The following is a 115,714-nucleotide window of genomic DNA, read 5'->3' as shown; positions in this document are numbered from 1 at the left end:
CATTTTGAAAAATTTGTATCTTGACCCCTCAATTTAACTCCAAAGTTCAAATGTGGTTGCACAGACCCTCTTCTATTCATCCCTGAAGGAGATAATTGCATCACTGCAAAATAAGAAAATATGCAGAGTGTATGCAGTGAAATCTTACAGCAGGATGAGGAGTGGAGTGGGCAGGAGGACAGGAGAGTATTACTGTTGCATATGTTTCCTTAAAAGTTTTGTTATATTGACATGCTTAAAGGGAAAGAGGTACAATAGCGGTAACATTACTCAACTTACTTGGCTTGCATGTAAAACTGGCACTTCAACTCCTACTATTTTCTTTTCTTCTCAAGAACAAACTTTCAATTAGTTGCAGCAACTAGGCACTACTAATGGCAACTCCAGGTGCGAAGTGGAAAATCATTTTTACCTCTATTTTTGGATTCCATTGTAGTATTTTTCTTCTCATTAGTGTCATCCTTGTTGCCTTTAAAAGAAGTTCCAGGATGAAGTGCTTGAGAAGTGGATGGCCAATGTACTCTGTTCGGAAACCCAGCTGTTGGCATCGCCTTAGCGTGTGGATGAGTTTCTCTCCACTAGTGCATTCTGTGCTGCATCCTACTAGGAGGCTTTCCCTTTTCTTTTTGGATGATTGGCTGCACGTTCTTATCAGGGAAGGGGTAATCGTTTACTCGTTCAGATTAAGTTAAACACATTGTATGAAATAGTCTTTTTCAGTTCTGTCCTGTTTCATCTAGAAAGCACTTAAGTATAGCCCATTGTTCTACATTAGCCTTCAGTATCTTCTGATTTATACCAGGTAAAGTATTTATAAATTAGTATAGTACAGAAAGCTGCTTTTCACTTTGGCTAGGCTAAAACAAAAAAAAAACAAAAAAAACCCACCCTACTACGAAATGTAACTGTAGCAAACAGTTGGATTTATGGCTAGCAAACACTCCAATGACCAGCACACTGTCTGAAAAAACAAAACACTTTAATTAGACAACTGCAAGCACCTCAAACAATTGGTTATTGTTACAACATGGGGCTATCTTCTCACAATCTAGTTATTGCAAAGGCATGTGAATAAATTTCATATGGACAAAGTCAAGAAAAAGTGGCACCATAGTTAACATGAAAACCAGAAATAAGCTTACATTCATCCCACTGACTTCTAAAAGAGGCCAAAATATACCTCCATGTTTTACATTCTAAAATCTGTATTGCCTATAAGCCTCAGTCTATGTAGCTTTTTTTTTTTCCCTAGGAAACACTTAATTTTTGCGTGCAACTTACAGAGGGTAATTGTATGTCTAGTTCTGGAAAAAAATTAAAGCTAGTGCAAATTGTTTTAGAAACATGTAAAGCTATGAATGGAATGAGCATGATCTTGCTTGTTGGATTATTTTACCCACTGCACTGTAAATACTTGCATCTATCCTTCCTTAACTGATTCCAAGCACACACTTCTATAAAACATCAGTAATTTTACACAGAGAGTGGTTCTCATGCTCAATTTTTAATTTTTTTAAGGTATAGTACAACTTACAGTGCTTATAAAAAGGCAACACCATATGGTACCATGTCTTCACTATCACATTGTAAGGGAAATTGCTATTTTTTTCTTCTTAAAAGCACTTAAAATAGGCAAAAGTTCTAAAAGGGAGTGCTAAATGATAATGCATACTTTATTAGAAAGAAGTCTAGCCTTCCTTTAAAGTGCCATTTGGGGAATGAAATCCTGTAAACCAGAGCCATTTTGTTTAAAATCCAATGAACGGGAACTGCTACAGAATAGAAAGTTTACACAATTCCTTAAAGCAGTGTAAAGTCCACTACATGCAATTTGTTTGCTATAAAGCTCTCTAAAACTTAGTAGCTTTATGCTGAAATTGAGTCCCCAATCCCATATTTAAATGGAAATAAACATTTACAGGGTGCATTTACATACACTATAATACAAGAATGACGTCCCTTTGCCAGAAGATAAAATTGTACAATTCCTCGCCATAACTCAGTTCTGACTTGATAAATTTCTTATGCTTGTAAATTATATAATATGCATCAGCTAAAATATTTTTTTCATAAATAGTTACAAAACTTGCCAAAACACATGGGGGGAAGTTTTTTTTGTTCAAAAATCTGACATCTGAATGCCACACAACACAAGAAACAATGCTTAAAGACATGTTAAGTGTTTTCTGAAGAAAGTGGGTCAGTAAACTACTAGCTGAAGACAAAAAGACTACCCTTCCCCAAGAACACAGTGCACAAAAAGCAAAATGTCAAACAGTACCTCAAGCAAAATAAAGGTCTGAGGATTGAAGCCAGCTCACGTGTGATCCTGCTAAAGAATTTGTGACAGTCACCATTTAGGTCCGATGCATTGGAAAGTGGTTGCTGGCTTATTTTTACAGTTGGGAGATTTTGCTAAGAATTCAGCCATGGATGCCTAAGGCATTCTCCAGCTGAAGCTCGTTTCTCCGGGACCATTTCTAGCATAGGGATCAGGAAATCTGTAAACTGTGCAGCATCTTCGTGAGGCCAACCGTACTTCTCCACGAGCACATCAAAAAGACTCCAAGGTTTCAGCTTGGTGATGTGTCGGAGTTCTCCTGCAAATAGAAATATTACTGGGATTAGAAAAAGACCTCGTTATCCCTGTTTATGACTAGTCCCTGTTCAGTTTTTCTCCCACTCTGTGTTCACAGCACCATTACATGCTCTGAACAATAAATTAGGCAGGCCAGTATATCGCAAGCTTGCTTCAGGTCCTTAAAGAAAAGGAATATATCCAATGTCAAAAGCAAACTATGTTATACCTGGAGTCCACTGTAAACATTTCTCTTGATTTTTTTTCCTGTTGGCTGCATTATGCCTTCCTTATACAAAGAAGCATTCACATGCACACTCACACTGCGCGCACAGACCACTGCAGCCCTTTTCCTGTTGCTCAACCAGCAACCCAAACATTAGAAAAACTGCTCAAATCTGTAAGACGCGAGGTCTCGGCAACACCGGTTACTCTGGCTCCGCTGCATCTGCTGACAGTGCAGCAGTGCATTGAGCTGTTGCAAACCAAGCCAAGCACAAAAGGTTTTACACTGGGAGCTCCTGCTCCAGCTCCCAGGCAAACCCACCCACCCGAGCAGCTTGGGCTGAATTCTTCCTGAGAAGGAAGAGCTGCTGCTGCCCAGGTCTCCTCCAAAACCCACCACCAACACAAGCAGGGGCAGAAAGCAAGATTTGTGTTCCACCACAGAGATTGCATACAGCCAGCGTGGCAATGTACTTGAAACCAAAACAAATACTGAAGGATGAGAGACTCCTTCTGCCATTCAAATCAGCAATATTATCCAGGGGGATCCACAGGTCATCCTGTTTGATGGGCAGGAAGGCTCTTCTGACCCTGCTGCCTCCTCCTCCATTGCTGTCTCCATTTGGCCCAGACATATATCTGAGCGAGACAGGCTCTAGCGACACTTCCAAAAGCAGCATGCTTAAGTACTGCAGAGATTCGGGTGATGATTCTGAGATATCCTCTGGACTCTTGAGGACGATAGTGGTTTCTCAGCACATACTGGAGTTTGAACATGAACTCATCCTATTTCACAATTTCATATATACATAAACTATATATACATATGTACACACACATGTATACATTATACCATCTTGTATGGGTGCATGCAGGTCATATTCTTTTTAAACAAATTGTAAACCTAATTGTTGCCTGTGGCTGAAATCAGCTTCCTGTAATCTACTGCCCATGAAATGCTATCATCAGATGCCAACTCGTGGGTCTGGGTTTTTGTACGTCCCTGTGGCTACATGAGTCCCAAGGCAGCCTAAGAGCCCATGTCTTCAGAATCCCACTGGGAATCTCAGCCTCTGAGTACAATGGATTAAAACCCACCGTACACCAGCAGGACTACGCTGCTGCTCCCAGGGTGCAACGCCTGACAACGCCGCTCTCCCGGTGCATTCACCGAGAACCCCAGACCCTCCTTCTCCAGGCAACCGCAGACGTTTACTAACAGCGGACATGTGCGAAGGCCCGTCACTTGCAAGAGAAAGAAGTGACCTACTAGTAATATAAAGTCAAGATGTGTTGCCCATGTGCACAACCCACTCTCCTTTCTATCTCACTGTTCAACTTTTGGAGGGATACTGAGACAAAGAGGAACTAAATCACATGGTGTTTTCTGCCAGTTTATGTCTGCACATTTACAGTACAAGCGTGTCCCAAGATTTCCAGTTCCAACAAACAAAAAGACTTTGGTTTGGGCCTACATACACCCACAGTATGTGAATGTACAGAGGGACAACACATCTCAGAGAACTTTTTTTTTATTTCCAAGCTTACTCTCAGCCCTTAAAAATCACTGTACACCTCTTTAAGTAAGTGCTGAAAATCTTAACCTTTTGAAAAAGTGTGCGTTGCTGCCTACTAACAAAAACAGGTAGTAAACTTTCTCATAAGAATTTATAAACTCAAGTATTGTGCAACAAGCAATCTCAGCGACAAAAACCATCAACTGCATGCAAAAAAAGGCAAAGAAAATGAGCCTGTGTCCATAACTTCTCCAGGTTATAGAGTTCACTGCAAGGGTTGCTGTAAACATTTACAAAACTAGAACGGCTTGAGGGGATTACTTTTTTAAATGCAACATGGTTTTCACCTCTTCATTTAAATTATGTAGTTTTTAGTTATTGTATTTTCAACAAAAAAAACCCCCACAAACCTATTCGAAGGCTTGGAAATTCAAAGTTATCATCCATTTTGTTCATAAAACTTATCTATAACACTCAATTGTAGCATTCCCGTATTTGCCTCTTTCTTTCCATTCTCAGGTGATATAAAGCCAGTCTGACTGCAGTACAAGGTTCCTGCTTCTTCGTGGGTGTTAGTGTGGAAGCTGAGTTCATACTGTTTGCACACTCTTTATATCTTATTTTCTGAAATAGAGTCTGAATTTGAAATATCCAGGCTAAGACTAATGCATTCCAGGCAGCATAACATTCTTTAGTGTTTTTCTGCTGAGGAATAAACTCTCTCAGTACTATGATTTGAGGTTGTCCAAAAGAAATTCAGTAACAATTGTGCAAGTGTTTAAGAAGATGGAATAGAGTAAAAATTATCTATGCATTGTCCAAGAATTAAATTAATGCTTCAGTTTTCCATAAAGATAATGATACTGACCATGGAATCAAAATCAGGATAAATAAAAGGCAATTAACACAACTGAGGTGGACAGAAAAACCCCAAAGAATTTATTTTAATTTAGAGAGTTCATCTCATTTCCAACCTAAAACTCTGAAGAGCAAGCACAGGAAATGGAGGTGTGGCAACAAGTATTTTCTTCAAGTTCATGAAGTTTGTACCATATAGTTGGAGGATAGCAAGGCAGTACCTATATTTAAGAGAAAAATGAAAAGTACAGGCCTACTGGTCTGACATCATTTGTATCCAGGGGATTAAAATGAATTTTGAAGGAAACACTTAAGATGCAATAGTAGGTGAAAAGTCATTAACAAAAGTTCTTGTCTGGATTTTTGATAATGAAGCACATCATACATAGGAAATTGCCTGAGAGGATTTTGGATTATCAGAATTGTAAGAACCATGTGTGGCCAAAGGGGCCACAGTAATAGACTGTTTTGAAAAAGGAGGTTTTAAGTCAGAAGGAAATTACTAATGACATTTCTTGAGGGTCTGTTGAGGTGAAGATGCTACTTAATACTTCTTTGTTGACCATAACACAAAAAAAACAGGGATAGTCTATAAAATTTGTCAATGACAAATTTGAGATGTCTCATCAAGAAAGTAGAGGATGGTTTATTGAACAATAAGAAATGGATGACATGAAGAACCGGAGAAATAGCAATGGGATATAATTTGCTACTACAAATTCTGAGGAAATGCTCCAGACAACTAATACAAAAACTTCTGATGAGGTCCTATGTTACAGCAGATGCAGCAAGTGAGGTGGAGAAGAACCTTCTCCTTCCCTTCCAGGATGTTAAATAACTATAGCAGTGCTTTTCTTTTAACAGCTTCCCACAGGCAAATCCTCCAGTAGCGAGCCAGCACCTCACACAAGTTTAGCTCACAAAGAAACAGGGGGAGCAAACAGCAATTCATTCAAAGAGTCTGCAGAAAAAGAAAGGGGACTGAGGTCTAGAAAGACAAGGGTTTTAAGTTCTAGTGCCAAAATGTGTTAAGCATTTTTAAAGACAAAACAGCTTCCAGGGAGGCAACAGAGAAAAGGACTCCTTGGAGCTATTACTAGACCCAGTATAAAACAAGATGAGACCCTATAAAAAGAATGTATTAGTGTTATTATGACTAACAAGAAATTATACCTTTTTTTTTTTTAATACACACTCCTATCTGAGGTCACAAACTGCTTCATGCAATCACTGAAAAGAAAGGCCTTCATCCTGTTAACTCATTAGTTGGTAATAACTTTCCTTTTACGTCTGTGATTTCGGTGGAACAATTCAAGCGCGCAAAGTTTGTCTCTGATGGTGAACCTGCTTATGGACAGGAGCAACACTTTATTTTTCTAACTTCTGCTCAATGGTATTAGTCTTTGTCAGAACAAAATAAAATTCCTTCAATGTCATCTGGATAAAATATTCTTAGACATTCAATACATTAACAAAATTGTGATTTCTTGATTTTACCCGAGTCTGATTTTTCCAAAACAGAAGCCAAAAGTTATATTTCTAAGCCCACATTTACCTCACAGCATGAAATTTTCAGAAGAGTCTCAGGACTGCACCTCCTGCAGCCCCTAGCTCAAGTTCAGCCCACGAGCAGCTCAGAGGCAGCACAAAACGCAGCAGCTTGCTGGCCCACTATGAAGCATATCATTCCTCACCAAATGCAAATCCCTCCTGGTCCCTCCTGGATGGAGCTGGGGGAAAGCATCCACAGCACCAGAAGGGCTGGGAACACTGCGGTGGTGAGGAAAAGGAAAGGGGACCTCTGGTGCCTGATTAAATGAAAAATCTCAAATGAGCGGGCAGGAAACTCAACACTTCAATTTTTCCTCTTCCACCATGGTTCGCAATTTTATTCCTCTGCAAAGCCTTTCAATTTTCCTGATTTATAGGAATTTGTGATAGCAGAATAATTAGTGTCATTTGAAAATGCCACTTGGACTATTCGCTCATTCATCTTGTATTTGAGATTTTGCTATTTTCAGTAAAACAGGTGAGATCCAGTCTACTTAGCTTACAGAGCAAGCTTGGACTTAAATTTCATGTGCACAGTGGAAAGAGGTTATATCCACCATAGAGCCAACAAAGGTGGTGCCTCCACACACTCTGCCACTGAAATTTAGGATTCATAGGACAACAGCGACTCTCTGCAGTGGAAATTCTGAAGGAAAATAAGATGCTCAGGAAGGCAAGTTAAATCCTCCACTTCATGTTAATTTTAGAAACTGCCCTCTCTTGTAAGCCAGAAACACTGTTATTATTATATAATCATTAGGTCATTTAAAGGTTTTTCTTTATGATCTCATTAGAAAATACCAAACAATCTGGTGTAAACTAAAAATTTGGAACATGAGAAATTCCTTAACGGGTCAGGCTGTGGATCCCAGCTCAGTATCCATCTCTGACAGTGGCAATAGGAGCTGCTATTTAGGGAGCGCACATGAGCCTGGCCACTTTCTGCAGCCCATTCCCCTCTTGCTAGCACCTGCAAGTCCTGCATTAGGGAGGACAGAGGGAACATTCTTGCCCAGTCCTTTTACTATTTTATACATTTATGGACACGTTGCCCCTTAGTTTGTTAATCTCTTCTTGAACTTGCTTGTACTGCCTACCCCTACAACCTCCCGCAGCACCGAGTCGCTGAACTTCACCACCTGCTGTGTAAAGAAATACTTAGTACTTCTGTGTTTTAGATGCATCCCTGCAAATTTCTTTGAGTGCCCCATAACTCTCATACTGTGGGCACTGCTGAACAACAGCTCTGCATTCAGCTCATCCACAGCCTTTACGATTTCGTAAACCTTTATTATCCCCCCATCAACCTTCTCCTCTCCAAACTTTCTCCAGCTTTTTTGGCCACTCCTTGTAAGGCAGTTGCTCCATTTCCTTGATCCAATCTTCCCGTTGCTCATCTTCACACCTTGTCTAACTCGATTAAACCCTCCTTACGGAAATCAAGCCACACAGAGGTCATTGCAAGCTCAGAACAGGCCGTTCTCATGCAACAGGAGAAAGACTCACTGGCTTGTCTGCCGCCTCGTCACCCCATGCTTGCACAGCCCCGCACCGCAGCCTCGGCCCGCCTTGCTGACCCCACCTGCCCGAGCAGCTGGGCAGCTGATGGTGCCGTGCCCTGCTGACAAGCTGCACGCTTCAGGCACGTGGAGCCATGGGCAAGGGGGACGCTGTAGCTGTTGGGCAGGAAAGCACAGTCGCCAGCTGCAGTCGCCAGCCCTGGGTGTTCCCACCACACAACGTCATCTCCTGCCATACCCTGTCACTCCATACAGCACAGTGCTGTCTCGTACACCGGGGGAACAAACGACGCAGGTCTCACCACATTTCCTCATGTTCAAAACCCTGTCTTTTTAAAGACCAGCCTGAACACAAAATACAAGAAGGTAAAAGAATCACAGACTGATGGGTTTGCTAAGATGATTTTTTTTGTTCTTGCGGCAATTGACACTTTTGTAAAACGGCAAACACAGCTAAGTCCTGACCCATGGCTGTGGCTCTCAGATGTTAAAATAATTAGTAGCATTTGAAGTGAGACAGCACTGTGCATGGAAGAGCACCTTCCTCCATCACCCTGCCACAGAACTCTCTTTCTGCGCACTCTCTCTTCAGGAAGCCTAAGAGAAGGTGAGGACTGCACACATCTATGTACCTATTGCCCATATACTCCTTTTCCACCTACTTTAATCCTTATCAAAAGCATATGCTAGACCATCATAAACGATCAAAAGTGGCTGACAGTTAATTTTCTATCAAGTTACAAGCTATGCATTATTTGATGATTCCTTACATTCACATAAATATTTGACAACAGATTCACAAAAGCGATAGCTAATATCCACTTTGTTGAGTACATCGCAAAATAAATTTTAAGCAAAAAACTGAAAGGAATACTGAAAATGTTTGCTTTTTTTAGAAAGGCAAGTTCACACCAAAATTCTTCTTTAACAAGAGCTCTCCATTTAAATGGATATATTTCTTCAGTACCCCTAACTGAATGAACATATTCTCCTTTTGGATAGTATTATGCTTTAAATTAGTGTTGCATAAATACCGTTACCTTTTTTGGTGAAAAACTCCTTGGAATATTTCCCCAACATAGCGTATTTTCGAGGGATTTTTCCCAGCAGTTCAATGATCAATGCTATGTGGTCTGCATTGGAGAACATTGCCAGCAAAACAGAAACATACAACAGTTTAATCAGTACATTGCATGCACACACTAACACTGGCCCGGTACAGACAGAAATAGATTGATCCTGGTAAAACAGACACATGCACACTAGTCAGTGTGTTGATAAGGCTAACGGGGTTAATTAGGAAAAACACTTTCAGCAAAATTTCCTTGTCAAAAAGACATTTGAGTATCAGCTACTATATACATGTTTTGCTATACAATTTAAAATGTACTAATAGTTATTTTTCAGAAAGCTTAGCTAAAGAAGTTGAGTTTGTCATAGATTTCTGCCTCTAATTCATGTGCATTTGTTTTTCAAAAATATTTTTTGTTGCTAGATTTGAGAAAATGCTCTTTAGTGGGACATGTTACAACCAGCAACAGCAATTCCACTTCTGTCTGCATCACGGCACCTTTCAAAAAGAAGAGGTACTACCTCTGCGATTGAAGAATTCCCGAGAATATTTTCCAGATAGAGCAAAGTGCCTTGGGATATTGCCTAGCAGCTCTATGATGTGTGCTATGTGGTCTATGAGGGAGAGAAAAAAAGGATACGGGAGTGGAAGGGGCAGGGAAAGGATGGGATAAAAAGAAGAGGAAAGAAACTGGAATTAGTAAAAAATCAGAAATAGTTTCAAATCAACAATGTTTGCAGCAAATCCATGCAGAGGTTCCCAGGATCAGCAGAGCTCTGGCATCATTAGCAGCATTTAGGAACAATGAATGATGCCCACGTTACCACTGCAAAGGGCATTTACAAGCAAACAAGCATGAAAATGGACAGGTACACAGATGGAAGCAGGAGTTAAATCTGGTTTCAAAAAAATTAGTAATTGCCTAATTCAAATAAAAATACACAATGTAAACATTATTCCAGTGTCAAACTTATAAAGTTCAATTTTGATGTTTCTTTCGTAAACTAAAACATTGTTATTCTCAATCAGGTTTCCACACATATGCAGTCTTACAAAAGGGCAGTTTAATTTCTTCAGGCAGTTGTTAAGTAGATGAGTATCTGCAGAAGGGAGTTTTTGCCCATCTACTGCTACTGATGGGACTTAAAACTAAAAAGAAAAAAAATGTATTTATATTCTAAAAACAAAGTTTATGAACAGTTCAATCAAATACAAAAATTAACCCCACTGTAAGCTTGCTAGAAATTTAAGAAGAGGAGTGTGAAAATATACAGAAACTCATAAATTTCTCAAAAGATTCATACCTTCATCCCTGGAATAGTCTTCACCAGAATGTGGTTCAAACAAATAATCTCCAGTTGCTAGCTCGAATGCCTATAACATAACAAACATATTTATGGGTATGTCAGAAATAATTATTTTAATCTTAAAATGTCAGCAAAACATCCCAACTGCCTTGGAACCAAGAAAAGAATTAGCTTCAAAGCTAGTGCTTAACAAGGCTTAAAATCAGACTTAAGATTCAAGAAAGACCACTTACCTGAGAACCATCATTCCTGAAGTACAATGATAGCCCAAACCCACCTTCTGGAGAAAGTCCCATGCCCAGCACCAAGCCAACTCCCTTTTAGTAAAAGAGGCTGGAGGTGTGCAATGGGCAGACAGCCTGAAGCCCACGCGTTCTACTTGACCGGGAACAACGAAGATGACAGACAAGGAATAAGGACCTAGGGCACCCGTCCAACCAGTAATTCCTGGGGCTTAACTGGCTAACTGAGAAGTATTTCTGTCATTTTCAAAAATTCAGCATCGATCCTCTTGCTAACAGCATCTGGCCACAGAGGAAGTGATTCTGAAGAAAAGCAGCTACATACTATTACATGGCAAGGAAGTGCGAACAGGGCTTCAGTGTAAGTTAGTGTTAAATATGTTTTAACATGCTAATGTGTTATGTGCTAATCATGTTAAATAGGTGTAAGTTAATGAAACTCAGAGTTATTCCTAAGAGAATAAAGAGCTGCACTTGTATCTTTAGTCTATTTATCTTTCAGAGATCCAATGCTGGAAACTGAAATTAAAAAGTCTGAATTGGAAATAAAATACATTTTTAACAATAGTTATCACTTGAAATTATCGCACAGGACAAGCTCTTTCTTCCTTGATCACTCTGAATCTAGAATGTTTTTTAAAAAGGTATTTTTGTTGAATCACAAGTCATCAAAATAAATACTGCAATCATGGGGTAAAATACTATGACTGATATTGATGAAGGCAATCAGAGCAGATACCATGATGATTGATCCCTTCAATCCTTGGATGGATGCTAACCCTACATTAGGTCAGTGACAAAACTCCCAGTAGAGCAGAGTTTCTCCATATGAGTATGCACCTTAAAATCCTCAAAGCACAGAAATAACGGTGAGAGCACCTATTTGTAAGGAAACATGGATTAGTCTAGACTAATCTGCTGAACAATTCTCTCTCTTCTCTGGATTTATTCTCGTAATACACAGATTACCCAAACAGCCATGGGAATCTAATTCCTTTAAGGTTGTTTAAGTATCACAGTATTTTCCCTCTTCAAGACCAGAAAAAGCATCTGATCCAGAAAATCACTCCAAAAATCAGACAGAACTTCTTGGCATGGTGCTAGGAGGAAATTTCACTCCGTCAGATCATTTTCTACACAATATTTGTCTCCTGGAAATAGACATGCTTTTCTGTTCCAATTCATAGCCCAGAGTTGTTGAATCACCTGTAAATTTAACCTATTTATGGGTACTTGGCTTCTTCAAGCTGTGAACTGTGGAGTGATCCAAGTGGTCTACTGCCAAAATAATTTATTGCCATCATAAATGGCAGTCGAGAAAGTGGGTATGTATGTCTTTTGTTGACATTTCTGTCAATCCTACAAACAAGAAGTCTGTCACTAATAACCAAACTTTCACTTTTTTCTTCTTCTATGTTGAGTTCAAGATGGTGAGCTTTCATTGTACAGCTTAAAAAAATCTGAAGAACTTCATAAATTATCAGGTGTTACAGAAGCTTTTACAGTAGCCAAAACAGCTCACTGGTGGAGATCTTCAAACAAAACACAGAGTGTATAGTTATTCTCTTCATATGAGACTGAGAAAACCCCAAAGTTCCCTTCATCTAATGGGAACAGAGTTGTTGAAAAAGCTGGGCCAACTTTTCTAGGAGAACACACACTGGAGGGGCTTATTTCTGAGGACATTAAGAAACATATACCTATTCAATACAAATTCTTGGAGAACAAAGGAAATGTAGCTGAATTTAGCCACAAAGATAAAGTCCTGTAAAGAATACAGTTTCTGTCCCTAAAATGAAGTATTAGTAGCTGAATATGTCTGGAAATTAAATTGGAAAAACTATAAAAACTGTTCACAGATAAGCACAAGAACTAAGTATAAAACAGTGGCACACACACTTTTAAATCTGACTATATTCAGTTAGAGCTGCAAGTTCTCACAGATTTAGGATATTTATACTATCTTTTTCCTGAGCAGAAACTAAAGTTTTTCAAAATTTTGATGCTGCTTCTTTTTCCTTTTTGTATAGCTTTGACTGTGTGCCCAGGATGGGCTGGAATCACAGCTTCTGAGATCTTTCACAGAATCACAGAACAGTTGGGGTTGGCAGTGACCTCTGGAGATTGCTTGGTCCAACACCCTGCTCAAGCAGGGTCAGCTGGAGCAGGTTGCCCAGGGCTGCATTCAGTTGGGTTTTGATTCTCTCCAAGGATGGAGACTTTGCAACCCCTCTGAGCAACCTGTTCCAGGGTCTGACCACCCTCACAGTAAATACGTGTTTTCTTACGTTCAAGTGGATTTTCCTGTGTGTCAGTTTGTGCTGATTGCCTCTCGTCCTGTCACTGAGAAGAGTCTGGCTCCATCCTCTTTACGCCCTTCCACCAACTATTTATAAACACTGCTAAGATCCCCCCCCAAGCCTTCTCTTCACATGATTACATGACTCTCCTAAAGGACTCTGTACCAAGAACGTGGAAACTTCTGACTCCAAGGCACACAAAGGCAATCTAGAGACAGCCCTGCCTTTGGGAGGTGCAGTAAATATCTCTAGCAATAGTCCTCATCATCCATGCAGGGAAATGGCTTGTGGATTCATCTGTAGCAATCTGCTAACAGGTTCCTAGATATTTGTAGGATGGACCAGCTAGATAACACAAGATAAATAGAATCATTTGGGCCACATAAAAAAAGAAAATCTTTGACCTAGGTTTTTACCATAAAGAAAACCAGAATCAATGTTAAAAATACATTAATAAGCAGGTAAATAGCAATCAGAAGGACACTGTGAAACTTCTGAATTGTAACAGTCAGAATTCTTCTACTTACTAAGTTGTTATCAAAACGTGTGATGCACCAGAAAGCACATGCAGTCCCGTTACTGACTCAGTGCAGAGAGCAAGTGCCACCAAAAGAAGGGATCTCTGCTGCTAGTATTCAAAGTGACAGTTCCAGAAATACACTGATGCTTTACACTTAACTTAGCACTTTTCAACATTTATTATCTCTTAATACCCAACTGTAGGAACATAAAACCACTGAGTCCCTAACTCACAACTGGCTGAAAATCTGTGATAAAATAGGGGCCTGGAGACCCTGAAAAGTCAGCAAGTTGAGTGCAAGTCAGCAGTGCACTCTTGTGGCAATGAAGGCTAACCACATCGTGGGCTGTACTAACAAGAGTGTTTCCAGTTCATCGTGGGGAGTGGTTATTCCCCTCTCCGCAGCACTCACAAGGCTGTATCTGGAGAACTGTGACCAGTCTGGGACCCCCACTATGAGAGAGACATGGACAAGCTGGGGAAAGGCCAGTGGAGGAGCAGCGAGATGGCAGGGAGCTGGAGCACAGGCTGCAGGAGGATAGGCTGGTGGAGCGGGGCTGGAGGTTGTTCAGCCCGGAGAAGGGAAGGCCAAGGGGGGATTTGGTTGCGGCACTTCCCTGCAAGGTGATCATAGAGAAGATGGAGACAGACTCGCCTCAGAAGTGGACAGTGAAAGGACAACTGGCAACAAACGCAGGCTGCAACACGGGACATTTGAACTGCATACAGGGAAAAAATTCTTCCCAGCCATTGGTTAAGCACTGGAACGGGCTGCTCAGAAATCTGTGGAAATGCCATCCCCACAGATATTTAAAACTCTGTGGGACAAGGCTCTGAGTAACCTGATCTAACCTTGAAGTTAGCCCTGCTTCAAGCAGGAGGCAGACTACATAACCTCTAGAGATCCCTTCTAGCCTAATTTTTTCTGTGATTTTTATGATTCTATAAATACAGATTCACCCTATTCACTTAATTAGATCCCCTTTGAAAACAGTCATTTTTAAAAACAACAAATTTTTGACAGAAACCCTGACTTTGAACTATCGTGATCACTTTTTTATTAATGTTGACATATATCTCAGCACAAACCAGTATTTCAAATTTTAAATGAGAACAATAAATAAGATATGGCATATTTAACATTTGACACAAAAGCCCAAGGCAATCATCTATCACTTTCCTATGGCTATCACAGAAAAACAGTCTAGACTACAACAGTTGGAGAACCTTTCAGATAAAACGGCCACGTGCTGCTTTGTGGGCTTTGGAGAGGCTACCTGCATTCTGTCCCTGCCAGGTGATTGTAAATGGACGTACCACTATACTAAACTGCTGGAATCACCTATCATGTACTATGGATCCATATCTAAGCACACGACTGGAAATACCTACATTTTCACTGTGTGACAGCTGTGTACCTGGTCTGGTGACTGAAAATGGATGCACATCTAGGGAAAGATGTCTGGAAGAGGACTGGAAGAATAATTCATTTGAACTGCATCAGGTTCCCTGCAAACCTTCTATGAAGTCCTAGCTGAAAAAGGGCAACAAACCATAGGCCAGAATTTACTACTGTGACAGACCAGATCCAGCTCTTGGCCAAAGTTTCTCTGACCCAGCTGAAATGAAGAGCTGTAAATGAGAAAATTGTAACTGCTTTAAAAATAGGCTTAGTTTAAGAAATCAGTTTCACAGGTAAGTGGGAGCATAGCAAGAAGAGCAAAAGGCTTTTTGAGATGAGCACTCCAGCTGACAGTTCATTCGCTCCTGAACATCTCTCTCGACAGTCAGGCAATGGAAAGAATATAAAAGGAATTTGCATGGCTACTGCCTGGTAAGAAAGGCCAGACGTACAAAGCAAAGACATTCATGGGTTGCTTGAAAAGGAAACAGGTTTCTATTGTTTTCTACAGTCTCATCTCAGAACCATGCAAATGCTGTGTGGTTGCTTTGGAAAGTCACTGTATCTTCAGAAAATCATTTTCTTTTGAATGTTTCAGGTTGTCCACCCACCACCTTCAAAGCAAAAGGGTGTACAGTGATTAATAACAGCATTTCGTACTGTATCTGCCTACTGAAAAATATGTGCATAGTGACTTAAGTTCTTCTTTTCTATCAACCAGATTTTTGATTTTCCAATTTTCCTCAAAATACTTTTTCTGGGCAGACTGAGGCTTGTCATCACACCTTTGGTTGGTGCCGCTCACATGTACTGGCATGGTGATACTCATGATCCTTTGAAGACATGATCATTTTCTCCCATTTACAATACAGAAAGAGTAGTTACATTTAGGAGACTTGCTGCCAATCTACAGCTATGATCTATTAGCTGTTTCTTTTTATAAAAAGAATGTATTTCAGGAATCACAACTCTCCACAACAGCCACCTCAGAAACATATTAGAAAAATATTGTCTTGTTGATGTCTTAGCTTTTGACTTACTCATCTCCCCCCCGCAGCTAACACAAGATTATACATAATGAACAACAAAAGTCAGATGATGAGACTCATCATTTCAGGTGCTTTTCCTGTCTCCAATCCAGAGCCTGGAAAAGCAGTGGAATCATGTTGCTCGCAGTCATTTCCAGGAGCAATGCAGAGGGATGCCCTCTCTGCCAGTACTAACTCCCTTATTTTGCCAGGATTTCTTGGCAGCAGCAGTGGAGTACTGTGTTCCAAGGACTTCTGGATTTAGGAAATGCTACATCATGCAGCGCCTGTTTAGTTTATGCTCCACAGAAAGCAATTCTCTTACTTCTGCAAATGTGGAAGTTCAGCCTCAGAAAATAACATGATCAAGGGTGGTTTTAATTCTGTCAAAGGCATCACTGGCTCCAAATCTGCTCCTTTTTTCAGTGAAAACAAGAGAGATGTACCTCCATGTCAGCATAACTAAAATAGGATATTTAATAACTGTGGGGAGAGATTCCCAGTTTCTAGCTCTGGCATGAGAGCAGTTGAGTATCCCACATTTAGATAAATAGGCCACGTTCTTAAAAAAAAAAAAAAAAAAAAAAGCACCGTGCAATTCCCTTAGCAAAATATGTAAATGTCCAGCAAATGATCTCAGCAATCACTCAGGCCTGGGCCATCATACTCCTTTCTCCCTGCTTTTTTTTAAAGACTCAGATTAGCTGAGCTGGTACTGGTCTGAGGAAATTCCCCTCTCATCCTTTAAATCTGATTTGAAGACCAGTTTTTCATGTTTTGGGCACAAGAACTGGGCCATGATGAAGCATCTAAACTTAGAAGATTCAGCTCGCAGGCTGCTGGCTTACAATACTACTTATTCACTGACACAATGCCAAAAGAAAAAGTACTGTAAGGTTATTATCACTGAGTTACTGCTCCATCTTTTACACCGCTTCTCTTATATGATATGCTGTTCAGAGCAGAGATCTTACATGGCTCTGTTTATGTAGACTTTCAGCACAGTTTCAGAGTCTGCAGCTACAACCATACTAGAGGCAATAAAAATAGAACAGGACTATTCTTTCTTAAGAAGCTGCTCCAAAAGCATGGGGTTGGGGTTGGTAGGTGAAGCCAACCTGTATTTCCACAGCACAGCTGAAGAGAGCACAGCATGTAGACACAACGTACCAGTTTCTGAAAGCCAGATTTGTAAAGAGGATAATCTGTCACTTGCTTTGCACACATATACATAAAGGAACACACTTTTCACACAGATGTTTGCACGCTCAGGGACCTCTGTCAGAAGCTTTTGTTTAAAAGGTCATCATAATCTCCATCCTTATTGCTAAAAATGAAGTAAAATTGATAGGCGAATACTATGACTGAAAAGACAGTCTGCTATGGTTATGATACAGCATGACCTCTTAGTTTGGCTTAACAATACTTTATGCCATAAATACAAGTCAATACAAGAGCCATTGCACAACTGCTCTCCTAGTCAATGCTAATCCCAATGACCAAGTGATCTTGTTAGTAGGGAAAGGGCAGCAAATGGCCTTAGGCTCAAATGGGAGATCCATAAAGCACCAAGTTAAAATGCCAGGTGGATCCCAGTCCCACACATTCCAAGTAGTCCTTCACAAATTCTACAAACCAGAAAACATGAAAATATTGAGGTGCTTTATGTGAACATACGGAAGTCAAATACTGACATGGAAGCTCCATGGACCCTAAATGAATTCAGAGGAAGGAAGGTCTGTTTTTATTATAATTTATTTTAAAGGAGAAATAATCAAGAATATCTGACACAGTACTGGATATATGATTATAACAGATGGAAAGTCCCTTCTATTTTGCAAGGTAAGCAGCCTTCTTATGGTGCTTTCACTGCTAAGCAGAGTGTTTGGGACTTCTTGGGAACAAGCCCTTTCAGAAGAGCTTGGCAGCCGTGTTGTCAAACTTACTTACACAACGCACGCTGCGATGGAGAACCTGACCATGATTTTGAAGTGGCGGGTCTTATTTCAGCAAGAGCTACTCAGGTGGAGGAGTGAAGAGCACGGCTAAATCACTCTCAGTGAGAATACTGGTCAAAAGATTTGAGGGTGCTGGGTACACACAAGATCTACAAGATATATTTGCACACAATTCCATCCAAAGGGAAATGATACAAAAATATTTTAAACCCTTTTTCAGTGCAAGTTCAGAGAACTAGCCCAATAATTCAGAGGTGTGAGCCAGGATTTTCAAAGCATGTCTCATCTTTGTTCAGATACTACCTTATTATTCTTTGAATCCGCAATAATTCACATCATTCATATCCAGCACACACTTTTGGCTGTACACTAAGTATCATTATCTTTCAATAGATAAATTGAGACAAGAAAGCTTATCTGAAGTCAAAATCATTATCAGAATAAAGGACAGGATCTATAATTTTGTCACGCAGCTCCTAGCGCAAAGCTAAATTCAGTGCAAAATGTCTCCTTTCCTAGCAGGCCAATACAAGTCACAAATGTAATATTTCTGACAGAGGGATATGAAGCATTACCTACCTACCCTGAACACAACATCAAGCTTACCATCACTTCCTAACACACAGCTAGCCCTTAATTAATGATCTTTTTAAAGCACTATATGAGAAATGCAATTTAAAATAAACACAGGTGTCAGCCAGTAGAACACCACTTCATGTGTGCTTGCTACAATCACATTAGGCCAGGTTTGGAAGGATGGAAACTAGGGAAAAAAAGGTAATGGCAATACTGCTGAATGACTCATTTTGTATGTGCAGCTTCCAAAAATGTCCTTAACAACATTGGACCTGTTGTACAAGCAAAGGAACGTGACAAAGAAGTGGAGAATCTCCTTGCACTCCATTGAATTTGAGGTTTTGGACAACATGGCTAACAGATATGGCTGAGCCATATCTTCAGCCAGTCACAGCAAAATAAACAGCACCTCCAGCTCCTCCTCCAACAGACAAACCCTTTGAAAACACACATAACAGTAACCACTATGGAATAAAGTGAATTAAATATGGAAACAAGAGCAATGTGACCTAGAGGGACATTTTATGAACCACATCTAGGTACAACAAGAATCCAAACCTGAAAGAGCAAGTGGGACTATAATGGCATTAACACACTCAGTACTTCACAGTTCTTAGATGCTCCAGGAACTGGAGAGAATCAAATCATAACTTCCAAAGATAGGCAAGGTAAATAAGTTCTTGGCGTCTGTGCAGTTCCACATCAGGGATGTTCCCCTTGCCTCTTATTCCCCATTGAAAGTTCTTTGCAGAAAAGAACTGTTACTGTCTTCAGTTAATACCTACCTCACAGAGTTGTATTCCATCTGATACTGGGATCAGCATTAACACCAATCTGACCCATTTTCTAACCATACAGGAATGAAAGCAGATCACAAGTTTTGAAACTATAAATTTCTGGGGCGAGCTAGAGACACCTGATCTGCATCTTTTCCATGACTTCACTTGTACAATGAAGACAACTGAATTCAACAACCATATGTCACTGCTGTAAAATTATTAAATTTCTACAGTATGTTACAAGGGCAAAAATACAAAGTCTGTGGCAGAAGACAGAACAGAATTCCAATGTTTCTGCCTCAAATACTTTGCTATCCCTAAAGCTTACATAATGAAAAAACAGCAGCATAATTTTCTCATTACAATACTGCAGTTTCATAAATAATTATGAACCTGAATAAATGGCAAAGATTCTTTAGGTTTGGGAGGGGAGGGGAGGGGGTTCTTGAGTTTAAGAAAGGACTCGCACAGAGAAAGCAATACAGCTTATATAACATCAACAAAGATAATTCAAGTGTAAGGGGCAGGATGACTCTCATACAGTGAAACAGCCCAGTATGTGCTGGCACGTTCATCTTCATCTCCTCTCATACCATTACAATTTTTCAAAATTCATTCAGTCACTATAAAGGGTTAAAATCAAATAAACAGTCTTAGAACATAAGATTAGAACTCATACACCCTGCCAGTAACCGCTGCCCTTCCAAAGATACCTTTCCTATTTAAAAGGAATAAGAAAGTCATCTATAACTCATGCCAAGTATTATAAGAGTATTATATTCTCTAGGTGTGAAACTGCTATGAAGTATCCCATTTTATTTAAATGCAATTTTAGATGGATTTTAAATGCAAACTTAGCCTGGTTTGTGTGGCTCTAGCTACAGGGTCGACTATAAAATTAGCAGGATGTAGTGCACCTATACAAGCCTTAAGGAAGAAGAATATAGAAACCAAAAAAAGGTATTAAATTGAACTGAGGTTGACAGAAAATATCAGATACTAGGAATGAAAAAGTAATTTTGCTACAGTAATTTTATAGTTAGTTAAAAGAAGACTCATTAAAGAGCTCAAAGAATTCACAACTTAGATTTCTTGGAAGTTTAACCTTTACACTGACATTCAAGCTTCCTAAATTACCAGATGTCAATCTTTAACAGCTGATGCAACTGAAAAGCATTCAAGGATGATTTTGCAATATCTTTGCTAGGAAAAGTAGCAAAACCCAAGAACTAAATACAAGTCTGACAAACGCTTCTGCTTGTAGGACCATAACTGTGGAATATCTTGTATGCTTTGTTTTCAATGTAATAGAAAAATTCTGTTTTGCCTCAAAATGGATGTGTAAATTTGGAAATGGTTAATCTTTTATGCGTACTAAAGCAAAATCTAGTATTAAACTCTCAGAGAAAACATACTTGCATTTTTGCTTATGAGTTAGTTACTTCCAACACATGGCTTACTGAGCTTATATCTGTAGGATTTTATGTTCTTTTCAATCCTCCTCCTCTCCCTCTGAGTTCTGCAATTCTTCTCATCACCCACGCCTGCAAACTGTGTCTAGTATTTGAGTCTTCTCCTCCTCCTCCTCCTCACACACTCTTTTCAGACATGCATTTGTAAGAAATAAAGATTTGAATGTGGTTTCACTTTTAAAATAGAAAAAAGTATTTCTAAATGTATTTCTAAAACTATCTCTAATCAGTACATGTATGCAGCTTATTTGTCCTCAAAGAGACATTGTAAACAGAATGCGTGTTTCAAACAGATGGTTGAATGATTAAGTTTTAGTTTTTCCTAATCTTTAAATCTTTTTTTAAATATATCATTTCAGTTTTATTGTGTGTTAAAACGAATTCTACAGAACTTTAAGCACATATTTTACTAATAAACTAAATTCCTTCCCTCCAAGTTTACAATCTAAAGCTGTCATCTGCAAACCTAATCTGATGAATGGTTTCACTGAAGTTGGCAAGAATTTTAAGTATTTTAGTGTTCTATTATTTTATGGAAGCAAAAGGAAAGGAAAAACAGCAAACAGTTGCACAGATTCTAATATCTAATCACCTTTGAAGAAACCATGCAATTGTACTATTTCAGTTAGATTTTGACATTTAAAATATACATAAAACTCCTTGCAAATTTGCATATTTTTGACTACAAGTTTAAAATGCATTAAATCAAAATTAGAAACTTCCTCAAACATACTTCCTTTTAATTGAGAATGCTTAGCAAATTGAAATAAAAGAGAAAAAAATCATCATCAGCTATCTGATTCTACATCATTTATAATAATGTATTTGTATCAAAATCTCAGAACCATCCTAGTCAGGCTCCCTCATTAAATACACAATTGTTTTTTCAGAGGTTTATTCTTGTAAAATACAGGTTTTATTGTTCTTACCATACATGCTGTACTCCAGATATCAGCAGGTGTACTGTAACCTGCTCCTATTAAAACCTCTATGGATCTATATTGTCTTGTCTGGATGTCTTCTGTGAAGTGTTTATGCTACAATAGAAAGAACAGCATTAATGGAAAAAAAATGAACAATAAAAAGGCCTGTTCTAAATAATGAAGGCTAAGTAACTAAAGTGATGCAGTTATACTTACCACCCAGCAGGCATTTCCCAGGTCAGCAATTTTAACTCTAATTTTATCTGCATTTCTTGGGTCCAGTGGATTCACCAATAAGTCAGCAGCACGAGTTTTTGCTAACACAAGCAAAAAGCAGAATAGTTAGTACTTAAGAGCATATTGTTCATTTATATGAGCAGTTTTGCCTTGTCAATTTATCCAGTTTTATAATACCTTGACGGTATGAAAATAATTTGCTGAATGTTATGAGAAATTAAAGCAACATAGATAGGATTTCTTACATGGATTTCTAAATTTCTTTACACATTTTAAGTGTAAATTGTTTGCATTTTTTAACAAAATGTCAAATGACTATTATTAAAATATCTGGAGGAGCTTCTAAGCAAAAATGATGCGTATGTTTCCAAGAACAGACTTGGAAGGAAAATTTTAAATCTCAATCTCTAAGAACTCCACATGAAAGATACATTCTTAGAACAGTTTGGTTAAGAAAATAAATTCAACATTTCCATTCCTGGCTAAAGTACATAAAATTTGGCTGTATTTTTTTAATCTGTCCCGTGGGGAAGAAAACTCACCAAGATTTGCCTAATGTCAGAGCCTAGGGACTGTCACCCATTTCACAGATAAATCAGCGTTGAATCTAAGTTCTCTAAAGGATCTATCTGCACTGAACATGATACAAACTAAGAACACAGAACTTTAGACCAATTAATCCTGCAGTCTTTATCAGCTCCTGGGACACTGGGGGCCCTAATGTATGACAGTGAAGGATTGCTGCTTTTTTTAGGCTTGACATAACACCCACTATATCCCAAATAGCATGGGAAAGAAAACAGATTGATTTGAATGCAGAAGAAAGGAACCAGATATCACAAATCAAATGGCAGCAGAGGAAGCATCTCAGTTTCCTTATCCCAAACTTATGAAGACTAAGATTGGAAAGTGATGGTAAGATATGAAGGAGGTACTAGATCAGAAAGGCACCTGGAACTCCAGGAGGGATATAGTGATCAGTGAAACTGGTTTAAGAGCTGGAAGAGGCAACCGCACCAGACAGGGAGATAAAGGAAAGAAAGTCTAGCTAAGTAGGAATGACTGAGATCAGAACTGCCTGGACTCCAAACTTCAATGATCAGTCAAGGGAAGGAGATAAAAGCTAGCTGGGAAAGACAATGGTGGGATCAGCCAGGAGAGAAAAGATAGGACTAAATGGCAGATAAACTGAAGGAGAAAGGTAGAAGGGGCAGTGACCTCAAGGAAACAGTCCTCTAAGAAAGCTGTAACAGAGTGTATGGCTCAAGTTTAAAAAAAGCCCTGAGATATGGCACAAAAATAAAATACACTAAGAGAATATATTAAGGTTGCAAAATTTAGCACTTAAAAGGAATTATTAAACTCAATATTAACTTAAGGTCATCCCTTAAGAGCATGCTGCACAGAACAGACTTTATCAACACAATCACATGCATTGTTCAAAAAATAACATGATTTTTCTCAGTTCAGTAGCCCTGCCAAAAAGTTATTGCCTGAGAAATCCTTGCCATACTTCTCGTTGAAAGTAGAAGATTTACAAATATATATATTTGTAAATAAAGCAGGAGCATGAAGGAAGGAAAAGAAAGGCCTCTGCAGTAGGACATGTGAATGCAACCTTAGGAAACAGCATTCTTCAACCTGCCTCAAACAGAGAGACCTGACAAGGTCATAGGCAAGTGCCTGCAGCTTTGTGTTTTCCTCAGTAACTTGCTAAGTTTGTGTCCCATATTTTCCAAGATGAGTATGAGACCTTGGATTCTGGTTTTGACAAATGCTGATGATTCACAACTGCAAGTGAAGTCAAGAGAAGTGTACTTTTTAGCAAGTACTCTCAAAAAAAAATAAAATAGTATCTTAAGGAGCTCAACCTGAGCACAAACTTAATGAGTATTTCTGATTTTCTCTTTTGTGCGTCCTAGTTCCGTAAAACTGAGAAATATCACCTCCTCTTCTCACAGTCACACCATGACAATATACTTAGTAAACACTCAGACACGGGAATGAGGAGGAAAGTCATGAGGAAATAAATAAATCTATCTTAAGAGCATTTGATCAGATGGTGAAAATTTGAAGAAAAGAAAAACTTAACAGCTGCTCAGCCACCGAGCCCAGATCAGCCTGCGCACTGACCGAGGAAAGCATCCTGGAAAAATGAAACCTTGTCACTTGAGCAAGGGCAGCAACGACTATGCAGAGAGGAGCAAACAAAGACGTCTAAACAAGAAAAAGGTACCAAAGTTACAGCAAAAAGTAGCACCACTTAAAAATATTGAACAGCCTACAACTCTCATAGCCTTTTTCTTTCTGACATACTTTAATCTGTTTTATTCCTGTTTAACCCAACATTATTATTGATTACATTAGTATTAGTAACATTTAGCTTTTCTTCTTTCTGAGGAAGGTGTGAGCTATGGCTGAATTTACTATCTTTCTACTTTCCTGGCACACAAGGCTTCTAAATTGCTCTTGATGTGATACCATCGAGGATAAATCAAGTAGGTTTCTCTGACTATGAAGATAAGCTGCTCCTCTGTTGCCAGTACAGGCTTTCCTCGCTGGAGGCATGGGAGCTGCACACATCACCCCAGGAAAACACACCAGCAGGAGCGGCTTTTTGCCTGCACGTTGCCAGCAGCACGAATGAAGAGCCTACGAGGTGCCTAGGAATCTACTGTCCATGTTTAAGGGAGTACTGACTTGGATGCACTTAAGGAGATGGGCTAAAAGACTTACTAGCTTGAATCTTGACATCTTCCAGAAACTCTTTACCCAATTACACTTTATTTAACATTTTTTGGGCACCTACAGATTACCTTACTAAGTTAGACTCCATAAAACCGTGAATTGCTTTTCTGAAGTCTTAAACCAAGAAATATACTCTACTGTATTTTTCAATACACCTCTTTTTAAATTTAATAACTTTATCTGGGACAATGTTCAGGCAGATTTGGTGATCTTCTCCTGAGATGTCTCATTTTCCTCTATCTGCTTACAGATTTAGCCCCTTAATATTTTCTTTATTAAAGTTGAAACCCATATATTTATCATTTAGCCACTGACATTGTAAATAAAATCTGTGGGTAAAACCCTGTAGCCCTTGAATTCAGTGGCAAAAATTCTGCTCTTTGCAATAACACCAACATTTCACCTTCTGTGTCTTCTATAAACAAGATCTACAAACAAAGGTTTTTAGTCTGAGCAGTTCTGGCGGCCAAAATTTTAAAATCTAAAACCAAGCTGAATAAAAAATAGCCATAATGAGTTGAGGGTTGGAAAAAATGTCTTACGTAGACAAAGAACTCATCTTGTTTAGTTTTATTAAAAAGAAGATTACAAGATGAATTGTTTGAAACAAATAAGAACCACTAATGGATGAAAATACAGCATATTAAAGAGCTTCTGAATATGACAGAGAAAAGACATCACAAGAAGCAATAGCTAGAAGCTGCAGACAGACAAATCCAAGCTAGCCACAATTCCCTTGAAACAATTCAAAGTATGGACCAGTGGAATAAACTACAAATATACTGAATTTTTTATTATTTCATTTGTCCAAATCAAGAGCGGGTATCCTTCTGGAAAATAAGTTTTAAGCCAAACATAGGTACTAAACTCAACAGAGGGATGAATTACTGACTTGCTATGAACACAAAATCAGGTTAGATGATTTCATGATCCCCTTCTGCCTTAAACTTTGCTTACTTGCATCTATTTCTTCCTCTTCTCTTTCCTGTGTAGACTGTTCTGTCAAGACAAATACATTGTCTACAATAACTTATCCAATAAATTTACCTAATACCTTTAAAAACATGTTCTATGATAGAAGAAAAAGAATCACTGTTTTGCTTTCCTGTTAAAATTTAAGATGGCCAGTTTGTTTGAATTTAACAGGAATTCTTTTGTATTGTGTTCCAAGCTACGTCTATCAAGCTCCCAGACTTGAATGCAAGAAGAAGCATCCAATTTGCTTAAAGTAAGCTAAGCTATTGCCTTTGATCAGAAAATAGTACAAAATTTTCTTAACTGAATTATTGCCTTTCTATTCCACTCCTTTGACTCACTCTTTTATTTCTAATGTAATATACACCTGTGGTACTAGGCAAGAGATTTGCATCAATTCAAATCAAAACATCTTTTTTTTTTCTATTTCATAAAGTCATTCAAAACTAACACATTTGTTTTTTCTTGAATCTTGGTCCTATGAGCTGGAAATTCACCAGAATGCTTTTGGACCAAAGTAACCAAAAGTCTCCTCTTCGGTTCTAGATATCTGCTCTGCCTTTCTGCCAAAAGCTTTCTAAGATGAAATACTAAATTTAAAATAATCATAATTGAGTTTTTGCATTCATACAATATAAAATTAAATGAGCAGACTATCCAGGGCAGATGCAACCAGGAAGGTTAATTCAAACCGCATGGAATAAAGGGTTCCCAGCAGTGGGCTGCAGCTGTACCCCAGTCCTGGTTAATCTGACTCCATATCCCACTTCCTGCTCAATTCTGGGGAGTGCCCAGGAGAAAGAATATTTGGGAGAAGTCTGCACAGATTTCTCCAACAGCGGAGGCTGGCACACAGACACCATCTTTTCAGTGGGCACTCTTCAGACTCTGGCAGGAAGCAGATCAGGACATGAGTACATTTGGCACATATCCAGAAAAAAAAGTTCAAAACACTGTAGGCAAAGAAAGGCCAACATCGCTGAGATGTGCTAGATTTACTGTACAATCAAAGGTCAAGGAAATGGTTGTGATAGAATCATTTTCTGCTATTGAAAGAAATATGTGATGGCCTACCACAGAAGGCCTGGTACTATTGATTGAATTTTCACCAAAAGCAAACAAACAGTAAAATCTGCATACCCATGTCACTGAACAGAGAAAAAATATATATATAAGGTTTAAGCCCATTACTCATTCTGCATAGGACATCACCTGCAGCTCCAAGAGACACCAAGCACTGTATATGACACCAAGGGCAATACTTACTTTTAGGCAAATCCCCAGTGCTTGAAGCTGAAACTGTCCTGCTCCTGTCATGAGATGGGCTGCTCTCCTCTCTTTCAGTTACAGTTGATCCTTCAGAAATAGCAGAACCACAAGCTACAGACTCTAGAGCCCCAGAAAACACTGAAGCTGAAAATTCAGAGAACTGTGACTCGGGAATTTTATGACGTCCATTTGGCAATTCACCATTAAATTGTTCATAGGAGCTGCTATAAGAGTAATCACTTTTTGCATTTGGCTCATCAAGATTATACTCCTCTGGATTTGGACATTCTTCCTCTTCCTCATCTTCATCTTCAATCTGTTGTTCCAATAGGAATGGGCCATTCACAATATGGCCATTTGTTTTGGGGGATTCTATCCACTTAGGGTCTGTAGGGTCAGTGTTGACAAGTTCCTGTTCAACATCGTCATCTTTTTCAGTGTTTTCTTTCTCTGTGTCTTCTTTTTCATCCTGATCTTCTGCTTCACCTGAAAAATTTTAATGAGCAACACATTAGGTCATACCTCAATATATCATTTCAAAATTAGGCATTCAGAATTTTTAACTCTTCAATAAATACTTAACTTCTGAAATAGCACAAAAAGAAACACTCAATATCACTGAAATACACAAAGACTTTAAAGCCTACTAATAAGGCTGTTAGAGAACCAATGGGAAGTGCATCAAGATAGTGTAACCAAGGGATCAATTCAGAAAAGAAGAATGGTATGAAAGGAAGACACAGAAAGTCTTGAAAACAAGCACTACAATTCTACGACTCAATCAGTGTCAAACAGGGAGTCATAGAGGTAGGAAAATTCATAGTATGACCATTAAAAAAAAAAAAGATGGTCTCAGCAGTTGTATTTTTATCACAATTGGAGAAAGTCAACAAGAAAATCTGGGAAGCTAAAAAAGAGCTGGACTGTAACAATCATGGTACAAACCACCAGAACTAAATAAAAATTGTAACAAGACATCTTAAGAGGGAAGAAGCTGTAATTATCATTACCTGATAGTCTATTACCAACAAAAACATGACAAAAAAAAGAAGAAAGCAAGGATGATTCTAACTGCATTAATGTTATAGAATAAAAATTGAGGTTATTTTTCTTCTAGCTCACCAAGATACTTGGTTATGCCACTTAATGTGGTATGATAACTGACTGGTCTGTTGAATGCTCCAGGTGTTCTTTTGTGAGATTTGATAGCTAGATGGCTATTGATGTTTTTCTTCACTTCTACAATACGTTTGACTTCCCTTTTCATTTTAGACTTTTAGTTACGACTTTATCTACAGGAAAAAATGAAAAAAATGATCTAGGAAAGTTGAGCAATTTCATTCATTACAACAGATGAAATGCTGCAATTACATTCCCCTCTCAAACAGTAACTTGGTTTCAGACTCAATAACAGCAGCTAATACTAACCATCATCATTTCCAGGTTCTTCATCTACTACCTCTTCTAGATCAGCTGTTTTTAGTTTCACCTCTGGGTGGTACTCATCTTCTTGCTCATTTGATGGCACAGCTGAGGTTACATTTTCTTCTACTTTTTTCCTTTCAGCTTCTCGCTCTAGTTCTTCTATTTCCTGCAGGCGTTTTTCTAATAGTTCAGCTTGCCTCTTCTGTTTTTTCTTCAGTTTTTTCTTTTTGTTTTTGGATATTTTCCCAACCTGAAATATTAAAAAACAAGAGAAAACAAAAAACCCTAAACAATTTTCCTCAAGGCATCTCATACCATAAGTTCACTTGCAGTGTGATTACTTTTTATTTGAAAATGGCAATCAATATAGTAAATAATTTGTTTTTTTTTTATTTCAAATCAAGAACCACTTAGGATTACATGAAGCAAAAAAGCTATCAAAATCTTACATGGTTATACATGTTGTTATATGTTTTTTTATTAGACACAAAAGCAAAATACAACTAGGACACCATAGTAAAATTTCTACAATCTTACAATCTTGACTAGCACAATAATTTTAAGCTATAACTTATATCAAAAGATCATATTGTTATATGTGGAAGATATTCTGCTATCATTTCTATTTATCCACATATAAATTATAGCCATGATTTCTCTCCCTGTACATTGCAGCTAATAACCAGCCAAAGTAGGCTAAGAAAAATAAGAGAAACCTGAAGAAACCGAAAATGGTAAAGAATTTTGAATAAATCCTGTGTTATTTAGCTACTTCCCTGTGAAAGAGAAAGCAGTTTTATTATTCATTTCTGGTCCAAAACATATGAATCACAAACAACAGATGGCCATTACAAAAAGTTTAACATTTTATATATAACACAAGGATTGAAAAAATCAGGTACAGTAACAAGGAAAAGAAAAACTAAGATATCTGAGCTAACATTGAAACAGTTTTTATTATATTTTAATTTAATTCTGATTTCTAATTTCATTATTGGATAAATTAGTTCTACCCAATTTTTGTTCATTGTTCAAATACCACAATAAGAAAACCTTGTATAGTTCAAAAATGAAGCACAAGAAACAAAGAGAAAGATTCAGTTCTCAGATTTTTATCTATAAATCCTATTATCTTAAAAATAAGCTATAGGACAGCCAAAACCAGTTATTTGATAGTCAAATTACATGCACGTTGTATACACATTTAAATTATATATGTTACATACACAGACATAGAAAGCAGGTTTGAACTTGGATGTTACTATCCAAGTATTTGATGTATTATCACTGTTTATTCGGTATACACATATGCCAAAAACATCTTTCAAGCCTCATGCAAAAGTCTCTTTTTTAAGGCCTTCATGATTAAGACCTTGAAGACCTTAAGCTGCCCACAACGTATGACACTCAGTACATGTGCACATTTTTGTCAGGATTTGAACCTAATGGATTATTCCACGAGAGATGAAAATGGTAATGCTTAACTTTCTTTGTCATGAAGTTGTTGTTATTATACCTATAGAATTGTAAAGGCTATGAGAGTTTCTATCAGAGAAATATTGTGCTTAAAACTTGTGCCTAAGACTTCTAAGTCTTAGGTCTTAAGAAAGAGTATTAAAAGAAAGGTATTCTTTGAAAGGTAAAAGCTATATTCAAAGGAAGCTTTTAAAAGGGGTACAGACTACCAACAGTCTAATTATTAGTAGTACCTACAGAAATACAGAAAACAAGATAGTTAATCTGAATTATATAACAATACTTACAGGCTTTTGTTGTGGAGCTGTACTCACTAAAAAGAAAAAAGAAGTTTTAAATATACATTTTTACAAAAACAACTCTGTAAAAGCAGAAAGTAGTAGTAATGACGTAAAAGTATTCTGAACTAAAACCCAAAGCAGAGATTTTTTGTATTTATTAGTAGCTTTTTGACTCTTTACAACTGTCTGCTACTGCCTGAAACCTTTTGATGTCTGTCAGACACTCTACTGTGAACAATTTTGTTCTGTCTTACAGCAAGCAATGAAAAGTAAATCTGTGACTGCTCCTCTCATTCCTTTAAAGAAATAATTATAAAATTGCCATCTACATTTTCTACTTAATAAACAAATAGAATTTTAATAAACCAAAGCTGCTACATTTTGAACAACAGGATAAAAAGAAAATTATTTCCAATATGAAGTACTAGCGGTTTAAGAAGAACTCCTGAAAAAGTTTTAGACTTTCCAGTATTAGAAACCTGCACTGATACCCAACGCAGGCTTTTCTGCACCTGCACTCACAACTGTCAGTTTGCATCCCCAGCATCTGGAACTGGAAGGAGCTGGCATTAATTTGTGCTCGCTCTGTTATGGTGGAGAATTAATGAAATTCAGAGAGGGAAGTCTGAATCAGTACACGCTGGGCAGGAAACACGAACTGACTGTAGATTTGTCACAGATGAAAGCTGTCTGGCCAGCTATAGATAGATTTTAAATAGTTCAGGGAGTATCACCAAAGATGACTACTCTGTCATACTGAACAGAAATGTCAAATATTCAAGTTTCCTTCCTTCTGAAGCAGAGTACTCTCATGGGACTGCTGTAGGCACCAAGAAGTGCCTATGGCAAGACACGCTATACCACCTCCAGCAGCTACCTCTTCCTGTGTGCGTCTCAGAAAGATACCATCAGTGACTAGGTCTGATGTGATTACCATGCTAACCGCAAATGCACATAACAATACCAGCCACACAAAAATCCCCCAAATACTTGAAAACAATAAAAACAACCAAATATGTGAGACTGCAGCAAAGTGGAAGTGGGGAAGAAGAATCGGAAGGAACTTCTTTGGACACAGAGGCATACAGCCATTAACAAGTGCAAAATAAAAAACTGACATAGTTAAGATTTCATAGTTCTTTTATAGGTTCAGCTTCCACTGCTAAGTTCAGAGAAAAACTGCTTGTACGACCCTGAAAGGGTGATGTTTTCAAAAGGTTTCTTAAACTTCAGTATCATCCCTTTTCTAAAAAGTGAAATTATGCAGAACCTGTTCCTGAAATGCTGAAATAAAATGCATCTTTAGCTCCTGTCTGGAAAATCATGTTTTTAATTACAATTTGCTAAGAATAAAGTGTTAAAAGAATTCCATCCATGTCTTCCTTAAAATGGTGTTTATTTTAATGTCAGGAAGAAGTATCAAGGCTGCATAAGAAAAAACAAGTTACTTCTCATATAAATAACACAGAGCCTTTAGCTACATGATCACACATGTAAAGTTCAGTTCAATATATTCCTGATTTATATACTTTTGTATCTTAATACATATATTGTGAAATATCACAATCATTTTTGGCACAACAACAAAAAATATCACAGTCAACAACTGAGTCTAAAAATGATGCTGAAAAGAAAATGTTTTAGGAAATTTTAAGAGTCTGAAAATAACATGCTTTGTAGAAATATTTATGGATTTTGATCACAGTGATTGTTCACGATATAACAGATGTTTTTATTACAACTCAGCTATTTTACTCTGTAATATATTTTCTGACAAGATTACAAAGGCATTTAAATGTTATTATTTCTCTACTGCCTGTAGCTGATGTGCTAGCCTGAAAAATAAATAGCAGCCATGGTACTAAAGATCAGTAGAAAAACCACATTTCCTTCTTGTTTGTCTTCACTGATTGCTCAGAATTCCTTTACCTCAGTCTCTCCTAGCTAGGCATACTGTATCAGTTAAACATAGAAAAATGTACAGTTCCTGTCTAAACTCTTGGCAAGTTTAACTTAACATATTTCACGTGCAGTGTGGGGGAGAAGAGCTTATCATAAATTCAAGTACAATAAATTCCAATTTCAAGCAGGAAAGTCTATGGAATCTAAGACTTTCTGTTGACTTGTGAGAATAAGTTATAATCAACTAAAGGTCAGATGATTTCACATATATGCTGATGAACTTATAATAGAATTAGACATATAATTTAAATAAGATTATTAATTATTGTCAGTACTAAAGAGGCAAGGCTCTAGTGCTGCTACAGGCAGTCATAAAAGCAGGGTGGGGGTGGGAGGGTTACTCCAATACATCTTTTTATGTATCAGAGGACTCCGAAAGCTTGAGCATGCAAAACAGAAAAACAAAGCATTCCTCTGACAGAGCTTCAGAGCATAAATGTTAAGTAGACATACATTAAGATCATTTAATATTCACATGCAATTATTTCAAATATGTTAATTTTCATTAAATAAAATATTGTTAGCATTAATATACAGATGCAACTTTACTACAACATATTTAAATACGCCATCATACCTGCTGAGCCGGAAGGAGGAGGAGCACCAGCCTTCTGCCACTCGGTAGCTTCAGCAGCCATTCTACGAACATAGGCATCATCCACACACATCAAAATGTTTTCTGGCTTTATATCTGTATGAATGATCTTGCACTTGCTGTGTAGATAATCTAGACCTTGAAGTACCTAATTACAGAAAGATTTGAAATCTAATTTAATTAGCCAGACCAAGCTAAATGTATCTATCTTTAGTACAGAGATGTCAAGTTACTGCCAGCAGTCCATATGTGGCCTGCCAGAATAATTTACTTAGCTCATAAACCCAGTTTTACAGACTTTCAGGAATAAGATGCTGGCTGGCTGAATTGTCTTGATGACAGCAACCTGCTCTCAGACCTTCCATTTCCCGAGTGCTCTTTAGTTGATCTGCACAGGTATAAAAAACTTAATATTTCTTCCTCTGCAACAGGAATTTGACTGCTCAGTCGGAAAGACTGAGCATCACTGGTTCACTGCTTGAAAGACAGTTATTCCAAAATAAACACTGTAAATACCACATGCTATAACTGAAGTCTGGTTTGCAAATAACCACCTTATACTTAATTATTCTAAAAGAAAACACATAAAAGCAAATGTGTTGTTTGCATGAAATGTTAACTATAATTTTCCATAGAACTGCAGTAGTAATTCAGCTTTAAATGTGAACAAGATGTCACATAAGGATTTTTCTACCTGTGTTTGTTACATATATGCTTCCACTGGTCTTTCACATTCTCTGCAGGCTAAATTCTTCTAGCTTATGTTAAACCTGAATATCCAAAATCTTAAATGTCTTCTGGGACTAGAAAAATGCCATGATTTTTTACAGGATAATGTAACAGGATAAACAAAGTTACTGCTATGATAATCTGCATAAAATATTGTAGAAAGATACCATCAGGAAAGAAAAAAACACAAACCAGCTAACATTGCGTACAAGATTTCTTTTGATTTTTAAAGAATGATCTATAGGAAAATATTAAATCACTTATTCCTGAGCTTCAGCCACAAGCACATCCTTCCATTCTAGACATTTTATAAATAAATTAGCACATGCCCTTCCCTACTGGCTCTCAGGATACTTTAAGACATAAGTAGGTAGGGTGAAATCTAAAAGCAAAATGCATGGGTTCAGAATAGCCATAGCAGAATGCAAAGACATTTGTCTGCCACCTGAGCCGGAGCTAGCACCAGAACTGTTACACCCAGAGAGCACACAAGGCAGCTCAGGTAAGAGACGCACAGTAGCGTGCAAACGGTATTTACATTCAGGCTAATGTATCTTAGAGTTAGCTCGAGCACATGGCTTTCCCCTCGCCAGTTCTGGAGCTAGCCTGCTCACCAACCTTCCTGAAAAGCTTCCATCTTGAGCAGGTCTCAGTGTCAGTGCCCATGATATGGCTAAAACTGTTACATTTGTAATAATCTGGATTTTTTTTTCCTGCGAATCCAAAATATGCCTGAGTGCTTGCCAAAGCAACTGAAAGAACATACAGTGTGTCTCAAAGTAGGAAATATTAAAGAAAGATTGTTTTCTACTAGGAACACAGTTAATGGAAAGCGGTCCAAATTTTAGAAAAGAGGCATTAATAGCAATATCAACATAAAGACTGATTATGATGGTCTCCTCCATCCTTGTGGCACACAGCATCTCACAAATTACCATATAATGTCTACCATTCTGAAGCTAAGAAAAAAGATTTTCGAGTACACTGAAAGCCATAAACTTTCAGAGGAAAATGAAATCTATTCTACTGTGATAAGTAGAAATGATATTAATATGAAAGCTAGATTTGATATTTCCCACTTTATAAAGATAGCATTTTCCCCTTTTAAATAAAAGTCTTAGGATTTCAGCTTTGTCTTTCATTTTGACTGAAAATTCTTTTTCAAAAAAAAACCCACACAGTATTTTTCCAAAAATACGTCTCATGTCTAAAGAGAAAAGAATGTCTTATTAAACATTTGCACTTAAGTCAATTCTATGTATCTATTCACCTAAGTAGTACTATTGACAGAAAACTTGCAAATTATTTCAGAAAAATAACTATAATACATGCTCAAAAGAAATAATAGCATTGACTATTCCAATGCAGACTTTGCACTCTCACAAGAGTCCATGAAGCAATCATTAAATTCAGCGTATTTAAGTAAGACACCTGGAACTGTTCCTTTTTACTCTATTAAAGATCAAATACCTATTTTTGATAAATATCATAATCAGTTCCATGATTTATCCTAATGACTGTACTGTTAGAATCTTACAATTACCTACCCCAAAATGTGGATTGGATTGCTTTATCCTAAAACCTGAAAGTATGTTATGCCACTAAACCAGTAGGGAAATGTATCCAAAATGTATAGCCTTCGTACCATGCTCTGAGGTCAGAGAACAGGGAAAACACTCCTACTTTTTATTTATTTGGCCACTGAAAAACAAAAATCTGAAATGGGTAGCGTATTGCGAATCTGAAAAATTAGGACAGATCCTGTTAATACAATTACAAATGTACCTGACAAGATTGTATTTCTTCCTTTGTAAAGGTCAAATGGTTAGCTTCACATCGACAAACTTTTTGCCATAATTTGCAGTTTCTAAATAATATTCACTTTCTTTTTCTTTCAAGGAGCCACATCATATTGACCCATTAAACAGATTATTTACTATATTGCACACCTGCAGCAAAAGTAAAAATTTTCGGGGATCAAATACATGACGCTGATTTTGATAACATCAGTTTCAGAACATGCTCCTTTTAAAACAGACTAATGCTATATATTTTACTACCCAAAGCAAGGGCCCTAGAATTAAATAAATTGACGCTTCCAATCATCCCCATTGCAAACAAAAGGAATTGTGACAACCGGCCATTTTTCAATTCTGCAGAGTCATCTCTTACATGACAGTTCATATAACCCTGCCCCAGGGAAAAATACTGCTCGAAACTGAAATGAAATTTCTTATTAAGAAATTCAACTCTCAGGTGCATTAAAAAAAAAAAATTTGTCCCAGTGCTATAAAAGTACTCTGAAATTCAAATTTTTTTTTTTCCAAATCATGGCATACAAGAGTTCTTTTCTATTATAGCATGGAATCACAGTACTGTTAGCACAGTGCCTGCTGTACAGTAACACCAGTGCGGTGCAGTGTTTTTAGAACATGCATGGTACAGGTTTTGTCCGAGTAGAAGAAAGGATACAGATCTGTGTATTTTTCATGACATGAAGAACCTGGAAGGCTTACCAGCAGTCACAATGCCAATCAAACTTGTCCATATAGTTCATTCCAACCTCACAAAATTTAAATCTTCATCTTCTGGGACTAATCAGTTTCTCTTTTGAACTGTTTGAACTACTTGGGATTTTCTCTTTTGCTTACATTCATAGAACAATCTAGGTTGGAAGGGACCTCTGGAGATCACGCGATTCAACCCTCCTTCCCCCCAGGCAAAGTCAAACCAATTTCAAAGTTGGACCTAACCTCAGAATTAGATCAGCTTGCTCAAGAGCATTTTGCCAGAACAGTTCTGAGTATCTCCAGTGATGGAGATTGCGTAATACTGTAGGCAACCTGTTCCAGTGTCCGACTACCCTCACTGGAAAGAATATTCTTCCTAATACGTAACAAGAATTCCCTTTTTTGCAACTTGTGCACACTGCCTCTTGTCCTATCTCTGTGCACATCCAAGAGGAGTTCGGCTCCATCTTCTCTATAACCACTGGTTACATAGTTGAAAACAGCAACTAGTTCCCCTTCTCTTCTTAAAATTGAACAAACATAGCTCTCCCAACTCCTCATACATCATATGTTCCAGCTCCCTAACCATCTTGGTAGCCCCCCATTGGACTCACTTGAGTACATCAGTGTCTTGTACCGTGGGGCCCAGTACTCCAAATGCAGTTTCAGAAGTGCCAAAACTGAAGGGAATAATCACTTCCCTCAATCTGCTGCTTCCTCTCTTGTTAATGTGGTCCAGTATGTGATTAGCTTTCATCACCACAGGGGCCCACCACTGACTCATGTTCAGCTTGTCTGCCCAGACCCCCCCATGCCAATGTTGCCATCAGCCTTCACATTTTCAACCAGCTCCTCCTTAGCAAAGTGCATCCCCTAGCTGGCTCATTGCCAAGAAATGTCTCACCATGCTAAGAAACTGTCCTCAGCATCCTCTAGAAATCTCCTGGCTGCACCCCACCACAGCAGTCATCAAGGTGGTTAAAAGTCTCCCATGAGAACCAGGGCCTAAGATCAGGAGGCTTACTCCAGTTGTCTAAAGAAGTCTTCATCTACTTCTGAAAATGGCAGCCCGTAGTAGTGCCTACCACGATGTCACCCTTGCTGGTCTTCCCTCAGACCCTGACCCAGTCTGCATATCATCCACTCTACAGCAAGGATTCAAGCTTTTAAATTGCTCCTTTATGTAGAGGTCAACCCCTTTTCCCTGACTATCCCTCCTAAAGTGTCTTTATCTGGCTGTTGCTGCACTCCAGGCATCTGAGCTATCCCACCACATCTCTATGATCCCAGTGAGGTCACAGCTCTGCAACTGCACATGCATTTCTAATTCCTGCTTTTTGTTTCCCATGCTGTATGCATTTGTATAAAGGCACTTGAGGTGGGTCCCCAGTCCTGACTACTAGAGAAAACGCAGAGAGCTTCCTCCAAAATATTGTCCCTCGGGCAATTCCTCGCTGACCGCACTTCTCATTGGCCTTCCCATCCCTGAAAACCCCACCTGAAAGCCTTCCTCTACCAGGTTACAGGAGCCTGTTGGCAAAGATGCTGTGAGCTGGGTTCAGAAGTTGACACTTTCCTTCCAAAAAGGGGTTGTTTTTAACTCGGATCTGTTCAGTGGTCTGGTATACAGCCTGTTTCTGCAAATAAGTCAGGGTAACTGAGGTAACAATAGAGTACATTAGGGAGCTCCTAAACCTGGCTTTGCTGCTAAAGCCAGTGTTTCAAGCAATTATATCATAAATTCCCAGCTTTCAGCCAAACTCCAGGACAATGGTGCAACAAAGCAAAAATATTCCAAACATAAAAATGACAATATTTACTGAAAAGAGTGGTTATACACATAGACATATAATACAAATACACACATTCCTAACTTGATAGACAGTTTAATAATACTAATATATGTAATGCCAGTGAAAGGTAATATGAATTTCCTTAAGTGCCAAACTGAAAATATTTCTTTGGTCTTTTGTAGAAATTAACTGAACATGGTTTAATTGTAAATACAAAATCATACAGAAACACCATCTATAATTTTTCCTTGTCAAGACATCATTTCTCCTTAAGATCACCTCCCACCAATTTGGCTTTCATGTAGCAAGACAATATATTTTGAAAGAATATTTCTCAGTGAGATTTTCTGAACTGCCTAATCATGTTAGGGCTTTGACTCTAAAACAACTTAAATATAGAAAGATAACAGAATTAAAAAAACAAAAAACAGATTTTCCTTTAGAACCTAGTTTTCAGACAGATATACAACTGTTGTTCAGTTTTATAATAGTATATTATTTCCCAATGTTCTGATGTTGCATTTTCCAGGACAGCTTAATAAGAAGCACGACATACTGATGGTTTTGTTAACCAAATTGCAATTAAGTATGAATATCCTTACATATATGAAAATGGCATCATCATTGATCATTTCAGCTTTTTGTTTTCTAAAGCAGCACAGGAAACGCTCTTATCAGCAGGGTATCTTGATAATAAAAATACAATATACAGAAATGCAGGCTATGCAGGCTATGCAGGAAGATAGTCTTGCAAACCCTCCCTGGGACTGCCTATAAAATTAACTTATCCTAGATTTGTTAGTAAGATTTCACTTGAAATATCATCATTTTAACCTTCAGACTGTTAACAATTGTGGAAAAAGCTAATTAGAACATTAACAAATCTTACCTGTCGAATTATACTTTTTACGCAACGGATGGGAAGGCCTTGATAATTGGACTTGATTATCCATTTTAAGAGATGATGCCCAAGTACTTCGAAGACCATACAGACATCTGAGATTTAATTAAGGATAATTTCCAAAGAAATTTGTTAATTAGATCAACCACAAATGTTTGTTTGAGTATTGGCTAAAGCACTCATAATCCTGGAAGAAAACAGGTCATCTTGAACCAAGCAAAACATGATATATGCTTTAGTACTACAAATATAAAACTGTTTTCAATCATATATAAACTTGTGCAAGAGCAGTACCTAAATACAGAACAAATTAAAGTAAAACATTTTAATGATGCAATTCTTGTTAGTTATTTCTAAAAGTAAAAACAGCACTAAGGTAAAGAATGAAATAGCTACTTGTAAAAAATAACTCATTTTTCAGAGAATGGTTAAAGTTGGAAGGGACCTCTGGAGATCATCTAGTCCCAACCCCCCATTTTGTTTTCATTTGAAACAGTTCAAAATACTGATTTTTCCTATTATCTCTAGTTTCTAATAAATTTTAAATGAAATAAATAGAAGGTTTTAACAACAGAAGAGTGGAGCAACAAGAGTTTATAAAATGAGACATACTAAACACATCTTTTTGATTAGGCTCAATTGAGAATCACCTGACAACAGAGACTAAAGTAATAAAAGAGGGGACCTCTTACCACTGCTTCAGAAGTTTTAACCGCAGAGCATAATGGCAATCATTGAAGAACTCAGAAATAAAGAAAATGCATAACCCGGAAGAAGCAATATACACAAACACAAAAACACAAAACCAAAAAGTTAATTTGACCCAGCATCTTGCCACCAACAGAGACCAACAGCAGATACCCAGGGAAGAATATTAGAACAGAGCAAGTACTTATGAACTTGCAGTGATTTGTGGTTCAGGACTTGCTAAGTTGGGAGATTCTATATTTAATGCACCTGCATAGATTATTCATCTATGAAGAAAATATTCAACCTAATTGCAAGTTTTAGCATCCACAACATCCTGGAAAGAAAATACACAATTTCACTATACAGCATTAATTCTCAGACATAAGCTGGGAATAATTTTGCAACGGTAAACTGAAAAGAATGTTAAAATCTCAACTACAAGATATGGTAAGCTTGCAAAGAATAATGCAAAACCCATACAAGAAAATGAATTAATGGACAGATACAAAATAATATCCCTACTTCAGGAAAATCTCAACACATGGAAATTAGCCTGATCCTGTAGTTCAGGACTACTGACAGAGAATCACACTATTAGGGTAGGTACCTTACCTAACTTACCAAAGTTATGTTAATTAGAGTCTTGGCAAGGATTTCACAGTCATTGCCTTAACTCACATCAAAATGAGACTTGTCTATGGATCTATCATTTATATTCTTCTCAAGTACCTACCAACATGCATAAAGCTAAATGAAGTTTTAAAATCTGTATCACCTGCAGTTAGACTGAAAGATAAAAGGTCAAAGTACTTTGTGAAGAACTGTATCATTCTGATTGCTGCTACTCGTTCATCTCATCTTATGTTCCTTAATTCCTGTATTAGAAGAGAGAGTGAATAATCATTCCCTATTCATATTAATCAATCTACTCAGAATATTATAAATCCCTATTCCATTCAGAAGAGGAAATAGTCTTGGTTGCCTTACCACACAAGCATCCAATGGACAGAAATCCGTAGTAAGCGTACAACCAAAGAGTATGAGCCGAGCACACCCAATTAGTTCTACAGGGCTTATTAACTTGTGGACACCAAGTTAACCATGAGGCAGCAATGTGCCCTTGTGGCCAAGAAGGCCAATGGTATCCTGGGCTGCATCAGGAAGAGTGTTGCCAACAGGTCGAGGGAGGTGATCCTCCCCCTCTACTCAGCCCTGGTGAGGCCACATCTGGAGTACTGCGTCCAGTTCTGGGCTCCCCGGTACAAGAGGGATGTGGCACTACTGGAGCAAGTCCAGCAAAAGGCTACAAAGATGATGAGGGGACTGGAGCATCTCTCTTATGAGGAAAGGCTGAGAGAGCTGGGCCTGTTTAGCCTAGAGAAGAGAAGGCTGAGAGGGGATCTTATCAACGTGTACAAGTATCTTAAGGGAGGGTGTCAAGAGGGAGCCCCGTGACAGGACAAGAGACAACAGGCACAAACTGAAATACAGGAAGGTCCATCTGAACATGAGAAAAAACTTCTTCACTGTGAGGGTGACAGAGCACTGGCACAGGTTGCCCAGAGAGGTTGTGGAGTCTCCTTCTCTGGAGATATTCAAAACCTGCCTGGACGCGATGCTGTGCAACGTGCTCCAGGTGACCCTGCTTGAGCAGAGGGGTTGGACTTAGATGATCTCCAGAGGTCCCTTCCAACCTCAACCATTCTGTGATTCTGTGAACTTCGCCCATGCAAAGCCATAAGGGCTGCCATGGACATAGAAGGGGGAGGTCCACAAGAAAAAAAAAAAAAAGATGTTTACCTGAAAAAGATTAGAATATTTTGCTTGGGAGAACTCTGACAAACTCAAGGAATGCTCGATACTGGGGAAGCAACTAAGACAGGGAAAACACATACAGGAGACTCAAAGTTTTGATTAGATATACAAAAATGTGAGTGTTGTCTGATTTACTCTCATGTGACTTGAAAAAGATTAACCTTAAGCCAGTGTGTTCACAAAGAATAACTAGGGAAAAGCTGTGCATAAATTATTAGGATGCCAGCCTTGGAAGCCCCAGGATCCTCCTACAGCACCAAGGTCCTGAGAGATGACTATGTTCAAAAAGTGCTCCAGAGAAAAGACACCACCTGAAGCCCACCCAGCAGAGCTGCCTCTTGGGAGGTGCTCTTGAAAGCAGTTAGGTGAATACCCTAAAGGGGAAAACCTATCAGAGCAGCCAAAGTGAGAGATTACACATTTATCAATTGACAGAATTAAGTACTTATAACTGTTTGTTCTTGACTAAAATCCTACATTTAATACACACACACGTGTGCGGATGCACCCCCACCCACATATGCACTAGTGTAGCATTTAGAAACCTGATGAAGTTTAAAGACTTGTTAAACTAAATGTCATACAGATCTGGTACCAAGGCAGAGCACTTCCAGATGTATCTCAGCTGCTTCTGCGCTGGCAGCAGTTAGGCCCTATGGTATTAGGTAATACTATATATTCTTTAAAGATAAACTTATAATGTTATAAAGGAAGTCAAGAATGCTTCCTTCTTTATTTTTCACTTAGCTTTCCAAACACTTGCTTCATTATGTGATTATTTGAATCTCTTAAAAAAATATGCTACTCTCAGTTAAACATTTATTAATGCTCTAATACATACCCAATGCAGAAATAATACAATAGTATACCTTTATCAAAACCACTGAGCTGCCCAAGTTAGGAAATTCTGTTATTTCCTGAAAAAAGTCATAATTGCAGTCATTTTAAAATACACAAGTAGTTTAAAAAAAAAAAAAGTAGCAGTCTAGTATAGTGTAACACACATTGTTAAAATTCATGTATATATAAACATTTATTACAGTTCCTAGGAGAAAGATCATTGTTTTCAGACACACAGTCCAGGCTAATGGCTCTGCACATTCCCAGCCCTGTGCTACATGGTTCTTGACAGATTTCCCTGTTTGGAAGTTCCACGACATTTTGTGGTATTAGCCATTTAAAGGATTCACTCACCTCTCTTCTGTATTGCTTTAACTTTTAAATCTATTTCATTTTAAATCTATTTCTATCCTTTATCTATGAAGCATGTGTCATCTTAATTTACAGATGAAGAACAGATAATTAGTGGCTTGCTCAAAACAAGTCAGAAACAGCACAGCATGGAAAACTCTTAAATTATTGTACTTCTCTCAACATGTTCAACTCAATAACAACATTAACATAGCACTAATATGGCTTTTTTTTAATGGAAACAAATAGCAGTGAATACCTGTCCCCTTCCAAAAGAACCTGCACTAAAGATTTTTTTCAAAGGAGATAGAGAGGAGTTGTTCAAATAATCAGTGCAGCCAACTCAGGATGCACAAATTGTTCATACAAGAAAACTCAAAGCGTAAGATACCTGTTATCACATTTTCACTGGTGGTTTGGACTCTGACAGACTTCCAGCTGTAATTTAAATTTGATCCCAGTCCAGGATCAGCCCATCCTGTCTACTGTACCTTTCTGAAAAATTCACTTCCCAGTAAGGCAGGAATATTTTTGTCAAGAACATAAAAACAACTTTTGAACTGCCAGAGTTTTCAATGTAAAGGTAAAACTGAAATGGAAAAGATCAATATCAGCTGTCCAGTTTTGATCTACTAACACAAAGCTTATTTTTGCCCTTATTTTTGACTAATAAACAGTCTCTTCTCGCTTTGACAACCTAAGTCCCTGGTTTCAAAAAAGTTTGGACATGTTTTCAAAATATTATCATTAACAAAACCTGCTCTTAACACGCAGAAATGGCTTTCAGCTTTAATAGAGATGTATACATACATGTGAAAAATCAATAATGTAAGAATGTTATTGGGAAAATACTGTTATAAAGATAAGAAGAAGCATTTCTATGTATATGTGTCAATTTATTTCCTTATTCCCTATTTCATATTAGTGTTTTAATGACAAACTAGTTTTACAATGAAAATAGTATGTCAGATCTCTGATTTCTAAAAATTTTAATTATTCTTCAATGGTACAGTTGTCAGCTGAAGACAGTACTGTACCATCTTCTTGCACACTGAACATAGCATATGGAAGCCAAAATCTAAAGGGTTTAATACTTTGGTCACATTAATTTTTAGTGAATATATTTAGACAATATTTTTACAATACTTCTCAGTAAGCATCTCAGCATCACAGATTAAAACCTATTTTTTGTATCACAGTAGCACCAAGAAACCCCAATCAGGATTCTTTGCCTCATCGTGCTAAACAGTTTCCTTCATCACAAATAGTTTTTTGGGGGTGACTACTAGCAACTGCATGATTTAGTTTAATTCATATTAATTTGATGTTAAAACCTAGAAAAGAAAACCAGACTATACTTTCTTCACCTAAATTTAAGCAACTGTCACGCTAGCTGACCAGTGAAGAAACCAGGAAACAAGCCAAAACAGGACAAAGAAAAAGCAGTTAAGATCCCATTCTGCAAATCAGAATATTTGTCCCCACACTCTCCAGTTCCCTTATTAGACGCACAAAGGCTTCACAGCCAACATCAAGAGGCGGATGGACATGATGAAACCTGCTTGCACACTTCTCCCCGAAAGCATGCACTCTAGAGCATGCACTCAGATTTACTGACAGCCACCTCCTGATTCCTCCCCTAAAGGAGGAGAGGGAGCTGATGAAGAGCATCTTAACCTAATCTGCTGAAGACTGGAGGTGCAGCACCAAAATCAACTTAAGTCTTAAACTCTCTAGAGCAGGAATCATCTCTATCTTGAGCAATGAGGTCTGTTATTAGGGCTCCAAGGTACAACAATCATACAAATATATACTAAGTGGAAAATTAAACAAAACGGCAGTAACATCGTAAGCTGCTGAAATATCTAATACAATTAGCAAAGATAATTCATTTTAGTTCAACTTATAAATCAAATATATTCATAGGCCCAAAATTTTACCTGAAAATAGTTATTTAGTCATATATTCCTTTGGCTCCATTTTCTTCTTTCTGAGGAGGCATTATAAGTTACATTTTTAAAATCTTCACCAACAGAGAGAGGTTAACACCTGGCCAAAAGAGGATCATATAACCAAGAACAGAATCTCCATGCTCTTAAACTTCTCAGAAGAAAACAAAAAACAATTTCTTCGTGAACTGACACTTTTTTTCCCTTACTAGTCTAGAGCAAGGCATATTTACTGTAAACCTCAACCATTACAAATCTTTTCAGTAAAACTTCTGTTTCTAAATAAACTACCTGCTCTAGTTTTAATATACCACAGCATTAATGTATTTTTTAATTTTTGTGTTTAAAAAAGCTAAGCTACTTTCATTCAGGTGAATGCATAACACGCTGGACTATTCTTTGTATCTGCATGTATTTTGGTGTTTCTACATTACAATTTTAAACTAAGACGAACTAAAAAAAGCTAAAACTAAATGCTTATTGTGTCAGTAGATCATTTTTAATGAAAGTACAGTGTTTTCAAAAGGATACGTATTCCATTCATTCCAGAAATTTTGAAGTCATCGATCAGCTGTACAACCATATCTTTGTTGGGATCATTAGGGTCACTTTCACGAACCTAAACCAAGAGTGTAAAGATTGACATGTTAGGAAATAATTCGCTTTAAAATATCTAATTAGTTAGTTTTGCCTATGAAGTTAAACAATAGTTTGGAGCATCAAAAATCATGGTAACATATAAGAAGTCAGCCATTTAGAAAAAAAAAAGTAAACAAAGCTTAAAAACATTTTTCCACCTCATTTTTTTGAATTTATTATTACTGTTATTGATACTGAGCACTGTATTGCAAGACTTTTACTTACACATTTGAGCAACTTTATTTCATCCAAGGCTGTCTCTGTATAATGCTGGGCACTTTTTACAACTTTCATTGCAACAAACCTTTTCCCCCTTGAAAACAATAAAAACATTTTCAACACACACTCTGAGCTAAAAATGGACATATTTTAAAGGTCTGGAAATTTTAAATAACATAGTTTTTAATCTAAAGTATTCTGATAGAAAACTAGAATATACTAAAAATTACATTAAAAACAGTTTTTTAATATCATTCTAGTAACAATCTGATTTATTGAGTATTTTTTCTGCTTGACGCTAATGTCTTTAAAAGAGGAACTTGGGTACACATTTTCTCAATCAATGTTTCTTTTTTTTATTGAAGATATGAGAGGAATAAAAACATTAGCTTACTCTTACAAGTTCAAGACAACACGTAAATTCAATAAGCAAAACTAATTTGTACCAGAAAATGGACTTACACATATTTCTGACAGGTTTTATAAAATACACCCTTAACCAAGAGCAAAATAATATTGCAGACATCTTTCTGCATAAAAAGACACCAAGAATTTACATAACTATAATGCATGTAAAACAGAAGTCACCGCACACAAAATAAAGCAACATATATTAAGAAAAAAGAAAGTGAAAGGAAATATAGTTTTCTTACTGCATATCCCAGCACAGCCAGACGGTAGAGAAGTGTCCCCATCCCAACTTTCTAATAACGTGGTAGCGGCCATTGAAAAGATCGCCAATTTTCACTGGATGATAGCCTCCTTTCACGAAAAACACAAGTAGAAAAAGAATATTCAGAAAAAAAGCAGTATTTCTAGCTTTTCAAATAATTATTTTAATATAAATTTTCATCCTCAAATTGTCCTGTACTAAAAATAGGAAATCTAAAGAAAATTTTACTCTAATGATAAGAATTTTGCCTTACTTGGCCAGGAGGGAGAAACCCATGTCCTGCACCTATTGTAGCATTTCTTCACTCTTCCCTGTTATGGCTTTTATTTGCAGTAATATTACCATCGGTCCTTTACTTCCCCAGGCTTATCTTCTACTTTGTAGAGAGTACAGGAAACATCTACATTATTCCTTTGATTATCACATTTGAAGTTTCTCTAGTCAATATATTTTTGTATGATTGTACAATCTCAACAGAGACTCTTTTAATTCCCATTTGTTTTCTACTAATAAAGGCAGCAATAAAATACTTCCTGAGAAAATATTAAGAATAATACAGAATTTATTGGTGCTCTTCTACTTTGCTCCTGACACAGCAACAATGCCTTTTTCTCAAGTCTGAGGTTTATTTCAGTGCGGAAGCAGAACGAGCGGGCAGCTACAGGGTTTGCCTAAACTACATTTTAAGCGAAGGCTGCAGGCTAGCTATCCGTTCACACTGCTGACACCCTACTGCCACTACGCAGGATCTCAAAAGCCACAGCAGGCAGAAAGGCCAACATGACTGAGGAGACTGGAGCTCAGGTTTCTCTGCAGTGTGAAGGGGTTGTAAGAAGTAGTGCTGATGCTTATTGCCCCTCCATGAAGCTTTTTATTTCCTTCATATTTTAAGAGGCTTTCTTCCTCCCACTCAAAAACACAGGGAAGACAGTGATCAGACAAGACTTATTATTTAGAACCCTAAGCTACTAATAACAACATTCACAATTTAGCCTAAATTACAAACAAATAATACAGCTGCTCTATGGAGCACTACAAGATACCACCCATGCGGAGCAGCTGCTGAAGAATCATCTCTTCTGTTCTTTCTGGTCCTTCATAATGTCACCTCCAACTGTATTTTAGGTAGAACCCTTAGTTATTGATTACTATCACTATTGGTTACTCTTAATCTTACTACTTGCTCTAAGTTGTTATATTTGCTTTGGAATCCCTAGAAAAACTGGTTAGAAGTGATGCCCAATTAAGTCGCCAATGTGAATTTATTACTTTATTCCTTGGATCTAAAAAGGGAGTTCTCTCTTGGCTCTTTCATATCTTTGGAGCCGTGACACCAAATGTGGATATATTCATATCCTTTCTTTGCTAATAACACCTTTTACCTTAACAGAGATTCAGGGGTTTAGTGAGCTTGTCTCGAAGGCTTCCAGGCAGATTAAGAAATTGCATGGGTGATAGAACTATAAAGATTATATATTCAGCAGACAGAACTATAAAGTTTTTTATATATATATATTGCTTTAAATGTTAGTATGTCCAAATTGAAACTAAAACACACGGTTTGAATATTTGTATGTTAAGGTGTAACTTTAAGCTTCTTTGACTTCAACTTTATACTTTTAACCTGTGGAATTATATATTCACTATCACACACAATACTTGATTTTGAAAATGCTTAGGTACACAGATACAAAACTCTTCCGTTAAAAAAGATCAAAGGAGAAAGAAGGCTTCATGAGCTATGGTGAACTGCAGGACTGAAACATAAGGACCCAGCCTTAAAGACTGCGAGCCACAAGACTGCCCCGCGGGTGAAGAGTTACAGTCTAGCACTAGGAAAGAAGCGTTCATAAATGGCTAGCAGGACACCTGGAAGTGTGTCACCGAGCAACCTAAAACACTACCTCAATTTCCATTGTTGAATTGTGTCCACTTTAGTACGCACATGCAACATTCCCAAAAAGGAATTCCTTACTTGTCAAAAAAAAGAACAAAATCAAAACAAAGCAAAAAAAAAAACAAAAATAGTTCTTGTTTGGAACAATGGTCCGAATCTACACTGCAGGAAATTTATAGCGGGAGGGAAGAATTTATTTAGAGAAAATGTTGACTACTATGCTGTCCTCTTCATTTGCAAAAAGAAACAGGACTCTTAATTACTAGGCACTGCAGAATATGAAGCTAGCATCAGGCACATATGCAGCCAGACTCTATAGCAGTTACATTATTACAGAAATTTGCCAGATAAAGTCATGCATACAAATCCATGTCAAGACCAGATACTGATAGAACATAATTTTACCAACAAAACTCAAATCAAATTGCCTATTTACTTAACTGTTCTTGCTGTAACAGCTGAAGATGAAAACATTAAAAAATCTGGATAAAAATAATCTTGTTGTAAGACAGCTATTGACTGGTTTAAAACTAAAATTCTTTTTATTCTTTGGCAAATTCCTTCCATGAAACTCTATCCAGGATGATAAAGTGAAAATCAAATGACAGATATGAGTGGAAGGTTAAGGTAGGAAATGCAGCAATTCTAACTTTCGATTACTGAACAGGTTTGCATTTGTGAAAAGAACCAAGTCACCTGACTTGCCAGCAAGGATTTTGTAAAGCGCTTCCATACAATCCAGTGTCACTTCTTTTTATGTTTGTCCTGCAAATACCATTGCATGAAAACAGTGAGAAATATTAAATACTATTCTGTGCAATCATTATTCCTTTTGCAAATAGATATAGAGTCAGAAAACCTGAAAAATATTTAAAACCTAGTTTTAACACCTCTCTGAAACAGATTTTAAAATTCAACAAGATAAGATAAAAATTTCTGAAATGTTTTACAATCTTCCTAAATATCTAGTCATATTAAATCATTCATGTACATAGTTATATAGCTTCAAAAGTACATGAAAACACACACAGCTTACAGAGCCTTTTGTACTGGTAGAAGGGTACCAGTAGGCCTTCAGGTATATAAAACTAAGGCCAAAAGTCTTTTTTCATACTAAAAAAGGTATTTTCCTTTTTGGAGAACATATCACCCAGCTATAAAGAATTTAAAGAGAGGTAAATATTTGTTTTTAGGAATACTTCAGGGAATAAAGTGTGTTGTAAGTCTGTCTCTCTGCAGATAATCTTTGGGATATTTGTGCCTCTAAGGGTCAAAAATAATCCAAAACACAAGACAGTTTCTTCCCATCACAGATTGGAGAGAGAACACCCTAAAGCAGAAATCCATCAAAGATATCATGTCAGTAAATCCAGGGATTTTAAGTTATTTTAGTAAGAAGCTCTGTATTGCAAGAATAATGGTAATACAGATGTAAGAAGCCCTCTTATTTTGGTCACAACAGCACCCTAACACTATTAGAACAGTAGACTAGCCTGTATATATTCTGTAAGTAGATATAATTCAGAACATATTTCCTACCGTCCTAAGCCACAACAGAAACAACTGGGGATAGTCAACTACTGTCCCTGTACACGCTATTCCTTGACTGTTCAAGTCAGTAAGGTATTCATTAACAAGTTGCGGACAACCAGTAACAGCACGCTTAGTAAAAACGTATTTTAGAAACTGCTGCCACCTTTGCTATGATGAATGTAATTATTTAAGTTCTTCTTGATGCAGAAGCTATTTTCAAATTGCAATAACAAGAAAGCATCTATATAAAATTAAGAAGTTTGAGAAAAAGGATGTACTTTTGGAAAAACAACATTAGTATTTGAAAATATACAATGTATAAGTGGTACTGCTGATAATGTAACAAAAATCTGTTGTGCTATTCAGTTCAGCAAAAAGAAAAAAAGTGTCTCATACAACTAGCTACATGCACTCAAGAAAGAGGGTCAGAAAAAGGAGATCATTATTCCTAAATGTCTCCTGAATGTATTGGTAATTGTAGCTGACTAGTTCTATGTTTGTATAGGGAATTATTCCCTTTGTGAACTGGATGAATCGGAGACATCTCCAGGGGGCAAAGAAGAAGATCAGAGAAGCAAAGAATTCCAATTATATCCACGACATGACACACACTTGAAAAAATCTCCAAGTGTTTCAAGGCATTTCAGAAAGCAGAAAAAATAGCTTCATTGTCTAAACAACACCTGTAAAGATCAGGTAGTTGGCGTTTTGATATTTTCATTTCTTAAACATTTAAAAAGCATTTAATACAAATTCAGTGATATCAGTAGAAGTCAATCCACAGATTTAAATGGACTTTGGGAGAAAGTCCCTGGGGAACAAAGGAGAGTCTAAACACCTTACACAAAAGGGTGTTAGATGTCTCTCTCACTTCAGGTGCTAATTCAAACTAATCCAATTCTCTGATTACAAATACTCTTATGACTGGGAACTATTTATTAACCAGCATGTAATGTAGTGAAGGTGTGAGTCCAGCTCACAGTAACACATCCATAAAGATTAAAAATAAAATTAGCAACAAAAATACCGAGTCAATGCAAAGTATAGTTAACAGGTAAAATATTAAATTCAGATAAAAAGTGAATTATATGCTCCCTTGTCAAAATGGCCCTCCTATGAAATTTCAAACCAGGCTTGAGAACGGATGAAGAATGCTCTGACCCTACTCAAAAATCCCAGGAGAGTCCCATTTTGGAGATAAAATTAGGAAGAAAAGAGTGACCCCATTAACATATGATAATTTCCAAACATTATCTTCTACTCCTTAAATACAGATAGGATTGCCCAAAACAGAAAAACACATATTCAAATTAATAAAACAGGTCTCAAAAAATTAGAAATTAATATAGCTAAAATATAGCTCTATATATAGCTCTCTCTCTATATAGCTATAAAATATAGCTATATATATAGCTAAATATTCCAAGCACACCATGAACCATCTTTAATATTCTTTCGTACATTCAGAGCTTCATAATTACAGGAATTCAAAAGAACCTTTAAGTGTACAGAAATTCCCTTTAATTTTTCACAAAACTTGCAAGTATTCTTAGCCTAACTTGGAATTCATTTTAAAAGCATACAGATATCGCTACTGACCTATTATAAATAGTCCCACAGACTCCAGTAACAGGTGACCTATAAGCAAACTGTAGAGTTAGATTTTTTGTGTGTCTGCCATCTAGCTTCTCCAGATGGTGACATTTTGCAAAAGATACTGGGACACAGACAATAATGGATTGTTTGAAATTAAATTCAGCCCTTATTTCAGGGAAGAATTAACTGAGGGCCTAGGAATGCTTAATCTCAACGAAATACAGTAAACAGATGTTCGAACAACAAATCCTTACTTACTCATTGATGGAAGATGCTACAGATACCAAAAGAGTTATCTTAAAAGAACAAATGCATTCTAAGAGAAATAATTTTAAAAAATACAAACAAGTTTTGGCTATATATATTTCTTTTCCCTGCTGTACACTTCAAAATTTGGCTTGAGTTTACCAGTTTGTTTTCACTATTGGTATATGTAAGCCATTTAAACATTTGAAATTGTGCAGATTAATAAAACTTTTTACACCAAAATGAAATAATCACTTCCAATCGTTAGATCTGAAAAGACAAAAAAAAAAAAAAAAAGACTTTTTCCATCCTGGGAGAAGAGAGTCTTAAAACAGCACATCACCAGGCATATATAAAATTTCTGGTTCAGACAACATTATCAGATTTGGCCCAGCAAGTATTTCTTGATTTGAGGGATATGGAACAGCAGATATAGTCAAGCTGTATATTCCTATCCCTGAGATCTACTAAGATAGATAACCCAAAGCCGACAGACCTGTCATCTATGATTTTCCATGTAAGTACAGTGTATGTATTGCCCTAGCGGAAGCAGTTTAGGAGCAACATTAAAACAAACTTAAGTATTGACGCAGCTGTACTACAGTCACATGCTGTGTAACTATATAAAAAAAGCACCTAATCTAACATAAACTACAAAAATGAGATAAGCCAAAAACTAAAATAAAGGTGTAGGGAGCCAACAACACTGAGGATTACGAAAGACAGCACATATTAAAAAGCATGTAACATCTCAGGCTGGTGCGGGTAAGAAAAGGAGAGCAAAATAAGAAACAGACCCTAATACAAATTTAGCTGATGTTGTCAAAGGCATCAAGGCATTTAACAACCTTTCAGAGTGTGGTTTTCTGGTTGGTTGGTTTGGGTATTTTTGTTTCTTTTACAACAAACATCAATCAAGAAAAGTTCCCCCTCTGTTCTTGTATCTAAGACATAAGGAAGAAAACAGGTGTTCAAGATTTGTAATTTATTTATTATAAAATGCATAAATAAGCTACGGCTGAGTAAAAAGCAGAGCTGAAGACAGATTTGCATTTGGGCCTGAACCTGGCAGTCATTCATAATTCCTGTACAAATCAGTTCCATAACTGAAGAGCAATTCTTTAAACAGCTCCCAAGAACCAGAGTTAAGATTTACAAGACGACGTTTTCCCACCGACATGCAACAACCGCCGCACCGGTTAATGGCACACACCTTTACAGTAATCCGCAGGATCCTCTTGCTCCTCATCATCAGATCCCAAAATCTCCTCCTCAGGCTCGGGGGGGCTGGGCTCGGGCAGAGGCGGAGGGGGTGGCGGCGGCGGCGGCGGAGGTGCAGAGGGAGCTTTCTGTTGAGGCTCTGGCCTGAAAGCAAGCAGAAAGCACGCTTACTGCCGCGCTCAGTCACGGGGGCCATCTGGCCGTCCAGAGGGCACGAAAAAATGCCTTGGGAAATGGAAGTGAAGCAGGTCGCACAGTTGCATGAGGTATACAGCATTGGGTATCAGCGGGTATGGACCAGTTTTTTTGAGTTCCTGATGAGCAAGTGAGGTGTTGGACCTATGTTCTTCAGCACAGTTGAGAAGAAATATTTTTCAGAGAATATCAAGATAATCAAGTTACTCAAAAGCTCTTGTCTGCTGGCTGAAGGAAGAAAGATTTCATTAATATACAGCAAGGAACAATCTTCTAGTGACACTGACATAGCTCACATGACTCAACACACTTTTCTTAGCGGTAACTTCTGCCAGGACTACAGAAAGCCGTAACGGTATAGAAGATACAGAAAACAACTACTAGTAAGAGAGAAAAGTTAATCTTCCTACTTAACCTATGCTCTACCCCTGAAACACACACAGCATGTTTAATATGCAATAATTGGAAAAAGGGACCAACCAAGAGGTGCTTTTATAACTGTTCTGCTTCTAGAGTTTAGAAAAAACAAGTAAATGAAATATGCTGTTACTCAAGGCAAATGAAACATGTTGCTACTTATATCCTAGTCTGAGAAAAATTGTACTTGGTATTTTTGAACATCTACAAACTACTCACATTTTGAAATTCTGAATATCTTCAATACATATATAAAAGAAGGAAATACAGGGTTGAAGCACAATGTTTGTTAAATAATTAAGAAAGCCTTCTCCAAGCAGGTTGATGCTATTTATTTTGTGTACTCACACTTTATACAAAGAAAAAATGTACTTGCAAAGTAACCTAAAGCTTTTGGGCCATGAAAAGCTGCTATAAATTTGGTTTTATATCTACTTCAAGTCCAAGCTGTCTGAAAAACACCATTCACATTAGTGGCATTTTATCATTCAAATAATAATAATCAGGGCTGAAAAAAAAGTTTCATAATTTGTTAATTTCTCAGCTCCTAAAATCTGGATTCAAATACTACCGGGATCATGAGCAAAGCTGTATTTATATTTACCCCACTCCTATGTTCATTCTTTTCATAACTCGCCACCACCACTTTTTTTTTTTGCAGTTGCTGGAGACGGACAGAGCGGCTGGAGTAGAAGGGTGCACAGTTGGTCAGAAATAAGCTCCACTGGCAACATGCGCCGCCTGCACAGCAGCTGCTCTTACGCCTTGGCTCTAAAGGACTTTACTGGAAGTTGCATGCCTACCAAATTCATCTGCCTGATAACTCTTTCAGAAAAAATAATTCTTCTATTATTTCAGTACACAGTCTGATTTAAAAAGGAATAGTTGGAATTAATATAGTAATGAAATAAAACAGTTTAAGTTATAAAGAGCAATCTACTCAAAATAAATACATTTATGTTTAACTGCATAAAGCTTAGGGCAGAAGTGAGAGAAGGGATCCATTCACAGGATAAACAATAAATGTGTTTATAAGTGCTTCTGCTTCCATAACTTATGATTTTTTTTTGCCTTTATCATTCCTCTTCTGTTCCCAGCAGATGTCTCTATATTATACATTGTGAGGAAAGTAAATTGATTTAGTCAATGGAAGGTACAGTGCATTCTCTGACCAGCCATGTTAATCTTACTACTTGTTAGATTAACAGACCTCCAAAAGCCTGGCTTTACTGTGTCAGCAAATAGATGGCCCCCACGCCCAGGCTGATGGTGGCAGAAAGCTTTAGTCCACTTAAATATACACACACACACCCCAAAGCTCCACATCACAAGGCTTGAAACCTCAGCTCCTGGGCACAAGGCCATTTTAGATGCCCTGATCCAGGCCTAGACACTGCTCAACATTAATCCTGATGAGCCAAGAACAATAAAGCCCAGGAAAATGGGCTGCACTTCATCAGTCCATCTGAGAGTGGTGAACCAGGCAACACAGGTGACCAGGTGACACTTGTGGATGTGGAATTGCTGTTTGGGGTGGTACCACCCTTCTACCTCTTTTTGACCATAAAATTCCATGTTAATGTTTTGGCCACATAAGATGGTACAAACACAGCAAAACCCTAACTGAAGGGCAGATAAGGGCAACATGGTGTAGAGGTCATAATTTTAAAAATTCATTAAGGTTGCATTTGACTTTGTCTTTTAAGCAAACAACTATTTGCTCTATTTCTTCACCTGATAATACCTTAAAGAGAAGGGGAAGCATTGCTGGAATCGAGATTCACCCATTTTGTCACTCATTTTGAAATGAACGTGAAGGAGGACCAAGAATCTCCCTCTAAGACACAAGAGGAAGCGCACTCTTCAATACTTAGATTCACATATTGGCTTTTTCTATTTCTAAGGAAATAGATTGACAAAATTGAGCTTCATCTGGGTCTTTCTCAAGCTACTGTATTTGGTTTTGAAAAAGGTTATTTTCTTTCCATCTACAATCCTTGCTGTGTTTGGTATGCTGGAATTCAGGAGTATTTTCTTATGCTCCTTTGTGTGTATCAAGAAAGAAGGAAAGAAGGAAGGATTTTATTTATTTCTTTCAGGGGTTATTTACGATTTTATCTGCAAATAACCCAACCCTGATTTAAACTTAGAAGAATCTTGGGTTTGTCCTTTTAGCTTTGATTGCATCTTTTGAAACAATTAAATGTTACTGTGTGAAGAAGGGTGAAGGGAAGAAATGTTGCTCAGTTCCACCAGCCCAACTGCTAATTCCGTATTGCTGTTATTTTGCTGTTTGTTTGTTTTAGTTTACGACTCTCAGGAAGAGACAGTGTTGTTTGTTTTTGTTCAGCATTACATTTCTGACGCATACGCAAAGATCAAGTCTTCAGCACTTGATCTAACTGCTTAAATTCTGCCTCCACGTTCAAAAGCTCGTCGCAGCGTTTCACTGATGTTTGCTCTTCCGCCACTACGCAATTTCACAGTATTAGGTCAGGACATCAGTCCATGAGAACTCCAGTTTTGCCATTTCTTAGTAGCCCTTTTATTGAACTGGAAATATAAAATGCTATGAATGTTTCAACAGTATCTTTCTTTGTGATGTATGGCATAAGCATATGTTTTATTTGGTTATGTTTAGATTTCATCTTTTCAGTAGAGTTTGTTAAAATGTGAATTAATTTTTCTTTAAAGTGGACTTTGAAACATCTTGGGCATTAAAAGTCCAAACATTAAGAAAGCTGTAATAAATGTGTGTTAATCTCCATTTCCTTTTTCAGAAACATAATTATCACAAACTATCATAACATAACACAGTTTTCAACAGCCAGAACATTTCAAGTTACTTTTATACTTCCTAAAACATTGCATGTACTAATATGCATTAGGTAACGCATGCAGAGGCACATACCATATACATTTTACTTTTTCTGATGTAATCATTTGGTACTCTGTGGTCTACCACCACTAGGTTATTCATCACCATCCAAGCATAAATACTTAATTAAATGAAGATGACAACACATTATTTCTAGATCCACAATATTCTGTCAGCAGGTATGCAGAGAACTGACCATCTCCCCAAGCTACAATGACTTTATAATCTTATTAAATAAGCATTACAAACAATTAACACACACCAGGCAGGATATTTTATCTTTTAATTACTCCTTTTTAAACAAACAAAAATACACTTACAGCAGAGTCCAGTCAAAACAATGAAATCCTATTTTTAACCTGCTTTTAGTAGGAATGCTTCTTAAGACACAAAAGACAGACTGAAGCATTTCTCCTGTATAGTGAACTTAAAGCAAAATATAGTGAAATGCTGAAGAGAGTCTTAGAGAAAATCAGTTACCCGCTTTAAGGAATGAAAAACTACTGAAGAGTTCATTTTACTTTTCTCCCTGCACGAAATGTTGCTCCATGTTCCAACTGGGGAACAGCCAACAGCAAAAGTGATGTCCGTAACATTAAAACCTGAAAACATTGAGAAGATTAAAACAAGAGAAAACTGGGAAAAGGTGTTGATGGGTTTTTTTCAAGGGGGGGATTGTTTTGTGGGTTTTGTTTGTTTTGTGTTTTATTTTTTTATCTATTCTGGAAATATTTTGGCTGGAAAATATAAAATTGGAAATATAAAATTTTAAAATCTAGAAATAAAATTTTTATAGTTGTTCTGAAAAAGGTTGGACAAGGGCAGCAAAGGTGATTAAAAACATGAAACGCCTTCCATATAGGAAGCATCTGAATATACCAGGACTCTTTGGCCAGGAAAACGGACAAACAGAGAGCTATAAAATCTTGAGAGGCACAAAAAGTAAACAGGAAATGACCATTCACTGCTTCTCCCAAACAAACTGAGCCAAGTTCAGAACTAAAAGAAAAAAAATTATTCATGCAAAATGAAGTCAGCTAATGCCATTCTTTGCCCTAGATGTTATGGGTGAGAGAAGCTTCCAAGGGTTCAAACAGGGTTCAGAAAAACTCATGGAAGAAAAATCTATTGAGGGCTAATAGAAAAAACCCTTTGGCTCGGGCAGCCCATGAGCTAGAGATCGCTGGAGGTCGGGCGAGGATTCAGCGCACATGGGCCCAACCTCGTGATCTTCCCAAGGCGGCTGCTCTTGGCCAGGGAGAAGGCAGACGTACCTCGGGTCTGACCTGGGGCACTCATTTCATCTTCAGACATCCCTTCCTTTTTCCTCAACAAATGAATCACTTCCACGACTAAAAAACAAAACAGACTTCAAACCTCTTTATCCAAACCCCTCATCAGACAAAAAACTTTTTTTTTTTAATTATCAACAGGCATAATACAGGAGGTGTCCTTCCCTATGAACACTGTAGGCATGACAAACTACTGATGACGAACTACTATTAATTTGACAATACTGGCTATAAATACCATGCTTTATTAAGTTTGTCTATATTTTTTTAAAGACTACATTCAAGTAAACAGAACTTTGCCTTGAGCATAGCTAAAGCCTGCCACTGAGTTTCAGAAGGGCACTGCCTCAGAAGGAAGACACACTGACTCAAATGAAAACAGTATTGGGGAGAGGCAGAAATCTATGGGGCTAGCCTAAGAATCACCCTAATCTAAGGGGGAAAAAATTCTCCTGATGATTTTCAGAGGACTCTATTGAGAGAAGATTTTTTTACATAGCAAATGCATTTAAAAGGAAGTTCAATGATTCCTTCATATACTTAATAAAATAAAATTTGGAATCAACTGCATTCTAACGACGTTACAAATCTCCTGACATGTCCACAGAGGCTCTTTCAGGAATTTCAAACTGAAAGGAAGAAAAGGAGACAGGGGGAGGGTAAACATCAGAAATGTGCCACGAGCCTCCTAGCACTCAGATGGGTGCTTTAAGACATCTCTGAGTGGGTGCGAGTCCATCTGGCAGGAGTTCCAGCAACGCTTCACTGCAGCTCCGGAGGGCAAAATCTCTCATGTTCCAGGGCAAGACACTCAGGTGGTGTTGAACTTCAAGTCTGAAATTTCTAAACACAAATTTCTTCCAGCTATTATTAATTGCTTAAGGACTCAGTTATTTAAATCTCTTTCTCATATGTCCAAATGGTGTCTGCTTAACTAGTTGAACTCTTGCCTGTTCTTTTTCCCAAATGCAGATTTAGCTTAATTAGACAAGTGCCTTCTAACAGTGAGCTCTTTAAATTTCAGACAGCCTTAAATGAAGGCTTTGTAAATAATTTTATGCATATAACAAGCAACAAAAACATGAGAAAGAAATCAGAACAACCCTGAAACTCTGGCTTAAAGAACAAAATCATGTTGCACGTTTCATATAAGATCTTGAAATTCTTATTATAATTATTTGTAATTTAACAATTTAATGCTATTTTTATTTGTAGTTTAATATTGTAATTATCTGCAATTATGACAGAGGTCATCTTACTGTTTTTCAAGTCAAAGGTCATAAATCCAGAAAAAAAAAAGAAAAAAAAAAGGACATCCTATTCTCTTTCCATTCTTGACCATGGATTCTCTGCCCTGCCTTGGTGCTATATCCAGCAATTACACAGCCACAACGGCAAACTAATCTCTGAGCTGAAGTGCCTCACTCTGCAGCCACATGATCCACAGAAGGAAGACAAGGCAAGCAGGAAGAGCACATCGCCAAGAGCAGAACTGACAGGAACCAGTGGCAGCCCACTATTATATCAAATTACATGTAATATGAAGCAGTACGTTTTGCCAGGTTTGTAGTCATTACAGGAGGTTGCTCTTTCAGGCTTTCTTTGGGCTTGAATTACACCAAGTACCCAGAAACAATTGGTTTCAAGTTCTAAAAGCCAGTCCCAACTGAAATTTTGTTCTCCAACAGCTGCAATTCTGTTAAAAAGTTTGTAAGAGAGCAAGCCATAAGCCAAATCTATCCAGGAAGCCTCAATCTTGAACTTGCCAAGGTATCACGTTTTCTTCTCAAATATTGGTTTCTTGCATAGTTCTACTTTCCAGACCAGTTCTCCATTACAGACTCGCGGAGAAGGAGAAAAGTCAACAGTTAAAAGGGGAAAAAAACCAGACCCACCTGGTGACACAAAAAGAAAAGACCTAGATATATGCTCAGGAGCTTTCAGTTTACTCATATATCTGCTCTCTAGTGAAGTGTTGTAAAGGTTGAGAAAGTTATAAAACAAATTTGACCCAAATTGCGAAAAGCCAGAGGAGTAACACAGCTGTCATAACTCACAGAATATGTACTAAAGAACGGAGAATACAGAGTTTCTTATATACGCAGCCTAACAGATGCCTGAAATGAAACCTTCATCTGAAGTAAATTAGATAAGGAATATTCCTCCAATACAATGATAAAAACCTAGTTAAAAAGCAAACCAATCTCATAACCTGCATATGTAGCTTCACTTTCTCCAAATTCTCTTGTGACAAGAGTCCTTTCTGATGCCACACAGTTCCTTCTACCACCTCACTACATATGTACTTCTATTTCTGACCAGGAGGAGTAATTAGAAGACCTTATGGAAAAACTGGTATTTGTTTCGGCTTTTTTCCCTACTACTATGGTTAAGTTCTGTGATAAATTGCTTTTAACAGAACAACCTACATGTTTAAATAGAAATAATTTGTGCCTTATTAATAAGATATAATTAGAAAACATAATACTTGTTGTTTCAGTATCTTATAGCCACAACTGACGACAAATCTGCAAGTTTTGAGCAGGGTGGGGTGAGTGGGTGGGTAGAAGAACCTTCTCTCGGAAAGAACTACTTACCCCCGCAAAAATTAGATTTCACTTAACCTGGCATCAAAAACCCTTAAGTCAACAAGCCTTTGAAGTCAAAGCTGGAGGTGAAATTCAATAATTAAATTATGAAACACAGGATTTATTCCTAGCTTATCATTACATGCCAACAACTTCCTTAGAGTTATATAAACGTACATAAACTGCAAAGAAGTATGTATTCATTTTACATCGTGTTATAAACCATATGAAGACAACTGTCATAATCTTAAGGGAAGTGAGCAGGAAATTAATCAATAAATACAGCATTTAGCACTCCTTTTCACCTGTGTAACCAAGCCCAGTAGAAAAGACTTAATAAGAACAGTGAGATTGTAATCCCTCAACTAATACCAAACACAGTCAGCAGCGAGTACTTTTTGCTTTTCTGTCCAGTAAGACACCCCAGGAGGATGTAACCCTGACTTCAGGTGATCATCTCAGTGCAAAAAAGCAATTGTCCTCTACATGATGAGCTAATGTTTGGAAGATACACCATTGTGTCTGGGAACCTAATTCTACAGGGCAGTCAGGAAAGGGTAAGCAGGCAAGCATTTTGGATGGGACAATGATCTACTTCAAGTTTCTCTCTTTGTATTGCTTGTTAATGTTAATTTAAGCACCCACTTTCATAACAGAAATGTATAAAAGAAGCAAAAAGATTGCAAAGTTCAGCAGCACTCAAAAGTGAGATAATGGTAAAATTACCATCATACATGTATTTCAAGAAAACTCATTTCCATCTATGTAAGAGATGGATATCCCTAGTGAGAAGCTGGCTTTAAATATGGCCTCAAAAACCACAGGCGTATAGGGCTGCACCTATACTTGGAGGTGAACAAAATTTTAACAGCCATTCTTCTGTATCTAATATTATAATCAAGAGAATAATTCTGAAAACTGGATACTGATCGTGGATAAGCTAGGACCTAGAAATAAACTGCCAGTACACATAAACATGGTATATTCTTGCTAGTCTGCACAGATTTGCATCCTGTCTTTGCTGCACTTTCTCTGCATGCAAGGGGAAGGAGTTTGTAGAGCAGCTATTCCATAGTGGTGAAATGAAAAAGCAGCTGGCAACCTCTTCTGCATATAAGAACATGGCAACTCTTTAGCTCTGAATTACAGTTCAGAATGGAGACACCAGCCAACATCATTCTGGCAATTCAATAAAGACTGGTTTATAGCTCTTCATCTCCAGTATGCAAATTTTCATACTGTAATAAGACTGACTCAGCGACGCCTTTTTCATTTTCTTCTCAGGTAATATAACATGCAATTTAAGGTCCCTTTACTTCGTCTTTCTGTCTTCTTGTCTTCATCAAGGTGGTAATACTTATTATTGTTCAGACACATGGAAACATTCTTTATCTAGATAATTGTTTGAGAAGGTGATCCGGAAGAAAACAATACCTTCAGTTTCTGACAAAAAAAGATCTTTTTAAGTGCCTGGATCTCAGAATAATTTTTCCAGCTTGCTTTCACACCAGCTAAAGCCAGAATTCACTGGAATGCCTCCATTTCTTTAATGCAAAAACTGATCTCTTGCCCAACCACCATCTGCCTCTCTTAAAGAACATGGCATTTTCTACTTATGGCAAATTTCACATCATATGTTTCCAAAAGCAGCTGCAGTCAGTGTACTCTCCTGCCACACATCCTATCAGCACAGAGGTCATTATTCCTCAGTCTGCAGGACTTCTCACTATGGCGAATGACCTATTCAGCACTCCCAGGAAAAAAAACGCCTCTCGGCTCCTTATTCCCATCAATCATTTGTCTTGTGGGTGGCAGAGCTCATCTTGGAGCTCTCCATTTTGCTTGAGGCTTGCAATTTAAGGTCCTTTCATTTGGTTGTATCTTCACCGAGCAGTGGCTTGTCTCAGGAGAATTCAGAAAGTCACTTCAGTACTCTAGAGCTCTGTTCAGCTAGCATGACATCAAGTGGCTTGGATAAGGCAGTTTTGGTTATCTAAAACTCCCATAACTTCTGATAAGGTTTTCAGAATCTCTTCTGTGTCAGCAGGTCTGAGAATAAGGGTTATCAAACCATCTGAGTCATCTCAGCACACTTTACCTCACAGCATGGATGCCGGGTGACTCACTTATTGGAATATTCCTAGTTTTAACAGTAGGAGAGATGTTAATTAAGGATCAAAGGAATCCCAGTCTTTGTGGCATTTGGATGGACATTCTCACTTGTAGAAAAGATGGAACTGTAAAGAGGCACCTACCTCCTATTTTCCCATACCCTATACCTTGATACCAGAATACTGTGACTGAGGCTCCCAACACCACTTCAGTAAGCTGTTAGCCACAAGAAAGGAAAGCTCATCTTGCAAAGGTAAATCCAGAACCCAGTTTATAACAGGAAGTGGACAGCAACTATTACTACAGTGAGGCCACTGCCTACATTTCACCTCTTCTACATGATTAATCTCATCTTATGGTTGTAAGGACAATGTCTGCACCTGACCACTACACAGAATCATCTGAGACATGGAAGAACTTTCAGATTCCACGCTTCGAAAATCAAACGTCCAAAATAATTGGTATGGCACAGCACAAGACTGATGTACAACACAAAGTACAACACTTTGGTGCTGAGACCCAAGGACAGTAAGGGATGGTGACAACATGACTTCAAACCCATGACACACTAGAAGCAGAAACTGAAGTCCAAGGAACTTCTTAAGCTCACCACTGTTGAAAATGGAAATGATAAGGTGTTGTGGTGCTGACAGCTCCTGATCTGACTGATGCTAAAGCTAAGACACACGATGTATGTTTGCAATGTATTGTCTTGACTTTCACTAAGCTGAGTCAGTGCCAAAGACAGCTAAGTCTACTCCAGCATTGGCTCAGTTTCGTGACAAGCCTCAAAGACGTTAGTGTGCATAGCTTCTTGAGTTTCTCATATCAAGACTAATCGACAGGAAAGAAACATGGCCACACAACTGAGGGAAACTCAGAGCTGAAGCATTGTGTTTTGAGACAGGAAACTGAAAGGAACTGAATGTGTACCAGGTTCATCTCACCTTCTATACCTATGATTACTGCAGAAGGAAGATTTTTCTCTATTCCTGTTGGAAGTCACTTGCAGTCATATGCAGTCACTGTCACTGTGCACACGGACTATCACTTGAGAACAGAAGTTTAAATTGCTAAACTTCTTAAAAGATGATAGCTGAAACACAAGCTGACTGCAGGATGAGATGGAGATATTCCAATATAAAGCGAGATGTCTTTAAAACATTAGCATGACAAGGCAGCCAAGCCTCGGAGAGCTGTAAAATGCCTTCAAGGTTAATCCCAATTGATAGTGAGAGGGCCAGACTGATAGGAAAGAGGCTAATACTCATCTCTGAACATTTTACCTACACAGAACGCTACAAGAGTCCCAGTTAGGATAAATCAGTTTCCTTTAGATATTTGATGAATTCCTGCTAGGCAACACCAGATATAGATTAGCTGTATAGTACTAGGGTTGGGAAAGAAAGATCAGATGATTCAGTGACATGAATGGAGCCTTTCACATTTCTGAAGAATGCTGCTTCTAGCCAGATTCATCTTCTCGGGAGGATCTGACTTCTCCAAAAGTTCCACTTCGCCGAGGTGGGCATTTTATAGCATAGGCAGCGTGGAGAAACGCAGCGATGTGCAAAGCTTCACCCTAGGCCCCTCAAAGATAAAAGGGAAACTGAAGGCTTTAGAAATCCCTTCCCTTAACAACTCCTGATACCCAAACGAAAATGCAGTGTTTCTAGAAAGCTTCTTGATACCTCTAAATCATGTGTTCCTCACTCCTAACGTTTTCTTTAATATCAAAGGAAAATAACTACCTGAAATCTCATCAGTATAGATTCAATTCTCTGGAAATACAGCTTCTAGGAAAAAAAGTCTTTTTTTCCTTTTAGGAAAGTAAGAAATACAGTTGCAATAATAGCTCACACATGAACATCACCTTCTTCACCTCTGAGTGACAGCCCTATCAGCAATCTTCACAATACATGGAAGACAGTTTGTAAAATAGATGTCCCTAATTCATCTAATTTCAGCCAACTTCCCCACAGGTATGTGTGCCAGCTACAATCACTTCTTGAGCAAATAACACCACCACCTAATACAGAAACAGGAAACAAAAATGTACAAGGAGAAGCAACTGTACAAAACTACTGGCCAGCAAACAAGGTGTATGAGGGGCCTGGCTTCCTTACCCCTCTCAGTGGTGGGGTGGGGGGAATGTAAAGGAGTCAGTGTAAGAACTCTCCCCATCGTTATGATCACACAAAGAGTAGAAGGAGGGAAAGTGGGACCCGCTGAAAGATCAGAGGGTCGAAACAAAAACCAAGTCAGCATTATCTTTCAAAAATCTGGAGGAAAAACAGGATAGCATTCCCATAAAAACGAAGAACAAGATTTTTCAAGAAGTCATTAAAAACCTTTGTGATTTTTAAAGAGTGGAGAAGGTGAAATCTAGATTGGAAAAGCTAGGAGATTAAGCCAAAAATCAGTCTATTTTGTCCCTGTTTTCTTCCTGGCACAAAACTTCCCTTGCCTTCAGGACAGAAGATTTCCCTGCAAATACAACAGTAATAATTGTGTATACACTTAACAATATTGTTCTGTAATGTTAGGGATATGAAAGGAGAATTAATTTTCTATTGGAGACAGCAAACGAGGTTTCAATTTCTATTGTTATTCAGATCTACCTTTTCAATAGATTTAGAAATATTGTTAAATGTTTTTATGCCTTGAGATACATTTCCTATTTAAAAATGTAGGTCTGAATCTCTTCCCTCGCATAAAAACACCAATGGCAGCACAGTAAGAGCCTCTCTCACAGGGCCTCACTGTTGCCATGGTAACTGGCCCTGATTTCCACTGCCAATACAGGCTCTGTATAAGCAGAAAAAGAGCTTAAGTAATATTTATATAATATGCAACAGAGAACATACATACAAGGTTTATGATTTCAGTGGAAGCCTGAGGACTGATTAAAGTGGCTTGAAGAATTCTCACATTGTTTCTATCAGACATCCGAAGTGGATTTATGTTACTAGCCTCAAAATCATACTGTAGGAAATACATACGTATGGGGACTTCTGTATATTGTTTTCTCTTGTTTTCAATCAAAAAGACAGGCAAGCTCAGTATTCTGTAAGCAAATAAAATCAGGTGTTCTTGAATTGTACTGTGAAAAAAATGGAATTTAATTTATACATTAAGGAGTGAGAGTTAAGCCTTATCTCTCTCTCATTTTTTGCAACAGGAAGATTTTGAAACAAGGCAGGCCAACCTGACCTACAGCCTTATTTGAAGTCTTCAAATTTTTGATAGGATGACATACCTTTCTTCTTTTTTTCTCTCCTTTAAACAAATTTTCTGTAAAAAACACTGCAGTAAAAACGCTACCCTGCAGTTCTGGCTTTCTGAACAGAAGCCATATACAGCCACACAATTAGCTTTCAACCTCTGGCTTGAGAGCAGGAGGCAAATTCCAACTTCCAAAGAGCAAATGACACGTTGGTTAATGCCAAGAAAAAATGCTTTTAATACCAAAGGAACCTTATTAAGACAGCTTTACTGAAAATGACGGTTAGAATGGAAATTACCTTTCAAGTCCGTTTAAAGGGGTGGCAAAAGCTGCAAAGACTCTTAAAAACAGACGAAAAAAATGAAGTCTCATTTCTCTCACTTCTGTTAGACTTTGCTGGAACGTTTTTTCAAAGGTCCTATGTGTTCAAAAGAACTCTGTGTCTGAAATTTTTTGGTCTGGAAGAATTTCTGACTAGAAAAATAAGACTGGGAAACAGACAGACATAGGCGCTCAAACTGCAGCTAGACAGCCTGGGCAAGAGTCTCAAAGCCAGGTTCAAATCCTCGATTTGCATGATATAAGATTAAATTTCTACTTCAAGTATCTGTGGTTCTCTCCTATACCATAAGCCACTATGCATAGTCTATAGGTAGGGTAAATTTTACTCTCTTCCTCACCTATATTGCCTTTTTCCAAATAAAATGTTTTAAGTTACAAAACATTAACTAGAATGAATCATCTTCAGACAGAAATCCCATGGAAAAGAAGTAGATCCAAGAACTTGATATTAAAAGGGCTCTATCAGGAAAAATCAGAGGTCCGTATATGCCAGTATCCTGTATTTGAAAAATAGCCATGTGCAGATGTCCAAGGAAGAGCAAGACATCAGGCTAAGCACATGTGGATCCTTCTTTCCCAGACAGTCTCCTGGCATCCAAGAAATTGCAGATTAGAGATTGCCTGAGGCAGATGGGATTTCGATATATTTAGTAAGGCTCAGCAGATTCTTACTCCATAAATCTATCTTTTCCCCTCAAGCCCATGGGAACTTTTAGCATCCACATACTCCGGCATGACATGCCAGGGCACTGCTTCCAAAGCATCATCTTGCTTTGTTTGCTCTGAATCTGCAGCCTGAGAGCTCCAGCTGACACCCCTTGATTCGGTGTATTGCAAGAGGTAGAGAACAGTCATTCTGCAGTCACCCTCTCCCTGGCACACAATTTTACAGACTTCTACTGTATCCCCCTCTGTCAGCTGTTTTCCAGCCTTGAAGAGTCTTACTCAGTTTTGTCTTTCCTCATAAGGCACCTGCTCCAAAATTCAAGATCCTCCATTTCTCTCTGAGCCTTGTTGTGCTATATCCTTTCTATGCAATACTCCGTAGGGGCTGCATGACGGCTTCACTTTTTGGCATAATGATGTTTCTACTTTGTTCTCTATTTCTTTCTTAATTCCTAATCATCTATTTGCTTTTTTGATCACTACTGAGCACTGAGATGATGCTTTTACATAACACCTGTTTTAATTTCAGTACCCTAAATAATGACAACCATTTCATAATTCATTATTTTATATGAAAAGTTAGGATTGTTTTGATCTGTATCACTTAACATTTACCTACACTGAATCTCATTTGCCATTTTAACATCCAAAACATCGGTATGAATAGAGTGAACAAGGCTTGGTGTCATTGTTTGGTCAAGAACCTCCACGATAAAAAAGAAAAAACAAAATGCATATGCTTCCACCAGATAATCTTGCCAAAATAAACATTTTTGTATTTTCATCCATGCAAACCAAGGAACTAGTTTTTGTTGGCACGGGGGTGGGGGTTGTTTCTGACATCCTAGGTCTACGACTGGCTCATATGATTGTGACTCCCCAGAATTGTCTAATTATTTTCTAATTAGAGTATGATCACGCTATGAATTATTACCTCTCCAAGCAGAAATAGATTAATCAGTAGCTCTAAAAGGAAATGACATTTCCTTTTAAAATATCATTTTATATAAAAAGAATTATGTCTCATGAAATTTAAGTAAATAAGATTTTACAATTGCAAAGAGACTTGTAAAGAGAAATTAAAAGTATTTACTCAAGTCATATGTAAGAGTCTTGCCCAGCTTTAGTTAACATTAGACACCATCATAAAGCATATATTTTGCAAAATTATGCAGAAAAGACATGTTAAGATAATTTTATCTTTGGCTCAAAGATACTACCCAGGTGTCCTCTCTCCTGAAAAGAACATGCACAGATTATCTATGTAACCTGTGATTACAAAATAGTCATCACATCCATAGAAATGCATGTATTAAGAAATAATTAATTCATGTATGAAACAAGAATAATTTTGTCACTGACAAAACAAGAAGAAAGCATCCACATGAGAATACTAGATACCACAGGGAAGACTCAAACAGGAGAAAAGCGTTCCTCATTACACTTCTGAAGCCATATGTCAGGAAGATAAACAGCTCCTACCGAATTTAGTTGGGTAAGGAGACTGTTAGAAAACTAGCTGCCTTAAACTCCCTCTACAGCAAAGGCAGAAAAAAGGGACAATCCAGACATTAGATAAGTAGTAAAACAGGTATTTAATTTAAACTGAATGATCAATGCTATATTAATAAATGAAAAAAAATTACTAAATTTTGCTTTTTATTGGCAGAGGACAAGATTAAATACATTGTTCAACATCTTTCATCTGTACATTTCCATGATAGCTAAATGCTTACACTCACAGGACATAAAAAAATGAACTGAACATGTTACAAAATGAAGTTTTCATCAGAAAAACAATACTTTTCTAGAAAAAGTTGCATTACAAAATGTCATAGTGAAAAAATGTAAGGTAAACAAGAGAAACCAATTTTAAAATCAAAAGCATGAGCCGCATTTGTAATCTATTTGCAAAAGCCTAGAATCATCTCAGCCAGTGCAGGACAGAGAGCTCAGAGCAGAAAGCAGATCTGATTAAGCAGTTCTAGGGAAAATGGTAGTTGCTTCAAGCAATTTATAAATTAGCAGAAATCACCCATATGTTTTGTAGTAGGACAATATATTTAAATATATTTATTAAATTTTAAAGTGCAATATGTTTCATTTTCACTATTACAATTGTGTTGGAGACCTGACAGTTGTCATTTTAATTATTATTTCTCAACTAGAAAGAATATATTCAACTAAGACCCAACAAAAGAGTAGCAGGTTGATACTTAATCTAGTGACATAAAAAAGCCATCTGCCCTTCATCCGTTTCTGTATAGAGAAAATGCTGTTCTCAGAGATGCCTGTTGCTTACGTATCATTAAGGACATATAAAAATAAGTAAAATATCTTTATGAAACATTGAGATTCATAAAAATGAACAATGAAAACAATTCTAGTTTGAAAGCAGGTGCTCATTTTAGTAAGTGAGAATTCTAGTACTATATTGATATTTGTTTAGAAATATAGTGTGGTGTTCAGCAGGACACAAAAGTATGTATTACACAAAAAACTGCATCTTCTACCACACAGGGACAACATATACATTTTTCAACAGTTTTAAGAATCTTAATATCAACCAGGTAAAACACTAAGATCATTGTAATGAATACATAAAACATGACAAAATGAACAGGAATGGATCCTTAAGTGCAAAATGCTTTTTAAATATAAAATATTAGTTTGCACTTGAATTTCATGATAAACCTCAGGCAGTTTGCTCTGACTTTATTTTAATATTATTTTTTATGTCAGATCCCACTTGAAATACCACCATATTATCTCACATGCTAACATATACTGAACTACACGTAGTTAAAGCAGTTTTCAAAGATACTCTTTAATCAGAAGAGATCTTCAATAACCCGAAGCAAAACTGAAGTGTCTTTTAAGCTCTAATTTTTTTGTTTCAATCCACTGGGTAAAAGAGAAATCTAAGCTAGGAGAAAGATAACTTAGTGGAAAACTTTCCTGTTCATCTTCAAGCCTTGTTCACTGACAGCTTCACGCTGACAGTGCAGGGCCTTCAACACAACCTCCCCCCCACAAGGGCAGACACCAGTCAGGAGACGTAAACAGGAAGACACGCTCATTTATTTCCTGTATATTTTCTGACTCTGCTAAGAAAAGTGTTTAGATCAGTGAAAGGAAAACAGAGACGTCAGAAACGTGCCCTGGCCCCTTTTTTCTTGCCAGGTTTGGAGTTGTGGCTGGGCGCTACAGCTTATCACAGACTCCACCCCAAGATGGGCTTTCAGTTCAAGAGCGCAGATCAAAACAAAAGGAATTAATAAGAAATTCAAAGATTTTGCCTCAGCTGAGACTTTTTTTTTTTTTTTTTTGCCTCTTCAGCCTCTGTCCCTCTCCTTTTTTTGCCATTTATTTCAGGCACTACTCTATTTCAAGTTTTAATACGTAGTTACGCAGTGTGTTATCGCTACGGAGCAAAACCACAACCTGCCTCACAAAGCGAGTGCCAAGAGCCCGGGAAAACCAAGCACTCCCCTTTTGCGAGGTATAAGCTGGTAGCACTGCTCAGCAAACCAACTATTTGTCTTGCATACACAATTTTTAAAGAGTTCAGTGCAACTGTGAATTCAGCATTCCTCCGTCCCCACTGCGGCTGCTGGGTTCAGGCGGTGGAACGAGGGAAGGGAGGCTGCGAGCGGCGGCTGTGAAGGGGAACACGCACCAGCCACCAAAGCCCCTGTCCCGAAAGGCAGAGTCGCCTTTGGCATGCTCTATGGTGCTACGGATTCTCCGTCTACCTTTACTGTGATACTGTTATTTAGTAGCTGGAGAAGGGACTTACTGGCTCAAAGGTATTCAAGGCACCTACACTCTGCAGCACTGTACCTTCTGCTTTTCTTCTGGTGAAGTTAATGTCTGTGTCTGTGTCACCTTCTCAGACACAATCCCCTGCACTTGGATCAGAGCAGTCTAACCAAAAAGAAATGTAAAAAGTATACAGCTTATTAGAGTCAAGTTGCTTTAAATGAAAAATCAGTAAACTCTAAACGGGAAAAAAAATGTTTGGGAAACAATGAACATTTCCAATATCTATTGCATCCGATGCCACAACAGCTTATGGAAGAATAATTTGCAAAACATGGTTCTTAAAAGCTTCATCAACAATATGTAAAGGAAGGATCAGAACACAGTGTCATTCAGAGTACTATAATAAAATGGAAATATCAGCATACACACATACACAAACAACAGAGCACACACCCAAATACCAACAGATACACTTCAAAATATATGTCATTTTTGAAACTTTTTCTTGCCAGACCACAGAAGTGAGACACAGGCACCACAAAACTTCAAGGTTCCAGACAAATTTTAGCATAGTGCTATCACTTAGAAAGACTGAAACCAAAAGATAATCCAATTCATTTTTCAGATGACATGAGCATCCTTAGATTTTACAACATAATTTTATTCTGTTCCAAGGAATTCTTAGGGACCAGAAGCCAGGCAAGCAAGACCGCCACTAGACTTTTACAGAAATATGGCAGTAATTTGTCTGAGAATAAAAATGAGCATGCCACACCATATAATGAATACAGAAGAGAATAAATTGTCTGTTCATTTTTGTCTGATTTCAACAACAAAAAAATTTAGGTTATTTCCATACCTGATTTCATAAACTCCTCCCTTTAAATTAAATACCTACTGCACGCATCCCGGATATCCCTGTCTTGCCAATAAATACAGTAACCAAGAAAAAAGAAAAAAATATTTTAAACCAACTTTTTTTTTTTTTTAACAATACAGTATTGGAAAACTGCCAGATTTTATGCAGATAGGAAGAACACTTAAAATAAATACAAAAATTAGATGAAATATCATTATCTTTGTACAATAAGCAAACACATATTACAGAATATATTGTCCTTATAACGGCTCTTGGTTTGTACATCCCAAAGTCCTTTAGAGATCAGTAGTATTTACACAGAAAGATGAACAGCATTTGTTTTCTGTATGAATTAGGAGCACGATTTGTCTGGTGTGAGTGCCATTCTCTGAATATGTTAAAAATTAATTAGGTCAAATCATAAAATTTCTAAATCCTGGCATCACTAGAGACAATTAGATTGGAATAAAGCTTGTTATAAAAATAAACATGCAAGCTAGCTGCATGGTGCAATGCAAAATGCATTAAGATGGACTCCACACTGAAGCGAGAAAATATTTATTATTTGTGCCTTAGAAAACAAAGCAAGGATATTAGATTATCTAAGGCAAAACTCCAAGCAGCAAAGAGAAGAGCTATTTAATGAACACTGGTACTTTGGACCAGTATCTAACACAGAGAATTAACTAGCAAGTAAGCAAGCTTTTGATGGCTATTTTGACCTTCTTCTCAGGAAAGCTCCTTCTCTGCTAGGACAACCGAAAAAATGGTAACTTTGTGCTTGCCAGCAGTAGCACACACTGGTCCTACGTTCCTGTAAAAACATTAACAACAATTCTGGAAAATACATCATCTAGGAAACAGAAAACATTTTCTCACCATTTCTTCAGTTAAATTTGGGCAAGCAGACTTTCAAAGGACTGAAAAACAAGCTGGTCTGATCAACACTGGCTAGCTAAATATCAGCACTGCCCTGTGAATTAGTCAATTAACAAGCAACGTAATCACAGTAACAGCTATGATACTAACTGAAACTCAGGGCCACACGGATGCTGGAGAAGAGGGCTTTAAGAGTTGCAGAGTGAGAAATGATTCCAAGTATCATCCAAGAAACACAGAAAAATACATAAAAACAGGTAACTATATGAGAGAAAGCCAAAGCTTGCCATATTCTTTAGCTTATTTGTTACTCATTTATATATATTTGGACTTAGCAAAGATTTTCTTGTTGATTTACAACTCAAACGCAGTGATCAGGCTGCATATTGATACAGGAATGGTTCTTCTGAAAACCTGGAAATACTTGAAGCCACAACTTGCTTATTGCACCATGCTACTTTCCGTACCCTCTGTACACATCAATTTATTAATCCTTCTGAGAAAATCAGAAACTGGATGCAAGCACTCATAGTGTTACATATAAATACACCCCAGAGCTAGCTCTAACTATAAGCATTCGCCTACTGGTACCTGCACTGGAAACTGAAGTTCCAGCTGGAGACTTGCCCCGCTCCAGCACCAGCAACAGAGGAGTCAGGGCAGAAAACAAGGGAACTGGTAAGGCCTGCAGAGCCATATTCTCTTTATGCAGAAGAATACAGCTTTAGCAACATATGTGAAAAGAGTGTCTAGATTTTTTTTAAATAAAATTTTGTCAGCTTGTGACAGTTCTGTAAGGCTAAATAATTGAGCATATGATTCCATGCCTAAAAAAAGTTTACGGATATAGACTTAGAGAAATCCCTACCATGCTTGCAGTGCTTGGATGCTTTTTTTTAAGTCAAATTACGCTGCTTTTCAAGGCAGCGTAATTCCCAGCACTCCTGGGAAGTAATTTTCTCATGGAAAGGATCAGATCTAAAAATGAATAGACTGCCTAAATAGTTAAAACTCTGGCAAAAAATCCCAGGTGATTTACCAAGCACCCTATTTAAAAAGTGTAGGTACTAGAAGGACAATAGTTTTAGACTATGGCTGAAAATAAACTAACAGTTCTTCTGTCAGCTTCTTTCTTCTATCTAGGACCAAAACAATGGTTAGGAACCTCACCCAAATGACCCACATAAATTTAAGACTTCACAGAAATTTTATTTCATTTTTTGTCTTCATTCTATACTTGCATGAGGGTTAAGTCAAACTAATAATTCCATCTTCTGCATGCTAATATGACCATAATGGGAATGGAAAGGACACTCAGTAATTGTGTCATTAAGTATATTGCTACATAAGTGACTATTAGGGCTGGACAAATGCCTCTGCATGAAGTTAAATGCTTAAGGTCAAAAATACAGAAGGCAGCAATGAACAAAGTGTTCCTCTGTATTTTCCCTCTAAATCAAAATACTGAAAATAGATCTGGAATGTAGGTCTCTGGAGGCAATATCAAAAAAATAAAAAATGTAAAATAGCAACCAATTAAAAAAGAATCTTTCCTTAAAAATAGCCTCTGCAGTTCCTACTTTGCAGATCAATCACCAGTCTAACCCAAAGGAGACCATATTTTGCAGAACTGCTCTCCTAAAATAAGCATTCAGAAAGGATACTAAATTTTAAAAAGTACTGCTGTAAGAGTGTATGAATAGAACAGCAAGTGACAGTTTTGCAAGTCTGCTTTCAAACTAGCAGAATGTGCCCTCGATCCTTCCAGGACAGGGACTGTAGTTAAATCAAAACATGTCTGCATACAGGGTCTAATCCACACAGAAAGCTTATCAATGTAGGCACTCTCTTCTGCCCACCTAACTTCAAAGGCCATGGTAGGCCATCCTTCAAAAAGACTTTAATTCTAGAAAGTAACACAAACAGCTGTTAACTATTTTTCTGCTTTACTGCTCCATCTAATGTATAATACTTTGGAAATATGACAAATAATTGGATAATTAAAACAGGATAGCTTAACATGAATGGTAGGATGGATAACATTTAAGAAAACTGGAAAAGGGTAACCAAATCTCAAAATGCAAAACTAATTCACCCAGCATTTGTTATAAGACTTAGCCTTCAATGGCAAGTGTATCAAAGTGCTGTTAAAACTGTAAAAGTCTACAGATTTAAGGAAACAAGGTTCACCAAGAGCAGCGACAATCTTTTAATAAAATAGCTGATACAATTGGAAATGAAAAGCAGACTAGCATTCAGGTTCAAGAGTTCTTGCATGAAGCCTGGCAATAAGCTGTTTCTTGTTAAATTTGAGGAAAAGGCTCTAAGCCCAAAAATGTGTTCACTTCTTCTAACTAAGCTGGTCTAATAAAAGCATAACATATTTGGTAATGTTAATGGCTTATGTTGCAAAATTGCTTCAGAAGATCATCTGTGGGTACAGATCCTATATCCATGCAGATGACAGACTGAACAGTTGGGTGTAGTTCTCATAGATCTTCTGCACACACACAACATGGAGATCCTCAGACAAAGCCTCAGACATCTGGCAACCTCTCCGTCCCTCTGTTACGATGCCACTAAGCACTTCCTCAGTGGCAGTGGCCTGAGTGCAATACCACCAAATTCACTAAATGAAAACCACTCTTTGCTAGTTTTTCTTCTTCTTGCATGTTTGTGCAAAGGGTTGTGGACAGCACATTGCTGCTTTCTCAACAACAGAATGAAGCAGGTCAGATTTGTTTCTGTCACCTAGCTAGAAAGGCATGTCCACAGAGTTTCTGGTCAGCGACTGGCTGCTGACCTTCTTCGCTAGCAGCTTCATGGGATTTGGAGAGCCAGGCAACCATATTCTCAACTGTACTGGCCATGCCAGAGCAGAGCACCTGGAGAGGGAGCATCCTGCCCACGAAAGCCATACGGCCGGGGCCAGCCTGGCTGCTCTGGTCCTGCTGCCCATCCCAGTAAGGGCTGCTCACACTCAAGGGTCCCCCTAACGTGCTGCCCAGTACCGCACAGTGTTACAGATCTTCACAGCATTGTCCATGCAGCTAGGGAGTTTCAGCAGAAAAGTGGCGATACCACGTTTGAACATAAAAATCTGAGGACTTTTAAAGGAGCTATTACTTGTATTATGGATTCTTTCCCTTCTTAATTTAAGAAGCCAGGGGAGAGAGACTACTGCAGCAAGGCACAAAGAGAACAACTCAAATGCAGTGTGAAGGCATCCAATTTAGACTTTCATTTTGTACTTTTTTTTTTCTCTCATAAGAAACAGGTCACTGCATTTTCTGGACACAGAGTTGCTGAATGTCTGGAGCACACTAATATCAAACAAAGCTTGGAGCTGAAGTCACTTGCCAATATATTGTACCCTCTCCAAAATCAAAAGAGTTCTTGTTAAAATAGAGCATCCCTTGCAGGGTATGACAGTTAACAGACAGCCTTCGAGAGGAGGTTCTTTGTAACAATGCTGTAGAACAGTCTGTGGAAAAACTCAGCTAAAAATAACCTTGACTTTTCTCAGAGAAGAGTTTAATGAAACACAATGAATTAAACCATATTTTTATGAGGATTTTTTCTCCCTTCTGGCAGAGGGGAGAATCTGCATTCCAGTTACACAACTTACATGATACCCTAACCTCTGAGTTAAATCACCTCTCTCCAAAATTGCATATTGGTCTGGCTGAGTACAACCTTACTCTTTAGCACTGCTCATGGAACTGTCATTCAGATTAAAAAAAAAAAAAAAAAAAAGACTCACAAGTGGATGGAACATTCAAAAAGCAGCATATGTTGCAATCAGATTGTGTTGAAAGATAATGCTAAATCTTAGCAAACTATAAGGAACTATTGGCATGGAGAGCACCTAAAAAATCCGGATTGGAGAAAAGCAGAAGTGACATGCATGTCAAAGACTGCCTTTATATTTACTTCTAGTTTCTAATTACAACTGGATTTTGCACTTTTACTATACTTTTACTTTCCTTTCCAAAGGAAAAAAGAAGGAAGCACATAATCTGTTTCTCCATTATGAAGCATGGAGATAGAGTAGAATGAGCACAGCTGGCATCCACAGAAATCCCCGTCATGGATATGCCAAACCACAAAACTTTGAATTGGTGGGGGTTTTCTACACAGCCTTATATGAGTGAGCAAAGCTACATCCAAAGTATATATCTTTTAAACCCAGATTCTCAAACCAACCTGGGTTCAAAAAAGCATTAATGAAGCTACAACTTTAGAACCTTTTGAGATATTAGTCTAGCCTTTAGAGACTCCAAAAGAGATTGTATTAATACTACATTTCTAAGAAAGAAAGTATCAAGAGTATTAAAACTTGTGAATAAGATTTTAAGGAATCTTTGATTTCCTTATGTTTACAGCAATTTTTTTTAAGAGAATTTTTAAAGCAATGTTTTGTAGCAGTTCCAAAAAAGATAAGTGAGCAAAACAAACTTCAGCATTTTCTATGGAAAATATAATTAGATTGTCACTAATTTGAATGGTGTCAAAATTTCATGACTAATATTATAAAAGTGCCTTCTCATTTTGTTACAAAAAGGGAGAGGTGCAACTCTTTTTTTAAGCACAGCTGATTTTCAACATTTTAAAATACTGCTAAAGCTCTGGATAAACACAGTATCACTGAATAAGGCTCGTAGCTTCCAGCAAGTCCCTTACAAAATTAATTTTTTGTTAATGATTTCTTGGTATCCTGATTAAACTTAGGCTGCTATATCATTTAAGATCTGCAATTTATAAAACAAGATAATTATACTTCTCCTTAAAATATTATCTAAAAGATTCTTATAGCCAGATCTACACCAAACAAATTAGTGTATGCTTTGAACCAAACATTTTATGGCAGTACTACAGCAAATGAATACTGAAGTTCACTTGCAAGATTCTTGTCAAATTGATGCAAGAGAGATGGAAACAAGACTGGAAAACCATCAGTAAGATTGAAAACATACACAAAAACCAAGCTGAATCTGATGCCAGCTACCACATATAAGCATCAGAAAGTGCAATGTACCTACCAGTTAAGAAGACAGGACAGCAGCACTTGAACCTATTTAAATAAAAAATGGACCCTCATTTATCTGTATGAACGGGATATATGGTAGCTTAAAATTTCTCAACTATTACAGAGGCAAAAGACTGAATAAGACTACTGCTGAATACTGAAAGTAACTCAAAATCAGGGTTACAACACTGAGACTTGAGCTTAATCAAATTAGGGAGGCAACAGCACCAAAATTTACCAAGAACTAATACTCCTCACACAACAAAAAGTTCTGGGTTTCTTCACATTAAGGGCCCCAAAATAATCTCATGATCTCATCCATTTTCTCTGTGTGTATGACCCCCAGTTCTACCTTCCCAACATAAAAATATGCATAAAATGTGTGCCATGCCTATGATAAGGCATCCATAACAGGTAACTACTGAAAAGGTTTGTCCAGTTTTGTGTGAACCCCGTGATCTGGCCATGATCTCATGTATAACATAATTATTTTGCTACTGTCACCAGAAAATTTTCTTGCGCCTGTCTGCCGGACTACTGCTTAAATAAAAAGATTACCCTCAAAAAGGGGAAAACGTAGGATTTGCACCCTCCCCTTTAAAAGTGCTTTATGGTGTTTGAAAACTTATAAATTTTCATTTTGGGATTTAAATATTTTTCACGCTTGTTCTTACTTTAGATATTAAACTACTGTCTATGTTAGAAGACTCTGTAGGTGGTTAAAAGGATGATGTGATTATGACTTTAGAGACATCATGGATGATTAACCTGAGAATCAGGATGAGATGGGAGGGGTTTTTTGTTTTGTTTTGTCCCCTCCACCCTAGTCTGCCTCGTTAAGGATTCAACAACTCTGCCACTTTAATTAAAACAGTGAGAACTACTAATGCACATCTGACTCATCCACAAAAATCTCCAGCAAAACAGAGAAGACACCAGACTTGATATTCTATTTAAAAGATGTAAAAAGCTGGATGAGAGTATCAAAAACATTTTGGAGAGTAGGAGGGGAAGAGTCCAGAACACCTTCATAACTTCTGTATGCATTTTAAAAATAAGGTACGTGGTTTTTTTCTTCTTTGTTCTGTACAGCTTCAAAAAAACAATAATTAGGAAAAAAGCAGTTATGCCCTTTTGCTTAACAGCTGAAATAGCTTCATTAACTTACCACTCATCATTTCAAAATGAAGTCTTTACAATCAGGAACTGTTACAGGAGTATTTTCTAGGTCAAGAACCTCAAGTTTGTTATTTTAGTTTTGACATACGATCCAATCACTTCCAAAACCACACACATTCATTTTTACTCACCTACAGATCTGAGGCTTTAGTCACATCGTATAGTGATCTACATTACCTAAGTGCTTTAAAAGTTTCCCATGAAATTGCAGTATTCCACACTTGGATATGTGAATTAACCAAAGTTCTGCAATTTTACCATGGAACTGGAGAAGAACTGCTATTCTACCATTAGAGAAAGAATAATCAACAACTGCAGGTTTTTTTCCTAAAGAAAATATTTTTCTTACCCTATGATCTCAGAAGTGATCAGTGTCAAGTGTGGTCCATTAGTCCTCAGTAACAGAAAGCCTACATTATCCTGGGCCATTTTCACCTTACAACTTAATCTTCTCAGTAATAAATAAATAAATAAATAAATAAAACTTGTTTCTTGTAAATACATAGAGCCACTTTGAACTCTGCTAGCAGAAGAACGGCCAGCCTGGGTCAGCTCAGAGTTGCATCTGTTCTGTTATCCTGTTTCTGAGAGGGGCCTGAAAGCAGACATCTTGGGAAGACTGAATGAGACAAGCAAGTAGTGGTATCTTCTCCAAATACTCACCCAGTTTTGCAGCAATCTGCCATAGGTACTTCTTGTGCTACAAATCTTATCTCTGTATTTAACAGCCTTCATTGAACTACTCTTCCATAAACTTGTCCAGTCACCTCTTGAACTGATAAAATTTAACATTAAAATTTAACATAGAATATTAACATCCTGTGGACAGGATTTCACCACAGTCACTACCCACGTTTGAGGAACAATTTCCCTTTGATTGTTCAGTACTGGCTTGCAAGCTAAACATGGACGATTCTTGTATTGCAAGAAACAGTGAAAAATATTTCCTATTTATCGTCTTTGTGTCATTTACAGTTCTATAGACCTTCATTTTATCTCCCCATCAACACTTCTTTTCTGGTGTAAAGATCCCTAGTCTACTTTGCCATTCTCTGAATTAAATTTGTTTCATAACCTCAATCAACCAAATCATTTTTCTCAATCATTTCTCTATCATATTATTTCTGAGATGAAGAGCACAGAACTGTGTAAAATATTCAGGGCATGGGGCACCTCACATTTATACGCAGATCACTATTTCTTTCCTGATAATCCCTAACATTCTATTTGTATTTTTGACCATTACAGAACTGAGCTGTGATTTTCATATATCTAATACTACTACAATATTGATAAGTGTACTAGATCCCATCACCAGATGTGAAGGTAGAACTGTTTTTCCCCATGAGTTTCATTTTACATTTATTTACACTGAATGCTACCTAACACTTTGATGTACATTAGCTTTCCCTCTTGTAGAGTTTTTTTGAATTTTTCTTCCAGTCAACCCTCCATTTTATGCTCCAAAGTTAGTTAGTACTATCAGCAAACTTTGTCACCTTACTATTCCCCCCTTTTAAAGATCATTTATGAACACAGTATATAGTACACATGCCAACACAGATTCCCAGGACACTACAGGTGACCTCCTTCTACCATCAAAAATCACCTTTTATTCTTCCATCATATCTTTTAATCAATTCCAGGCAAGGGTCCTTCCTCTTATCTTTCAGATCCTTCTGTAAACAACTTCCTCAAATACTCCTCCTCACCACCTCCAAAATCTAAGTAGATTATATCAACTATGAACAAGCTTGTTGATTACCTGAAAAAGCTCCAACACGTTTTTGAGACTTGACTTTTGCACAGAAATGCCAGCTTGATTTTCTTATGATTTGTCATTTACCCAAGTGTGAATCTGTTCTTCATTTCAGCATCTAGAGAATTCATCTGGTACAAACTGCAGGTTTATTGCTCTGTAGTTTCCCCGATCTACCTTGGAACCCTTCTTAAAAACTGGCATCTACTTCAACATTTTCCAGTATTCAACCACAATGGTGGTATGAAGCAAAGGTTTACATACCACAGTTTTCAGCTCAGACTGCTTCACAATTCACCGTTTTGCATCTATCAATTTTGTCTTTTTGATCCAGTACCTCTTTCACAGATACTTAAATCTGGATCAGATTCTCTAATGAGTCTCTCAGAAAGAGAGTTCTGGCATGTGAACCACTAGAAGCTCATACACAGTGAACGTGAGCAAAAAATTAAATAATTTTTTATGTTGGCTTTATTCTCTCTGAGCATTCCTATCATCTACAGGCCTTAGAGATTCTGCCACGTTTAAGCTCTTGTTTCTCCTGAAAGGATGCTAAATCTTAACATACTATCATCACTGTTACAGAGTGACTGTTTCCAGGACCTCAACACTAGCTGGACTGAATCAGAGGATGAGTCTCTTAGGTCTGTTTCTTGACTTCACTGACTGTGTCTTAAAGTGTCAGCATCAACCCTCAGTGTGGCCAAAAAAGTCTTCCATTCCTAATGTGTTTTGTGTTCTCACTCTTGACTTTCCATCATCCTACCAGTCAGCATTATCATTTGCTTCAGGCAGGTATTTTTCCTATTCTGAAACCAAATTAGGATAATATACAAACAAAAATCTTGTTTCAGATGTTGCAAGTAATACAACACAGTTACAAATGGCTGTAAAAACACATGGGTGAAGTGAAAGAAAAAAAATTGTTAATCCATAAAATTTAAATAAGGAAAGTCTTCCTCTGTTCCTTTATCCACTGACTTGCTGTGAACTTCCTTCATTCCCTGACTTGTCAGGAAATTTTCTGCATATTTTACACCTCACATTGCATCCATTTGTAGGATGCATCCTTCCCAGTGGAACATATTGGCTTTTATAACCTCTCCCTCTTTTTTCCTTTTTCTTTTGATAAGGGCTAGAAAGCTTTCACATATGGTTTTATGAGATGGGGGAGCCAGTTTCACAGTCTACCATTCCAACAGGGGGAGGACACACTCCTCTCTGATGTTTTTCACCTGCCTCCAGCTGCTCACTCCCTTCCTGCCACTGATCACGGACAGGCACTGAAATTTACTGAACTCCTGTGTGAACCTCTCCAATTTGCTAAGGGAAGAAAAAAAAAACAGGAAAAAAAAAAAACGGCCAAAGCAAATCAAGCTGGTTAGCATTTCTGCCTCCTGAGTTAAAAGCAGTGCGCAGAAGGGCCCCATGAGTGATAGAGCTGATGCAAGATAGGGCACAGAATACACAAAAGCAGAAGAATACACACAGCACAAGATAAAATAAGCCATCACCTCCCACTCCTATGTTTTTGGTGGCAGGGAGCTTATTCTCCTGCTTTGCCTCTCCTAAGGGCTGAGTCAATCCGCAGTTCACTGATACATGCTGAGACAACCTGATAGCCTGCTGCCACTAGAAGACTCAGCCTTGCTCCTCGCTCCCCGCTCCCATACCCACGGCATGCAAACCTGCCCCTTTCCTTTCTACCAGCTCTACTGCTTGTTTATTCACTTTTTTTGGAGGTTGGTTTAATGAGCTGAAATGTAACGGACAAGTGGCAGAATGAGTGAAGGGATAAGATGATGCAGACAGGAGCGCACATAAGATGGATAAGCCATGTCAGTGATAATGAGCTATCGGATTTGTTCAGTTTATCTGGCATATCTTTTGAGTAATACTTATTGGAGTTCTCTCTTCAAAAACTGTCAGAGTGAAACTTTACAACTGACTTAAGCCGATCTAAGTTCATGCTTCCAGTGGGGGGCGGGGGGGRGGGRGATTGTCCTGCCTTTCACTCGTTTTCCACAAATTCCTTACAAACTATGCAATAACACATACCATGCAAATGGCTGAGAAGGGTAAGCACACACGACTTATTACTGGCTTCTCATGCAGACCAAAACTCTGAGCTAAAAGTAAGCGTGAGCAACCGACCCCTGACATTTTTCTTGTAAGGGTATTGAAACAAGTACACATATGTACATACACACACACACACACACATGCACAATCTTCTCCAAACCCCAAATTTGCTATACTCTCAGTCTGTGCGGTAGGGGTGTCCCTGTACTGAAAAGTCAATTGCTCATTAGCTTTCTATGTACATTTCAGCATCACCTTAACTAAGCTATACTGACCTGGTTAATTTAACATTCTGCATCATAAATTATAATAAAGAAGAAACCGAACACTTTTGAACAGATGCTGTCTTTAATACTGCAGAGAATTTATAAATGAGCAAAAATTATATAAAGATGGGTAGTATTATCTCCATTTTGGGCTGAAACAGTTTGCCAAAGGTAAAAGCCTCTTAACTTTTACCATACAAATAGGGTTCCTTTTCCAGGTTTTTCCTTGATTCTCAGAATGAAACTGAATAATGCAATAGTTATAATCACTGAATATTTGTACTGTTTAATTTCTCAAGCCCTTCTTTCTTTACAACTGTTGCAGGGAGAGCAAATGCCACCACTCGCACCAGCTCGGCTTGTCAGAGGCTTGCTGAACAGTAAATATTCTTTTCCTACCTCCAAACAGGACTATCAACAAGGTAACACTGTCTCCTGAGGTTACTAAGTCTCAGATCAAATGTCTTTCCGCATGAGCATGCTCTAGCTGTGCACTGTTCTAACACTAAAGCTTAAACATCTTCCCTTTAACCAAAACATAACAGGTTTTGGGCAGAGTGAACTTAAAACACTTGTTATGAACTATAAATGGGTGCTTTCATATTTCAAATGTGTCTTTGAAAGTATTTAGATCTTCAGTTCCCAGCTGATGTAACTGGATCACTGAAATGGGCAAACGTACATATAAGGTTATTTTCCAGGGCTTTTTTTTTTCCATTTCGATTCAGAAAACTTTCTTTTATGTCATTGTTGAACTGGGTTAGTATTAAGGAGAATTTTCTGCTCCAAAATTCATCTTAAAAAAAAAAAAAAAAAGCTTTAGCATTGATTACAGATTAAAACACCTTATCTCATTCCACGAATAAGTATTTCTTGCTATGCATCATAAACTAAGGAGGATGTTACGCTGGGAACACACCACTACTTGATAAGCATTTGAATCCAACTGCCAGTGCCCTGCCCAAGCGAGATTCCATTTTCAGAAATACACATGTGATACCTCACAGCACACACGCTGTATACACAAATCTCCTAAGTGAAAATGTTACATTACTAAACAAATTATAGCTAAACTAAACTACTACTGGAGATCCCACTTGACTTCCACAGCCAACACTGGAGCATAGATGCCGTTAACATCAGCTTTCCTCCTCTTTTCCCCTTTTGAGAATTAAGTCTCTGTTCTGGAGGATCATGGCTTCGCAAATACAAGCTAAACTGATGGCACTGTTGTGTCTTCCAGTTTTTAAAAATGTCAATGCCTCTATTCTCAAAACTTTGTTACAGAGAATCAGAATGCTTTAAGAAAACCTAACAGCTTCACTGCTGCTATTAAGAACTCCTGAGGCAAGAAGTTAAATGATCTTATACTGCATAAATTAATTGTTGCTGCTGATCTGTGAAATAGAAAATAAAACAGACACTGGATTGATCAGTAGTAGAGAAAGACAGAAAAAAATAGAAACTGTAAAAACGCTGGGCTATCCAGCTATCCTAGCCATCTTTGGGGTGGGGTTATAAGCACATCATTTCTCCTCCTGAAGGGCATGAAATTGTATTGGATATCTACGATCCAGAGAAAAAACAAAACAAAACAAAACAAACAACAAAAACAAAACAAAACAAAACAAAACCAAAAAAAAACCCAGAAGTCTTAACTTTCATTCCCCAAAACTGGAAGGAGCTGGGCAATAAGGCTCTAAAAGAGCAAATGAACCTGTGCTTTGCTGGCAAGCTCTTCCTCTATCCTGTTTTCCACATATACGTTTAAGTAGTGGTTGACTTTGAAATTTTTTTCCAAGCCATGTGAATATATCTGAGAATACTTGATGACTTTCTCACTATTCTTGTTTCAGTTTAACATACATTAAACCCAAGATATCTAAACAGTTATCACTATCTAATCATTTGTCAAGATGAAGGAAACATCTACGTATGGAAGGATATACACTTATTGTACATTAGAAGAATTACTGCCAAAGGAAAATTGCAGTTCATGCTAGGACTGGATTAAACTCAGTTATGTAGAGTTGCGCATAAACTCTGTCAGGCATTTGATAATAAAATACATTAAAAGACATGACAAATACAAAAGGTACAAAACAAACAAGCGTTAACTTAGATTAACTTTTTTCAGAATTTTCTGTTAAGTTCTAAAAGTTGGATCCCAACATTCTTCTTTAGCTAGTATTTAAGGTTTGCAAACTGTAGTTATAACAATAAAGGGGACTACAATAAAAAAGTCCATAAAACAATGCTGAAGTGTTAAGACTGATGTAAAACAAGTGCAAAAGAATTCTGGAAGAATTTTTTAAACCTAAACATTAATGTCATTACCATTATTAAAAAAAAAGAAAAAAAAAAGAAACTCCACAGCTCATGGAATATAGAATTACTGTTAGGTCAGCAGAGACCAGAAGAGCCCCTTGCGGGACCCTGCTAATACCCCATGCAGTGAGAAAATTTCCAGAGAGCAAAAGTCATCATCTGAAGGCACCAGTGCACCTTTGTTCCCAAGGGAAACCACAACCAACTGGCCAGGAAAGAAAAGGCGGCGTTCCCTGAAACAGCTGAGCCAACGCAACAACCAAAACCGGGGGGCCTGATCCCTCGCCCTCCTCTCCTCCCACCCCCCATGCATGCTCTGGCATTTACCTGATGCCCCAGTGAAGGGGTTCGGTTCACCGAAGCGACAAACTCTGAGGGCAGAGAGGGGGGAGGAAGAGTGGCGCAAGTGGAAAAGCTGCAACTGGGGCCAGATCACCTGTTGCAAGTAGAGAAACGCATGTTCTGTTTGACTGAGGTCAGGTTCTCATGGCACCACACACGCAACGACTCGCCTCTCCCTTCTAAGTTGGTGGCGGGCGTACAAAGCAGTTTGGATAAGCTGGTCATCAGTACCAAAATTCACTTACAGAATTTGCCAACCGGAAATCCATGAAACACCCAGCTAGAAAACAACTGGAGCACTTAAGATACGACTAGCTCTTTAGATACTTTTTCTATGCCAGAAATCAGCCTTCCTGTACAGAAAGAGAGCATGGGATCAACCAATGGTACACCCAGAACCGGGGTTCAACCCCCCTTTAATGCAGGTACGACCGCAGACAGATTCTCTAGCGTGCCTGTTCAGGCCCCAGCGGGGTACCAGAAGCAGCAGTGCCCTGTGAACTGAGCACTCCTCACACCGATCTGCTCAGCTGGTTTATAGGCAGCCGTTGTCTCTACATGGCATTGCACAGGGAACACGCGCTAAAAGCTTGAGAAGACCTTCCATGTGCCACCGAAACAGCACAAATATCTAGAGCACAAGCTACATTGAAAGGTAAATCACAGTATGTTAAAAATAGTAAAGCAAGCACACAACTGAACCTCAGTTCCTCTCTGATCCATAATCTCATACATAACATGGAGAAATAAAAATGACACTAGTGCTAAGTATTTACAAAATGGCCTAGAAGTAAAGCAGCATGAATATTATGAATACAAAATCGTTTGAGAATCAAGCATAGGCCTTTCTTTTGGACTGTCGCAGGCTGGGATCATCAGAGACGGCACAATCTGACCCTGAGGGAAAAGCAAGGGCTTCCATTGCTCTGCTGAAAACCCTAAGGACAATTCAGCTACAGTACTGATGAGCTCTAGAGGGAGATACATCATGCTTTCCTTGAGCAAGGATGTTATAATCAACCCGGATAAAAGAAAGATAGAAACAGGAGTACCAGACAAAAATACGTATTTCCAGTCAAGACAGGGACAAATTAATACAAGCCTATTGAAATCAGAATTTTACCAGCCTCAGCATCTGTATCTTTTATTTAAAAAAAAAAAAAAAGGAAAAAAGGCAAGAAACACTCAACTAAATTAAATACATAACAATTTTTTAAACAATGTATTGCAATTACATACATCATTGTACTTATGTTTTACAGGAAGGGATAAGACATTTTAATTTCTCAAAATTGACGTCTCATTCCTTCTAAAAAACAAAATCTGAAAAAAAATCTTTACCTTCAGAGGACCTACACATCGTATCTTTCCACTAACCATATTCATTTGGAAGAAAAACACAACTTAGCTCTTTCAAACTGAGAAGCCTGGTCCTTAAGAAAAAAATCAAATCACATGAAAGAAAACTTTAAAACAGACAAATCACTGTTAACATCTCTTGTGAATAAATCATTTCCCCTTTGTGTTTATAATGTTACTGAACCTAATTACATCATAACACTGCCACCATCTTAATTACGTTTACAGTTTCCAGTTCAACATTACATGAGTCTGCATTGCTCTAAGTGTGCCAATATAGCAATGTGCAAGTGACTACAATTATTTTAAAAAATAAAAAGTCTCGAGCAAATACATAATATGAATATTTAGTTGATTTTGTAAAAATTAAATTAGTATCAGCTATACTGGAACAGTAATTAGCAGTATCTAGCCATATTTGCCAAATTTAACTAGCATGAAGTCCATAAAACCATGGAAAAAAAGACCTTGTCAAAAATATATTACAGCAGTATAAATAATACTATCCCTTCTGCATATTTTATAGCATTCTTTGTGATCCTTAAGTTCAACATATATAGTAGCTTTCATAATTTCTAACTGCTTCTCTTAAATTAGAAAGATTTGTGTTTTGAAGTAAAATGAAAATACAAAATAAAAAGTGAGTTACAAACTCTTAAGCTTTCATTTTACTATCCAGTTAGTGATTCAAACCAAACTAATCATCTCCACTGATACTTTGCTGGCACCATAAATAATTCTGCCCAACAGCAATTTAAAAGCTCCACTCTGGCACACAGAACCGCATTGTGCATTTTGCTGGAGTTCTAGTGCTTCCTAGTACATGCAGTGAAATAAAATCTTAACTGAAAACAGACTTTTTCATTACTATCAAATTATAGGATTGAATGCTAACAGCAGCAACAAACATGCCAGGAAATAACTAGAAAAACACTCTTACTTTAAGATTTTCAAACTTCACGTAACATTTTAAATTACAAAATGTTGATTTCCAACTCAGGAAGATTTGATTAAAAAAAAGATTAGATCACTTGATAAGAAGCATAGTTTTTAAACTAAAATACATCAATATCTTCCTCCTTTAATCACAATTAAACCACTCATCATGACCCATTTACACATCACTTCAAAAACCTTACAGCAAAGGCACTCTACAGAACATAATTATTAGTTCACCATCTCAAAGCTACCTTGAAACAGCATAAATTTTATTGCAATCAACACAGTCAATAGTTTATAAACCCCAAAGCAGTCTGAGCTCTATAGTCCAGCAGACTGGATGTGAAAATCTTGTCAGCATGTTCTTTCTCCTAAGAAAATTTCATGATTGTCCTTCCTAAAAAAATCTCTTTTATTTTGCAAGAATTATCCTCTTTCCCGATTGCCTACTGGTTCTTCAATATTCAGGTCATCCAGCAGGCTACCAGCACTACTCAAAAAGCTGGATCATCAAGTGAGTGGTACCGTGGTCTGTGATACCTCCTGTCCAAGGGACGCAAGAAACAAATTCAACAGGGAAGAAAGAAAATAGATGCAGGTGGGGCTAAAAAGGAGGCAATGTTCCAGTTGTTGGAAACTGGAAAGTTATTACCAAATGCTTCCATGTAAATCATTGAAGTTTACATTTGTTCAAATATAGTAATAGCCCACTAATTCTCATAATATGCGTATTCTAACAAAAATACAGTGCAACATATTTTACAAATAAATCTTGCACACGAATATCCATGCTGAGAGCACCTTCATTACATTTGGAGTTAGCAGTTTTTACCAATCTTTATTTAAATTAAAAATACAACAGTACTCATTTCACTTGAACACAAAACATTTTAAACTATTCTGTATCTTTATTCTTTTTTTATCATCAAAAATTTTTCATTTTTAAACTCTGATCATAAGTTTATTCAATAAGCAGCGTTCCGTATTTTTTGTCATTTTGAGTATCTGTAGTTTATATTCTATTACTTGTAATGGGCTGGTACAAGTCACAGATAAAAATAGCTTTCTAGCTGCTTAATTATGAAGAGTATGTTATGCTTTGCCCAGTTATTACCTCACAACACTTTCCGTAGAAACCAAAACTTGGAAGATGTTTAAACATCTTTGTTAAGAGCAAGCAAAGATAAGAATGCCCAAGAAGGGCAAGTTTCTGTAAGGCATATGACAAGTAAATCAGTCGCATGTCTTAAAGGAGTTAAATCATCACATAATGAATATAATGCAGTAAAAGCTTCCTCCTTAACCACTAAGGATATGAATTTACCATAAGGGGAAAAAAAAATCTTTTTTTAGAATCTGCTGAACATTTAGTAGCTGAAAAACCTAATTTACTATGAACAATTCCATGTATCTTAATTTTTTATAATAGTATATGCTACTGAAATATCCAGAACAGGTGATGAACAGCAATCAAATACTTCCCTTTTTGAATGCCTTTGCCTTGTTCAAGACCACTGTAAAACTGCTGCCCATACAGATCTGACCTGATTCCTACCCTAGACAAAAAACAGCTAAATACCAAATACTGAGGTGAAGTCTAGAAACAGCTAAGGGGAAAACGCAAAGACAAAGAATGAAGTATTGTATACTTAAGTGAAGCCCCAATTACTGCAGCAGGCAAAACAAATAGCAGAGATAGAACTAGACCAGTGAGACGTCTTTCGGGCAGGTGTTTTTGCAGGTTTCGACTTTATGGCCGATAACCAGGAACATACAGAACTATATCAAAGAAAAGCTAAGCACTCTCGTGAATTATCTGACTACTGAGAAAGCTGCTTTTTATAGAAAAAGATATGGACCAGCTAAAGAAGCAGCAAGTCTTATGATTACAGCACAAGTATAGAAGTATGAAAACCAAACTACTGATGCAAGAAGGCTTTATTTTCAAACAGAAAGGAAAAGCTTTTAAGAAATCTAGTATTTTTCAGTTATAGTTTTAGCTGAATTTCAAAAAGTAAGCTTTATCCAAATACTCTGTTTTCACAGTCAAAGAATAGTTGAGGTTAGAAGACATCTCTGGAGATCATCTAGTCCAACTCCTTGCTCAAGTAGGGTCACCCAGAGCAGGCTGCCCAGAACCATGTCCAGTTGGGTTTTCAGTCTCCAAGGATGGAGACTCCACAACCTTTCTGAACAACCTGTTCCAGTGTTTGATACACTAAAAATGTTTTTTTTCTAATGCTTAAATGGAAGTTCCTGTATTTCAGTTTGTGCCCATTGCCTCTTGCCCAGTCACTGGGCACCACTGACCAGACTCTGGCTCCATCTTCTTTACTCTCCCCCATCAGATATTTATACACACTGGTAAGGTTCTCCCAGAGCCTTCTCTTCTCCAGGCTGAACAGTCCCAGCTCTCTCAGCCTCTCCTTGAATGACAGATGCTCCAGTCCCATCATCATCTCAGTGACCCTTTGCTTAGTCCAGTAAGTCCATGTCTTTCTTCTATTAGGGAGTCCAGCACTGGACACAGCACTCCAGGTGCGGCCTCACCTGTGCTGAGCAGAGGGGAAAGATCACCTCCCTTGACCTGCTGGCAACTGCCTAATGCAGCCCAGGAGGCTGTTGGCCTCCTTTGCCACAAGGGTACATTGCTGGTCCATGATTAATTTGTCTAACAGGACCCCCAGCTCCTTCTCTGCAAAGCTGCTCCCCAGCTGGTCAGTCCCCAGCCTGTACTGGTGCATGGGGTTATTCCTCCCCAGGTGCAGGACTTGGCATTTCCCTGTGTTGAACTCCATGAGGTTCCTCTCTGCCCATTTCTCCAGCCTGTAGAGGTCCCTCTGAATGGCAGCACAACCTTCTGGCATATCAACCAATCCTTCCAATTTTGTATTGCCTGTCAACTTGCTGAGGGTGCACTCTGCCACACCATCCAGGTCATTAATGAAGATTTTTAATGGTATTGGCCCCAGTATCAATCCCTGGGGGACACTACCAATGACTGGCCTCTGCCTGGACTTGGTGCTGCTGATCACAGCCCCTTGAGCCCAGCAGTTCAGCCAGCTTGCAATCCACCTCACTGCACTTATCTAGCCCATACTTCATCAGTTTGCCTACAAGTAGGTTATGGTAGACAGTGTTGAAAGTCTTGATAAAGTCAAGATAAAACAACAGCCCCTGCTAGTGCTTCATCAATATTAAATATATTTTAAGCCTCTAACAGTTTTGTCTTTCAGTATATATGTAGAACATTTTTTTTCTGTGTCGGAGCAACTTCTATTTGTTTCTCTTGAGAACCCTAGCTCGTATAAGCTAACTGGTTATCTGAAATATTATAAAACCTTTGTCAAAAAAAAAAATGCAGAAGCAAGTACTATCATATTTTCATACTTATAACTTTCACTTCAAATATTCCATATCTCTTTCAGCCTATCAGTATTTGAAAATAAATTTTCAAATAACCAGCACAAAATGAAAGTCAGGAGTAATAAAGCAAGTAGACTGTAGAGGACTACGAGCAGGTGGTATGTAAACACAAGGAGTAGACAACAAGAATGAGGACTAGGTGTAAGGTGACATCTCTGGGATAATCGTTTTCTTAAATCTTAATAGATTCTTCATAATCTGTTATTTGCACATAAAACTCCACTGCAACTGAATCTCAGCTTTCTTTTTACATGCAAGAGTATACACATGAACATATATTAGCTGTGTGGACAAAACAACTAGGCCTTAGAAGTAGTTTAGAGTGCTAGGAAGTCACGAGAGTTGCAGAAGCTTTCAGGAGTTAATGAAGGAGATGTATCTATGTATGCATGTCAGCTCCAGCTGACTCCTATGGGCTTGGACCACTGGAGCAGGGCAATCAAGCATCATGTGATAATCTAAAGCCAGGCTGCCTATAAAAGAAAACCAGTCACTTAGAGGAAAAACAAAAAGAAAACAAGGATGGAATAGATCTAAATTTTGCCTAGAGAAGTCTGGTGAAGATTTGGCAGAAGTCTGGGAAGATCCTAAAGCAGCTCACATCTGTCCATGAGAAAGGCCTGACTAGAGCTATTTACAGTAAAGGGCAGGAGTCTTCAAATGCCAGGCAACACAACTTGGGAAGAAACCGTAGAGTTTAGCAAGTGAATAAAGGGATTATAGGGTGCATAAAGTCTTTTTCTTTAAGTTATATTTTAAATATGACATTGTTAACCTAAAGAACTAATTGCTGTGATCAAGTTGTTCTGTAAATAACTCTGTATTTATCTACGATCAAGACTGATAGTTGGGCTAAATGCCCTCCTTTTACTCTAAATAAAAAAAAGTAACAAGAGACCTTTTATACAACAGCTAGGGGAAAAAAAAAAAGAACTGTCCAAAGCAATGACACATCAAATCTAGTCAGACTGTAAGGTGTGTGGATTGAAGCATTTTATAAAAAAATTTTGAAATTAACGGAGTTGGGAAAAACTGGTTGCAGTTATATATACCCAGGGCATTAGGCAGAAAAAAAACAGCAAAAAATATTGTGCCTGTGAGCTCAGGAAGGTGGAGGAACAAGTTTTTGTTGTTTTTTTTTTTCGTTTGCTACAGTACTTGCTAGATAAGCAGACTTGAAAACATCAGCAAAATAGCTGCCTGTTGAGCTTTGTTTCTACTCTGTTCTAGCAAACAGAGCTCTGTTTACATTCTCAGTAAATAAACAGGACTGCACATACACACACACACAAAATCCCACAACCCTCAAATCACATAATCTGCTTCTCCTCCTGAGAGAAGCAACTTGGCAAAGCGTCAACTATTAGCTAACTCTTGGGCTCTTATTATATTAGAAATAACACATGCCAAGGTTTTCTGAATGCAGATGTCAGATAGCCAAATACTGCCTAATATATGTCGTGGGTCTGCTTTTTGCCTGCTCAGCTACCTTGCAATGAAATTGAGCACTCTCTCAATATTTGCAGGTCAAATTAACCATTAGCCTTCCTGTCCACCTTGGATACTGGATTGCCTTTTGCCTTTTATTTTAAACAGGCCCAAGAAATACTATGCAATTGCCATTATTAGACAGTTCTTTTCTTTTCCGGACCAGAACGAGCAGAGGGAGGGTGTCTAGTTTGAGTTGTTTATGCTCCAGCACTCCTACCCCCCGTGTGTCCCTGGGCACCTTACCTTGAATGGGTTTTGCAACAAACACAGAGCACTGTTTCAGGGGAGGAAGTAGCACTATTTGCTTGTGGTCATTGTTGAGCTTTGTCTGTGCTGGTAAATCTGTATGAGACTAACATCTCCAGCAGGTGTAAAGTCTGAAGCACAGTGTATATATTTAACACACTGTAAGAAGACACCTCAGTTTTCCTTTCCAGAGATACTTCTCTGCAAACTGAATAGGAATCAAGAAATAGACAAAACTCTGCAACACTGTAAATTTACAGGAGACCAAGAAGTTGGAGAAAAGGAATTGCGAATTTTGTATACTCAGCAGATTGCAAGCTTTTGGGTGTCCACGTCAGGTTGCCAAAAATCCCTTTCTAACAGGTGCTCCTAGGCCCTGGGACATAGTTACTGGGGAGACTAGTGTTTAAGGTACTAGTGGCTAGTCACAATAAAAACAGATCCAGCAAAGATCAGAGGAAAACAATAGGCAGAGGAACCCTAGAAACCTCATCAGCGAAAGAAGATTATTGCCTGAAGGGTTATGGGACTTATTCTGGGATGCAGGGGAAAAGAGCATTTGGGATTGTGTAAAACTTATGGGATGCTTTAAGGGGATTATGAGAACATGCAATACTTATTATGAAATGTTTAAAGGAAGCAAACAGAGGTGGAGAAAGAGAGGGATAAAGGTGGATAAGGGAGGATCATGCATGGAAAAATAGTGGGGAAAGATAAATGGGGAAGCTCCAGTGTAAACAGGCAGCCAGTCAGTACGCTTGCTGACTGAGCTCGGCACTTGATCACTACAGTCAGTCATATATTGTCATTAAATCCTATTTCTATCTATCTTCTGTGTAGGTGCACTTTCTGTTCTGACGGTGTACATGTGAAAGCTAGTGAACTTCAAGCCAGACCAGTCATCTAGTAAGGTAAACTACTGCACTGGGACCACAAACCTCAGGGCCTCAAGGGTCCAGCTGCCAGCAGCTGGGTAAGAACAAGGGGTCTAGGTGTCAGCTGCTGGACAGAGTGTCTAAAAAGAGCTCCTGGAGTGACCCATATAGTGCGTATGTGTAAATCCCCTCGTGGGCTTCAATCCCGACCAGGTGGAAAGGGGCTGTCCAGGTATTTCATATGTGGTGCTCTGTGTACATTTATGTGAGTGTCGATAAAAGTATTGTTTTAAGTCTGTGCTGGTCTGTGTGGCAAGCTGGGGGGGGTGGGGTGCGCACGTGCTCATGTGCTGTGAATAAGTGCTCAGCCTCATTACTGGCTGGCACTGGGGACAGAACTGCAGCAGCCTTGCTTCTATTCAGCTGGGACAGGACAAATCCCCCTGAGACCCAAAGTCCACCACATCTGGCTACCTCTAACAACTGGCAGGGCTAAAAGGACATGCACCTTTAACAAGTTTCTTAGCAAAACTCTCAGCAATGCTTTGAAATGTGTAACTCCACTACTGTGAAACTCTCCATCTGCTTTTGATTTGAGCTCAGGATGTAACTTCTATGCCTGCTTAAGTTGTCCTGCATTTGTTGGAACACATTCAATTCAATTTCACTAAAAATTTTTGTAAATGATTAAGTATTTTAAATGATAGTAGAAAAATGTATTAGCATTTCTCAGGCACTGTTCTTCTACTCTAATTGCATGCCCTCTGGTTCTTTTACTAGCCCTTGAAATTCCTGAGTGCTAAACATGTTTGAAAGGAATCTTGACTGGATCTTTCCTATGTGTTTTCTTCAGGAGTCAGAACACAATTGTACACCATAAGGGGAGAGTAACACACATAAAGCAAAAATAGAGATAAGATAAAATATATGTAAATTAAATTGCAGGAATATATTTAATAAGTTTGCCTTGGAGAAACTTGTAAACAGATTTCCAACTTCAAATACTAGTGGCCTGCACAAGAAGTCAGGCATTGCGTGGCAGCGTACTACAAGCAGGGAGCCCAAGGAATAGGGACTATGCTCATTCAACAGTCCACCCACAGGTGCTAAGAGTACTTTGAAACGCTGGTGATAAAGAGATGGGTTGTTTTCTTGTTCACCAGCAATTTTTTTGCAAGTTCGGCATCCTTTGTCTTCTGCCATGAAAAAAAAAACATATCGAGGAAGACTGTCTTTTTTATTTGGCTTTCTAGAGTAACATTCTAATATTCTGAAGCATTAATTACCTGGGAAGGAGTCAAATGAGACTTCAAGCTAAGTGTGTAAAGACTGTTTGGACTCTAATTTATATTATATTGGAACAAAGTATTTTCACTGGTAAAAGTGTTCACCACATTACACAGAGCTTAGTTCTGTGCCTTAAACATCTGAACTCTGAGTAAATTTATGTTTCAGAATCACTATGTTTAATTATCTTTTTCATACTTCTTAGGGAAGTCTTGGTCCAAGGCAGTATTACAGTCTTTTCAGAAGCAGACACCTGTCCTAGCTAAGACACCAAGCAGCAGTGGCAGCTCCTGATTCTTGTTACAGCAGCAATAGGACCTATGAAAAAGGCTTTCTGCTGTCACACTGGAAACGATAAAGCACAGCTCTGAGTAGGATACCACATGTGATGCTCCGGCATGTGTAAGGTAAGTCTTTTTATGGATTAACTAGTAAAAAACAGAGCTAATTCCAAACAATGTTAAACCTAGTTTCTGGCATGGACTAAACCGAGACTGATATGCCCACTTGGTATGCAGCCGTGACAGTACATGAATGCTTTGGTGGACAGCAGCTGAAGAAGGCAATGAGAACCTGAAGGACCTGATGCTGGACAGAGAATAATGAAACAGTCAGCTGTCCACTGATCCCCATATGAATTTCAGAACCCCTTTCCACCTCCACACTTGTCAAAATCACTGTTGGAGATTTTGATACAGTACCTGCAATAGTGGTTACAAAATAAAATAACACTCTTTATAGCAATATTAGCGACAAAAAATATTCTGCCAGTTTCTCCCAGAACTATTGCTAATATCTTTGACAACACAGAGCAAACACTTAGCTTTAGAAGAGTTTCAGCACTAATGTGGCTTCATTTGCCCTAAAAAGGAGATACACATTTGATTTATCCCCATGAACATTAATACATAGCAACAAACATATAGTCAGGTCCTTGGCTTCTTAGGAAGGCAGTGGTTATCACAGCAGATTTGGGGTGTAAGAAGCTGCTTCTTGAAGATAAAGCACCAAACTCTTAAAATGTCTCTTGTTACCCTCCAATGACATTTTGCCAAAAAGAAAGTAGCTTTAAAAAACTTCTCTTCCCTCCTGTGGAATTACATTGCTCCAAGGCTTGAAAAAAATGGTCTTCAGATTAATCAACGAAATATTAAAATATGCATATTTCACAAGCTTTCAAAGATGAAAATATGATCTTTTTAGTGATATGCATGTTGCTGATTTACAATTATTTGTCATTTTGGAAGACTACAAGTTAGAATTAGGGCACATTTATCAGTACAGAAAGGCTACTTAAAGTGCCTTCTCAGTATCCCATTAAACATAATGGCCAAACTTCACGCAAACAGAACACCTAATTGGGATATGGTTCTTGTTTTGAATGCTGAACATTCACAGAAGAGAAGCAGTCAACTTGCCTGATGGACCCAAAGCCATGATCAGAAGAAGACAGCTGTGCTGATGAACTTGGTAAAGAACTGGCACTCCTTTTTTTGTAGCACAGAAGACAGGCAGAGTTTGGAGCTGCATGTGTTTGTTTTGCATTTGGTGTTTTAAGGAATAAAATGAGAGAGCAAAAGGGAAGCAAAAGAAAAGGAAATAACAAACCATCATCCCTCTAGTCACAGTCAGCTGTGCCAGTCTGGTAGCATCATAAATGAGATGGCTTTCATAATGTCTTTAAGCGTGTTCAGATTTTGTCAGAGAGCTTACCCCAGCCTCAGGGTCAGGCATGAAGAAAACACAAAAGCACCTGAGGCAGAAACTGGCTAAGGAGAGTAAAATTCCTAAAGACTTCTGGTACCAGAACTTCTGTTCACAACATCCTTTGGACAGGAAAGGTGTCGTAAGTCAAACTGGAAGACTAATGGATATCCTCTGAACTGTACAGCAAGATTCACTGCAACTCATGAACTGAGAGATGCCACAGTTTTCCTAAGCTAATATTCTTATAATACACAAAATATGCAACAAAATTAATGCTTAAATCCAATATACATTTAAACTTGTGGCTTAACTACTCATGGTAACTACATCAATTGTATATCAATGAAAATACATGTATCACATCATAGTAAATATATAGAGTAATATGAACATCTAAATATTCTGTTATTCGTTTGTAAGTATACAACACACAGATGCGGAAAACCGCAACAGAATTTATTCTATAACACAGGACAGCAACAACAGAATTGCAGTAATTTGGCATAGGTATCCATTGTTTGGTGCAATCTATCAGGCAATGTTCCCTGAACATTTGCTTAGGGGCCTGGAGCAGACACTTCAGTGAAGGCACGATTAAGACAATGATTAGGCAAAAAGCTTCAAGTCATGAAAACAGACTAAATTTGTAATATGAAAGGCTTTTCTTAAAATTAACTGCTATTTTTTCTCTGACCTTTTTCCCTAAGTAAAATTGGATACATACATTTATCTTTGAGAGATAAAATATATTACTCAAACCATATGTTTTTATGTATTTACATATATGTTTTTAGCCATTAGCTAATTGCATTCTAATCATCACCAGATTGATTGGATTAGTTTCCAGTGAAGAACAGTTCATATACAGGACAGTCTCACATAAACCTCCGGCACTTTCAACCTCTCCCTTTCCCAAAGATCTCTCATCTTAGTTGCAATAGTTAAGTGCAAACAACTGAGAGATTCAAATTCTTCAGAACAAACACCAAAAACTTCCCTGTAATAAAAATTTCACAAATAACTGTATGATGAAAAGATAAAAAAAAAAAAAAAAGGGAAGAAAAATAACCCCCAAATAGTGCACAGAAGATAATCTGAGTAGTAGTGAATGAAAAACATTTCTACATTTCACTTGCCATTAAATATCCAAGTACATGATTTTCTTATGTACAGCAGAAATTCCAAACAGAGCCAGGAACAGACAAAGTCTATCACTATGCATTTCAAATTCTAAACCTTTTCAAAAGTTACTAATAAACTGATTCAGTCACTTCAGTCACCATCAGCATATTTAAACCTAAAAAGTGCAGTGTCCCCTAGAAATATCACCTTAAGTGAAAAAGCTGCTCCACAACTGCCTGTTTCTACATATGCTATTTCCATTTTTTTTCCACACAATCACAAAAGCAAGTTGCAACACCCCTTCCCTCTACATCCCTTTTGTATTTCACTTAAAAGTCTGACACACTAAACCACTGAGCCTGTGAAACCTCTAATATGAAAAATATACAAAGACTGGGATCTGTTTTGGTCCAGTTTTAGCCATCTAAAAATTAAATATCTAGTCTAAGATAGCTAGACAGGCTCCTTACACTGTCACGGAACAGTTAGCTCTCCTATGGGGGAATGAAGTGCACCCCTGGATAAATAGCTTAGGCCCCATGTTAAGATAGGATGATTTCCTCCCTAAATGTCAAATAACCTAAGATAAAGCATGACAAACAGCAGTATTAGTTTGTAATTTTGAAAAAAGGGAAATAATATACATGTTCACCGTTATTTCACATTAAGTAAAACTAAAAAAATTAAAGCAGTATGATCAAGAGTACTACAAAAAATAACTTTGACATGTCCTGAAATAGAAGCTAGGCAATATTTCTTTTATACTGAAGTTTAAATACTTCATTAAAAGTTAGTGGAACTAATGAAATAGTTGCATTATTTTGCTAATCATATTTGGTTTCAATGTTAGTTACAAAAAAACCAATAGAAATATTACTTTATAATGCCCTACTATCTAATAATTATTACTAAACATTTATCTGACACACAACAATGTCAGGTCATATTAAATGTTGTAAGCTGATTTCTTCCTCCACTTTTTAATGTGTTTTATTCCTGTAATTCATTACAATAAATGACACTTGTGCCTCAGGAGAAACAGTGCATCCGCAATTAAATAAATAAATAAATAACCACTGGTTTCTAAACCTTAAGGAATCTTTCAACATCACAGCCCATTTCACAATGCCTCTTACATCAACTAGCATTAGATCTTTTCTTAAAAAAGGAAACAGACAATACTCAGTCTCCATCTTTTTTCCTCCCCCTCATCATTTTAGATTTCTTCCTCCTTTACTTCATCCCTGACTGCATTCTTGGGATGACCTGATCAAAAAAACATGTAAAAGCATTAAGAAATGTATGCAATTTGTTCTGAAAAGATAAATTACAACGAAAGAGGAGTTTACATAGCTCAAGGCTAAAAAACAAAATGGAAATAAAAACAAGGAACAGTTGTCCTTAAACCTTGCCTACACTACCCTCCGCCCCCAAATACTTCTGCATATTTCAATAATAAGAACTTTACTGTTTTACTGTCATTTGAAAATATCTTCCCTTTACTGCTATTTTTAAAAACCCTCAGATCGTGAAAATTGAATTATACACACACACTGATTATCTATTTTAAGACTGCTCATGAGTGCTTGATTGCTATTGATTTTTTAATTTTTATTTGGAAAAACACTGAAGCATAAATTCATTTTAAAGCAACATGTATATGCAGCCTGTTCAGAAAGACAGGAAAAGAGCAGGTCAAATACTTCAGACCTATCAGCCTCACTAGCGACCTTTACCAGCAACACCTTGTGGTCAAACTACATTACTAAGATCACATAAATTTAGAATCCAGAAATCCCAGCTGCAAAAATACTGAGCTCTGCCATAATGTACAAAAAGGAAAAATATTATATGCATTAAATTTATTGGAAAACAGTCTAAAAACTAGAAAATGATGTGGGTGGAAGAACTGACATTTCTCAAAATGGAATAAAAAAAATCACAAGGAGTTCTACAAAGTCCTTAACAAAGCAATAAAAGAAAGAATAAATACAGCTCAATAACTGATACAATAAAAATAAGTATTTTTGCTTTCTTTGAGAGTTCTTGAAAAACCATTCTCCTCTGTCTGGTTGCTGATATTAGCTTTCTAATGATGTTTATAAGAGTGGGACAAGTAACCTCGCATAGCCACCCCTGAAATGTTCAAAGAACATTCAGGTTACACAGTAGTCAAATTACTGCTTATTAGATAAAGAAAGCAGGTATGTGCCGCATTGTAAGCGTGTCGGAGAAAACCTTTCCATGGCGCTCTTAGCTTCTTTCAATATTTGTAAGAGTTCAGACATACAAACTATTCGGTGCAACAAGTCAGAGCAGGTTAGCTGACCCGCTGTAAGCGTCCATGTGCATGCTCACATACGTGGTTACCAGGTTACCTTATCGCACCATGAAAGAGGACTTTGTCACAGGCTAACACATACACGGACAGTAACTGCAGAACACTACTAACTGGTCAAAATTTTAGGACTTGAAGATGCTATTGAATTGTGTCTACCTAATGAAACATCCCACAGAACACAAAATATCAGCATCTGATCCTCCCATCAGCAATTAAAGTTCTTCTGGTGGAGAGGTGAGGGGAAGGGAGGATGAACCTTAAAAAGGAAAATGTCTCAGGTTTATATTAATTAACCTTTCAAGACTGAAAGGTCTTGCAGGATCCTCAACACAAGGCTTCATCTTGCTTTCTTGCTAATGTTTCCTAAAAGCCTCTCAAAATCATAACAACAAACCATCCTAAGAGAACACTGCAGAATCTCTAACACGGAGTTTCCATACCAGCCAAACCATCCATTATATTCCAGCTTCCTTCTATCAATTTGTTTCTCTAGGATAGGATAACATATCGAACTTGCAAAATGAGCAGGAGAACCTACAAACACCAACAAACTCTTTCATGGGGGGAAGAAAAAGGGAGGGGGGAAATGATGGACTACTCTCATTCCTTCTCTACTCCTATTCCATCAGTCTCTGTAAATGCATAAAGCACCTCCTCTTGCTCGCCCTCCTTACATGCGAGCACCGTCTAGCAGTCTCAGCTAGTGTGGAAAACAAGAAACAAGCCATGGACTCCAATTTAGACCTTCCACCTGGTATTTCAGGGTACTCCAGCTTTGCAGAAAGTCCAACCTCTATAAGCAAGGGTAAAAACTAATAATAATAAAAAGAAGTGCACAAGTTTGCATTAATATTCTACGTTTGTCAAAACGTATATTTTCATGTGTGCGTATGTGTGCATGCTATGAACACACACTGCAATCTCTACACAGCAGACAGAGACAGTTTTGCAGTTCAGACACTCAATACAACTATTTTTTCTTTCAAAACATCTTATATAGTAATTTTGAAAGGGCCTTGTATGGAACTGAAAGCTAGTAGAATGGGCACCACTGTTTCATAACAGCTTGCAAAAAATTCAGTCTATTTTTAGATACGGGAAAAGAATGTGCTTATTTAAAAAAAATCTCAGATAATATGTAAAGTTGTTTTTATTTATAACTGATCAAACAAATTGTGCAGCTGATTTGCCAAATCAATCTCTAAACGAATAGTACCACACATTTAAATCCCTCAAAAGGGGTAGGTTTATATATATGCACGATGTTCACATTTTAATCTTTGCTGCAAGTCTTCTGCATTATTTCCTGTATACTATTTATGCATCAGGCTGTTGTAAAATCTTACTTTTTAATAAATGGCATTTAAATATAACTCAGACAAATGGATCCTTTTCTATTTATGCATAATAAACATTTACAGGGACACATTCATCTTGGACAACCGTTAGTTTAACTACAGGCATGTTTTGCTTAAAAATAAACTGATCAGTTCTAGGGTGCTGCATAACATTCAGATTGGTTAAAAAAAAAAAAAGGATATATTACAAACCGAATTCTCCCTCAGGAATGCCAACTCTACCAAAAGCCTTCCCAAAAATCAAGTTAACACCTGTTTCCTTTACTATTTTCACCCCATCATCCTCTCTGTTATCATCACCATTTTATTAGCCTTGCATCTAAAAATTTTAAAGCATCAGGGTGAGATAGAGGTAAACAAATAAACATTAATATTTTCTCCCATGAATCTTAATTTTGAATAAATAAATCAATAAAATAAATCTCAAAGCTATTATCTCTCTCCATTTTGGAAGGTGACTTAACAACTCACTCCCCCCCCCCACCATTTTATCTCTCATTGCTGATATTTTGCTATACTACAGCTAGTGAAAGGCAATATGGTTTGCTGCTATCTTTCACAAATATACTTCAAATTGAACTGCTCATTTTGATTTTTAAAACCATGCATGCCACACAGCACTTGCTCATTTTGAAAGATTTGTCTTTTATCCTGTTTTCTTAAGATAGCTTTCAGTGCGTTATCATGTCTTATTATGTTGAGCCATTCAATAAAGTGTACTTTAGATAATTTCAGCTAAACATACAGTCTGAGTGCATTAAATTAATAACTATTTTTTGCCAATGACAAATATTAAAATGGCAAAATATAACATTCAGATGGCCTTTCGCACACAGCTGAAATGATTAATGTAAATAATTTGATACAAATTGATATTATGTTGCTCCGGACTTAAGCAAATTTATTAATAACAATTTCTGTTACAAACGAGCCTCAAGCAAAACAGGAGTGAACAGGCTTGATCTTTTAAAAACAATAAAATAGTCACTTGGAGATTATTCCATGTCAGAAAACTTATTGTGTATTTAGTACCTCGAAATATTTCTTTAAAATAAAACAGCTATTTAAAATTATTATAATCTGATTGACAGATAAAATAATTGCTTTAAAAACACTTCTGAGTCATTTTGTCCTTACCGGCAGGCATGAACCATTACTGCATGCAGTGACTGCTCCATTTCCTAGCACAGACTTGAACAAGGATCACATCTATCTTACAGAATGTGACTAATTTGAGGATTTGCGATTCCTGAGCTACTTTGCAAAGGACACTCCCTTTCTACATAACAGGACATTAAACGTTTCACCAAGTTATATTTTCTATTAACCTAAATTCAAAAGAACCCTTTGTAACCTTTGAATGATTTTCTAAAATGTAACAAAAACACTACATGTTTAAAAATGAATTTAGAAATCGAGATGCTGTTTGCACGAAAGTAAAAAGGAGCAAGGTTTGCCACAACAGCACACACAAACCAGTAGCCTGCTGTATTATCATTTGCATGCTGCAGCCGAGTAGACTTCATTAAAAAAAAAAAAATCAATAAACCTTTGCAAAAAGGCACAAAGCTTAACTAAAAAACAGGGATTCAATTAATACATTACAATAACAAGCATGCAATACATCAACAATATTAGCAAACTCGACAAAGAAAAAGAAAGCCCTATGCTGCTGCTTTGCAATGCTACACCATTAATTGTTCATGCAAGAGATGTAGCTGTACCTTTCTGAAGAGGACGACTTCTCAGAGTTAACTGACATCAGCAGCTCAATCTTCTGCTTGATTTCTGGAAAAATCAGAGAATATTCACAACCAAGATTGCCTGCCCTTGCTTTCCAAAGTCTTGTAACGAAATGATTTTTTTCCCTAATCCCTTTTGTTTCAAACGAGGCCACAAGATTCACAGTACTTCTGTGAAGACTGATTCAATCGGGCTACGAAGGAAAAAGCTGCCGAGGCACCAGGCCTGGCTAAACTCCGCACATGACTGTTTATGAAAGCAGGAAGTACCATTGCCTCGAGCAGAGGGGGGTCTCCTTTCGGCAGGGTGAGCTGACACGTTGCCTACATGATTCTTATCGCAACAGTTACCAATGGATGCACACATTTGCGTTTCTAAGAAAAAAAATTAAAACAAGTGGCTTAGGGCATTTATTACTTTTCAGTTTAATTATGTAAATGTTGTTTGCTACCCTCAGAAACCTTCATTTCAAAAGCCCTGAAAAACATGGCTCTTTGAATCATTTTTGTCACAAAGAATGAAGTATTAAATCAGTACTTTAATACATGGGTTAGAAATCATAAATAGAAAATACTACACGTACTTGGATTTTTATTTTTTTTAAGTGTCCTGCATTTAATTTTTTTCAAGCATACTTTGAAAAGTAATATTCAATCTTCCTTCAATTATTTTTTATATATTAATTATCAATCTAGCACTCACAACCAACAAACAGAAGCATCTACTAGCATAACCTCAGCTGATGTGTTATACTGTCGTAAAAGAAAACGCCTGACAACACGCTCCAGAACAGAAACCCCGAGAACCAGCTCAATTTTTACAAACAGACCACTCTCATGGGGGGTGGCAGAGGGGAAGGAGGGGAGGAGGAAGGATAGATACATTCTTGTGCCATCTGTGACTTGTTTCACAAGATCACATCAAAACAAAATAGCTGGTTGAAAAATGAATTCAGATTACCAGGAACTATATACTTAAGATGTTTGCGATTAAAATAGATAGATAGATAGATAGAGAGAGAGAGAGAGAGATAGACTGTAACACAAATATGAGCATTATTTTAAGATCCCGTCATAGCTGGAGATAGTAGTGCCACCTATAGAAATACTGGGAAGGGCTGTGCAACATTAAGACTATGTTCAGTTTTTTACAGTTTAAGTAAACTTCAACCATTTGGGATTAAAAATTCTACGATAAGAGAGCCTCAATTTGGCTATATATATATAGATATGTATGTATGTAATTTCAGATACAAAAATCTCAGAAAAATCTCAGAAATCTCTGAAAATAGAAGAGAGAAGAGAAACTATAAACTTTTTACCCAAATTAAAAAATAATTTAGCATCCCCAAGCTCTAGTGGAAGGTTTGAAAGTTACAGGGATCACTTCCTGATTTAAGTGCATGTCACTTGTTCTTCCCAAATCATACCTAGCCAGATAATCCTCCAAGAAGAATCCTAGCTCTCCCATTCAAAGCAGTTGCTTCCCAGAGCTTTCAGCATGTACCTTTGAAATTTCTGTACGCACACAACTGGGTCTACTGCACGACCGCAAGGACCAAGCCAGGCCGGCTTTACCAGCACCCATGCCAGGCAGCAGGTGCTCCTCCAGTTACAGGAATCTCTCTATCCACCCACACTACCCTCGCAACACAGGCAGCAGGTAGCTGCTTAAGGAACTTCCAAGCTAGCCATGGAGCAGCTCCGCAGGGTTTGGGCAGCACCAGAGAATCAGCTTTTCAATCCGTTCTCTTGGACTTGATTACCTAGTCTATAGCAGTGCTAGTTTAGGCCGTATACATCTTTCCCTCTGTGCCTCAGTTCTCCAGCTAGCAAAAGGGGATGACGGTATCAACTAAATCTCACTAGAGTACTGTTTAAAAAAAAGAAAGAAAGAAAAAAGTAGTCAACTTAAGATAAAGCACCAATAAGCCCCCCTTCCCTTCTCCCTGCCCCAAATTATTTAATTCTGTGCTCAGTGCAGTCTGGAAAATGGCTCTTAAGTAACTTAGACCTACACAGTGAACAAGAACTGAAAACACTGAGCAACCACTCACTCAGTGAAAGAGCCAGGCATGTTAGAGTAAAAAAAATTCAGACACATCATTAAGAACGATGCTGCACAGCATAAAGGCTTCAAGAACAGCTTTAATACCACCTAGTTTTCATCTATACAGTCATACTGTTATTTTAAAACAGATTTTTAGTGCAACCTATGACATTGGTGTTGATCACACAAGTTATGCAATGCGCTGGGTATATTGTTACTTATTTTAAAGATTGTTTTAAAGAGATGGAGGCAATCATATTATCATAACACAGTATTTTCTAACATCTTTATGTTTAGACTGTATGAAGGCAGTGTAGAAGATTAACTAGATAGAAGAATAGTGGCAAGGGGTAATCAAAAACATTTCCTATAAGACTCAACCAGATAATTCAGAACACTGCAAAAATATTTGTGTGTGTTAGAATATACAACCTAGTATAAATGGACATAAAGTTACAGTACTGAATTTCAGCTTGAAAACTGAAAGAGACTGTCTTTAAGATAATTTTACATAGATAATTCAGAAAAAATTACTTTGTCAAGTCTCTGAATATAGACTGCTTCATATTGCACAGGTTAAAAGAAAGTATACATTGCCATACCTCTTTTTCCTAATCTAAACTTTCTGTTGTTATTCCACAAACTTTGCTTCCTTCCTGCCAGGCCCATAAGGTAGCCATCAAGTCACAGGTAGAATCTACCTTGCTTTGTAACCCATGTCAGCACTTAAGGTCAACTCCAAGCAGAAGATAATATTGACCTACAATATCTGTAAGGAAAGAGGAATGTCAGTGTTTGTTTCTAACAAGAAAGTTCATACAAGGAATGAAACACATTCCTATTTCGGTACTGAAGACAGCATGGCAACTTTCCCAACAATTCCTCCCTCCCATTTTATATACACTGATTCCATTCCTTAATACTTGCCTTTTTATCAGCTTAGAACCCCAGCTGTTCTCAAATATCCATCCAACTTACTAAAAGGCATTTATAATGCGTACTGTTACAAAACACATTATATGTGCAAAGTGTCATATGTTTGTCCTCTTCCAAAACACGATGTTTCATTAAAGGCAGGTGGACCTCTCTCCTACGTGTCTTCTCTGCTCCATGGCCATTCCACAGGCCAGAAATCCCTCTTCTTGAATATGATCCGGTGCACAATGAGAGCCCACCTGCTTTCAGGAAGTAAAGTCCCTCTCCCTTCTCCCAGTTTCCATTTCTAACTGCTACAGAAGAGCAAAGTTTGGAATCTCAGTTGCATTGCATTAGGACTTGACCCAAACAGTTGGTAAGTCTTGGATGTACTGTTTTCTTAAGGACCAGCACACCCGTAACTCCTTATTGATTCTCTTTTTATACTCTGACCCAATATGGTTCAACAAGAACAGGATGCTTTGTTACACATTTTGCTAGCAGATTTATGCTGTCAATACTAAAACCTAACAGCTACATCACAGAAAATTTTGTGGATGGAGGAGACTGAGGGTTTTGACAGTTTTGTTGGAAACAGCTTCTGCCTTTAGCACTCTAGACTTTTTTTTTTTTGGTATGAAGGTACCTATTAGACCTGAGAAGAAAAATCTGCCAGGTTTTTCACCCTCAATTCTAGATAGAGATAAAACTGACAAATTTGGAATTGCTCTACCCACAGGTGCTTGACACTGACTGACTGAATACACATCTCATAATCCAAAAATTTTTTTTTATTCCTAATGAAGTTATTTAACCACGTTAAAATTTAAAATTGATGATACAGACAGAAATTACAAGACTAGGATTCTATAACAAAACAAAATCCACAGAGCTTGGAGTAGAGCAATCAACTGATCCATTCTGTAAGCAAGCCTTCAAGCAGGCTTTTCACATTACCTTAATATAAAATGAATGCTAAGACATTATTATACTTAAGTTTTATTGCTAACTACACAGTCCAAGATGTTAAAAATAAAATGCAAGATACAAGCTACTTCGCCTCAAACTTCAAGCATGCTCTAAAAGATGCACAAAGACATTTCACTTGTATGGCTATTCCAGTAAATATTCTAATTTCATTTTTATTCAGTAGTATCAAGGATTTATTTAATATAGGGATAACAAGAATTTAAATAAGTTGAGACTTCACAGCAAAAAAAAAAAACAAAAAACTATAATTAACACACAGTTTCACCTATGAGTCAATACAATTTCCACCACAGCATTAAATAATTAACTTAGATTTTTCTTTTCTTTCCCCTCTTTGCCCCTCTCCTGTCAATTTGAGAAACTTTCTCATTTGGCATTTAGCTATCCTTTGTCTCTGTTATCTGAGATTTTGCAAGAGGACTCATTCCCACAACTTTTAAAGCAAATCCATACCTTTCCGCATCCACTCTGTAACTGCAAGGTCATGCTGATACTGCCCCTATCACTCTAGATACAAAACCGATGGCAGAAATAATATCACCAAAATAAAACAGATGTATGCCTATTTGAGTTTTATACTAAGTGCCTTTCGGGCCAGGAGAGAAAGATAGCTGCAGAAACAGCAATGTTACCATTTGTTTATTTTGATTATAAACTACATATCCAGAAATCTGGGCTTGTATACAGAATTTATTAAAACATACACATTTTATCCCAAGTCCAAATAAAGAGCCTGTTCAAATAATAGTTACTCTACCACCTGCTCAGCAGCCTTCACAGACATAGCCTAGAATAATGTAAAATGCAATAACATTTGTTAAACTCAAAGTGGAAAAAAAAAAAAAAGTTTTGCAACTAAGCAGCTCTTCCTGAAAGCCTCTTGGTTCCAGTCCCTACAGCTTGACTCAGAGAACTCAAGAGTTCAACTTTTGGTTAACCTTAACTGCTGTGACACAAAGACAGCGGTAAATGCTGAGCTATTCAGGACCAACACCAGTTATGGATTCAAAAACCACCACCTTAAATGGCTTTTATGAGTTAATTAGATAACTGTATTGATCATTGCATTTCAGCATAGTGAACATTCTGCATATACCTCTGCTTAGTGAGCAAGCAACTATAGTCTCACTGAAGATTTCTGGACTGTCCTAATTTCTGAGGCAACAAAAAGATGGCGTTGTAAGGAGAACCACATCCACAGGAATAGATTGTTCTTGATGAAGAAAGATAAAAATGAATAAAAATTAGTCCCTGGAAATCCAAAAGCAGCAGCAAATGCAATAAAATTCCCAAGTTACCAAATAAAAATAAAGTCAGGTATGGAGAACCATTGTCACTAACTCATCAGTTGTTCCATACACTTTATCAGCTCACTCCAAGTAACACTACATTGCTTACAGATCAAGTGTCAGACAACTGGCTCTCATCCAAGACCTGAGCAAAGCAGATACTCTAAGTCTCTAAACCATACCATTCAAATTGCAATTAAATGGAAACAAAAAACAAGCTCAGGAAGGCTCTGCACTGCCCAAATGACTGCTTAATTATCAGGATTTATTTATTTGTTTGTTTAACCAAAGCAAAGCACACACTAACCATTTAGAGGAAGCAGGGCTCAACTTTTCTTTTTAGCCTAGTCCAAGATTTTTCAGGTGTGGATTGACTCAGAGCAAAAGGCATCAGATGAAGTAAAAATGGGAAGGGATCTCCTTTTAGAAAGAGATCACTTGCTTTGACAAAAAAGAAGACCAGAGACTTGGAAAAATGGAGAAGAGAATCCTACAAAGAAATGCTGGCAGAGTTCTTGAACTCAAAAGGGATTCGTAGGAGAGCATCATACCAAACACTCCAAGAATGAATAGAGAAACCTAAAGAAAGTTTCCATAGTGAATCTAGAACAAACAGTGTCAGAAAGGATAAGGCAAGAAACTCTTCAGACCAGCCAAATAAAAGCTATTTTATTTCAGTAACATGAAAGGATAAAAACAATCTGATACAGGAATTAGGAACTCTCTGAGGGATATATAAACTGGAAAAAAAGAACAGAGATATCTAGCCTGGAGTTCTGTTTGCTTGTTTTTACCAATAAGCAAAACACAAGACTTCTCCACAAACAAAAGAAAAAACCCTCATTGCTGTTTAGCACAGATGGAAAAGTGCAGACAAAGTACACAACCGTACAAAGCATGTTCCCTATGACATATGGGAAGATAACAGAGTCACCACTATTGCAAAGTCAACTGTTTTTTTAATTTCAGTAAAAACTTAATTGTGTCTATTGCAAACAGAATATCTCAGTGGTCTACAACATGTTCAGTCAAGATAAAAATATCTTACCAACAAGGCATGTATGAAATTTATCCAAAGCAGTGAACCACTTTTGCAGGAGTCTTTTTATGGCTTTTTGTTTGTTTATTTCCTTTGGAGGCAGGGAAGGGAGAGGAGCAGAGTCAAAGTGGTAGATAAACATATTAACTTAAATTTATTACAATGTAACCCCCTGCAAATAAAATTCCTGACAGCCCTTTTAAAATAAACGTTATAGAAAACAGAAGCAAGAAAATATCTGTTTATTAATATACAAGCTCATGCACGTTTTGTTAATCTACCCTGATAATAATAATAAAAAAAAATTCAACTATTTTCTTTCACTTTCTGTGCAATGTCTGTTTGCTAGGACATAAGTTTAAGATGGCTGTGCTACAGTATATACTACAATATTTTTAAAATATATCTTCTCCCACCAAAATCCATTCTAACCTATTTCCTTTCTTCTTTTCCTTCTTTTAGTCATGGTAGAATTACAGGTGTTCAGATCCTACCTTACATTTTTCCTATTATGACTCTCATTCCCCTGTGACTTGATTATACTTCTAATGTTACTATTAAAATAAACGATCCCGATTCCCAAAATCCCGTAAAGACAGATCTGAAAATATGATGCAAAATAATTCAACCAAACAACCAATTCTAAATAAATTCTTAATCCTGAAACCATGAAATGCCTTTTTTCACTATTACTAACCTGATTTGATGTGGATAGATCTATGTTTTGAGCTGTGGAGAGTTGTTGTACAAGCGCTAGACTAAACAGAACACAAGAAGGCAGTAAATTAACATGCTCCTGCCAAGGCACCAGGTATCATAGAACAATACTAGCCAACAGAGATATAAATACAATTTGAGAGAGTCAGTCTTTGATCTCTGTATTTTAGGTACTGTACTTTAAAATAAGGAACAGTTCTACCAACTGAACTGCTAGCGTCACAGGCTCCAGGGGTTCTTCAGAAGACTGCACAAACACAGAGCAAGTCTAAATTTGATCAACATATGAACATTCATTTACAAAAAAATGAGGTGGTATGGAAGCACAAAGGGTATAATTACCCTATAATAAATCATTCTTCCAGATGTTGCTAACTTTTTGATGCAGGAAAATTAGTGCTTGTGCCCCAAAATAATGTTCCTTGCTGTTCAGATGGAGAAGTTCACTAGCCATTTATTAACAGACGAAAACCCCCGGCTGGGCATCTCTGATGAGACTGCTTGGTCTTACAGCAACTTTATATGACCATAAAGAACTAGGGAGATGGCTTAAAAGGTTTTTTCCTACTATGATAGAACAAAACTCAACAAGTAGAAAGCAGGTATCTTTTCTTCTTGCACCAAGTGCATTGTGCAACTTCAAAAAGGTGAAAAGATCAGTTCATGTGGAATTTCAAGATTATGATACACTGAATTTGAGATGCATAAGAGTCCTTAGGAATGTAAAACACTATCAGAAGTGTCAATCAGTACAATGGGATTGAAGTGAGATACCAATACAGTCACCCTGCAGACCCTGAGAAGCTTGTTTGCTAGTTTCTTTTTAACAGCATAAAGTCAACGTAGTAGTCTTCAGTGAATTTTTGATCTGTTCTTCTGACCTATTCTTATAGAGAAATCTTCTTTTCCAGAATCACTTATCAAAACAGAATTTCCTGCTTTGTATGCATTTTTCATGAATATACTGCTGGAAAACATCAGCCCTCAAGCAACTAAATGTCCATGTCACAAGGTCTGCGTACAGTCATGAATTTTGATTCCAAGATACCAAGAATAAGCAGGTTGAAAGAATACAGGAGGTTGCCCAGGGGCATCTTAAATGATCTTTAATGTTGTTTTCTCTGGCTAGCAGGTCTTTCCTATGAGTTCAGCACTGAAAGATAAAAATGGTAGCCATGTGGACTTCTTCAGCAATGACCTCTAATACGTAACAGTCACAGCAATGCTGATACATAAGCCAGTGATTTTCTCAAAAAGGAATAAGTAACAGAAAAACAGCTGGTTGCAATCTCTTGTTGTGGAGATTACTTGAATATTTTCAGTTTTATTCCCTTTTAGCATCCTAAATAATATTTCTGCCAAAGGCTTGAGAAAACTGCAATAGAACTTTTAATCTTACGCCATATTTCAAATATAAGATTATCATTTTAAAAAACTGTTAGCTCCAAACCAATAAAGCTAACCCTTTCCTTTTCTAAAGGAGCATATCGAAAGTCAGTATTATCAAAATATACAATATTTTGGACATTTATGTAAGAGCCATGTTTTAGTTACTGCTCAGAATGCAAATACAGGAGTTTGTTTTAAAAAACACCTCCCCTCCAGACATACACAAGTAGTAGAGACTGGATGAAAGACAGAAGCAGGAATGCAGAGCTTTCACCTGTACACACTGCAGACGGGGACACGAGCACCAGCTAGTGCTAAGCACTACAGGCATATGTAATAGGACTTAATACCCACCCAGAAAAAATTGATTTACAGAAATCAAGAGAAAAATCTGATGAAAAGAAATATTTCTTTTTCCCCGTGCATAAAATGGAGATAAGTGACTTTTTCAAAGTTACAAAATGTTACACATGAACTTTCACAGTTAAATTGGAACTTACTTACAAAAGTAGTGATCTTATTTGCTATGTATGAAAAATTTATCCTAGCTTCTCAAAAATAGTCATATTTACTCTCGTTGAGACCAGGATGCAATATTTACTCCATGTTTACAGGTACATTAAGCTGACAGTGTTAACAATACATAGTCTTTTTTTTTTTTTTTTTTTTTTTTTTTTTTAAAGAAACTGTAGGTTGCATCAGCTCTTACCCTAGTGATCTCAGAGATATAGAAACACTGATTCTTCACATTTTCTATATACTTAAGAGCCCACTGGAATTTTCTGCACAGGTACTTCTAAAGAATATGTTAATATCACTGTTATTCTTTCAAAATTAGTTTTCCCCAAGTTTTTAGCTGAGGTTGGTACATAATACTTTTACAAAAATTCCAAAGAAAACCCATCTTCCTTCAAAATGGCAGTCACCGCCCAGTAGTATCAAAGAGAGACGTCTGCGCATATGCTTAAACAAAGACGAATTCCATCAAGATGACAGTGCTAGTACTTTAGCATCGATCCCATTAACACAAAGGGAGGCCAAGGACGATTGGAAAGACAGTTTATACATTTAACAAGGCAGTCTTTGCTTTTTTTTTTTTTTAATATAAACAGAGGAAAATGGAAGATGACAGTATTATAGAAACAAGGCAATTTGTCATGAAATTTTCTTTTTCTGTTAAGGACTTACTCAGGGAGATATTTTATTCATGAAAAATAGCAGCTCTAGTACTACCATTTTAAAACATCAATTCATGAATCTTCATGAGGAGGAGGACATGGCAGAACATGGGATACAGGAAGGATGAAACACGACAGGAAGGAAACCGGTGTTGCAGGCGTTCTCAGGATGGAAACCAGAAGCTTGAGTCCCTCAACAATACATTCAGCTTGGCTTCTATTTCTCCAAAAAGCAAAAAAGCATACAACATATAGAGATGAATCTGCCTTTCAGTTTTCTAAATATTTAGTTTCCAAATATATAAATATCAGCCTAAGCCTCATAGTAAACATCCCTGACGAATTTTTCATATAATCAAATTCTTCAGTTTCTTGTTTATGCTTGCATATAGAAATTTTTGTTTGCAGATAAACTTGAGAAAGCATTAGGTATTTAAGAAGAAAAGCATTAAGGTATGTTATAATTACTCTAAAAATGACCCATTATAAACCCAGAAAAACAGTTACAGTTAAAACTTTATGCATTTGAATTTAAGACACCCACATAACTTTAACTAAGTCTTGTTAACATAATCTGGCACTTGAACTCTTGCTAGGCTGTAGTATTTATTAATAAGTGCTCAATGAAACACACAGATGAGATTCAGAGGAATTCTTCATTCTTCTAGTTTTCCTTGGTCTGGCAACATTCCCTATACCAGCTGCTCTCCCAACACCACATTGTCGCTTTTCCGGGGTTTCTCTCCTATCAGGAAGTCTTCTTGCCTTGTGCCCAGGCTCCTCCCTGGTGCACACTAGGTAACACGCCCTTAAGTGTGAAGGGGAAGGAGAAAAAAGAAAAAAGAAAAAAAATAGCCTTCTCCCCTCCCCCACCAAAAGCCAAATAACCACGCTGCCCGATGAGTGTTTGAAAATCTGTGGTCATACAAAAAGCCATTCTTCCAAGACAAAAATAAAAATAAAAAAATTCAACCATCTTTTTGCATAACTACTTGTGAGATTAAATACTAGTAAAGCACACCAAAGAAAACATGACCTATCCCAAACATGACTGTGTTTATTGGTATTTTCTAGTTATTCGTATGTATTTATTTATCTGTCCTGTTTATGAGAAAGTTTTTGATTGAAGGGGCCAGGGACAGAGTTAAGAACATTTCTTAGAGCTGCTGGAAAATAGAAAGCTTATTCCTGAAAGTATATCCATTCTAGGAAGAAAACCCAACATATTCAGCTACGTACGTTAAAACATATCCTCCTGTCCTTTATAATAGGCTGCCAGTTGCTTCCTGTTACTAGGGAAAAAGCATCTTCATATAGGAACAATCACAAAAAAATCTAGCTAAACAGACAGTAATTTAAGAAGTTATTACTCTGCTAGTTAAAACACAATAAGTGATTACAGACATATTTTCCAGACCTTCTCTAAAGAGAAGTATTTAGGTTAGTCTGAATGCACATGTCAGCTTTTCCGTCTAGGCTGACGGAAGTTGAACCTCCAACAAAAGACATAATGTCAGCTATCAGTGTTTTATTTTTTTCACACCCTTTAACTAGATCATTTCTAATATCTTTACAGTCTTAATTCATCAGACAGAATTGATAATTTCTGATTTCTAGTCTGATTTATTTATAATTTATTCCTTTTATGATCTAGCATGCAATCATTATTGTGCTAGGATTCTTCTGACAACAGCATTTTCTTTCAGGTCTGCAATTTGCCTAAATGCCTCTATTCACATTTTCAAATACTATTGTTTTCCACTCATTTGTTATGTGCTTTTTCTTAAAATTTCAAGAAAAAATTAAATTGCTCAGACGTTGTGGAATGACAAATTAAATTCCAGCCTTTGGGAAAAAACAGATTTCTATTCATCTACACTGAGTCAGGCATATGTTACCTTCTAAAGAGTAACAGAATGACTCAAAAAATCTTGCATACATTCCGATTTCTGACTCTCCTAGGAGATAAAGCATAATTTACCCAAAAGGATTAAACTGGGTCACAATTATACATGTTATAATCTCAAACTCTGGGTTAGAATTTCTCTTTTGCCTTACTTTTTATTATTATTCACTGGTCTAGAGAGTTGTATGTTTTTACTTTTTGTTATAAATTTTCAAATTAAAAATCCTTATAATAGAAGTATTTTTGAATTGAGATATTTTACTAGGATATTCACAGGCTGTTTTTCAGTATTTTTCAGTATGTTCTGTCAAAGTTTTTATATTGTGCTGATCAAGGTAGTATCTGCATAACTGGCTTTGCAAATATTCTTGCAGGGTTTCCATATTGCTTATCCATGCTTTATCCAGTTATCCAGTTTTAACAAATTGGTATACTCCTTGAACTCTATGCTGCAAAGAGGATGGTTTTAGCTCTGTTCCTCTAGAACAAGAGACAAGACTTGTTTTGCCTTTTCTGGACTCATAAGAGGACAATCAGTTCTAAGATAAAGCTCCACCAAAAAAGTACATGTCATCCTGAGCACAAATCAAGCCAAAAGACTTAGCATCAAGTTCTACCAACCGTTTTTTGTGTCCCACTAAATAGGAACATGGGTCTAGGTTGTTGATCATCTTACCTAAAACATAACTCTTCAGGAACATCAGGAAGAGTAAATAGCTCTTGCAGTCAAATTTCAATATAGCATGTCCCTTATTGATTACAATGGAGGAGAGAAGGGAAAGAAAGAGGAATGACAAGGAGTTCTTACAAGGAGGAGGAATCAGAGCGTCTGTGGAATGCAGGTAAGGATGAACGTCTGTAGCAGCTGTTACAACTGCCAAAAGCCAAGATTTTGATGTTGGCTGCACTGTGCCACACAAGTCAAATAATATTCAAATATTCCTGCTGTTTTTCCCCATGGTTGCTAGATTTGGACGCTGTACAACTGCTGTATAAATAAGGCTGTCCAGGTCCATTGCCACTGTGTACACTAGATTCCAGGAGTCACTGGCACTACTGTACGAAATATTAAGGCTTTGTCTCACAGCAACCTTCCTGTTCTAAAAACAAACCTAGAAATTCCTAATCTGAACAGAGCTAGGCACCTAAGACAAAACAGAGTATCCCAAGATCCTCACGCAGGTTCTTCACAGCTAGTTGCTTGTGGAAAAGACAACTGAAGGTTAATACAAACTCTTTAAGCATGCTTTGAAATCCTCTTTTAGCACTTGTCAGATCAACATCAGTTACTGCAAGAAAAAGGCATCAGATCATGACACCTGGAAACGAGCCTGTCCAACGCCTTCATTACCTCTGAGGTGAAGCACACAGCTAGCAGAAGGCAGGAGAAATGAAAAAACATTACCACTTTCCAGTCATCTTAAATGCATGTGCACTAACTGTAATCATACCTGCTTCCCGCACCCGCTTTCCTGGGAGCATAAGCACCGCCAACAAAAGCAAAAATTGCTACACTGCACGGAGGAGAAAATCAGTCTATTATAATGGACAACTAGTAGCAACGATAAAGCAATAACAACCATCCTTGAGCACAAGTATAGCTCTCCATTACTATAGCATCTTTTAACTATTCTAAAATAAAATTTTAATAAACTAAGCAGAGATGCTTATTTTTAAACTACAGATATAAAACAAACCCTACATACTGATCAATTTTAAGCTTTCAGAAACAGGATTTTTAGTAGA

The 115,714-nt window shown here is 37.5% G+C and overlaps 1 protein-coding gene across 3 annotated transcripts; it reads right to left on the bottom strand.

Annotated features, from left to right (window-relative positions):
* Window positions 1–960: 960 nt before the first annotated feature.
* Window positions 961–102,706, bottom strand: SRPK2 (SRSF protein kinase 2). 3 transcript variants are annotated; one of them, XM_026059026.1, is made up of 16 exons: window positions 102,478–102,706; window positions 52,391–52,542; window positions 45,886–45,994; window positions 45,239–45,326; window positions 44,906–44,993; window positions 38,718–38,824; window positions 32,779–32,944; window positions 30,246–30,271; window positions 28,486–28,732; window positions 27,055–27,543; window positions 22,045–22,145; window positions 21,835–21,942; window positions 10,626–10,695; window positions 9,843–9,935; window positions 9,290–9,382; window positions 961–2,600 (listed from the first exon to the last, which is right to left on the bottom strand). In XM_026059026.1, exons 1-16 carry the CDS (start codon window positions 102,513–102,515, stop codon window positions 2,416–2,418), a joined length of 2,160 nt encoding a protein of 719 aa, XP_025914811.1. In that variant the 5' UTR covers window positions 102,516–102,706; the 3' UTR covers window positions 961–2,415. The 3 variants fall into 3 exon arrangements, with proteins under 3 accessions (XP_025914811.1, XP_025914813.1, XP_025914812.1); XM_026059028.1 differs by lacking the exon at window positions 9,290–9,382; XM_026059027.1 differs by lacking the exon at window positions 9,843–9,935.
* Window positions 102,707–115,714: the final 13,008 nt, after the last annotated feature.

Source organism: Apteryx rowi, unplaced genomic scaffold (assembly GCF_003343035.1).
Source record: "Apteryx rowi isolate R43461 unplaced genomic scaffold, aptRow1 scaffold_151, whole genome shotgun sequence".
Classification (NCBI taxonomy): Eukaryota; Metazoa; Chordata; class Aves; order Apterygiformes; family Apterygidae; genus Apteryx; species Apteryx rowi.
The sequence above is the reverse complement of the archived record's forward strand: the minus strand, read 5'-3'. Positions and strand labels throughout refer to the sequence as shown.

Bases quoted from the DNA above. Each gene is read 5' to 3' on its own strand.
- SRPK2 (XM_026059026.1), bottom strand. From the start codon at position 102,515: ATGTCAGTTAACTCTGAGAAGTCGTCCTCTTCAGAAAG. The intron at 45,995-52,390 runs GTGTGTGCCATT...TTTTCGTGAAAG, and splicing joins TCCTGCGGATTACTGTAAAG to GAGGCTATCATCCAGTGAAA. The intron at 44,994-45,238 runs GTAAGTAAAAGT...CTCTTGGTTTAG, and splicing joins AAATAAAGTTGCTCAAATGT to GTTCGTGAAAGTGACCCTAA.